Consider the following 144,179-nt stretch of genomic DNA (forward strand, 5'->3'; position numbering starts at 1 on the left):
TTAACCAATGCTGTTTATCCTGTTCGCCTCTTGCGTCTCTGTTTCCTTCATTGATATTTGAATAATGCTTGCTCATATCCGGTGTTATGTTTTAATTTTTTGTTTTACATTTATTATTATGTAAGCTATTAGTTGTGATCAACCGAAACAACCAGTCGATTGTTTCTGTTGAGGTGCGAAACCGCCTGAGAGTCGGGCGGTTGTTTCGCGTTGTGTGTGCAGTATTACCCGATTCACTGATGAGTATTTCAGTAAGCATATAGTAACATTAAATTTTTGTGTTTATGTTTTTTATTTTATCTTATGTATTTTTGTAACTTTTTGTGTAAATATGACTTGCCTAATAAATAACCGTGTCTGAAAGAACAAAACGTATTATGAATTATATGGAGATGGTGTCAAATTTTGGTGATGAAAATATACTTTCAGACTAATCTTATATTCCAGAATAGGATTGTAGATTATCTGAATCTGAGCTTTCATCTGAAAATGTGAAAAAATGAATCAGATGAACGGTAATGCTCAAATAAATGTTGACAATGAAGGAGCTAAAGGCAATTTTTCAAATCAAGAAATAAAAAATTTAGAAAAAAAAAAATATTTTGTAAAAAATGAAGTATGTGGAATTCTGTTGGGCAGAAACAAAAAGTAAAAACTCCTGAAAACAATATAATAAAAATAAAGATTTCCAAGGCAAAAGGTCGAATGATTTATTTAGTAAATAATTCTACATCTGAAGATATATGGCGCTTATTTTTTACAGATATTATTTCAGAAATAGTCAATAACACTAATAAAAAGTTAGAACATGTGCATGAAAAATTACAAAACCTAAATTACAAAAAAACTGACATTATGGAAATAGAAGCATTTGTAGATCTTTTCTTATTTACACTGCTCTGTTAAAATCGGCCAGAGAATCGTATTCACTTTTTTTCTACAGACAGCACTGGCTCCACTGTATTTCAGGCTATAATGTCGTCAAAAGTTGTAAAATTTTACTGCTAGCTCTGAGATTTGATGAAATTCGTCCTCTCGTTTAGAACGAGAAAAGAAAGATCCTGCCGTAGCAATTTCACAAATTTTTGACAAATCTATTTTAAACTGTCAAGGTGCTTGTGTGTATAAAACTTTTATACCTTTTAGAGGACGGTGCCGCTTCTGTGTATATATCCCAAAAAGCCAGCAAAATAAGGTATAAAATTACTAGATTATTAGACACCCGCAGTTCTTACCTTCTGAATGCTTATATATATATATATATATATATATATATATATATATATATATATATATATGTTGGTAGAAAAAGTGATAAAGTAAAATTTTATCAAAAGAAGAACAAAAACTTGAAATACCAACAGAGTGCTATCCATCCTGCAAAACCAATTTTTGGAACAAATAGAAATATTACTTGTGATAACTGGTTTATGTCTATTGAACAAGCAAATGAATTGATGAATAAAAAATTAACATGTGTTTGTACAATGAGTAAAAACAAAAAAGAAATTACACCGGAAGAACTTCTGGTGGCGATAGAATTTATTTAACCTCTCAATACATTTTTTGCTTCACTTATGTGCAGGTGAATTATATTAATGTCAAAGAAAACGTGTTAAAATATATGTAACATTTGTTTAGTTAAGAAAATGAAATTAACTTTACATAAAATACTTTTTATTGAACAAATAAAGTAGAGTATTATGAATAGCAGAATAGTTTCAAAACTTGATAAATATTGGAAAATTTACAGGAGAGAAGTGTTGAAGTAATCAGAGAGTAGTAATTATTCATGCAGTTTGGAGGAGGTATTTAATAAAAATACACTGTGTAAAACTGATTGATATGTAATGAATATATGCACTAAGCAGAAGCATACAAGAGAACTTGTGTGTACGGAGGAGAGTGGAGAAGGTTTTCCAAAAAAAAAAAACCAACAAATATTAAACGGTAAAAAACTTTCTGTGCACACAAAAACAATAGAGAGGAGATGGTGTAGTGTGAAGTATTCTGTACCAGCATTTGGCAAGAAAAAGGAGGATATAAAAAGCTATTTGGCAGAGTACCTATTTAGATGTTCAGTGAAAGATGAGAATGTGATACACAATTTTTTGAAGGCAGTGTTGGATTTATACAAACCATAAAGGTAAGTGATTGGTTCTGAACATACCCTGCTCTACAAAGCTAACCTAACCGCTAGTGATCATGGCATCATCAGAAAGTAGATTTTTTGAAAAATTAAACGTTTCTATGACTTAAAGTTCTGGACCTAATCAGCTATACAAAGGCCAAAATAGATTTGTAGTTCAGTGTCTCCCATTTTGGAAAAACAGCTATGATAGTACAATACATAGAAGTGTAAAAAAGAGACTACATAATAATGTTTAATTTGAGAATAGTTGAATGATAACAAAAACATCAAGTTAAAAAAATTACTAGTTTTATAGTAAATGACAATCTAAAATACTAATTACTTACCTTATGAATGAAAAAAATATTAAAGGTGACTGCCCTTTTAAATACCTTATTTTATTAGTTAATAATGTATTATCATCAAAAATAATGTTAAAAAATTAAAAAAGTAACCTTAAAATTTATTTTAAGAATGAGATGAATTAACTACATGAAAAATGCAGTTATTTCCACTGATATTATTAGGATTACTACCCTTTCAAAAGCATTATTTTTTGTCTTTACGAGATATTATCAAATTATATTCAATTACTACTAAAAAAATTAAACGATAACATTCAAATATTCTTTTATCTAATGAAACAACAAAAATTTATAATCTGTTAGTAATATTCGATTATTTCAATCAAAATGTCATATTCTTATTAATAGTTCAATCTTTTTTGGTTTTCCTCTAGAGGAAATTCATCAGTATTGTTTTTTATTGGAGCTCTCTGTTGAATGCATGGCATTCAATTGGTTAGAAGTCTAAACATAGGTAAGAGGTCGTTATTATTTCTGAACTGAAATAGGTATCAGACTTTCTGATATTGTACTTAACACTTCAGGAAATGCAATATCGTCTTTTCTTATGTTTTTTGGCAGTTAACTTCAACAAATTCATTTTCATCAAAAGAGGGGTTCATATAAAGTGGTCCAATATTTTCTTGTCTAACCTGCACAAAAACACTTTTCAGTACAGAAATTGGAAATTATTAACATCAACTTTTTGAGAAACTAAAGGTGATAATTAAGGGAATGTTATAAAGAGATTTGGCATTTTTAAAATCGTGTAGCTCCATATTAGTCACAGGATACTTTCTTGAACATGATCGGATGAACTGTTCCCAGCCCCATGGCATTAATAGGGTAATGAACTGATTTTTTTGTCTTTTCTTTCTATTAAATTGTGGACTGTATCAGCTTCCATGCGAGTGTGGCCTTTTAGTAAAAACTTTTGGTTGATATGTTTAATTTGCAGATACTTAAGAAGAATGAAGAAAAATCACAATATAACTATAAGATTTTTATTTTGGGCATAGCAGTTAGACCAAATTGCCAGTTCTTTTACTATATAATTTGGTATATTCAGATCAACCCCACTTTAGGATACAGGACGCTATCTCATTTCCCCCATTTTTTCCTTTGACTCTGCCAAATCATGCATGATGCAGAGTTATTTTTACAATCATAAATGGTGAAATTAAAAGTCAATAATTTTTGCTTATAAAAATTAATACTATTTGTTAAGACTGGTGTTGACAAGCATTTGTGAAGATTTATTGTTAAAGATTTATGCTGTTGATGTTCTTTCATTGCCACCATATCAGCAATTTTTTATTTAAATCTGTACAATCTGCAATGTCCCACATTCATTTTGAAACTGTTCTTTTTCTTCTAAGGGCACTTAGAATTTTAGCGTCAAAAGAAGCACAGGTATTGCATGTGTCAGAAGGTGGTGGTTTAAATGAAATATTAAGTTTTGTATTAAAAATGTGATTGTACAACAATTTTTTTGCTACTTTTTTTGGGTACTTTGTTTTCTTTGAAAAACCCCAGATAAAATTATACATGCCTTTTAGAGACTTGTCTGGACCAAAAAAAGTTCTGTTAGTTTTTTTCATGAGTAATGATTCTCATACTATTGGGGTTTTGTTACTTGGCCTGCCTTCCACATTGATTTATCTGTATTATTCCACTTGATTCTTCTTTCTTAAATAATGTCGTTAATGCCACAGTGTTAGATATACTAAGCATATTTAAGAACATTGTCTTACATACTCTAACTTCAGTTCCTGTATACCAATGTATTTTTTTCTTATCCCATCTTTGCTTCGGTTTCTTTCTTTAGATTTAAACTAATTGCATGATATATGAGGGTCATTCAGTAATTAAACAGACAAATAGTTGTGCATCAAAAATGGTTTATTAAATAAACACAATATTTTTGCCTACTTTTCCACGTAATTCCCACCAACTTCTCTGCATTTGTCCCATCTTTTTATGAGTCTTCTTATCTTCTCAGCAAAGAAGGCTTTATCTTGATCTCGAAGTCAGTTTTGTACTTTTTTCTTTACCTCTTCATTGTTGTTGAACTTGATGCCCGCAAAGCTTCTTTCATTGGACCAAACAGATTAAAATCCAAAGGGACAAGTTCAGGGCTGTAAGGAGGATGAGGCAGCAGCTCCCAACCACTTTGCCAATAGTTTCCAGCATCAGTTGTGCCGCATGAGGTTTGAGCATTGTCTTGAAGAGGAAGCCTGCCTTTCCTCTGCCATCTCAGACAATTCCTCTTCAATGTGGGCTTGAGTTTGTTCTCAATGGTGGCTGAGTAGTATAGATTGTTGATAGTGTGTTGTTCCTCCAAATAATCACACAAAATCAGACCATGGGCACTCCAAAAGATGGTTAACATGATCTTACCAGCCAATGGTTGCGTTTTGAATTTCTCACAGACAGGCGATTCAGGGTGTTTCCACTGCATTTTTGATGCTTTGACTCCAGTCAAAATGATGTATTCAAGTTTCATCACAGGTTAAAATCCTATCCAAAAATTGCATCACCTATTATTATTGAAATGATTTTTGAGTTTGTGCAAGTGCGAAATCTCTCAGCTTTGTGATGAAGTATAAGCTCTCTGGGAACCCACCTTGCACAAGTTTACGCTAGTTCAATTTGTTCTGAATGATGGAATGAGTTGTGCCAACATCTACTTCGACATTTTTCAGCAATTTGTTCGACTATAAGTCATCGGTCTTCTTGGATAAGTGAATCAATATGAGAATCCAACACTAGAGATCGACACTATTACCAGACACCTGGAGCGGTGCTCATTAGTCATGTTTTTGCCACCACTTTTAAACTTTTCCATCCACGCATCAAAACTCACACGATTCATGCAATTACTGCCATATTGTTTATTCATCCGAGGGAATATTTCTGATGGTTGTACACTTTCTGAAGGTAAAAATCAGATCACAGAACACTGTTCTTCAGATGTATTTTCTTTGAGCAGACATGCCATCATTACTAAAACTTTGGAAGTTATGTTTACGTAAATATTAATCAAACAGTTGCCTAACACTCTTCGCAAGGTTGCCAACTAACACTTACAAAAGTTTCAGTTGCCTGCATTAAGCATTTCCTTCAATAAAAATGTTTGTCTGTTTATTATTGAGGTGCAACCATATCGGAGAGGTATCTGTTGAGAGCCAGACTAAGGAATGATTCCTGAAAGAGGGCAGCAGCTCTTTCAGTAGTTGTTAGGGGCTTGAGTCAGAATGATTTAAACGGCCATATCAGCATCACCCAGTCCTCTGAGTACTGCGCAGCTGAAAGCAATGGAAAACTACAGCTTCTTTTTTTCCAAGAAAATGTGGCTCTCTGCATTTTCATATAGCAATGATGGAGGCGCCTTTCTTGGTAAAATATTCCGGAGGTAAACTAATCCCCCATTCGGATCTCCGGGTGGGGATTACTAAGGAAGGGGTCACCAAAAAATTAAAAAATAACATTCTACGAGTCGGAGCGTGGAATGTTAGAAGTTTAAAAAAGGTTGGTAGGCTAGAAAATTTAAAAAGGGAAATGGATAGGATAAATGTGGATGTAGTAGGAATTAGTGAGGTTCGGTGGGAAGAGGAAGGCGACTTTTGGTCAGGTGATTTTAGAATAATTAACTCAGCTTCAAATAATGGGCAGGCAGGAGTAGGTTTCATAATGAACAAGAAGATAGGGAAGAGAGTAGAGTATTTCAAAATGCATAGCGATAGAATCATTGTAATAAGGATAAAATCAAAACCTAAACCGACAACGATTGTTAACGTCTATATGCCTACAAGTGCCCATGATGATGATGATGAGGTAGAGTGTGTGTACGAAGAGATTGATGAAGCAATTAAACACGTAAAAGGAGATGAAAATTTAATAATAGTTGGAGATTGGAATGCAAACATTGGAAAAGGCAAGTTAGGAAATATAGTGGGTAATACGGACTGGGCAAAAGGAATGAAAGAAGGGACCAACTTATAGAGTTTTGCACAAAGTATAATTTAGTAATTGCCAACACCCAATTTAAAAATCATAATAGAAGAATATACACTGGAAAAAGCCAGGCGATACTGCAAGGTATCAGATAGATTATATCATGGTTAAGCAAAGATTTAGAAATCAACTCGTTGACTGAAAACTTACCCTGGAGCAGACATTGATAGCGACCATAATTTGGTGATAATGAAATGTAGATTGGGGTTTAAAAACCTGAAGAAAAGGTGTCAGATGAATCGATGGAATTTAGAGAAGCTTGGGGAACAGGAGGTAAAGAAGATTTTTGAGGAGGACATCGCAAGAGGTCTGAGTAAAAAAGATAAGGTAGAAAATGTAGAAGTAGAATGGGAGAATGTTAAAAAGGAAGTTCTTAAATCAGCAGAAGCGAACATAGGCGGAATAAAGAGAACTGGTAGAAAACCTTGGATTTCAGACTATATATTGCAGCTGATGGATGAATGTAGAAAATATAAGAATACTAGTGATGAAGAAAGTAAAAGGAACTATCGGCAATTAAGAAATGCTATAAACAGGAAGTGTAAACTGGCGAAAGAAGAGTGGATTAAAGAAAAGTGTTCAGAAGTGGAAAGAGAAATGAACATTGGTAAAATAGACGGAGCATACAGGAAAGTTAAGGAAAATTTTGGGGAACATAAATTAAAATCTAATAATGTGTTAAACAAAGATGGTGCACCGATATATAATACGAAACGTAAAGGTGATAGATGGGTGGAATATATTGAAGAGTTATACGGAGGAAATGAATTAGAAAATGGTGTTATAGAGGAAGAAGAGGAAGTTGAGGAGGATGAAATGGGAGAAACAATACTGAGATCTGAATTTAAGAGAGCATTAAAAGATTTAAATGGCAGAAAGGCTCCTGGAATAGACGGAATACCTGTAGAATTACTGCGCAGTGCAGGTGAGGAAGCGATTGATAGATTATACAAACTGGTGTATAATATTTATGAGAAAGGGAAATTTCCATCAGACTTCAAAAAATGTGTTATAGTCATGATACCAAAGAAAGCAGGGGCAGATAAATGTGAAGAATACAGAACAATTAGTTTAACTAGTCATGCATCAAAAATCTTAACTAGAATTCTATACAGAAGAATTGAGAGGAGAGTGGAAGAAGTGTTACGAGAAGACAAATTTGGTTTCAGGAAAAGTATAGGGTTAAGGGAAGCAATTTTAGGCCTCAGATTAATAGTAGAAGGAAGATTAAAGAAAAACAAACCAACATACTTGGCATTTATAGACCTAGAAAAGGCATTGATAACGTAGACTGGAATAAAATGTTCAGCATTTTTAAAAAAATTAGGAGTCAAATACAGAGGTAGAAGAACAAAATTGCTAACATGTACAGGAATCAAACAGCAACAGTAATAATTGAAGAAAATAAGAAAGGGAGTCCGACAAGGATGTTCCCTATCTCCGTTACTTTTTAATCTTTACATGGAACTAGCAGTTAATGATGTTAAAGAACAATTTAGATTCGGAGTAACAGTACAAGGTGAAAAGATAAAGATGCTACGATTTGCTGATGATATGGTAATTCTAGCCGAGAGTAAAAAGGATTTAGAAGAAACAATGAACGGCATAGATGAAGTCCTACGCAAGAACTATCGCATGAAAATAAACAAGAACAAAACAAAAGTAATGAAATGTAGTAGAAATAACAAAGATGGCCACTGAATGTGAAAATAGGAGGAGAAAAGATTATGGAGGTAGAAGAATTTTGTTATTTGGGAAGTAGAATTATTAAAGATGGACGAAGCAGGAGCGATATAAAATGCCGAATAGCATAAGCAAAACAAGCCTTCAGTAAGAAATATAATTTGTTTACATGAAAAATTAATTTAAATGTCAGGAAAAGATTTTTGAAAGTATATGTTTGGAGTGTCGCTTTATATGGAAGTGAAACTTGGACAGAGTATCTGAGAAGAAAAGATTAGAAGCTTTTGAAATGTGGTGCTATAGGAGAATGTTAAAAATCAGATGGGTGGATAAAGTGACAAATGAAGAGGTATTGCGGCAAATAGATGAAGAAAGAAGCATTTGGAAAAATATAGTTACAAGAAGAGACAGACTTATAGGCCACATACTAAGGCATCCTGGAATAGTCGCTTTAATATTGGAAGGACACATAGAAGGAAAAAATTGTGTAGGCAGGCCACATTTGGAATATATAAAACAAATTGTTAGGGATGTAGGATGTAGAGGGTATACTGAAATGAAACGACTAGCACTAGATAGGGAATCTTGGAGAGCTGCATCAAACCAGTCAAATGACTGAAGACAAAAAAAAAGAAGTTTATTATTGAATGACATCGTAATAAATGGTTGTTCAGGTCGTAATCTTTCTTATCATCCCAGTACAAATCATAAATCATTTTTGTGTCAATTTCTGTTACTTTTCCATAACAATTCATTTGGCAATTGTGAGGTGGTTTCATAATTCTTGCTGGTATAACCTTTTTAGACACATAACTTTGGCCTCATAGATATTTCATTTTTCTGTAGCTGCAATCCCGTAAGTCTGAATGTCTATCATTTTCTCCCTTCTTGGTTAATCCTAGATTGCCTCACTATTTACTGAATTTTTCTTCATTATTTACATGAATGTTCTCAGCTCTAGTACTAACACTTCACTAATAACATGGGCTTCATTATCCGATTCTGAAGAATAATCAATATCAGTAGGCGGTATATTCATTAGCTAATGTGTCTACTGGATCTAAGCCACTCAAAAATAGGTTTGTTCTAAAATTCTTATTTTATCTTGTTTGAAAATTATTTATCGGTTTGAAAATTATTTGCTGAATTGAATGCTGCTTCTCCAGTTGAATGTGAATTATCATTTACATTCTTATTTTTATCAAGCTCATGAATGTGCTTTTCAGAAATATCATGTTTGGTAAATAAAACAGAACCTTGACAATAACCAGCACAACAGTGCATTACTGAAGCATAATAATTATCACTACTTAATTTCCTACTATGATTAAAAATAAACAGAAAGGTCTTCATAAAATAATATCCCAAAATATTTATGACTGTACAATTAATATTTATTTAAAGTGAATAAATTCTCTGATACTGAGGATAGTCATTGCTATTGACAGTATTTTTCAGTTCAGATAGGGAAAATTTGTAATTTGAGTGACATAGTTTCTATGTAGGGTAAAATTAATGTAAACGTGGACAGGTGTTTTGTTATGAACAATAAATACAGTACATAATTGACCCAATAATATATGTGTCCCATGCACTCATTAGCATTTGCTGCCAAAAATAATCTTCTTAAAATACCGAATAAATCCATATATTTTTTATTGACAATGAACTAATTATATAATCACTACATTCATAAGTACACAAACGAGATTAGCACTTTTAATGCAAGGGTACTTTAATAATAGATATGTTCAGATCCTAATATTAACAGAAATAAGACTCCTTAAACAAACACTATGTGATTCTTTTAATTGCGGTATAAAGCTCTCATATTTATATACTTTTTCATTCTGAACTGAAAAGTATTTTTTTACACTATAGCACATGGTGTCCTTTGAAAAGGAATCGATGTATGCAACACCATATGCACGTACATCTTTAAAACTCTGAAAACTAGAATTTTGATAAACTTATATGCTTTATACCTCTTATTATTAGCAAAGTCACAATGTGAATTTGTTGAAGGTCATTATTGCTAACGCAGTGCAACTCATACTTTTTTACTTGAACCAGTCAAAAAGGAAGTAAAAAAGTGAGTTTAAAGGCATAAGACCTATAAGGTATAAGATATAGACAGCACTGCACTGCAGAACTATCAATCGACTAGTACTTGTAGTAACAGCTACAACCAATCACAGCTCTTGTGATAGGTACGTAAATTTAGCAAATGTCTCTTAAAAGGCATTAATAATGAAATAATGTAGTTGTATTAATTATTTACTTTAGTATTTTTAATACTGCAGCAGTCTTTAAATGTTTTATAAGCTAGTAATGAATGTATTGTTGTTTAAAAATTAAGGACCAATTAAAGTTGAAAAAAGTAAGAAGGATAAAATTTTTTTAAAGTTTATACTTTTATTGTAATGATACATAATATAACAGTAATTAGTGTTTTTTGTTTTCATTATTTTATGAATATAAAGTTTTGTTATAGACTGTTATAGGAACAAAGAAACAAAATTGAAGGGGTGAAAAATTTACATTTTATTAAATGTAAATATTATGTTTAACAGTAAATTATCTTTCAGGGTTTTTTTATAAATAATCTTAAAAAAATATCTATCTTAAAAAATGTATCTTTCTTTTAATTAGTTTTTTATCTTTGCACAATGCAGAAGTAAAAGATAATTATAATAATTTATGGCCATAAAAAGAAAAAAACTATTTTTTAACATTTCCCTGATTTTAATTTAGTATTATTTCAAGGAAACAGACATGATTTAAGGCCGCATTTTGGCATAGAATGTTGTGGCATACATATTTGACATCATTTAATAATTTATTAAATATTAAGAATGAATTACCATGTCAATAGAATTTAACAAGTGGTGAAATATCTTTGTGTTAATAAAGAAAGAAAAGAAAAGAATTTTACTAGTAACATTTGTAAATGAAGCTCTTTGGATGTTTTAAGCAATGGGTAAATACAAATTTTTTGAAAATATAAGGCATTAAGTGGGCAGTGAAATAAATTTTCACCAGTGCAAAAAATATTAAAATAAAAAAATTTGTTTTAAAAATTTTTTTTCATATTTGTGATAGAAAACAAAAATTTTCCAGTTTTTTTGTTGATGAAATAAAAATAATAAAGATTACAATATTTCTGAAAAGAATTAGGGAATACCTCGGTTATGTGAATATTTTTCACAATAGTATATGCTGTTGTTTACATAATTTTAATATTAGTTGAAATACTGTGACTGATTTTAAATTATCTGTTAATGTGTAAAGTAACTGATGTTTTTTATCAGTTAGATGACAAATTGGGATATTGTGGCAAAATATATCATAATGACCTTGAAATAATTGAAATATTTCTGATGGTAAACACAAAACATTCCAATCTTTAAATTTACCTAATTTTCAGTCAACAATTTTTAAGAAATAGTAAACATTTAAAAAAATATTTGAATGGTATATTTTTATACTGTAGATCATGTTGATGTTAAAACTGCAGATACACTGGCCTGTAAATTGATTCTCATTACAAAAATTTCTGCAATCTTTTGTGATTTTTACAAGAACATTGTAGCTGATTCAAAACTTACAAAATTCCTACAATTTTTTCATGTGAAAACCTACTTTAGTTTCAAATCTGACAATCTCCATACTGCTTTGTATTTTAAATACAACAATCTCCATACTGGTGGCAAATCAGAATGCATAATGGAGGCAACATGACTGCCATATGTTTAAATTATTATGTGATGTATTGAAGTAAAGTGGTGCTGTTTACTCATATTTTGAAAGATTTTAGAATATTTTCCTAAGTTAAAGTAGTTATGGATGTACATCATGTACCAGCAAGTTCATCTGTGAGTATTGTATCACCTAGTAGAGCCAGGGAAAAGCTTTTACATCCTTAAGAATGGAAACAAAATATAGCAAGATTAAGAAGTATATATAACCTCACAATATTTTTGTAATAAAATGAGAATCGATTTATCTTGGCTAAATTATATAAAATATATTGTTAATTCAGCCTCTTGGGAAAATGTGTCTTATTTCATTCTAAAATCAGACATTGAACTGTTAATATTTATTCAGGTAATCTGCCCTAGCTCTTCTCCATTCTGTAATCTCAATATGAAGACATTTCAATGTTTAAAACTTAGAATGAATATTTTAATGATTGTCCATATACAATTTTATGCAAATAACAACACTAAAGTAGCACAAGATAACTTCCTTCTTCACTTTATATCTGTGCAACCAGCGGTACGAAGAAGGCCTATAAATAAAAAAATATAAAAACAATGTTTTTAGAACAAAATATTTAATCCATGTTACTTTGAATTTCAAAAACAGCAAAATATTTAAGATGAAGGCACAATGAAATGACACCAGTGTGTCAAAAACATTTTTCATATGACATTCATAAAAATGGATTGTATTAGGAGAAACTTTGCCATATTGGAAGTGTCTCCATGTAAGAAATGAAGGGGTGATAGAAAAACAAAGGTTATAAAGGTAAACAAAATTTTGTGATTAAGTTCATATGATCTCTCCAGTGCATAGAATTGCATTACTGTCATTTTTTTAGCATCAGGAAATGTTTATCTTCTGAATTAAATATTAAATTATTTAAAATGTATGACCATTTAGCTGCAGATAATGTATAAAGTAAAAAGCTCCTTTTTTGGAAATATATTTTTAAGAAAATTATATTTTGGCTATCGTGATCCTTCAAGTGATGTCTGTTTTACATGTCTTCAATGAAAAATTGAAAAAGGAAAAACACAAGGAAAGGACTTTATTATTAATGACAAAGTGTGTGGAATACTTGTAAATTGGAGCCAAAGCTTTTGTTGATTATCTGAGAGATAATAATACTGAACTGTTATCTTATTTTTTGCATAAAAACATGTGCCTCCTGAAAATATCTTCATCATTGCCTTAACAGTTTGAATTTGTCTCCATATAGAAAAGTTAGGTAGATGTATGATGCATGTAACAGCGAAAATAAAAACCAAATTATAAATGGTATAAGCAGCAAGTGCCTTCTTTCCGCTCCTGTAATGACTGAATCAGTAGAAATTGTGTTCCCAGTCATAGGTCAATCTTTTATTCCTTCTGACAGGATTTTTGGTCTTATAGAAAGAAGCGTTAAATGCAAAGAGGTGATCCCTAATCCTCAAGCACATGTTAATATTTTAAGTACGTGAGTAATTCTACAACGGACACCTTCAGACTTTCAGTTTTTTGATTGGCATACCAAGGTAGAAAATAAATTAAAACCTTCAAGTGCTTGGCGTTTTTGATTTACCGAAACCAAAAGAATTATTTTAAAAAGGATTAGGGGATAACAGAAAGCAAATTGTTGTGCATGGGAAACAGTTTTACAAAAGTGATTGTAACATCTATCGACCTTCACTAAAAAAAAGTTGATATTTCAGATATTTAACCAAATTTTATTTTTTCTGGTAACATAAATAATATCAATTGTGTAAAAACTTCTGATATTTCAAAATTGCTGCTGACTCATTATGGTGAGGACTGGGAAAATAATGATGAGTTGTAGCATTATGGGAAAGTTCTGCTTTACCAGGATGTTTCTAAAGTTCCTGAGGAAGAAGCAATTTATGAAAATATTCCAGAAACTGATGAAATTTCTCTCCATTTTTAGTATTTTTTTTCAAGTCTTAATGACACACCAACTGAAATATTAGATTATGTGGCAAAGTATTCAATTCAGATGTTATTAACTGATGAACTCATTGTACATTCTTGATAAGTTACCATGTGATATATATTTGATTTTCTTTGGTCTTATGTTGAATGTGAATGTTATCAAGACAAGAATAATCAATTTGGCCTATAAGCCACACATTTTTAGTTATACAAATATTATAATTTTAAAACCATAAAATTTTGAATTTGAATTTTTCTTTTAAATCAAAATTATGAATTTAAGAATATTTTTGTGATTGTAATATAAAACCAATATGATATACTTATCAGCTACATTTTCATTCTGTGACAGTTTATTTACTGACAGTCAGATTTCCTTGTTTTGTATGTGAAGAATAGACTTTCTGGATCAACTTTAAATGTTTTGTTTATTTTGATTAATAGATTTAAATGTGTCATCTTTCATAGAGTTTACTGTCTATTTCTGACACTATATTTTTATGTTAATATATTCAGTTGAAAATGACAAATTGTAATCAATCTTTATCAACTACACTTTATTTCATGACAAAATTAAATTATTTTTCTTATCAACAGTTATTTTGTTTCCTTCTTCACTAACAGATTTAACCCTACAGCGCATGAAGTAGCCAAATGGCTACCACAAGTTTGATGACTTTACTTTCTTTAGTAACATATCTACGCAGTAACTTTATGCTTTGTAAGTAAGAAAGAACATCTATTTTTCAAAATAGAAAATTCCACCTATATGGAACTAGATCGAGTTAGTTCCTTAATTTTCAATCTAGTTCGTGGAGGAGTAATGATAGCCATAGAGGTTGTGATATACGGTACTTTCAACTCAGATTTCTTATTACCCTGTGTTATTTGACTATTTAAGAAATTATTTTCCGTTTAAACTATATTTTTTTAAAGACGATTTTATATTACATTTATTATTTTATGATTATAAAATAAAAATACCTACAAAATAATTCCAGTAGCCAAATGGCTACTTCATACACATAGCAACTACCGTCAGCACATGTGCTAATCATAGGTTATGTTGGCTTTTAGTGTGTTTACTTCGTGCAAGTTTTTATTTTATTTGTGAAATTTATGATTTACGGTTTAAAATCTGGCTTTCTATAATTTTTTAAATGACTAGTGCGGAAAATGTGTGTTCGTTTTGGATAGTGACAATAAATTACGGAAACTAATTGAAGAAAATATTTTAGATACTTCTATTCCCAAGTGATAGCGAAGATGATGAAGGTGAATCAGAATTTAATGAAAATGCCTTATTTAATGAACTTGATTTTAATCAAGTGTTAAGAGGAACCACTAGAACCTGAGGAAATCGTACAAGACGATGATGCTTTTCGGTAAGCAATGATGCTTTAGATATTCAACTGAGTACCAGTAGGCTCACTAGCACCGATTCTAACGATCACTTATCTTTTAAAGAAATAAAAGCTATTTGGAAATTAGGAAACTTACAGCCTAGAGACATTAATTTTTCTGGAAGTGTTGCGTTGCCTGAAAAATTAAATCACTGCAATCTCCTTATGAATTTTTTTCATATTTTTTCGATAAAAATATCATCAGTGAACAAGGTTCGTTGTACTGTGCACAAAAAGCTTCATATTTAGGTAGGTCATTCACAGATTCCTGAAATAAGTAGAGTAAAATATTTATTTAATAACATTAAGTTAACATTATTGCAACATAAATGTGCACTAAATAACCAAACATAACGTGTTCTAGTCCCAGTCAACTGGTATTTGTATTCTTGTAAGTATTTGTTGTCTTGATTTACCATTCCCTCTTTCCTAAATTATTTTTAAGTTCCCTGTGATAGTGTCTAGGAATCGTTTCTTTTCTAGAAGGTTGCAAACAAAACGAGTCTGAGGTATATGTCTGGTAAACCTGAACCCTTTTGTACTAAAGTACAAAATATATCTTATAAGATATTATATTTTATCTTAAAATATATCTTATTTTAATATTTAATAATGAATGTTACTCTCTTTATTTTACAAATAAATGTGTATCTCGTATAACAATGAAAACAATATTCATTGTGCCTAGATATATCACAATTCTTCATTATTATAATAAATATATTTATTTTGAAACAATCAGGAATAATTTTCTCAGCTTAGGTTATTTGAAAATTTTAGAGAGGATGATCAACTTTTGAAGCTTCACATTTCATCCACTTTTAGTGATAAAATAAAGCATTTTTTGTAACCTTTATCCTTTAATTGCAATGAAAAGTTTTTTAAATTCATTCTAGTCGCATAGATATGCATGCAGTTACAATTTATTCTTCTTTTTCCCAATATTTTCTCATTCTAACTTCTTGTTTTCATTCTTCAAACCATTTTTAAATTTGAATGTGTTTCCTCTTCAATAAGAGATATGAAGTACTCTAACAAAAGTTATTCTACTAAATATTTGTACCCCTTTTTCAACATTACTATGAGTTAAATTTTCTTCTTAAATTTTATCTTCAGTTTTTTACTTAGAACAAAAGAATATTCTGTAATAACTTTACATTAAAATAAAAGTGAATAATGAAAATACAAGATATATTGTAATTCCATGAGTGAGGTTAGAATTTGATTTAAACAGGAATTATGATTTACTATTTACACAAATATATATTATTTCGTTTCTTAAAATTGCTTTAAAATCTCTTAATTTTCAATTTTATCAATTCACTAATTAAAAAAAATTCCAGAATTATGGAACTTCCTTTTAAACATAATTTTTTTGTTAAATCTTTTTTCTACTTACATAATTAGGAAGTTATGACTATAGTAGACATCTTTCGTTCTTACTTTTTTCAACTTATTAAATTACACTGATAAACATAATTTTTGTTTCCTAACATACAATACATGATTTTAATCTGTTTTTTAATGCTGAAAACAAATATGAACTCAGAATCTTTCTATCGCCCACCATTTTTGAAAAATTATTTAATTTTAATTATAGTATTTTTTTCATTTTTCAATGTATACTTAGCATTTTAAGTTCCTATATTGTATTTTACTAGCTAATTTATTATTGTTTAACTTTAATTACTGAGCTATAAATAAACAATATAGACAAAGAATTAAATCATATCAGTCACATATTATGACGCATCTAATACTGAAGAGTAAGCCTTCATGGACAAAATTAATCATGTCTGTGCAGGTCAAAACATGTAGCTGAATGTGTTGTTTGTATTAAGCACTGGATTTAGGAATGAATTAATCTGGTTCAGTCTTATTGCTGTCTTAACTTTAACAGTGCACTGTCATGCCTCAAAATTGTCTAAATGATGTGAATGCCTTTTGTTATGTATGTAGTGAGTTTACCGTAAAATCAAATATAAAAAATATTACATCTTTAATTAAGAAAGCATATCGTTTGTACTTTCAGTGTAAAATTGGTGATCAGGGTAAGATGCGGGGTCCTCATACAGTATGCACTAATTATTCTGTGTGATTAAGAGAGATCTAATTGTTTTGAGAGATCTTGTATGTTTTTATTGGTATTATTAACAACTGCTTTGTTTGCGTTAACTTCTAACAGATATTATTTGAAATTGAATTGCAATTCAAGCTGTGTTGCAACAATGTCTTCAACACAGCAGTTATTTCATATTTTAAATCTTAGATTGATGTAAACATATCTTTTACTTTACCTTTTCATTGGTCATTGCTCTGTAACCCATAAAATGAATGATAATTTAAATTTTAATAAATTATTTAGCATAGTAGTATATAAATGATAGCAAATCATTTTGCTATCATTCAAATCAAATAAATTTTATTACTAGATCAGGATTACACTTGTTTAGATCCATTCCTAACCTTAACGGTCTGTATAATTAATTGTTGAACTTATAATAAATTGTTAATTTCCAAAGAATGTTTTTTCTGTATTGTTATCTAAAATATGCAGACCTATATTGATACTTGTCACTCATTCATAAATATTTGTTAATCAAAACTTGTGCTTTATATAACTTTTAAAGCAGATGAAAAATGTCTTTGTTTCTATCGCTCTTCATAATCAATTGAAAATTATGTGAATTGAAATAAAATGGTAAATTCAATAAAAACCTTACATTGTAAATATATAAGGACTCAAAAATAATATTTCATCATAAAAAGGTATTTGTAAATTTGGTTCTCAATAGCAAAATCTAATTTTTATTTATTCTTAATGAATATAAGACATTTAAAATCTCCATAATAATTTATCTCTTAATTTTTAGATATCTTCTCTATAAATAATTTTTTCTACCTTGAACAAAATGTTTAAATTCTAAACTATTCTCTACTTAAACTTTGTTTGAATCGTGTTTTTTAATTCTGAAGTAGATGTAGTAATATATGGAATATTTGACGGGAATAAATTTGAAGAAAACTTGTTTGCAAATAATATCTGAGGACCTTGTATTAGGTCCATTCTCAATACACTTTATTTCATTTTGATGTGGGGTCATGCAAGAAAGCCTGTCTCAGTAAGTTACTATTAGTTTGTTTTAAGTCGCTGTACTTATAACATTTCCTCCTGTCTTTTTACAATGTCTGAAATGACAATTACAAAGGCATAGATTACTACTGTAGAAAGAACAGTTAATTTAAAATATAGTAGGGGGTATACCAAAATGAAACGACTAGCACTAGATAGGGAATCTTGGAGAGCTGCATCAAACCAGTCAAATGACTGAAGACAAAAAAAAAGTGGCATTGATCCTATATTTAAGCTAGTTTATTAGTATTTCTACTTTATAAGAAAAAAAACTTTGATAAAATAGCTGAAAAAATGTTAAATTTTACAGTATCAACCTTCACTTATTCCACAATTAAATTAAAGTTAATGAAAGTACCTCTTGTATACAAATTGTTTTGGATAATAATAAAGATAAATTTAAATATGAATTGTTGCAAACCCAATTACAATGATTAATAATATCTGAATCTCCAATATCATTTCTCTGGTATTAATTATGAATTTAAGTATTGAATTGTAGAACCTTCAATAACCGTGTTTGAGGAGCAAAATATGTTTGAATAACTAACCGCTTCGGTGTAATATCTCAGTTAGGTGTAATTAACCTACATATTAACTTTTCCGGTTCATATTTTGTTGTCAATAAAAGACATTGTCCAGTTGATGATTAAGTATTAATTTTAATAAGTTTAATTTTATTAATTTTAATAAGTAATAATGATTATTACATGTTAACATTTAAATAATTTTACATTATTGATAAAAAAGATACATGTTAATGTGTGTGTATGTTGACAGTAAGAGCTCTAAATTTAGGCTGAACAGTACCTTAATAAAAATGAATTACTAATATTAATTACTGATATAATAGGCTAGCTGAATATTTACTTTTATAAAAGAGTAAGAAGAATGAAACAGTTTATTTATGTATAGATTTATAAGAAATATTAAGTAAATGTCAGCTGTTGATTTGAAATTTGTAACAATTTAATACTTTATCAAGTAGAAGAAATAACTAACTAATAAAGAAGAATTGATACTTGAGTCTGAACACCTATAAACTATAGCAACTAGGATTTCTTTAAATGTTTGGTTAATGGTGCAAGAGAAGATGTCTAATGATCCTAATAACAAACAGTAATAGATTAGGAAAAATGTACCACAGCCTCAATAACTTTGAAGTATTGTGTTGGGTTACATGAGAACAGTTTGGTTTGATTAAGGTGGATTTGTTCATTTTTTTACTATTATCTTGGTAAATAAAAAATAAATTAAAAAGCCTAAAAAAATAGCAATTTTGTAATCTATTGTACAGATTAATTAAAAAGTTGTAATGGCACGAATTTGACATTATTTTTCTAGCTTAGGCAATGTTATTTTACAAACTACAAATATTGCTCTGTAATTGAAATCAGTAAAACTATAAATTAATTTATCACCGCATCGATGGCAAAGGCGTACTTGTCTATGTTGTATGGAAGATCAGGTTCGATTCTTAGCTTGGGTCCAGAAAGTAACGAATCTGTCCTAACTTGCGACTAAAGATTTTAAATTATCTAAAATTATAAAATAATTATTTTTAACACATAAAACAAACTTTGCTTAACCAGTTCGTTTAGACTGTGCAATAATTTTATTTCCTCGATTATTTTATTGGTCGATTAACGTAAAACTTATAACCAGGATAACGAAAAATTTATAAGTCATTTCATTTCTGTTTGTTTATTTTTGGGGTATTATTTTGCCGGTATTAGAATTAGAAAACAATGTTAGAAATGTTTGGCTATACGAATTAGTTAATTTATTTTGTATAAATAAGAGTGCAAATTGTATTATAAAATTTATTACGTGATAAGTATGGGTACAATAGGTAAACTATAGTTACAAAAATAATGATACTTATTTTATGCTATATTAAAATAATATAAAATTACTTACCGCAGTCAATGAACTGTGTAATCAACCCGTGATGGCCGCTGGATTCCATACTGCACATATGTAATATCTTTGTCGCTCCCCACCACTGCAAATACCGTCGCACAAACAACTAATTTCTCAACTGCCACAGCTAAATAATTATGAAAGTAACCACACCATCTAAAATGTCCTACACTGTAGTTTCATTTCTCATAATACCGATCGACCGACCAACACAGACAGTTTAATATTAAACCTTCCTTTGTTATTGAAAGTAAACACATTCGCATAAGAAATTTTACTATGTTGCATTCTTTTTTCAAAAATGTTACCTCGCAGCTTACGGGAACGCATCGATTAACAAAAAAAAATTTAACGTTACGTATTGGTGAAATAAAACAAAAATACTAAATGACAATCGGAATTGCCTGAATCTCCATCCGGTTGGCTCCATTCATATTTAAAAAAGGAAATATTAAATATTTTAATTACATTTAACACGACCTGCTTCCAGAACCGTGTAAGATAACAAATGTCGAGACACACAACTTCATTTATCTTCAATAAGAGTCTGAAATACTCCTTACTTGCGCATGTGTTCCCCCGCTGGGTATGAGGTAAAAGAAAAAAATATTATTTTTCACTTAAGATGCAGTATAGTACAGTTAGTACTATTAATTAAAAAAAGTATTACAATTAAAAAAATTGTAAAAGACAATTTTATAAGACGCGTGATAGTTACAAACTTGCTTAAATCTGAGTCTTGGTTCAACAAGCGATTTTTTTCAGTATTTTAATAATTATTTTTCTCTCAGATTTGTCACCGCTTTTAAGTCACATAATGTTTGAAATATGGAGATCCGAATAATCGACAATTTAATAAACATTAATCTCAGATTATATTTAATTTGAATCTGAATTAATTCTGAATTTTGTTACAAGAAAATCTCTGGTAACTCGAGTACTTAAAACAAGTAATAATTTATACGTAAATTTTACGGGGTGTCTTAATAATTTTCAGTTTCAGTAAACCACCTTATTATCTCTTAATAAATAATATATTAAATTATTTATTTATTTGTATACTCACACGCGCGCACAATTTTAATTATATATAAATACTAAAATATACTATTCTATATAAATATTTTTTTTTTCTCTCTTGAAATCTGTTTTAGCTAAACCTTTATAATTACAAAAATAAAAATTGATAAAATTTACTATTTTTTTTTTTTTTTTTATAAACTTCCTTAAATTCTATTGTAGCTCCGCTTCTTCCCTACTGAAAAATTATAATTCTCCACAATTAAAAAAATATATATATTAATGAAAAATTATAATCCATAACGACGCCCGATCCATAACGTCGGGCGTCGTTATGGTCGTAAAAAAAATTATAAATTTAAAAAATCGCATGAAAACCACCTTTCATTCATTTACATAAGGTGAACTGACATATGCGAATTTCGCTCGCGCTAGTATGTCGAGAACGGTTGGACCTAGACACATGAAACTGCCGGCTATCGTTCCAGGAAGTTGGAAAACACACTTTCGAGTAAGCCTTTCAAAATTTCGTTAGAAATCGTCTGTGTGGACCATTTTTGAGATACGCCCTTTTTTTAGAAATCATTATTTAATATAAGATATACCCTTTCTTATGTATAATATATATAAGATAACGTCATTAGCTATCATAAAAAAAAAATCAATTTACAACCTTTATCACCTATCATACCGATTTCGCTGAAAGTAATGATGCCCGATTTTTTTTTCAAAACATCGTTATCAATTTAAAAGTGATCAGAACTTTTAACTGATGATGTTGAAGTTTAAACTGACATTATAGACATATATTACACTGTCGTTGAAAGTAATGATACCAAACATCATAATAAATTTTACACTGTAAAACAGTGGTTCGTACAATTTTAATGAGTCTGATTAGGATTCGAATATGATATCCTAGGATTAATAACCCAAGCTCTGTCACTACACACAAAAAAAAATTTATCTGGACAAAAAATATTTTTAAAAAAAATTCGAAACTTCAGTCATCGTATTTAATCACTTTTAATACACGAGATTCAATTAAGAGTAAAAATAACCTAACAATATAAAAAAAAGATGGCTTCTGAACAATAGAAGGGAGGAAAAATATTACTACTGCGGTTAGTTTGTACGTATGTTGGCTGAGAGAGGGGGGAGAGAGCAGAGAGAATGTGAATGCATTTGACTCTCACGTTCTCCCCCTGGTTCGCTCGAAATTTATCAAAACAACTACGTAGATCAAAATGTGTGTTACGTTGATGAAAAATTATAATTGATTATAATATTATTAGCTGTTTCCATTATATTCAGCGATGTAAAAAAATCAAAAAATCTTACATAATAATATTATCTAACATTTTCTTTCTGATATTAATCTATTAAAAGTGATTAATATATTAAAAGTGTTATTAAAGATTAACGTTGTCATACAGTAAATAAAGTTTATTTCTTCACGATTTGTAGTTGTGTTTTTAAAACCGTTATCAAATTTTGTTTATTTGATTATTTGTATTTAGAGAATTCAGTATATTTAAATATATTTTACGTGAATCTGACAACCGTATAGAAAATAATTCTACGTGTAAATGAGGTAAGTTCTTTCAAATTATAATATTTTGTAATAAGAAATTAATACACAATTAAATAATGTGATTATATTGGTTAACATATTGGAGGAATTTGGGAGTTTAATGAACTAAACATTTTATTTTGGCAAAAATGATTATTTTTAGGTTAGCCAAATATATTTTTATTCTTGCTATTTTAATTAAAATTAAGTACAGATTACTTTATAAAAATATGTAACTAAAATAATTTGCTTTCAAGTAAGTACCGTTACACTATAAGAGGGGTTTTGCTGAATCTTTTGTAGACTAAATTAATTATGGTGGAAGTTAATTATTGAAGTTCTGTTTTTTGTTTTAAAAATTTAGATTTCTGTTTAACAACAAAACCGTTTGCCTGTGTCTACATTTGGTAATTAATAAATTAGCTATCTATTTTAGAAAGATAAATTGCCTTTGTTATTCATATGAAATACTTTACAAATATTTTCTCACTTTTCTTGAAATTTACATTGATATGTTCTGTAGATCAAAACGGTCGGTTTTTATGTTACATGGTCAGATTTATTATTAATTTTTTTTCGACAAAAATTTAGCCAAAATGTTTGTTCTAATTTCTTTTTCATTTTTTTTACTTTTTTTTATTAAAAAAAGACTAGACTAATGAATAAATGAAAGCAATTTTTTTAATTTACTTGTATCTGTTAACTAAAGAACATGGCTAACGGTACATAAACGAGTAAATGAGTGGAGACTTTCAATTATTTAATTTTACCTAATATTCGATTAATTATAACCACGCACGTAAACGTGATTATTGCACATATATATAAAAGTACATTCGCGTGCGTGCTTTTATAATTTTTCTTTTTTACTAAACATTGTTTTATTTTAATTTAAAGCAGAAATTTAAAAAATCGAATATTATAATTAACAATAAAAATGTAATGTCGCCGCGACCGTGTCACAGAAAGCGTACTTCCTTGCTACATAACATACCAAAGGTCTTGGGTTCGATTCCAGATTGGTATGTGAAGAATTTTCCACAATTAGATTGTAACTTCTTCAATAGCTAATTATTTTAAAGAAAAACAGCCGAACTACAAATTATTATAGATTATAGAAAAGATTAACGAGTGGTACATAAGGATGTAATGATATGATTTCATTATTTCAAAATTTATCTATCGTAGCCGATTACTACTTTACGCGCGCGCGCGCACACACACACAAAGAGAGATTTATTTTTTATTAATCTAACAAAAAGTAATGTTTGAAATTTAATCTATGTTTGTTCAGATTTTGTCTTACTTCGTTCTTATATAGTAATTAGCTGTTAACATTGAACAAAATATTTAACTGTGTCTCATTTTCATTTTGATAATATACTGTTATCGTAACACAGTTAGTAGAGATAGTACAGCAAATGAATAATGTACTGAAGGTCTCGGGATCGATTTTTAACTTGGACACCCCCAGATCACAAGGTATTCTTTTATTTTTTATATTTGTTAATATTTTATATTTTTTTGTTTAAAATTTTCAATTTGTTTTAATTCTTACTTTTTACTTTTTGCAGGGTTTTTATAATATGTCTCCTTTTTTTATTAATGTTAATATAAATATTAGTTAAGTTTTTTTTAAAATAATTTTTTATGTGTAATCAAATATATTTTGATTACAATTCGAATCTTGGACCTCCAGATGAAATGCCGAGAGGCTACCACTCCGCTACGGTGATCAGAAGAGTGGTATGCTTAATTTATATCAGTATATTTTCTAAAACCTGGGTTCGATTTCTAAATGGTTTTTTAATTTAATTTTTTGATATTAATCTATTTTTTTTTTGTTTTTAATAAACCTTTATTTAGCTATTTAACTGTTATTAATAAATAAAAATATTTACGCATAAAATGAATTTTAAATTATGTTTAACAGTTTATTGTAAGATTTATTTTAATCATTTATTTTATGTTTTAAATAGATCTCGAGTGTATATGTGAGGGTGCGCGCACGTGTGTTACGTAATTCATATAAAACTACCACAAGAACAGTAACATTAATCTGTATTGTTCAAGTTAAGACGTGTATGACCGAAGATCACCGATTGTACGCGGAGATGAACGTACATACAGTATACAGTCTAACTCATCCGATCCAGTCGAGGTTTAAATTTACGTATCATCAATGTGTGTGTTGCTTTGTATAGACAAAATTAACGTCTTTATTTTAACATCTTGGTATGTATTTTTTTTTACATATTTTATTTGTTCTATCTAATACATAATTATTAAAACATAAGGATTTTAATTAAAATACGTATATATTTAATTTTTAAGTGGTCACCTATGTTTCGTTTTTTAATTATATAGTTAATATAGAATCTAAAGTATTACGTTTTTGTATTATATTTTAAAAAGTAGTATTGAATAATTTGTTTAAAACCCCTCTCTCGCTCGGTCACTCTCTCTCACACTCTCTTTTTTTCATTCTTTCTTTCTTTCCCTCTCTCTCTGTGTGTCCTAATCCTTTATAAACATCAAATTATTGTTGATTTTTGTTTGATTGTTTTTGTTTGTATCTTTGTGTGAGTTTGCGTGCGCCCGCGCATGTTTGTGTATGTATATGTATTTTATTCTTCTAATAGTTAAACGAATTAGTACAGTCAATTTGTATTTTTATTTGAAAATCCTTACCTACCGATTGATGTTTTTTCCATATGTTAGGGGTGATGAGGGAAGCTTAACTCCAGATTTTAATGTTATTCAAATGTTATTTTTTAATCGTTAACAAATGTGCCTTAATAAAATATGACCTTAATTAGGCGAATCTAATTAATTAGTTAGCGAATAATGTTTGTCATTGGATGTAATTCTGAAGGTAAAACGTAATAAAAAAGTTACTACGGGGGAATTTTAACTCGTTTTATTTCTATCGCGATTTTTCCGTTTTTCAAAATTTCATTGCTCATAATTAAAAGGCGAGAGCGTTGATCGACAAATGGTTTTGTCGATTGAAGGCCACGTTTGGAATATGTAAAACAAATTGTTAGGGATGTAGGATGTAGGGGGTATACCGAAATGAAACGACTAGCACTAGATAGGGAATCTTGGAGAGCTGCATCAAACCAGTCAAATGACTGAAGACAAAAAAAAAAACGGTAGCATAAAATTATATTCATTTTCTATTGTAAACTATCGAATAGATTACCAGTTATTTATAACCATTAGTCGCTTCTGTGTCTCCTTTAAAGCAAAGTCTTTTGATCTCTCTCTCTCTCTCTCTCTCTCTCTCTCTCTCTCTATATATATATATATATATATATATATATATATATATATATATATATATATATATATATATGTGTGTGTGTGTGTGTGTGTGTGTGTGTGTGTGTGTGTGTGTGTGTGTGTGTGTGTGTGTGTGTGAGGGATAAAATGATTTAATTATCTTAAAAGAAAAAGGTGTCTGTTATAACAAGAACTTTCGTAATCGTTTTATTAGGTTATTAAATTGCCTGAGTGTCTTAATTATATGATAATTAAACTGTAATACGTAGATAATCCACCTTAAAAAATATTTATAAACTTTAGTATTTCTTTTACTTACAGTTGTAATTTATATTTTTATTTTCTCAGAGAATATAAATTTATCCAATATTAAACTTACAATAGATTAAAATTTATTGTTAACCTACGTGAAAGTTACAAACATGATTTTTACGAAACATATGTAGTTAAATAATATTAATAAATAAAATAATAAACTTAAATATTATCTTACCTAAAAACTGTACAATTACAATAAAAATAGATTATCAGTAAATCAAGTAAATATTTACGCACGGATTTAACTTCCTCTTTCAACAGAAATCAGTAGTTGACTGCTAAAACCATACTAAGCTAATTTGAATTTTTCGAATTTCTTCACTGCAAATGTTTTAATAAAATGATTTTATGAATTATTTATTCTAAGGTATTTAATTTAAATTTAAAAAAAAGAAAATAATTTATAACCAAATTAATTTTATATTTACCAATTTTCATTATATTAATTGATGAAATAATAATATCTTTTCCGTCTTAGAGAACATAAAATATAGCGAGTAAACTCTTAATATACCAGTCAAAAACAAAGAAAAGTAATAAAGTTGTTTGTAAAACTTATAATGTCGTGCCAATTAAGAGACATTTCTCAGTCTCATCAAAATCGGTTACTATTATGCATATCGTTTGTATGGTAACTGAAGAATTTTCTAGAAAGGAAGTCCACACAGTTTAGGACATTATTTTAAATTTATGAACATTTGATTTAATTTACTGTATACAACTTTTTTTTTTTAATATATCGGTTTAAAATTAAACATTTCTTTTTTTTCATTTATAGTTTAATGAAAACTAAATTAAAATTTCAACATGATTTTTAAAAGTATCTTGCTACAATTTATATGATGCACTTTTTTTAGATGAAATCTCGTGTTTTAATGATATTTTTAAATTTAAAATCTATTCTAGTTATTTAATAATCTTCCAGTTTACAAATTTTTTTATTCAAAATAAGAAGGGTGTTTTAATTTTTTTTTTCTTTGATGTTGATACATCAATATCGCGAAATTTTTATAAAATTAATTCATCAGTTTTATAAATGAACTAAAATAATTTTATAAAGGTAAAATTAAAAAAATGACTTTAATGTTTTAAATAATTTTATAGGAATGCCTAATTTTTATATTAAATCTAGATACATTATTTGTATAAATAGTAAATATAATTTATATGTATTTGTTCTTTGTTGCGCTTCGCTACCATTAGTGGCCTACTGAAAATAAGTACACATTTCTTAGTACAATGAACATCTCACAGGAACTATCTTAATTTTACTGTTTTATGTATTGAATACTTTAATAATTATTATTACTGAAACAGGAAATGTATTTTAGAAACTGTATTAAAAGAGAAATCTATATTTTCTTTTGAATTTTTTTTTTGTCTTCATCATTTGACTGCTTTGATGCAGTTCTCCAAGATTCCCTATCTAGTGCTAGTCGTTTCATTTCGGTATACCCTCTACATCCTACATCCCTAACAATTTGTTTTACATATTCCAAACGTGGCCTGCCTACACAATTTTTTCCTTCTACCTGTCCTTCCAATATTAAAGCGACTATTCCAGGATGCCTTAGTATGTGGCCTATAAATTTGTCTCTTCTTTGAACTATATTTTTCCAAACGCTTCTTTCTTCCTCTATTTGCCGCAATACCTCTTCATATGTCACTTTATCCACCCGTCTGATTTTTAACATTCTCCTATAGCACCGCATTTCAAAAGCTTCTAATCTTTTCTTCTCAGATACTCTGATCGTCCAAGTTTCACTTCCATATAAAGCGACGCTCCAAGCATATACTTTCAAAAATCTTTTCCTGACATTTAAATTAATTTTTGATGTAAACAAATTATATTTCTTACTGAAGGCTCGTTTAGCTTGTGCTATTCGGCATTTTATATCGCGCCTGCTTCGTCCATCTTTAGTAATTCTACTTCCCAAATAACAAAATTCTTCTACCCCTATAATCTTTTCTCCTCCTATTTTCACATTCAGCGGTCCATCTTTGTTCTTTCTACTACATTTCATTACTTTCGTTTTGTTCTTGTTTATGCGATAGTTCTTGCGTAGGACTTCATCTATGCCGTTCATTGTTTCTTCTAAATCCTTTTTACTCTCGGCTAGAATTACTATATCGTCAGCAAATCGTAGCATCTTTATCTTTTCACCTTGTACTGTTACTCCGTTACTTACTTACTTGTACTGTTACTTAAAAAAAAAAATTATTTAATTATTTTGTTAGATCTTCACTAAAAATCACATCCTATAGAAGTTTATACTTTTTATCTTCTATCTTTGTTCTTTTTATTACAATTCTTTGAAGTTTATAAGTTAATGCAATTAATACTTCAGCACGTATCAACTAATCACCTCGCCAATCGCCGAGGTGGAGTAGTAATATCTTCCCTTTCATCCGAAAGATCCCGGTTTCGTATACCGGTCAGGCTTGAAATTTTAATTCACTTCAAAATGTCAATACCATACTTCCACACACAACCTCCAACCTAATATAATAAATTATTGAATTAAAATAGTAAATTCATTTCTGCGAGTAAGCCAGGTTTTGTACTCGTCGAGTTGAAGTGTTATATATTTTTAAGTTATTATCGTTACACTTCTTAACCTTCCTCTGTTCAAAAAAGAATTAAGGAATTATTTTTAAAGAAGATTAAATTTTTTGTATTAATTTTATATTTAATCTTTAGGCTTCGGTTACAGCTTGGACAACACTCCATATGTGTAATATCTGTATCAGTTTTACGCATTAAAAAAATAACCATAAATTGAAGATTCTATTATAAATTGCACGCATAATCCTTATAAAAAAAAAATAAGTACGTAAATTTAGACTCAATTTGATTCTCACAGAGTTCAATTTTTCTAATGTAGGTTTTGTCTATAATTAAGTTAATTAAAAAACCTAAAAAAGGAAAGAAAAAAGATTGGTGTAATTGGAAGTAAGTGGGTTCGATTCTTGGTTTTAAAAATACTTATTTTGATATTACCTATTAAAAAAAGACTGACAAGTTGAAAGTCGCGATTTCGATTCTAGGTTTCAGCACAAAATCACATACTAAATGTAAAAATAAATATTAAGTAACGTTAAAGAATAGACTTGATCTTCCTTCAGAACAGTTTTATTAAAAATACTATGCATTAATGTTAAAAAACAATATTTAAAAAAAAAACGGTCTTGTGTTCGATTTCCGGTTGAGTTCAATTAGTAATATATATCCGAGTATCATTATTAAAAAAAGCTTAAGTTGAAGGTCCTGGGTTCGACTCTCATAACATAATCACATTTCAAAACACAATCGCATTTTTAATATTTATAAAATACTTAATTTAGAATCAATTTGGTCTCCATACATTTAAATTTATTTATAAAACCATTAAAAAAACAAAAAAAAACTTATATACTGGAGAGATGAGGTTTGATATTATTTGATAAAAAAATTAAAAGTAGAATAAAAATCTCGGAAGGTGTGAAAAAGAAATAAACCGAATGGCTTTACTTTAGACAGTATTAAACATTTTTAAATTATTATTATTGTTAAACGTGCTTTATGCAGCCGCGCGTTCGAGACGGCAGTTGTGTAGTTTAACCTTGAAACAGTTGTACGTCTCATAGCAACTGGAGTAGTAGACAGCGCGTCGGCGAGCAGTTTTGTCTACGATAGCGCAGTATAATTTGTAAAATTATCTCTCAATAAATAAAACGAATATTTATAACCATTTCTTTTTTTTTTTTAATTTATTTTAATCGTATTGACAACATACAAAGTATATTATATATATTTGTTCCTTTCCTCGGGCCATCCGTTATGTATTTGCTTCACAAGATGAGATGAAATGATAATTTTGTAGCGTGTAAAAATGCCATGCCTAACCGGGATTCGAACCCGGGACCTCCGGACAAAAGGCTAAGACACTATCACTCGCGCCACGGAGGCCGACAAACGTCAGTTACTATTCACCCAATTTTATTTAGGTTATGATTTTTAATTTTTCATGTTATGAATTTTGATAATAATGTAAGATAACGTAACCGGAAATCGAACCCAGAATTCTTTACTATACAAAAAGAACGTTAATTCAGATGCAACGTCACTCTGACTGGTTTAACAATACATACGAGTAAGTTAATAAAACATTGTGTGTGTGTGTGTGTGTGTGTGAGCGCGCGCGCCCTCCATTATTCTTTAATTACGCAACAGACTTAAAACTTGAAATTTTTTGTACATCACGAATTCATTCTTTTGATTTCATTGACCCAAAAAATGTACGGGAAGAGTATTTTTTTACAAAAAATTTACTGCATTAGAAATTAAATCAATTGACACGCTTCACTAATAGTCAACACATAATACGTATTAAAATGGTAACAGGATACAATTTTCTTGTTTTTTTTTTTTTTTTTATTACTACCGTTCTGGTTGACAAAACAATGTACACTTCATTTTACTTTATCAGATTAAATGTATCACAAAATTGATTTATATCCAAAAGGTTCTGGATCCGAATCCCGTTAATTTTTTACGTACGAAAATATTTATCTACCTCACTGTCATAATTAAAAAAAAAAATTGATGTGGGACACCACATGACTTCCTTGTATGCCTATTAAATTACATATACACATTTTTTGCTTCATTTGGTATAAACTTATTTCATTTGAAAGTGAAATACGATCCTCTAATTCTTTAATAAAGAATTTTTTGATGTTTTTTTCTTCATATTATTGAATTATTATTTATTGTAATTTTTTTACAATCACAGGTTAATAAATAAAATTATATTTACACGTTTTTTTTTTAAATGAAAAAGTATGTAATTTTATTTCATAAAAATTCATGATATTTTTTTCTTTTTGGTTATTACTGAATTATTATTCATAGTAAAAGTTTTTTTACAATGAGAGTTTAATAAATTAATAAATCAACATATTTAAATAAAAGAAGTTAAAAAAAGGAGATGAAGTCTGATTCAAACCGATGTGCCTTCTCCTTGTAAAATCCAAATATTTCATTAAACTTTTACTTGGCTATAACTCTGGAACCAATGAAAATAAGTACCATTTATGATATATCGTTGAAAAGCTCTCAATCGCAAATAAGTAGTACAACCGTATTGCAAATGGAAAATATAACATCAACTTTAAATATTGTTGGAAATTTATTTATTTTTTTTTATATTTATTTTTTTTATAAAAAATAGTAAAATGATAATATAATGATTCGTTATTAAATTAAGAAAAAAAATTATAAAAATTTTACCATAAGTAATAAAAAATTTTTTTTATTAATTTCCTTACTGGTTAGGTTGTTGGAAGATTTATTCTATGAAAATGAATTGAATAAGATATAAGACAAATGCAACGCAGCGATTTATCTGATACCCAACTGTGGCGAGTACACTGGCAAGGCGGGAAAAAAATCAGTTTAAATGGCAACATAGCGTCTGTCATAGCATCAGTAAATGTTAGAACTGTGTTTTATGAATACAACTCCCTATTAAGAATATTAATGTCTGTACGTTAACCGAAACGAACGGGTGTCTTACATAATTTTGAAGTAATTTTCAGTTTAAGTAAACCTTATTATCTCTTTATAAATAATATATTAATTAAATTATTTATTTATTTGTATAATCACACACGCGCGCACAATTTTAATTATATATATTGAAATGTATTACTCTGTATAAATTTATTTTTTTCTCATTCAAATTTGTTATAGCCAAACCTTTTGTAATTACAAAAATAAAAACTGATAGAATGTTCTAAATTTTTTTTGTATAAACTTCGTTAAAATTTTATTGGTAGCTCCGCTCCTTTATATATATATATATAATTTAAATAAAAACTACTACCAAAGCCGATAAATTTGAAAAATATATTTATACAAATTTATTAAAATGTTATATCTTGCTTCCTTTCCAAGCAAAAATTAGTTGCTTTTTTGTGTTATTCCTAAGTATATATTGATTTATAAATAATTAACGACACGAACTGATATCGGTGAACAAATGGTAAATTATCTGGGAGTTGAACCCAGGAGCCTCAGTAATCAGTATATTTTTAATAACGATACCGATACGAATTTTTTCTTGCTAGTATGCTTCACTCTCGTTACCAGACTTAGAACATGTAAAATTACATGTTTAAAAACTTTCTTTTTACACAGAAATACACTTTGCTTATATCACGTACTGTTAAATTTGATATACGATGGATGTATTTTACTTCTCTGGTTAATTAATGGTCAAATAACCCAAACTATAACCAAATATTTAACTTGTTTCGTTTTATTTGCTTTTTTTTATATTGTTTTGCTACTATTTAGAACTATTTGGATACATTATTAAGAGATAAATACTGTAAATTAATTAATTTATTATTATTAAATTTATTAATTTATTTTGTAAAAATAAATGAATTTAATCTCGAGTCTAACATTTTTAACCTGATAAATAATTTGAATAGTACAAACAAAGAATAAAGCAATTGCAAATTTTTATTTCAGAAATTGTAATAATATTAACGAAAAAATAAAACTTTCTTTAATCATAATATCTCATTAAAAAGTAAACTGGATACATTAACAAGTGGATCATGTTAAGGTTTAAACAACAATATCGACTAGAGGCACTGTAGTATTGAGTAATACTCTACCGACAATTCCCCGCCAATAAGTACAAGACTGGTTAGATTTCGTAATGTTTTTTTGTAGTCATAATGTTTTTCTGACTATATGTATGTTGACTGTATGTCTATCGACATACATCATCAACAACCTCTACTTATAAACAACATAGCGTCATCAAAAATTACTCCATGTAAAATTTGGTCCGCAAACTGTTTCATTCACGATCAGTTTTTTTTTTTTTTTTAACAACAGACCATCCGTTATATGTTGTCTAATATTAAACTATTTTATTTTTTTATTATTATAATTTATTATCAGTCTTGACAAACTTATAATTACATAAAATATTAAAGAGAATAACTTTTCACTTAAACTATGAATGTACGTATTACTATAACAGCCAACCATACACAAAGGAGCTTATAACGAGATTTTCACTTATTTATTTATATCATCTAATAATCAGTTTATATTCGTAATCAAACTCAATATACAGAGTGATTCAGGAGGATAGGACAATACTTTGACAACTCATTCTAGTGGCTAAAAATAAAAAGTTCATATAAACATAGGTCCGAAAACGTTTCGTTAGCAAGTTACCAGGCGCCAGCCAGACAGCGCGGCAAGGAACTTTTATCATCACGCATTACTAAAAGAAATATTCATATCTACTTATCTTAAATAATGTATTAATTTGAATTGAAGATATTAATATCTAGTTATTTTTTCTCTAATTATGAAATTAATTTTTAGGGTGTAAAAATATTGAGCCTGACTGGGACTCGAAGCCAGACAGCGCGGCAAGGAAGTATGCTGCTTGTAGGTCAGGATTTTGTCATGCATCAAGCTGAGGTACTTTCGGTTTGTTTTGTGTCGCAGTTCTTTCCCCACAAATAAGACCTTTAGCAACTCTCTGGCATTTTTGTAACTTAAATGGAAGCAGCTTTTCTCTGTTGTGTTAGGTTTCAGACACTAATTATCAAAGTACATACCAAGCAATCTCAGTTCCTCCTTAATCATTATCTCACACAATTCCTGAATATTTTTACACAGAGTTTATTTAAATAATACTAATTGAAAAAAAATAAAAAAAAAATTTATTTGCAGCTCGTCCAACGTGTACATATGTAATTAATATATGATCAAAATAATTTTCAGTAGCGGCTTCTGAATGATTTTGTAGTAATGTTTTTTAATACTTAATATATTTATCTTAACATTATTTTATGTAATTATATTTAAATAATTAAAATGAACTTAATATATATCTATTTTTTATTTCATAATTTGTTTATATTTATAATTTATCTTATAGTGACATGATCTATAGTGTTTTTTTATACTCCAATCGTAATAAAGACTTATTAATTTTTTATTTGCTTATTTTACCAAATATACTACTTATAACATTTTATTTTACTTTGTAGAAGAGATTCTTCTGATAGCTCATTTGCATGTTTTTTTTATGAATTAACCTGAATTTTTTTGAATAAGTAAAATTTTTTTAAACAAAAAATTACTATACTGAAATGAAAGATTTGAATAATTTTTCATTTCAATATTGCCAACATTGACTACATAATACTGTTATTACCATATTTGACAGGCAATCATTTCCAACTTTTCAAAAAAAAAGTAGACTAAGGTGTGGTGTGAAAAAAGAAATAATTTTTTCTGTATTTATCAGATTTTTTAATATTGGGTTAACCTGAACACACATTTCATAAGCAGTACGGAGATAATCAATTAGTAACTTTTCTAACAACTTTTCTATGTTAACTTTTAACTTTTCTATGTTTTCTAAAACGTGAAACGATCCAAATGTTTTATGATAAAAGCCAACTGCATTTTAACTTAATTACAAAAACAAAACTGAATTTAATTTACTAAATTATACCTATTATATTTGTTTCATCTTACATGATGCTGTATATATATATATTCTAGTTCTATGGTGCAATTAAAGAAAAGTGTTCATAGGATGTCAACTGGTCATTTTAATACTAGGGTCAATTTCCCATCTAATTATGCCATCAATATAAATAAATATTAAATAGAGTCTCGGAGGTTCAAATGTGATAATTTCATCATTTGACTCTCCTGCAATGTTGATGGCAGTTTTAGGAGATAATTACTTGTAAGCCTTGCCAAAAAACTGTAATTGTTTTTCAATTAAATAATTTTATATATATATACTCATAATTTTTTGAAAGTTCAAATAATTCACTAACATACTGACTAACTGTGCTAATTAAATTTAATATGAAAAGAAATTTAAACCAACAAAACACAGTAAATAGATAAGTTAATATGGTAAGTTTAACTTATCTATCATTAAATATATATACAACTGTATAATATAACTATATACCTAAAATAAATAATTACATATATATATATATATATATATATATATATATATATGTACTTATTTACAGGATGTAGTTATACTGTACAGCTACACAATATATATTAAAAAAAAGTATGTTAAGCAGGTCTAATTTTGCATGTCAGGGTTTTTGCAGCTACAAAGATTTCATGGACCTTCTCTAACTTAAATATACAGTTTTAGTACTAAAGCATTCCAAAATCATTAAGGTACTTGTGTACATAATCTGTTTTTTCCTTATCTCCATACTGGATTAACTGATTTAGATAAAAATTTAAATTATTTTTTCTTTATGAGACACTGATAACAATTTATTTTGGACGCAATTGTTTAAACAGGGAGATATGGACCTTATGAATCGTGTATCTCAAAATTTTACTCAGAATAGATAAACGCTTTCATATAATCTAATGTCTCTTTAAGTAAGTACAATATTTTCTGATAATAATTCAAACCCCTCCAAAATAGGAGGCATAAAAAATCTTTTTCTTTTTTGTTTTTTCTGGTCACAGTCACATTTTTATACTAATTAGATGGTTCCATTACATTAGCAATTCACTTTGACTATGAGTAATTTCATTCAGGAGTTCCTCATTTTCGTTTGTTAGAAATGATCAAGGGTGTGTGACAATATTATCAACATGGGTTTAGTATCTTAAAATTTTACTCTGAGTAAAATAATTTTTTACATAATTCTTTACTTGCAGACTAGTGTTGCACTTCTTCTTTTTTTTTCTTAATGGTAGTAGGTAAAGCTCTCGATAATGAGAGTTGTAACTCTTTTCTGAATCACAAAATAATAAAATACTTTTGACTCCTTTCTAATCAGAATAAATCAAGTTTACACAGCTATTTTCACAGTATGTATAACTAACAAATTTGTTTAAAAACTTACTCAATAAATTAACATCAAATATGCAATATCCATCCCCTGATCCTTTAGAACTTCTGTAACAATCTAAATTCAGTTTCTTTTTCGAAGACCTACTGGGCCTATTTACATCTATCTGGTGGCAGCTGATTTGTTGTAATTGATAGATCTTTTACAAAATTAAATTTGAGAAAAATTAAAGAATTTCTTGCTGGTGTAACAAATAGCTTCCATCTGTCTTTAATTTCTTTAATACAACTAGATTCTCACATCCTGTTATAAGATCAACATAAAAGTTGTTCTTTAATATTCTTTCTTTGAAAGAATATTAAAATTGGTTTATTAGATTGATTATGTATACCCAGAAATCCAGCAAGAATATAGCCTAGTCTTGATTCTTCAATGATTAGATATTGAGAACTTTGAATGAATTTTTTGGTTTTAAAAGACTACGGTAAAATTGTGCACCATGAAGAATATTAATTTTAGAAGAATGTTGAAATCTGGATCGCCTAAACATAAATTCAAAGGCAAATTAAAATGAGTTATATAGAAAGATTTGATAATCTTTATCTCAGAGGACCAATCTTTATGTACAACTACTCCCATTTATTTTAAGCGCTTAGCTAATGAATCCCAGGGTTGTAGGTTGCATAAATAAAGTGAACAAAATATTTATAAATTAGAATGTTATTTATTTAAATTAAAAACATGTTATTTTAGTATTTTAGAGTCTGCACACCATATAAATCCTTACTAGTTGGATGTTTCATTCAAGACTAAAAAAATAAAGAACCATACATTCATTAATAATCAGATAAAGAATAGTAAGAAATTATAGGTTCACAGGACTCTTTACATAATAAAAAAGGAATCATTAAGACTTCATGTCTAAACATAATCTATATCATTCTATTTTATTATAATTAATAACCATTATTCAAATAATTAATTTATTAACTTCATTTATTATATATCTACATAGATTTCTATTTCTAAAAATCACTTTGTCTTCCTTACAACAGATATCAACATTTATATTCAATATTTTTTGTAACAAAACATTAAAATTTAAAAATAAACATATTAAAAATAACTTATTTTCAGTACATCAACTATATTAACAAAGAACATTACCACCAAAACATTAACACTTATCACACCAAACAAGCGGTTTCTACTCAATTCAACATGGATTTACATTGCTGCCAGCTATACAACACATAAATATGTTGATAATCAAATATTTGTATAGTATTTATTAGCAGGCTTGAAGTAAATTTATGTTCCTTATCAAGACTGATCTTGCTTTCTATAAAAGTAAAACAATAGCTCATTTAAAAAATTTCCATCATTTTTTGTGGGGGAATGGCAATTCCCCCACAATCTCAGCAATTCTTTTATCTGGATTCAAATCATCATTAGACGTGGTATTTTTTATATGCAACATAATTTATATTTTGAATTTCCATATACGAATTTGAGGGTTTGTAATAATAAAAACAAAAATTAATTCACCTTGTAATTTAAAAATGAATCGCATAACTTGACTGGGATAGCCAGGAAAATTATGCAATTCACTGCCAGCGTTTTTATTTTTCAATAAAACAATGAATGGATCATCAAACGGTATTAATTATATGAACCAGAAACCTCAAAAAATTAATGAATCGCAGATTTTTTTAAAATGTCAAAATATTAATCCTACTTCTTAGCAGATTTCTAAAGAATTTGAAAATCTGCTATTGCCCCCAGTCTTGTTTATATGCGTAAATGTGTATGTATAAAAAGTTTTTATCCACCCTACCAGACACAAATCTTAACTGACTTTGACAAAATTTCACCAAGTTTTGTCAGAATCATTTTTCATGTTGTCAAAATCAGCAATCAAGTAGACCACCAAAAAATAGTTAAGAACCAAAAAATAAAAATTGCTAGAAGTGTATACAGCTTCAAAAGCTCGTGAATGATTTGAAATCTGATAACCCAAAAAATAAATTAGTTAGTGAGAATGAACTACTGAAGTGGTTAGTGACTGAAGTGCAAGATAAAAAAGGCTAAAGAAAAGAATAAATAAATAAAAGCATATAATAATAAGCATATAATAATAAAGGCATAAAAAAGAAAAGAATGATAGACTAAACAAAATGATAGAAGAGGCTGATGAAAAAATAAAAATCACCCAGTCAACATATGCAGACATTGCCAAACGTAGTACAAACACACTCTTAGCATTTCCCAAACAGTCATCCTCTAATATCACAATAAAAACCAAAACAAACATTTGTGCGGATTATTAAGAAGTGAAATATACCATGATGTAAGCTGAATTAAATGCAAAAGTAATTACTACTAAGATGAAAAAAGATGGAAAATTCAAATTATATGTAAATCATCTGCAGGTAGTGAATGATGAATGAAATAGAATATTGATGATAAATATGAAGATCATATTGAAAAATTGAATAATCCAAAAATAAAAGTAGTTGGCATCACACAGGAATGCAAGAAATCTTAATAAAAGAACAAATTTTCCCAAGTTTCCAATCAAAAAGTGTCATAACATATATTCAAAAATCCATAGCTAAACAGTCAGAAAAATAAAAATTTAACAACTAATGCATAATGATCTTGATCCATTGCTATTCCACTAAACACTGAATAGCATAAAGTTACATGTTACTGGAAAATGAGTAAATTATATAAAGATTTAGATTTTCAAAAGCATTATAACTGCTGTGGTCTTGGTCACATTGCAAAGAAATGTGAAAATGAAACAATATGCTCTTAGTGTGCTGGTCTTAATGAAACCAGTATATGTAACATGAAAAAATAATCTTAAATGCATTAAAACTGTTTCCGAAGCAAACTGCAAATATAAATATCGCAGGCATGTTGACCATTCAGCCCTTGGTTGAAAAAATAAATGAAACATATAAGAGCAAAAAAAAACTAAAATAATGCAATTTCAATAATTAGAATTGCTGCAAAATGAGGTTTGGGATATCTGGGATGACGTTGATTCAAATATATGTACAGTGGGGCAGTCAAACCACAACTTTGAACAAAGCTTTACAGTGGGGGCATCTGTGGTGGGGGAAGTAGGCGGTGACCAAAAAGTTCTACACATTTGGAAGTTAGTAATCATGCAACGTTGGACTGGTGAAAAGAGAGGTTTCGTTGCTACAGCATATTACCATAATGGTGCAATGCAGTGTTTGAAGGTAGGCTGCAGGCTACCTAAGAATTGTCAGGCAAGAAAATGTATAAATGTGTGACAGAATTATTACATCTACGTATTTCTGACATACATGTTTCCATTTTATAACTTTCCTAAAATAATGTCTTTGAAGTTATGCCGTATGATTTGAAATTGAAATACTAGGTGGCGCTGAAGTTGTAAAAAATGTGGTTTTTACAAGTTTAAAAAAATTGTTTTTGTCTGTATTGCATTTAGAAAAGTTGTTAATCTCAAAAAAACAGACAACTTTTATTTAAACAATTTTCTTGTACGACTTACCGTTTTGGAGCTGTAGCTTGTGAAAGTGTGAAAATGTTGTGAATTGGGTACGTCCAAATGTTGTGAATTCGTAACCGGTCTAGTCGTTTACAAGGTTTTTTACAACTTCAGCGCCATCTAGTATTTCAATTTCAAATTATACAGCATAACTTCAAAGACATAATTGTAGAGGAGAATGTCCTCTACATTTTTTGTTTGAAAAAATTTTCTCTAAAATGCATAGATTCAGAGAAAAATGCATTCAAAAACTTTTTGAGTTTTTCAAAAATGTATGGGAGAGGGGATGTTAAAAATCTGGAGTTAAGCTTCCATCACCCCTAACGCATGGACAAAAGATCAATCGGTAGGTAAGGATTTTCAAATACAGCCTATTTTGATGACAAATTGCCTGTACTATTGTCAAAAAACACATTTTTTTATGTTGCAATACAAAAACTTTGTTAAATGACTTATAAATGCATAAAATTTATTATAAAATATCTAGAGAATTTAATTTTGTAACACTATGTGAATCACTTGCAGATAAGTTTAAAATGTTGGGATGAATCTGCTATTATATAAAACAAAGACACTAGGTGATTAGATTAACTAGGGATCAAAATAAATAACAGGTAATGTTATTTATTTTGACCTTTGAAAAAATTAAGTTATGTATGTAGTTAGATTGACTCTCCAATAATGAAAGTCAGTCTGACTTAAATGTTGAATATTGTTACTGTAAACATAGAAGAATACTATGTTAATTTTATTAGTTCATTTATATGGTTCATCAAATGTAAGTTGATAAATTTATTTATTAATATTATTAAATTAGTATGAGTTACCTATGATTGTTAAAGATTAAAATTTTAAAGATATATTTTTTATCTTACTTGATACATCTGTTATTAAAGACAGAATTATAAGTATGTTATGAATATTTCTTATGTTAATGCTGTAATTTAAATAAATATATATATATATATATATATATATATATATATATATATGTTGTTATTTTGTATTCAGTTATTAAACTTATTTGATGTCTATGAAAAATATTTATTTTAATTTACCAAAAGTTAGAGGTTTTTGAAAGTAATTTTCAGAATATTCTGCTATTTAATGATTTATCATTTTCTTCATTGTTCACCAAGAACATGTAGATATAAATATTTACATATTAAAAAACAAAATTAAAAAAAACTAATTTTATTAAAGTTTTTTAAGTTTTAAGAGTTCAAGAAGTTCAACACTGAGTAATCCAGCTTGTAAGTCATAATAAAAAAAAACTACTTGGTAGTTTATTTATTAATATTAATAATAATCAGTCACATATATAGTGGTTATTATATTTTAAAGATATACTTTTTAAAACTATAATGTACTTAAATTTTTTTCTCCTTCTGGTAAGTAAATGCCAATGTCCAATTCAGCAACCCTAATTTCTTTTATTTTCTTTTTATGATAATAAATAAATTTTGTGGCAGATGATTACTCAAATCAGAACATATATATATTTGCTCTAGAAGGTGCACATCTTCTAGTGCAAATGAGACAGCTTGCATGGTAAGTGAAATTTTCTTCCCCACAATTGCCTGTTGCATACCTGTAAAAATATATAGGAAATAATAAATATCCATAATGTTTTTCTTTTCATCTAATTATTAGATGATTTAAGCAAACATGTGGCCCATAGAGAATTAAGAAATTGAGGTTGTCTACACAACTTGCGAAGTTGTTGAATTTTTGGGTCTTAGAAGAAAAGTAAAATTGTTTCTCTATAAAGATAAGTTAAGGAGAGCAATTAACAATGAAAAAGGATGAGCCGGCCAACATTTTAAATATATTAAATCATTCATGAACAGTTCAAGTTGTTTGTCCTATTACAGGAAATACTATTTTTATGGATGCTGAAGTTCTTTTCAAAGATCTGGAAGAGTGCACTGGTATCATTAGTTTTCAAAAATGATGATTTACATGATATAAGAAATTATAAACCTATGTCAGAGCTCAATTGAGTCTTTGAAAAAGTTGTTTACATAAACTTTTATGAGACTTTATGCAATTTTATTGATTCGTGCTGTAGTTTCATGGTCTGAAGAGCTACAGTTACAGACCTGAATGAAATGATCTCATTTGTGGCCTCCAAAATTGAGAATAGAGGTTAGGTTGATGTTATATATTTTGATTTTAGGAAAGTGTTTGGCATACTGCAGCACAGCATACTGTTGAGTAAGTTGGTCATGAACAGAATCACTGATTGTATGTTAATATGGTTCCATAGACTGAACTAACTAATCTATGGCAAGGTGGTTGGGGAAGTTTCTAAATGTTATTTGGCTACTTCTGGGGTTTCACAAGGTTCAAGTTCTTGCACTTTTATTTAATATCATTGGAAAAGATAGTCAGTCTAATATCTTACTGTTTGCTAATGGTCTGAAACTTCTTATAAAAGTAAACTGTGACCATTATTTTGTTGTGCTGCAGAACGATACTGGTAAGATACATAGATGGTTTATTACAAATCATAAGCCATTAAGTCTAGACAAGAGTAAAGTTATAATCTTTTCTTAAAAAATTGTGGTAATTATGTGTCATCTCTCATGAAATTATATGTTGTGAGGAGGTAGTATTTGACTTAGGTGTAAACTATGTGCAATTCTTTACAAATTGTGTTAATAAGATTTCTATCAAACCCAGGCTAGTGTTTTGGTTTAGTCACCACTTCTAGTCAGAAAATATCATCTTGGAGCTACCCCTAAACATTGTTTATCTAGTACTTGAATTTATCTCTGTATCTATGATTCGGAATTACAAGAAATATGAAACCAGCAATAATAACTGAAGTTATTATTGGACTGAAGTCCAATTGAAGTTCTATTCAAAAGCATTTGTTAATATACTCTATTTAATTAACAGTTTATGAAGATATGATTGAATTACAAAACTTTTGCAAGCTTAGAATTCTAAATCGTTGTACATAGTAAGCAAGGGTACAAAGAAATTTAATATTAAAAATGAGAAATTCAATTTGACAAAATACAAAAAAAATTAATAAATAAACTTTATTTATGGCTGGAGGGTGCAATAAAAGTAAGTTTGCTTAACTAATTACAGCATTTAATTATTAGGTAATTACGTTAATAAAGAGAACACATACGATTTTACACCTTTACTTAACAAAGTCTTAAATGTTTAAAATTACCAATTTTGAGATTTTAAACATTTATAGAAGTTGTTAAGTCCTTTCTTAACAGTTATTTTATTTTTATGTAGTAATCTATCAAAATACATCTCAGTTATTTTGGGATGATAGATCTATATATATATATATATATATATATATATATATATATATATCCTTATAGCTAGGGTTTTAAGGGACTTTTTCATCCACAAAATTTCATGAGATCGTGTGAGCACTTGCTTGTTTTGATTTTAGCACAGTATTTATGCGTATCGAAAACTATTGCATTCTGTCTGAGAATGTAAGGTTTTAAAAGGTTAGTTGTAAAGATATTTTGTTAACAATTTTAAGGTTAAAATTACTTTACCTAATATACTTTAAAAAATTGCTTACAATTTTATTTTATTATTATTTTTTTTATAAATTATTCGATTATTTATCATTAGAGAGTTTTATTGGGTACGTAAACTTAAATTGTGTCTTGCGTTGTAGTAATGTTTTTATATTTTTTTAAGAATTACATCATTTCGTTGTTAGATCGACTAACAAAGTGTAAATTAAGTTATGCGAAGGAATCGCTAATTGATCTGTAAACTGTAACTTGTGTTTGGCTTTGAGCCAAACACAAGTGTGGAGCCCGTATAATTGTTTGTATTACGATTTGTTAAAATTATTATGTAGTTACCTTTGCTAAAGTTCCTATTATGCACACAATAATTTCTTGAATTTGAAGTAATGGTTTTTCATTCGAAAATTTTCAAATGAGTGATTCTGGAAGTGTGGGATTCAATTTTAAGCAGGATATATAATGATGCAAGGAACAAAAGGAGGATATCTCCATCAACAATATTATTGGAATATATGGTAGTAAAACTATTACAATTTTTAAAAGGGTTTATCTAAAAAGTTACTTTAAGTGCAATTGGATTGCTTACAGGATTAAGCAAGCAATAATCCTGTAACCTTTCACTTGTACTTGGCGACAGGGTGAATAGTTTTACAACTTTCTAACAAGTAAAATTAGTATTACTTGACAGAAGCTATGCAAATTTTTCCTTTTTCTGCTTTGTTTTAGATTTTCAAAATATCTCGACGAAGAAATCGTCATGGTATTTCTATTTTATTCCTTCGGCATCGGCTGACCAGCTTTATATTTGGAGTCATTGTTGGCTCTGTTGTTTTATACTATTTCACATTTTTTTGAGCAACATGGTAAGTAATAAATATATTTGTGTAAAAGTAATATCTTTCTCAAAAAGTCTATTTTAAATTTATAGCATTTATAATGTATCAGATAAATGTTTTGGTATATATATTGATATATTTATTACAGTTCAGGTAAAAATAAAAATCTGCGTGCTTTTTTTACTTCCCTGGGCATAAATCATTTTAATGATTCCTCTGTGTAGAAGTTTTTTTTACTTTAATAATATTGTAATGTTTCTTTCACTATATTGCCAGCGAACATATTCCTCTGAGATGTTCTTATTTTAACAAACCAAATAGTGAAACTCAGAGGGGGAAAGAAAGGACAGGGATGTTTGGTAGATGAGTTATGGTTTTCCACTAGTATAATTTCAAAGAGAGGCATTGGTTTGTGAAATGTAAGCATATGTCTTCTTGAATGCAAACTACCAATTATTAATTTATTTTAATATGTTATCATTAGATTGAGGTAAATGTTTACAGCTTCCCTCCTGCCTCTAAACTCTTTGTTATTAAGGTATATTAATTTAAACTTAGTATGAAGAACAAAAGAATGTTTGTTTTAAGTCAGAAACTCAAAAATATAATTAATCTTAAAAGTATTCTCAGAAGATTCTGAATTATCTGTCTGTTGGAGGCTTTTGTTTGTCTGCTACTGTTGGTCAGAACTGAGCTGCCAATTGTTTTAAACAGGACATGGATTTGCAATCTGTAGTTCAGATTGAGTCTATGGAACATGAATTTGATCAAATCGCCAAATAAATAAATGGTGCTTTTGGTTAGATACATTTACATGAACTTCATGCCATATTCTTTCTATCACTTGCATTTGAGCCCCGGTGTCTGAATTAACAAAGTGGTTAACTGTTAAGCAGGGGAGCAGAAAATGTTCAGATCCCTGAAATTTTCCCCAAACACAATTTTTTTGGTCAGAAATTTCTCCAAAACTTTGTTACATTTTACCGACCAATTTATTGTATGTGATCAGTTATAAAAAGAGAAGTAATAAAAATACATGGGTTGCAGACATTCAATTTATTCAAAAAATATAGAAATACTAGCTTGATCTTTAGTTCTTGATTTTTCATTTGGGTGTTATTTACTAAATGATTAAAAAGTTTATCGCATCTAATGTGTCAGTCACAAAGTGCACAATTTACATCTTTCTTACTTTTAAATGTCAATATAGTTAATTAATGTACAATTATGATATTTTATACTTACTAAACTGTATATTGTGTATATCAATTAACACTATTAAAAGTTACGTAACTACTTTACTATTAAAAGAAAACAATACGCTTGCAGGTGGCCAACTAATGAAAACAAAGAAGCACTATTGCCTACCCAAAAGCAACTAAATGAATAGTGCAGTAGAGAGGAGACGAGACACTCACGCTTGCAAACACTGGTGACCACAATGCATCTTTTCAGAAATGTATCATCCCTTGCCTGTCGCGATTTGAGTTTATGAGTCATTGCTCACCAGGAATGACATTGCTACCTTTGTTCTCATTATGCCTAATAGTCAGTAGGATGACTGTTTCTTCTCAAAACTTGTTAAAAGATCAATTATTCTAGTTAATAATTGTAAAATTGATGTGAATACATCAGTTGATATTTACATTGTGGTTTCTATTTTTAATGACTGGTAAAAATTTCCGTGAATTTCCCCTGAACCACGTTCACGTGTTCGGACATATTCTGCTCCTCTGCTGTTAGGTAGTTGTAAATTTCAGATTGCAAACAATTGTCGACCTCCAACAGCCACTAATGTTAATAGTGCAGGGAAAAATATACTGTTTGATTATTAATAATAAAGTTTCACTTCTGCAAGTTGAAACAAAGAAACAGTTTTTATTGCGACATACATTATCTCCAAAGATCCAGCCACAATCACTGAATATTCCTTTAAAACAACATGCACACAAACTTGTGTTGGTGTCAACACATGTTCGATTAACTATATGAATCTTGTTACACAAGAAATCTTGACTTGATGGTATTACTGTAATCCAAAACACTTCAAATCGACAAACCTTTGTTTTAGTTAAATTTTGATGGAAAAACAAATATTTTTATTTTGTGAGATTGTTTTATCACACTTTTATAACTTTTCTGACAAGAATCAACAGTAATAATTCTTTTGTGACACAAACAATTCCCTTTCTTCTTTTAATGTCATTTGACTTCTGCAATCCAGACATTTCTTAGATTTTGATAAAACACTGTGGTCATACAAAAACCTATATAAGGATTCACTATCTTCTGATAAAACAATAAACTGTGATAATGTAAACTCACATTTACAGCACAAGAAAGCCTGATCAAGTGAACATAAAAAAGCCATAACTGCAACATGATTTTTGAGTATCGACCTTCCAACCTTTTATAAGCAGGTTACCTGATAGTTCTCGTGACTTGTTCTTTATTGTTTGTAAACCGTTTTTTCAAAATCAAAGTGCTTAAAGACAGAGTGGGGATAGTAAATAATTAACTAGATTGAAAATACTGAAACCAAAAATGAGTTATTTGACTCAGGACTGGAATTCATATTTCTTCCCAAAACTTGCCCAAGAAAGCTTGAGCAATATTCATGTTGGTTGATATATTACTTTTTGAACATATTTTATATTTATTTTTATAAAATTTACTTCTTATTGTGAGTAGTAAATTTGAGTAAATAAGTATACAATTTGCATACTAAATGATGTTACATCTACTTTTATACTATTTGTATGTTACATCTACTAAATCTTGATGCAGCTTGTTTGTACAATTCAGAATTCTTTTACTATTAAAAAAAATATTTTTTTATTTGAAAGACTTTTTATAGTTAACATATCATAGTGTATCCTGCATTAAGTTCCTGCAGAAATAATTAGTTAAAACTATAAATATTCTGTTTAATAGCACCATAATTTTCAACTTAACATGTGTCTAGTGTTAAAATTAAACATTTCATTTAATTATTTATTCTTCATGCATTAGCTATATAATTTTTCCCAAGAAAGAGAGTGAGTTTTTTTTAATTTGACCCTCATTTCATTATAAAGCCTTCAATTGTGTAAAAGTCATAGTTTTATCTCAAATTTCCATATCTGCAATTTCCAATATATCACCAGTATCACGTTCATTACATAAATTTTTCAAGACTGGCTATGCGAGGTTTGGTTGATAAATTTTATACATATATGCATAGCATGGGAATGAAAAGAGATATTGGAATGAGATAAAAAATGAATAAAAGTACAATACTTTAGTTACAAAATGCAGTATTTATTTTTAAATATAATCCCCATTTACACTGATACACTTTTCCCAGTGTGTGACACGTTTTTGCATTCTGTCACTGAAAAATTCTAGTGGTCTTTCTCAGATCAAAGTGGCGACAGCTTCCTTCACCTCATCATCACTGGTACTTATTGTGAAATTCTCTGCTGCTGTGTGAAATAGGTAATTTATTTATTTTTAATAAAACTGTAAATGGTGATGGTTACTTAATCCAATCATTTATTAAACTGAAGGGGAAAAATGAAAGAGTAGTGTTTTCAGGAAGCTGACAATATCTGTCATACTGTATTGCAAGAATTTTTTGTTCAATCTTTGATTTAAAAAGATTTATGTCAGTCGAATATTTCTGGACTTCATACCAACCGGATTTTTGCTAATGAGTTTAGTGTTTCAAGACAATACTCATATAATGGCAAACTGAAAACTAATTCTGAACATGATTTTTGAAGCAACAGTAGATAAAATTTCAAGTGTGGTTGAAAATTAGATGAAATTGGGAACAATCTGATTGAGATTACAGAAAAGACTTATATAATTTATTGTGAAATAAAAAAAATAATTTAAGATTTGAGTTGTGAAAAATTAAAGTGTACTTTGTAAAAATTTGTTTTTTGTTGTTTTTGAAACATTCTGTAGATATATCAGTTTTGAATGTTTATATGGTGGATTAAAGTTTTACAGAAGACTATAGAAGTTAATCAATTGTGTTACCGCTCTTCCAATTGGAAAGTAAATCCAGCAACAATGAAAAGGAAAAAATAATTTTTTTTAATCCTTCAATTTTTTATGATCATGTGTGATCATAAAGATATGATAAGTATTTTGTGTACATAAAGTAAGTAAAATTATATTTTGTATGCATAAATTAAATCAGATAATTTTGTATTAATTATAATTATAATAAAAAACAGTGATATTATATTCTCTCATTCCAGAGAGCTCAAATGCAGACATTCTGTATCACTTACTTCCTTTCCTTGATAATTCGGGATTATAATTTTTAATAAATATAGAACACACTTATGATAGTAAAAGAATACTTTTATTTCTCGATGTAATCCCCTGCTACATTTATACAGTTATCCCAGCATTTCACTAGTACCTGGGTACCCGCAGGTAGAAAGATTTGTTGTTAGGTCGCAATCAAGATAGGACTGACTGCTTCACACCTCATTGTTACTGTTGAAATGCTAGTCTCCTAGGAAAAATTTCAAGGACCCAAACAGGTGAAAATTGCTGGAAGCGAGGTCTGAACTGTACAGTGGGGGTGTGCCAATAACTCCCAGCCAAGATCATGTAACGTGCATGTTATGTTGTGGGCTGTATGCAGACGTGCATTCTCCTGCAGAAACAGAATGCCTTTAGTGATCGCACCAGGTTGTTTTTTGATGAGAGCATTGTGCACATCTTGAAGAACTTTGCAGTAGTATTCAATATTAATATTAGCTCCACGAGGTAGGAAATTGACGTGAATGATGCCATTTTTATCCCAAAAAAACATAGGCCATAACTTTGCCTGCAGAGGCAATTATTGAAAATTTTTAACTTTGCCTGCAGAGGCAATTATTGAAAATTTTTTGGATGCATGCTTCCTTTGCTCTGATGCATGTTTCGATTCCGGGTTGAAATGATAGACCCGCACTTCATCGCAGGTCAGTTCATCTCAGAGCGAGAAAAAACTGGCCTTCTTTGTCAAAACATTGCTTTAATTCTTTGCAGATTTGCAGTCTTCTTTGCCGGTTGAAGATAGTAAGCTGTCTTGGTACCCAATGTGCACTAAACTTCAGATGATCGTGAATGATTTTGTTTACAGTTCCCACAGATGTTTTTATTGCTTCTGCAATTTGCTGACAAGTTACCTGTCGATTATCAAGTATCAGTTCTTTCATTCGCTGAATGTTCATGGGAATGACTACTAGGCTTCGAACCACCTCGATCTGGATTATCGCTCACTGGTGTATGACCTTGTTTAAAACATTTGCACCACTCACGTGTTTTACTGCGACTAAGAGCCTCATCACTGTACTGTGCAGAGAGTTGCGGATAAATCTCACCAGGTTTTATGTTTTCTTTCATGAGAAATTTCATTCAACGCCTGTTCCACATATCTATTCACTACATTGAACGCCATGTTCTTTAAAATTGACTGTTGTTGTTGTTTCATGGTAGCGCGCCATACGGTAATAGCTGATACTTGTACCTTATGTGTACAACCAACAGAATGCGCAGGAATTTCAATCTATACTCTAGTCGAACAAAAGTTCTGGATTGACGTTAACGCCCTCGTAGTTTACTGCCTTAACAATAGCTCTGTTATTGATTTTTTTTTGCTATTTATTGCATAAAGCTTTGTGTATACCAGTATTTGTGTATTATGTTATTTAGTTAATTTATAAACAGTTGGCTTTCTAATAAATAATTAAATTATTTTATATGACTAAACCATTATATCTTCATTTAAAGCAAACATTGAACTGTAGATATTGTAAGGGTTTGTATATGTGTTGTGTGCTGTGGATGTAGATGCGTGTTTTATGTTCGTGATTTTGCTTAGTGAGGATACTCATGTGAAGTAGCTGCTTTTATATTGGTCTAGAAATGATGTCTGGAGTGGATACCTTGTGTATAAAATGTTTGTTTAATTCAGTTTTGTATATTTCACTTCAATATTTTAATATCTTATAGTTAAGATATAAATTAATATGAATAAATTAACATTTGTTCTTAGTATTCAATTTTTATTAATGTCAAATGCAGTGCGCTAAATTTTTTAAAAATAAAATGTACTTATTAATTCATAAATTGATGTAAATGAATAAATCAGGTTATAAATATATAAAGTAAGTAAATATATTAAATATATAAATAATTAAAGTATTATAATATAAAGTAAATAATTTATGTACATTAATAATAATTTATACCTTTAAATAATAAAATTAATGAAATAGCTTGGTAAACAACCTCAAACAGTGACATAAACATAACCTCTGCTAACAACACAAGTGAGCAGTGTTATATTGAAAAAACTTGAGATGTGATGCGATCCTTGCTTTACAAAAAATGCAATGATAAAGAAAAGGACTAACATATATATATTAGGTAATTTAATATTTTTGTAGAAAATTACATAAAATTGGGAGAAAGTGGCCTATTATATTAACAGACAACATAATAATTTCCATTACTTTTGGTTTAATTTACTCTTTATTATTTTAGTTTCATTAATTTTTGATAAAATGCTACATTATTTTGTAATAGTTTGTAAATTTTTTTTGTGTAACTGCATTGTTTTTGTATGTTAAAATAGGAAGCCGAAGTACCAAAATGTGAAGTCATCCATGTTGCGATTGTTTGTGCAGGATATAATTCTAGTAGATCTGTTGTTACATTTATTAAGTCTATATTATTTTATAGAAAGAATCCACTTCATTTTCATTTAATCGCTGATTCTGTTGCTCAAGTGATATTGCAGACATTAGTGGAGTGTACCGCAAGGTTGGACAATATTTTGTGTAAATTATAGTTAGTATATATTCATTATTATTTGTTTGTATCCCTGCAATTTCTTTTAATGATGGACCTTGAAATCATCCCAAAATATGACTTGTAACTGTTTAAGTCTGATGTGATGGTATGGTAACTACCATAAGTGCCTTAAATGGTCTTTTTTGAACTTTTTTATTAAAATATTTGTAACTTACTATTTTTATTGATTAGTTCACGGATTGCTCTTTTTTATAAATTATTAATGACTGCTTTTAAATTTTGTTGGCAGAGTGGTATTATTTCATCTTTCGGAAGGTTTGATTCAGAGGTTTGGCATTCTTCTCATGTTACAGAATTTATTTCTTAACGTAAATGAAAGTAAATGGTATTTAAGTAAATAAGGTAAGTTATATTTGGTGAAGGCTTGTAATTACTGAAGAGGGAATAAATATTTTTGAAGTTATTTTTCCAGAATACCATTTTAGAGCTAATTATCCAGCTCTTTTATTAGTAGCATTATTGACGAAGAACTTTGTAATGAGGTCCAAAATAATCTTGAAGAATGATGTTCATGCAATTTGAGAGCAAGCCATTAGTAGTCTTTAAATTTTTTTAATGTACAATTTAATTGTATATTTATTAATTTAAATATTGTTTTTTAAAGTGATAGGCTTTCTGAAATTATTAATTATTTTCTAGTAATATTTTTTATAGATATACATAAAATAATTTTGTCATGTTTTACTTTTTTTTGTTAATTTCTGTAATTAATTATGAGGGTTGTTCAAAAGGTTCTCAGCCGCATAAGAAACCATAAAATTTTTCAGAACTTTTTATTTATTTTCAACTTGAAATTTAATATATTTAGACTAACAACTTTCTAACTTTTTAAAATATCCTCAGTAAAATGTGAATTGTTCAACTCCACAAAAAAAACCTGTTCTCAGGTTTGACCTTATCATTTGAAATGAATCTTCATCTGGTGAGCCAGGTTTCAGCAGAGGAAGTAATTTAAAAAATCACAGTTATTTCTTTTAAGTAATGAGTAGGACATTTGTCTGAGATACTTTTGAATCAGATTTGAATCGTTGTACTAGTACAATTAATGTTATTTAAAATTGAATATCTATATTGCAATGTATTCTAGTATGCATAAAAGTTGCCACTTTGGATTTGTACTATGTAAATTGTAATATTGATATTGAGGTAATACCCTAATCTTAAAATCATCGGAAATCTAAATTTATTGTGATATTTAAACCTATTTGTTTCAGTTGAGATGAGCTTTTATTTATCTGATAATGTTGTACCAGATGTTTCATGGATACCTAAAAACATTATTCTGGTGTATATGGTTTAATGAAATTAACGTTACCAAAGGTATTACCGCAGTCGTTACCAAAAGTTATTGTATTAGATACAGATATTACATTTGCAACTGACATAGCCGAGTTATGGAAATTATTCTCTAAATTACAACACAAACAGGTAAATAGGTAAATATTTTTACTGGTTATCTCTTATTATAAGTTATTTATTATTCCTGCATGGTATTGTCACTGCTTTTCATTCAGAAGGTTCTAGGTTTGAATTCCAATTGGGATTGGTATTTTTCATACTCAACAAAACTTATCTATCTTAAAGTGACTATAATTGGACTTAAGCTTGTTGTTGCTTTGAAAATAAATAAATAAGTTGTGATTATAGGTCTTTGAAATCAAACTCTTAAACGTTAATAGTTTTGGTTAAAAATTATAGAAATTTTTCCTTTGGTAGGAATTTTTTTCTTTATTTGCAAGTTTTTAATTATAAAATGCAGTCTGTAAGGAAATTAAAAGAACTATATTATGAAAATGATGTGTACATTTATGTGTGGTAATGATTTTTATAGAATAGAGGCAAAAGCAAAAATAAATACACAGTACTAAGCTAAATCTCATACAGTTATATAAAAAAATGGGGAATTCAAAGTTAAAAATGTTGAAAAGGCCATTCTTTTGATATCAAAACAGGATATTTACTGATGTTTATGTTGAGTTCAATATGTGAAGTTTGAAGTATTTATTTTTTTTGTGTAATTCTCAAAAATTATATGCAGCAATCTGATGGAGAAGTATGAAATAATTAATAAATTAAACATGAAAATAATTATGTAATGAAGTGAAGTATGAAATAATTCCAATAAATTAAAATAATATGATAAGAAATATCAACTTTTGATAAAACCAGATTTTTCTGCCTTCTTGGCCTTTATCCAGCTCATGAGTTGACAGATGAATCATATGTTATCATTTTAGCAACTTCTTTAACCATTACTCTGCCATCATTCCCAACTTTATCATTGCTCTTGCTTATGTGCTCCCTCACAATGTCTGTTCATCATTTCCTGGGTCTACTAGTTAATCTCTTTTCTGCTACCTCCTATTTAACATTCTTCGCGCCACTTTATCATCTCATTAAGACATACAAATTGTCTTTCTTTCTTTACACTTTTTAGTTCTCTTTTTCAAATTTTCTCTCCCTTATCTTTTTTATGCTTTCTGTGCTCATTACTCTTTCTAGCCATAAACTAAGACGATGATTATTATTCTCCACAGTAATATTTTACTTGACAGATGGTAATGAATTCAGAATTTTCATGTCATCATTACTAATAGTAGTGTATTGAACTCTTAATTTATATTTTAAATTGAATTTTGCTATGGTAGGAGAAGGAATTTACTGTGATATTTTCTTTATTAAAATAACATTACTATTTTTATCGTTTGTTTACGGAAGAGATTTAAATATTAACTATAGATGTGGAAGTTAAAATTACTCAAATGACAGCTTGTATTAAGATTTTTAGATTTTGCATTTGTTTAATTAGAACTTTTCACTCTTGACCCTTGCGTGGAATTGAACCTGTGTCATTGAGGCAGTTGAAAGAAAAGAGTAGGGAGTAACATCAAATTGGTGGTTAAAAAAGGAAACAATTGTTGTTTATATAATTTGCACTTAACTGTAAAATACCGTATGAAATTAGAATTTTATCATAAGTAGGGAATTCATATATTTATGAAATTTAAACAATGTATTAAAAATAATGATGATCAGAACACAAAAAAGTTCTTATACTCTGGTTGTTCAAATAATTAAAATATATTCAGTGTAATAAGACTTAGATAAGAATTAACTAATTGTAATAAATCTGATTCGCAGTATTTAATTTCGTAGTATACATTTGAGAACTTTTGAACAGCATTATTATACTATGTACTTACGTGTACTGCATTATAATTGCAAATCATGGGCAGCTCTGCTATGTAAAGTGCCTTTTTTATGGAAACAGAAACAAATTTTTGATCGCCCTGCATAAATTTTGACTTGAAGAGCAGCAAAATAATACAGATTTGAATGATGTTATTTTTAAGCAATAGTGATGTTGATGTAATTAAAAGTTTTTCTTGTATCTAAAAATTGTTTAGTTTACTGAAATGTTCTGTGTTATTAAATACAGTATAAGTAGAAAAATTGATTTTGAAGATTTTTGTTAAAATCAAATTGTTTTTCTACAAATAATTTTACTTAATAATTGATAAAATTGCATTCAATTAAATTAATTTTTCATTTACATAAAATTTAACATTTTTAATAATGAAAGTTCAAAAGTAAAAAACAGTTTTTGAGTGGGGCCCACCATTCTACCCCTCTTTCTAACTATCCCACCCATAATGTAATGGTTCGATCATTTCTATGCTCTTACATATGCTCTTATGTCCTCCAAGTGCTTCTTTTTACTTAAGATACCTTAGTTTATATGATTAGTTTATATATTATCTTGTTATAACTGTATTATAAGTTCTACCACATATTTCAAGTTGTAATTTTTTCTTTGGTTTAGTTTCTTGATATTTTTTAAGTAAACTTTTTATTTCTTTGTGCTGGGTTTTATTCAAGAGGAAAGATTCTTGTAGACTTCTTTTTAGATTCTAATTTCCTTTAAACTTAAAAGCTGTTGTTTTCTTTAAAAGTGTCTTTAACACAGTTTTTCATTTTTTTTAAAAGTTTGTTGTGTTTTGATCGAACTTCAGTAAGTTTTAGTTAAGGAGCAAAATATAAAAGATGCACTTCTATCAGAGATTATAATAGATTTTTTTTTTTTTTAAGCACCAGGTATTTGCTAAGTTTCTGATTTTATATTGTTAAAAAAATTTATTTTTTTATTTGCTAATTTTTTTATTTAACCGTTTTAGATAATAAGCTGGCTAATATTAAAGAATGCATGAGAGCCTAATCATTATGGAAGTATCATATGGGTACATGATTGATATTGTGATAGAAGTATCATATGGGTACATGATTGATATTGTGATACATCTTTCCATAGAATTTTCATTCACTTTCAGTATTAACCGTAATAGCTAGTTTAGACATATTATTTTTAGCTGTGAGAAGAGTTGAATGTGTGTTAAGGTAAAGTTTTACTGTATTATTTATTTTTTGTTTCTTTATCTATTTTATACAAGATTTGTTTGCTATATTAAATATTTTTAGGGCAACTGTCATTTAACACTGTTTAATGGGTTGTCCCTCTGTTCTGCATTGATATTTTTTCCTCAACATATTTCTACATATAAACTCATTTATCATGGTATCATTTTAATAACTTTTCATACATATTATTATAATGTTCTGTTTAGAAAACATTTTTTTAATAGCGGTGTAGTAAAAATATGCTTTTGAGATATTCTATGATTTTTAACTTCAGAGGATGAGATGAATGACAAGTAGCTGAATGACAAAAGCAAAATTCTTTTTTCATTAGTAAATTTCTTCATAAGTGGTTGACAACCATCCTTGAATCATTCGAGGATTGCAATTGTTAATGGTGTTTGATGTAGTAAATAATTGTTGAATTGTAAGCAAACTGTAACCATGTTTATTAACTTGAACAAATACATTATGTTGTCTAATGATAGCTGTTGAAATATGTAGATAAATTACAAATGTTCACTTATAGACAAGATTCAATTTGATTTGAATATAAAACACAACACGATTATAATAATTGAACATGTTAAAGAATTGCTATATACGAATAAATTGACGTCGCATGTTGCTGTAATGAGTGGAGAAAGCAAACTGAACATAGAAGCAGAACACCCTAGTGGTCAGTAAGAAAACTAATGGTTTTAACTGCCATCACCTTAACAAGATTTTAAGTTTTTATTCTAATCTTAACAACAGGTTAGAATCAACAATGTCCAATGAGCATAATAACAGCTGTATACAATATATATTTGATTGAATAGCAGTGCACTCTGGTGTTTGTGTCAATAACTATCTGATGAAAACAAAAGGTGGTAATTTAAAATTGATGAGATCACAAACAAGAGTATCTTAATGTTTACAGTGGATAGTGATTCTGGTCCACCCAATATAAAAATTACTGTTTCATGAAATAATATTGATTTAAGTATATTTTGGTCTGTAAATATAATAAATAAGTAAAATCAGTGGATATGAAATTATCAGATTTAAAGGTTTAATTACTAAATAATTAATGTAAATGTTTTATTATATAAGTACACATTAAATGAAGTATGCAAAAAGATTTAACTAGTTCGTAGATATTATTTTAAGGGGCTTTAATAGATAATATTGCTTCTGTAAAATGAGATCGTTTAGTTCAGTTTTAAGAAAATTGGCAGAATATATTTTAGATTGTTTGGTAATTTATTGAATATAGAAACTGAAGCTTTATTCCTTAAATGTAAGAAAAAGTATTATTTTATGTTATAAGAAAAAGTATTATTTTATGTAATAAGAAAATCTGGTTTGATGCAAATGATTATAGTAATTTTTGGAAATAAGCAATCCAGTTTTTTTTTAATAGAAATTTTTTTTATTCATCAATATTGCATATTCTATAATTGCATAGAAAGTTAGAATTTTTAATTTACTAAAAAGTAAGGTTGTTTAGATTTTCAATGCCCCTCTTATATTAATAACAATTTTAATAGTCTCAAGAGAAGTGTTAGACTGCTAAAGTAAATTAACTTTATATTTTTTTAATTGTTTTTATAAATCATGTTTATTCTTTATAATTGCTTAAGTATTCGTGTTAATATTGGAAGAAAAAATCTGACAACAAAGTTGTAATACTTTCCTAGTATTGGTTATTTATTTTTATACAGTGGAAAGATAATGATACATAAAAAATTACTTAAGATTTATTTTTTGGGGATTGGAGTAATTTATGATGAAGTTTCATTATAGAATTATTTTATATTGTGTTTAAATAAACCAAAAAAAATTAAAATAACTTAAAAATCAGTATGTTTTATTTTCTGCTCTCCCATTACCAAAATCACCTTCCTAGAAAACCTTTTGATTTTTTTACGTTTACTATGTTAAATGGAAGAAACTAAAAAAATTCCACTGGAAAATATACAACTAATAAAAAGTTATCTAAGATTTCTTTTTTGTGAGTGGGAGAGTGAATTATGAGGAAATTTTATTGTAGTAATATTATTAAGAGTTTATTTAATAAAATTAACAATTTAAATAAATAAAAAAAACTATTTTTTAACTTTTGATCAACTCCCCCATTCCCAATTTTGCCCCAAAGTAGCCGGATGTGTGGCATGTGATAAATGGTGCTCACATTGAACACTTATAGGAAAAACTATTTGAGTTGCTCTTTCATTTCATGTATAATTTATCAATGTAAGTAAAACTTAATAAATATTACATAACTTTAAAACCTCAATTTTCATTTTGAAACACATGGTATATTTTTGATATAATTCCTTTTAGTGGAAATCCCACAGTAAGTTATTTTTTATGTATTGTATTATTACATTTAAATTGGTCTTGTTGACATATATTTTCTTTCTTTTATAATAGTGATAATAAAACAAAAATAAAAAAGTAAATAAAATAAGCAATCTGTGTGGAGTTTATAAAATTAAATGTAATGATTGTGATGCTATTTATATTTTAAGAACAAATCAATCCTTTAAAACTAGATTTCTTAAATTTTATAGAAATTACAAAAACAATTAATTAGCTTTATCTAATATGGCATACCACCTAATAAACAGTAAACATTCTATCTCTAATATTAACACAAATTTAGAAATATTAGAAATGAATTAAGACAACATTAAATTAAATATATATATATAGATATATATATATTGTGTGTGTGTGTGAATCTCAATTTGATAAACCATCAGAGAGTGTTTGAGAGTGATGGTCTTATAAAAGATAGCAGCACTCATGTAAATTAATACACAATTTTCATTTCAGTATTTTTATTTTTATTATGCAATAATGGAATTATTTCAATCATGACTGTGGATGCGGGATCTGAGAAAATACTTTGATGAAAAATGAAGGTAAGACCCAAGAGTTCACCAATATAATGAAGAGGGTTTTATTAGCAGAATTAAATTGTGTATAAATAACAAGTTTTCCATATTTGAAGATAAATTTTATGAACAGTGTCATGGGTTAGCCATGGGATTGCCTTTTTCTGCATATTTGGCAATTTTAGCAATGGAATTTTGCAAATCCCAAATAATGGCCAAAGTGAGGGGTAAGGTGGCTCTCTATAAAAGATATGTAGATGATATTTTATTATGTTTGCCAGAAAACCAAATTCAGGAACTACTGAATGAATTTAACAACTATCATAAGAACATTAAATTTACAAGAGAAGCGGAATGTGATAAATGTTTGATGTTTCTGGATATGACCACATCCATCAGGATGGGAAATTATACACTATTTAGTGCGCTAAGAAGACTTTTTTAAATTATCTGTCAACTCAACCAATGTCATATAAAAAGACTATAGTAAAAAATTTAGCAAGGAGAGTTGTAATGTTTACTGACCCAATCAACAGAAGGAAGGTTATTCCTTCCTTTTAATTTAAAAATATTTTGATAAAAAGATTTTTGTGGCGTAATTATTTTGATAAAAATAATTATTATCAAATTATTAAATAAAAAATTTAAAAAAAAATTAAACAAATTATTAAATAATTATTTCGATAAAAATAATTACGCCACACAAATTGTTAACAATATTAACTGTGATAATGTTTAAAAATTATTATCAGATCTGAAGATAACAACAGCAACATCATGGGAGTTACTGCACCTGATGAAAACAATTATAAATACTATAACCTCATTCCATATATGCAGAATTTGTCTGAAAAAATTAAAAATTTTTTGAAACAAGAATTCAAAGTGGCATTTAAAAACGATTTTAACCAAAATTGAAATCGCTAATTGAGAAGTCTAACATAGTATATAGCATTCACTATAATGACTGCCAGGGACAATATATAGGGCAAACCATGCAATATTTAAAAAAGCATTTGGAGGTGCATAAATACCAAAAACATGAAATTACAGCCTTATCCAAACATGAAAAAGAAAATAAGTATACTTTTAATTATGAGCAAGTGTGTGTGTGTGTGCATATATATATATTTACGTAGACTTTATTTTTTTTTTTACTGGACTCCCTGCTAAAATGTTCTTGTTATTTTTCTAGATAAAAAATAATTCTACAAAAAAATGTTGTTTTTTCTTTAAGATTCAAAAGTGTTAAGGTTTTTGAAATAAATAATTATTGAACAGTTGCAAAGCAGAATATCTTTGCTATCTCATCATTTGAGTTCATATAATCAAGATATTTTTTATGCAGCACTGTTTATTTTAGGTAGATTTTGTAAGAAAGCTACCTATTGTAATGGGTACCATGATTCAGCTTCCAGAAAATGTTGACATCTCCCATGCCCCAAAACCACTTGTCAGCTCAAAAGTTTATATATATATATTTCACTTTTTTCTGGACACGATAACTGCTGTAATTTTACACCAATCACTTTCAAATTGTTCCTTAAAATCCCAGTTGAGTTTGTTAACGGCCAAAATCAAACTATGGGGATGGAAATGGGGGGCTTTTTTGGAAAAACAAAATATTGCTTTAATGTTCTTATTAAGTAAAATAAAAAATTTGTTTAAGTTCTTATTATTCTTTGGATAAGGGCCCAAAACTTATCTAAGTAAATTTATTTTATATTACCAACCATTGGCCCAGAGAGTTGAAAAAATGGGGTTTCAAAGACAAAAAAGAATCATACCTCCTTTAATAGGTACAGTATTGAATCTGTTTAAAATGTTCGTTAGTCCTCTAAATATTATCTAAAATTTTTGTCTGACACAATTTTTGACATGACCAACCCTTACAGCAAGGGATGACCAAAACCTTACTGGAATTGTAGAAAATGGGGCTTGTCGTTTGCTTTTTTTCACGTACAACCATTGTCGTATTGAGGAAATTTGAAGTTTTTCTTAACTTTAAGGTGAAAATCTTTTTTATCTCCTACTTAGCACCTGTGAAATCTCCTTCACCTTCTGGTATGCCAAAAAGGATTTTTTAATGTTTCATCTGTAATGTAGTAGAGATCTGTTTTTGTAGATTATATGAAATTTTTAATGGTTAATTTATTTTGACATATAACAATACTGATAAAACCCTATGTTGGATGGATTCCACATTAAATTATAGTCAAAAACTTGATTCCTTTCATCTTATTCTTCAGTAAAACATATGAGAAAAGAAATTTCATGCTGCCTATTTTTTAAAGCAGAACTTCTAATGATTTTTTTTATAAAAAAGATTTTTAAATAGAGTTTTTATAAAGAAATTATTTTTTACTAAAATTTTATAAACAAAATTTTTTTCAGATTGATGAATGCAGTTGATGATGGCATCTGGAGGTTAGATTTGTTGTCTCGAGTTAGCAGATTGAATACTCAAGCACAGAATGAATATGTATCAGAATGGATCTACACAGGTAGTGAAGGTTCTGATAGTGATTCAGAACAAACAAAACATGAAAAATCAAAACATTCTTTCTTAATATATTCAAATTAATGAAATGATTAAAGTTGTAAACATATTTTAACTTATAAATCAATTTTCTCAGAACCATAGCTAATTATTAACTTAACTGATGAACATTCTGTTTTATTACTGATTTAGCATTTTTATCTTTAAATTTCTATTACAAAAACTTAAATGTCTTCACTTGGAAATAGCTTTAACAGTGTGTTTTGCTAATTTATGATTATTATGAGGCTCAGCTGATAAATTTTGCACACTAGCATGCTACATGGAGACAAAAGGTATTATAGAGTTGGGCGTGGCAGCACATGATAGCTAAAATCAAAAAAATCCCATCAGGGTTAGGTACAGAGGGGGTGGCATGGTGACCAGAATCATCACATGGCAAGATCATCCCCTTCGGAGTCAGAATAGAAGTAGTCTTGATTTTTTTTTTACTTTAAATATTAGCAATAAGTACACACTTGTCTAAAAATAATTGCAAATTATTTGCCATATTTGTTGACCACAGAAAATCATCTGACAGTATTTACCATGAGTTACTTTGATCTAAACCTTCAGCTATGGTAAAGAAAAAACTACTGCTCAAGTTAACAACCAATATACTAATGCACATAGTTGTTACCAAGGGGTTTTACAAAGGGTTCCCATTTCATCTTTGCTTTTTCTTTTTCTTATATATAAACTTGTATTGCTATTTGCTGATAACCTTGTTCTCTTTTGAAAGATAACTTAATGCTCTTTGTGTATTGCAGGGAAAATTAATTAGAGGTCAATATTAAAAAAACTAAAGTCATAATTTTTAGGGAATGTAACAAAATAAAAAATCCTTAAGCTTTTTCTACAGAGGTGAGAAAGTATTTTTTCTAATGTTTACACCTACTTGGGGATACACTTTTCTACTTCAGGTATACTTTATCAAGTTAATAAACATATGATTTTTAAGGCATAGCGAGTTATGCTGGTTAATTAGATTTTGTTTAGAAGTAAATATGATGAGTGACTGGTTATTGTTAAATTATTTAATGCAGTGATCGAGACTGTACTGATGTGTGGGTGTGGAGTCTGGGCTTGTAGATATTTGGATGAAATTGAAATTCTTCAAACAAGATGTTTAAGTCACTGTTCCAATAGCCAAGATGCATTCCTGATGATAATGAAGAGTTAGGTTTGGTTAAATTGATGGTTGTTGTAATTAAAAGGACTATGAATTGGTTTTGGTTAAATTGATGGTTGTTGTAATTAAAAGGACTATGAATTGGTGACTTAAATTATTGTGAATGCCTGTTAATACAGTAGTTTATCTAAAATGAGTTTAGTAATGAGTTTAATTTCATTAGTAAGTACAACTGTTGTTTACAATTAAGGCACATCTTAAGTGAGTTTGGTTTTGTTATGGCTGGAACAGGACACAGCCAAGAGTAATGGAATATTTTATTTTTAAAGAATTGGGATTACTAATAATTACTAAAGATGTATTTTGAGTGTAATTATCATGTAATTGTAGACTGAAATTTGTATAAGAATGCACAAGTAATTAGTCTAATTAATGTTTGCATATGATGGAAATTGTTTTTATTTTGTTCATCAAACTCTACAAGTTTTTAACTTGTAAATGGTCAACAAATGAATAAAATTTTCCAATAAGCAGTGAAGAAAGTTCAAATTCTTATAAACTGCTGCAAAATCTTAATTGTTTCTTTAAATCACTTAAATCCTGAATTTAAAAGCTAATTAACATGAATGGTAACTTTTTTATATTAAGCCAGCCCTTTTATTTGTTATCCTGATAATTAATTAATTGACTGATCTTCTAAACAGTAAGGTCAAGTTATGTCCAGTAGATGCAGTAATGTTAAGAATGAACCCACACCACGTCTTCCCAAATCAGCTGATTTGGAAGAGAGTTCCAGCGTTCAAGTCCTAGTAAAGCCAGTTATTTTTACATGGGTCAGTTATTTTGAATACTAGAGATCGTGGATACCGGTGTTCTTTGGTGGTTGGGTTTCAATTAACCACACATCTCAGGAATAGTCGAACTGAGACTGTACAACCTACACTACAACTACACTTCATTTACACTCATATATATCATCCTCATTCATCCTGTGAAGTATTATCTGAAAGGTAATTACCGGAGGCTAAACAGGAAAAAGAAAGAAAGTAATGTTAAGAATAATGAATTATATTCATTATTTTTAAGATTATTATGTAAATTTTGTTTCATAAACATCCTGATTGAATCCAGTCTTTAGAGATTATAATGCAATGATTCATGAATAGTTTATTCAAACAAATCTTTTACAAGTTAAAAATATGAAAGCTTGTAATATTTGTATTTTATATTCGCTGTTTAATAATATAAATTATTTGTTTTCTTCGACTTATTAACTAAATTGAATTTTAACTATCTAATCCTTCTCCTGTTTATCCAGTTTTCAGTTAAGCAAGGTTTTACCATTATCTGTTGAGGTTATATCAATCACCAATCCAGTGATACCCTAAAATTTGTGTTAATGCCCCCTTTCAAAACTATTTCTTAATCTAGGGATCTTCAATCTTACTTCATCATCAAGACAGTAATTCCAACCTGCAATCAGTAGTGGGCTGAAATCCATTACGTACAATATTTTAACCTATTATACAAATATTTATGTTGTTTTTATAGATCTATACTGTTCTAATCCAAAAGGACATTTTTAGTTTTTATCATATTTCAATCCTTTCTTCTATAATTATTTATTTGTATAACAGTTATACTATTTACTTATTAGATTGTTAGGAGATAGAAGTTTTATTTGAAAAGAAAACTTCGCCCATTTGGCTTAGCAAATTGTTACATATTCACTAAATTCAGTTCTGCAGTGTTTACTACTGTAGCTAATTTATTACAAACTTGACAGATAACAAATGAAACTATATAAAATTTGTATCCAGTGATTTATTTAATTCTTTCAGAATTATTTTATAATTACACAAGTATTAAAGTAAGATTATTTTTATGAGTCCATGGGCTACAAAAACCCCTGAGGCAGGTTGCAGGTTGAAGTCCCTCCTCTTAATTTGACCTTGCATTATTAACAAATACCCTATTATCATAGCATTAAAATGTGCTATGATAATGCATCACTCCACCTCCAGATAAAACCAAACATCCCAGGTTTTAATTCCTATCAGACTTAGCATACTACAAAAATCCCTTTCATATTCTAGACATGCATACAGCTTCAAACATATGGTGAATTAATCATTAAAATCAAGATTAATTCTTTATAATCCTTCTAAAATAAAGATTTATAGCAAATTTACTTCTGATACAGCTTATTTAATTTTGTAAATATTTTAACTTACGATTTCAGGAGTTGGATGTAGTGGAGGTGGTAGTACTGCAAAAGTTCGGAAAGCAAAAAAAAAGGAAAAACAGTAGAAAATCAATTATACCAGTTTCATGTACATTGATAAATTTGATGCTTGCTTCACCACGTAGCCTTACTACTTATTTCCTTGCCCTAAAAGATATTGATAGTGCTTCTGCTGTAATAAAGGTTGGTATCATTTCCATGTCATTAATTATTTGTTCCTTATATGTTGACCTGAATTTTCTTGTTTTTCAGGGTAATATTTTTAGTTGTACTTCTATTGATTTAAATTAATGATTTCAGTCCAAAATTTTTGTTACCATATAACCACTATCCTAGGCAAATTGTCAAAAAAATAGTATGAATAGCATAGATTCCAACATGTTAAAAATAAAAAGCTTTCTTCGTTTTGAACTTTTTACATTTATTGTCTCATAACAATTACAAAAACACCCACAATATCAAGTGTTGTTTCATTACTAGATGGACAAAAGGATTCAAACTACAGAATTGAAATTAAGACCTGTATAAAAATTTAAGATTCATAATGAATACAATTGTTTGGAATCCTGGATTGTATTCCAGAAGATATTGATTTAACATTTGGCTGCTTGATAAGACTGCCTAAATATTTTTATAGTGAAAGGTAAATGAGATGTATAGGAAAGCTTAAGAAAAGATGAGTTGGGCATGACATCATAACCAATGTAATTGCAACGTTTAAAAAATATAAGTCATTTAATAAAAACTTACCTACTGAAATTGATTTTTTTTAAATTTATACCTGTTTGTAAGACAGAGATAGCATTATCTGTGAAAAAAAAAATCTTTTATATCTAATCACTGATGTAATGCAGAAGTTTTTCTCTTAAAAAATAACAATAATGAAAGCAATTTGTATTAAGCTTACTATGTTATATCAACGTTTTAAAGTGTCCCTAGTGACTTCACAAAAATTTCTTCATTATTGGTTCTTGGTTCTTTCCTCAAATCTTTCTAACTACTACATGTCTTAGCACAATGTGACTAAGTTACAAATCTTTCTGTAAAATTGCTTCCAAGACTGTAGAACCTGATAGACCTTTTAATACTTTTGTTTACAAAAATATGTATGCCTGATAAATGTTGAATAGTTCGTGTAATAAAATGTGTTTGTTTGCCAAGTGATTAGTTTCCTTTTTTATCAGATTTTATATTTCTTTGAGTCTGCTCTTTGATTCTACTCTTTGGTTAAAAAAACAACATGAACACTGCCATCCATTATTGGTATCTTTATACTTCACTTTTGCTTAACTATTTTTACTTACCCATTTAGCACTGTAGCAGAGCTGTAATCAGTCCAATTTGGACATAATCGGTATTCACTGGATCTTGATGTTTTGACACCTAAAGAACCCAAAAACCTCTAGATGGAAATTTTCCAGATTTTAGATGTACATTTGTGTTCAGTCTCGCCCTCTAAAACCTTATATCTTCATAACTACTGGACCAATTTTGACCAAACTCAAACTGTATAAACTGACCAAACTGTATATGGAGCATTGGTGTCATTAAATTTTCAATTTAAAAGGTCAAGGGGGAGAGGAAGCAAGGTCACCCTCAGCAAGTACCTTGAGATTTTGCCTAATTAAGTGTTATTTTTCTTAAGCACATTTGTAACAGTTAAGAAATAGTAATATTTCAAAAAAATTTTTCGCAAAATCACATCCTCCTCACCTCAAAAAATGCTCTAAATAAACTAATGGATATACTGCGTCAATACTACCCCGTCAATACTACCACAAGGAGTACTGTTGTAGCACTGATGTACAGCTTTAGCAGTTGTCTGCTATGTTATGATGTCACAGGTGAGAATTAAATAAATGAATAATATTTAAAGTGTAAAAAAAGTATTTAAAGTAGCCACTAGTACCATCACACCCGCATGAATGAAATACAGTGTGCGTGCGTGCTCACTTTAGTTAGAATCATTGAATTAAATAAACAAAAAATATTATATTTAAATAAAATTATAAATATTTTTAATTAAGTTGTGTATAAGCCGTGCATAAAAAAAGGTGCGTGATTGGAAAGTACTACAACTGGTGTTGTCAGCTTTTTTTTTAAATTTTCATTCCCAGTTGTGTTGAATTATATTTCTATTTAATTTTATTTATAATTCAGTTCAATTCAAATTTTTATAATTAAATTTGTATTTATAATTCAATTAATCTAGTAATCTTGAAAATATGTTAAGAAAAAATGAGTTGGGCATTATTTATGTATTATTATTTTTATTGAATTTTCATAACTTGTAATGAATGTAAAATAATACAATAAAAAAATTTACTATTTATTTTTTAACATTACTTATTTTTTAATATAGTCAAATATAGAATACTTTTACTTAGTGTAATTTTTTTTAATCAAACTGAATCCATTCCATCTTCTTACATAATTTTATGTATTCATATACTTCTTCTTCTCTTGGTTGATATTCATGCCTAATTCCACACTTATCTATGTATATGCCTGGTCTGTTATTTGATAAAAATACTTTTGTTTCTAACATTATAGCTTCAGGATTTTTACATACTCTAAATGGTGTACAGCAACAGCACCAACCTGTTGACATTTATTGCATAGAAATATTTTTATATATATTTATTTATGGGTTTAGTTTATTTGTATTGTTCTTAGCATATTTGGGTTTAGACTGTTTTATAGTTAATCTATAATGTAATTTTTATTCTTGTACTTCATTTATTTTTTGATGTTATTATGCATATCTTTTATCCTGTGTCGTCTTTAAGTACCTTGCAATTTGCACATACAGCAAAATCTTAGTTTACTTTTATATGGACAACATAGTAAAAAAACATGTCAGTCATTTTACTTAACTATATTTTTGCTGAAATGTGCTTATCAAAAGCAAATTTATTATGTAAAAATTTACATTCACACAGTAAAGTCAAAGTCTTAGTTATTTTAAATAACACTACATAAAAATAAATTCAGTTTTTATTGCATTTCCAAATTATTAGTTTCTAAATATTCACTTCATTCATTTAAACAGTTTCATTCATTTGCATGGGATCTGCATAAAGAGTGCTACTAAAATTAATATAACTATTAAATATTACTTGCACTATTTGCTATTTAACAAGAAGCAAGTTTTAAATGTTTATATTCATTAAATTTGATTTCATTTTAAATTTTACACTAAAAAGAAATTTAACACAGTAACACCACCTATACCTGATTCTAAAGGTTTGAAAAATAAATGGACACAGTGATTTAACAAAACATGCTTACTATACAATGTCATACACACACATGTTATTATTAAGTAAAGATATTTAATTAGACATCTATCACAGCCCAGACAGCAGCAAGAAAACAGTTGAAAATATATATATCATTATTGTGCATAGTAATAAGACATTGTGAACAATCATTAAAAAAATAAAATATACCGCAATTAAAAATTACTGCTGAATACAAATACAATAAGTAAATGACATTTTTTGATCTCATTATCCCAAAATGCAACCAACAAAAACACACTTTCCATAATTTATAGAAATCTATCAATGACAGTCACTATTGTTCACTTCAGAGATTACTTAACTTATACAAGTCATGTGAAGACAATATAGAAAATTTCAATTTTACAGGATACTTTGCCCACATTTATAGCAGCACATCCATTGATACAATCCTACACAAAAAAAAAATACATCATGCCAAAGAATATCAATAATGACTTATAAATAGCTTATAAATTTAAAAAAATATGCTTTTTAAAATAAAGTTTAAAAAACCAATAGGAGTTTCAGACCAAAAAGCAAAACAAACTTTTACACATAAAATACAGTCACAAAAAACTCTACTCCTGAAATATATAAATTAAACTGCTCAGATTTCAGAATATTATTCCACATTAAACAACTTAAAAGATGCGGTGAACATTTAAAAAGTCATTGTTCAACGTTTGCCCACAATCTAATAGCTAAAAATCATAAATCCATTAAAATTGACAACAATTTGTTATTCTCCATGTATCTAACAATGAATTGCATTTTACCTGCTCACGCATTATGATCAATTTAAACTTAAAATACACAAAAGTTTATTAAATGCATGTCTCTTTTCCTCACTAAAACTGCCAGCAATATCAGCTGACAAATATGAAACAATTGATAGAGAATAACAGCACCATTTTTTAAAAGATTGCAGCAAGAATGACTGAAAATTTTACAGAATGAGTTTTGAAAATGCGTTTAATTAATTTGGTTTATTTTTACTTTGCTGCTTAAAAAGTTTATGTTTTTAAATAAAATAGGCCTAAATATTTACAATTTTTTTCTGAAATGGAAAATAACTTATATGAATATTTACTTAATATAATCTGCAAAACAGTTCTTACCTTGCCATATCCACAGTGGAATCACAATTAATAAATAAATTATGAACCAGAAGATTATAGTTTTTTTAATGTGTTTTATTAATATTTTATTACCTTCTGTTGTTTTAATATATTTCAGTTCTGTAAATATGCATGTTATGTCGTTTATGTTATACTTTATACTTTCTGGACATCTTTTATTAAATTCAATATTCATTAATTTAAATAGTTGTTTAATTATCTAGAATTTAAAGTAAATATTTTTTTAATATACAGCACTACAAAAAGTAAATTTACACATTTAAAAATGTTTTTTAAATAAAGTAATATATAATTTATACAATTAAAAGATGTGTAATAAATAATATGTGTGTTTACAATTCTCAAGCCATGTTAAGTGTATTTATTCTGAAAAGATTTTTATTTCATGTTCCTGTCTGGGTAAAAATGTTCTGAAATATTTTGTCATTTTTTTTTTACAATAGCTTTTATTGTGTGTATTATTTGTTATATTGCATTTTTCTGTTTGTTCTTTTCCAGTCTGTTGTAGACATATTAATATCTGTTAAAAGTATCATTCTGTTAAAGCAGCTTTATAGATCTGAATCATATCTCTGTTCCTTCTTTTTTTAAAAACAATGTAACTTTTTAATTTCAGTTACTTTATCAAATAAAAATATTTTAATACCACTGCCATTGGTAATTACCAAATTATCTACAGGGATATTTTACTTGGTATATTTCATTTGCTATGAAATTTCCTCAGCATATTCTCATGCAGAAGCTTAAAGCTTGTGGGTGAATTAATTTGAATAAAGCAGAATTATTAAAAAAAAAAATTACTTGGCTCCTGAACAAAAAAATGGGAGACACCTTTGTAAAGTATTTGATATATAATTAAAGTAAATGAGAAACCAGTGGCTGCAACATACAAGTAGTCAGTCAGTTGGTGTTGAACTTACAATTGCTATTAGTTATTAGTTGATCTATGTGTAATTTTTTTTTGTATATCCAAGAAAAGCTGGGCTGCTCAAAAAATGAAAAACTGTCAGCATGTAAATCTATAATTTAATTGGCTCTGGTTCAGTAAAGAAAAAGAATGTCAGGAATTTTATAATTCTCCTAACATGATTATTTGTTAAGACAATTTAAAATTTTTAATTGCTTAATTATCTGCTATATTAATAAATATGCCTGTATTCAAAATTTTAACTACAACAGATTACATGATATCCCTTCTTGTCATTCAGAAGGGACTAATTCAAAACCACTGCAGGCAGCTGAGTATTGACTTGAAGAAAAGTGAGAAAAATTGTAACTGTAAACTCTCTCTTCAATTAGAGCATGTCAGAAAGAGGAACTGGATTAAATCTGATCACTATATTTGGCCCCTTTGCATCTTTATATTAATGTATTTATTTTTTATAAAATTATTTCATTTAATTATACCCATGATTGTGACTTGCAATAGGATAAAAATATTTTACTATGAAAAGATTTTTAAAAAACTATAATTTTTTTTGAGGGAAGGTTTGTCACTTCAATTCTCAATATTGAGGCCTAGTATAATGACAGAAATCTGATTGTAAAATAACAAAAAGAAAATTAAAACTAAATATGTTCATTAATAATATTATTATATTAACATTTATTAATTTTTATATTTGGGGTTGTTAAAAGTAACTAAATTTTTCTATTAAACTTGTTTCTGTTATCAGTGATTCTTTAAATCACCAGATTTTTATTACAAAAATTATATTTGTAAATAATAAAATAAACCTTTTTTAAAAACATTTATTTAACTTGCATTGTCTGTCCTTCCAGATCAAATCTTGTAAATGATTTTTCACATAAAATTTTATATATAAGGTCATTCCCAGAGAGCCAGTATAATCATTTATTATTTTAATTTATAAAAATCTATCAATGACAGTCACTATTGTTCACTTCAGAGATTACTTAACTTATACAAGTCATGTGAAGACAATATAGAAAATTTCAATTTTACAGGGATACTTTGCCCACATTTATAGCAGCACATCCATTGATACAATCCTACACAATTTATTAATTTATTTATTATCATTTATAATAAAATTTTAATAAGAAGTAAATGGTAAAAAATCAAAATGTATTTTATATCATAAAATCATGTATCAGATAAAGGTAATTTATTTATGCTTCAGTAGTAGTGTATAAAATATTAATATTTAATGAGAAATTAAATTCTTGTTAATATTTTTTTTCCTTTTTTATGTAATTTAATGAAATTATTCAAATTTAATGCATCAAATATTAAATACAAGTATAATAAATATTATGAGTCTAAATAATAGTACAAATTTTATAAATCTTATCTTTATTTTTTAATCTGCTTTAAAATTCTTTTTTGAAAAAAGCACTTTTAAAAAACTTTTTCTTTGGGCTTGTTCAGCAGCTGCACAGTATGGTAGTTATTTTACCTACATTTTATAAGAGGTGAATTGCTATTTGGTATATTCATTTCTTAAAACAAAGTGAGGTTAGTGTAGAAACCAATAGAATTGGTTTTGTCCATCGATTGGGCCATTTTTCATAACTTTTAAATGTATCAACCAGTTAATTTTTTTTTTTTACTTCTTATAGACCTAGAGTGACTGGATGCAAACATGTGGACTTAGGCTTTAATAAAGGTGACAAACAGAATTTTGTTACAATATATGAGCTTACCTACCCAGAGCAACATATGATTTTAATGTATAGCTCAATAAATTCTTTACACCCATTAATGATTCTTTTATAACTCTCAGCTAAGCAGACTTCTATTAACTTACTCTGGTAAAATTTATTCAGTTTCCCATTAACATCTTAGCATGAAATGTAATGATGAATGCATCAGGAGGTTGTTAGTGTAGAGTTAAAGCGTCATTGGGAACACATCTTTATATACTTATATAATTTGCCATTGTTACAAATTCTTCTATGCTACAAATAATACCAGTTCCCAATTCCTCTCTTGCTTTTAACTGAGGGGATTTTTTTTTTAGACCAAAAGAATAATAAAAAAAAAACAAAAAATGGTTTTTAAGGTTGAAAATGAGACTTCATTTAAAGTTAAAGTTAGTGACAACAATTTTAATTAATTTTATTTACATAGTGCACTAAACTGCTTAATCATTAAAAAGAAATCTGATGAAGTACTGCTTCATTTAAAGCAGTGTAATAACTCTGGAGAATTGCCTATTGATATTTTGTGCATGGTGGAGGAGGTCAAAGTACTTTTGATATCATCACATCTTTCTCATGACATTAATCATATGGTTGTGTGAATATTGATTTAGTGGTTGTTTTAATTGATGTAACAAAATTTTTAGTTATGTGCATTTATGGCCCTCCTAATTCAAGATGTTTTTACTGTTAATAAGTAATAAATATGAATCTATAATGGTTTTAGTTAATTTGATGACTGGTTTTATCATGTAAATATATTTTATTAAATGACATTTAATTCAGTTTACCATTAAAAATTAGTACCTACATAAATTTAGTGTACATTTTATAAATTACTTTACTTACATTGCGTTTTGCTACAGGCTCATCAATGACAGGTTTTGTTGTTCGCAGTAGGATATCAGAGTTCTCAGGAGAGGACGCAACATATAAATAGTATTCGTCTTGAATTTATCATAGTCATAAACTATGTCTTGTACATCTTTATTTTCTAGTTTATCAGTTTTCTTCATTTTAGTATAATTGTTATTTTTATTAACTTTGGTTTTTAGCCTCCTTCGTACTTTATTATAATTTTGTTGCTTTTCTGTTAAACTGTTAAATTATTATTATTCTATAGTAAAATAGTGCATACAGATTTAGCAATTCTGTAACTAATAATAACATTGAAAAAGTATTTTTATTTTGGTAAACATTATTCTTTCATCTTAATTGGTAACTTTTAACAACTACAGACCAAAGAAAATGAATGTATGACATGTAACATTTGTCAGCCTACTTTTTATAAATATCAAAAACTAGTAAATAACATTCATAATATACACTTCAACTCTGAAAAAATGTAAATTGCTTAATTTACTTAATTTTATTCTGCCATCTTGAAACTTCCTGTAATTGTAAAATATTTTTCAAATAACTAAATTACTAATAATACAAACTTAAACAAGAACTATAAAAATTATTTTTTTTAATCGTTGCTTAATTTTTGATTTTTTTTTTAATTTGGCATTAAATCAAACATCTAGTAAATAACTTACTAGTTAAAGAATTGCAAAGATGTGAAATCAGTATTTTTGTAGTGATACTAGCTTAGTCAAATATAAACTTAACTTTTGTATTTGACATTTATTAGTACAGAATAAAAATGCAACGCATATTTACTGCTTTTCTACATAGTGTCCCTGAATTTCTACATATTTTTCTCTATATGTGGGGAGTTTTTGGATCCTTCATAAAATGTTTGAGGATGTCATGAGCTCATATCGCATTGTTTTCCTCTACTTTGTTGTTGCTCTGGAATCAATGTCCTTAACATTGTCTCCTTCTATGGCCCAAACTAAAAGAAATCTCAGGGGATAAATCTGGACTGTATGGGAGATATTCCAAGGTTTCCCAGTAAATTTCCTTCAGTTATCCGGAGGGCTAAAGACTGTGTGCACATCTTTCACAGTGCAATATTTGTGGAGTAAGTCGATGAGAAATACATCTTATCAGGCTCAAAAGATGGTTGAGAAGACCTTTTCAGCTAACACATGCATTTCCACCTAAATAGACTAAAATGCATAGGCATAGGCAATTACATAGTCGCTGATTTCTAGTCTGGCATGTAGTGATAGACCCAAGTCTCATCAAATGTGACTGTTCATTGCAAAAAATGATTTCCATCACATCCGGAGCCTTTGCCAACTTTTTCTCTCAGACCTGTTTCTGATCTTGGGTTGAAAGTCTTGGAATCCACCTCACACAGACTGCAGAACTAAAGATGCTTTGTTATAATGGGATAGCACCTCTATAACTGATACCCATATCTGAAGAATGAACACCTATTGTGACTTTCATTCCTACAACTTCACACTCTCTTTTAAATGTGTTGACCTAGTCATAGACTTGAGTACATGACAATCATCTTCCCTAACCACAATCTCATCAAATTTCAAGAGGGTTTGATCTCTGTCATTTATGAGAAACTTTATGATAATACCTTTGCAACTGATGATGTAACCTTTTTCTCTGATATATTACTGACCAGAGAATGTAATAAATGCCAATACATCTGGAGTGTCCCCTGTCCCCTTCCCATATCTTCACTGTCAATTATCTCTTCACATTAGTCCACATGTTCATACATGAACTGGAAGACAAAAGTCTAGTTTATATTTGATGACTATTGTAATCTGGGTAAAATTTAAAGAGACTACCAAATATCAGCTAAGATGATGAAAGCAAGCACATGTATTATGATCTAATTTTCCAACTAATTTCCTTGAATTTTGGTCCAAAAATACTTATTTTGATATTAAGCTGCACTTCTATGACAATTCAGTACGAAGTGCTGATGATAGCAAAACAAAAAAATGAAAATCTTCAAAATGTTTAGTGTTTGTTCAATTGTTTGTTTTGTTGGTTACCTTTACTTAAAAATCTTCCATTAATTTACATGTACGAAAAAATATAACATTTCACTTTACAGAATACAAAGCAGTCATTAGAAATAGTTAAGGATATATCTTGTATGTACATAAATAAAACCATGCCAGTAAAACTGAGAACCTCCTCCTTTTTTGAAGTTGTTTATCATATTAAAATTGAAGAGCCATTAACCCTCTTTGAGAAAAGCCAATTTCCTTACATTTTTACACTTTCTGGTTCTGTTTCTATGCAATTGAGAAAGTTTTTCCAAATAACTTTATTGAAATATTTCTTACCTTTTAAATATATTAGTTTTATATTTGTTCTTGTTAAATTCTTTGAATCTTTTTAATTCTGTTTTGTCATTATGAAAAATGTTAGACAAATTGTTGTAATTTGTTATAATAAGTGCTTTCTCTGATTTAATCATTTTGTTATAATTATTTTCATGATAATTATCACCAACATTATATGCATTACTATTATCATAATCATGAAATTTTACATATTTGCTATAATTATTTTTATTTTCTACTTGCATTGAATTTTTAATTGGTCTGCTTGCTGCATTATGTATTATTAGTAAAATAGCTAAATAGATTTGAAGTACTAGTATACAAGTACTCAAGTACAAGTACTTTGGTAATATATTTTTCATAATACAATTCTGTTTATTTTATTATCACATATGGTTGATGTATTTGTTTTTATATGTTTTTTATGAACAGCTGAATTTTGTTCATTAAATTTTTATATATGACATCAGTATATTGATGCATTTTTTTTAAATACGGATGAATTGAAAAAATTATATTTTTTAAATTTGGAAAAATTATTTTTTTCTAAAAATACCTTTTTTATTTTTGTTTCTGATAAAACAAAAATACAATATTTGCTTATTAATGGGAAGACATGTTTAGTAGATTTTTTCTGCATTTTAAATAATAATTATTATTGAACATGATTTAATTATATTTGTTTTCCTTTTATTCTGTAATAATATCAACAACATAATTTTTCTCTAAAAACTTCTAACTATATTGCCCATAAAGCAGATGTATTTTATCTGTTTTTAACAAAGTACAGTTGATTTACATATCTAAATAATTTCTCTTTTTTTATATTTCTCTCAAGTGATCATTCATTTTTATGCAATTTTGTTTAGTATTAAGTGAAATTGTAATGGTACATTAATTTACTTAAATATGTTATTTAAGTTGAATCCAGCATTTTACACATTTTTTTCCTATTGAACAAAATTGCTATATTTGTATCTCTGATACTGTTTCATTATTTTAAATTTAGTTACTCATTATGCTTGAGTTCACAAATTGTGGTGGCATCTGTAGTAAACAGTTTGCCATTATAGTTGAACATATTTAAGAAGACAGGTTTTTTATGGCCTTTTTTATAGTTAGCAAGTGAAGACGTTTTATTCATTGATCTGCTGTCATCAGAATCTTGAATTATAATTCTCTCAAAAATATCATCACCTCCATTGGAAAACATGATCAAAATATTTTGATGATGTTTTACACATGGTTCCTCAGATTTGTTTTTATATTCAGTTTAAATTAGCTATGAAAATCTGGCTGGACTAACTTCTTCTGATGGATCATTCTAGTTAAGTAGTAATGCATACTCCTTTTTATTTACAGTCTTTTACAGTATCAGTCTTTTATTCTAGGAGAATATTTTAGAAATAGTTATTTTAATAATTAATGCTAAACTTAAAGGAATATTTTTCTTGTAAGTTCTTGAATATAATAATTTTATTACAAAAAGAATAATCAGAATGTCACATGTTTTAACAACTTAACGACGAACTTAACAACGATCTGCAACTCTGTATTGAGTTGTAGATCGTTGTTAAGTTAAAAATAATTTGAAATGGAATACCATTTATCAGACTGTACCTAAAATATAAAAGTATATTAATTCATTCTTTAGTATATTCTTCTTAATGTTTCCGTGTTTGATGAGTATATATTTGAAAATTGATTGGTATTCATATAGTTGAATGGACAGAAAGTTCGTTCCAAAGAAGCTTCTAAAATCATCTTCAGTCTTTTCAAGGTGAAATTTATATTTCAGTGGTTTTGTAGGTGCTTGTTTGCATATCATCCTTCCAAGAAAATTACCTTTTGTTCCATTATCTGAAAGCTATCTCAATGCTAGGACCAAGTGTAGTCCAGCAGAAGTGCACTTAATGTGGTCCTAGGTCCTAAGGACCTAGAGGAGAGAAGGATAGGACTCCGATGAGAGAAGACAAGGTGTTGGCTAGAATAGGACTGGGTGGACAGCCTTGCTGGTGAGGTCCAACATGCTGCGATGTGTTGGCATTGATTATCCACCAAGGACTCCATGGGTAACAGTCAGGTAACAGCACACTGAATACTGAAAAGACCCGGCACCACGTCACGACACACTAGGTATGGCGTGGTGTCCAAAAGGGCAATACTCTCAAAAAGAGCTAACCGGTAGGCCGACCTGCCATGCCGGTATATGGGGAGGCCTATTTGAGTTTAAAGACACTCCCCTGGGTGGCGTAATACCAACAAGTCGGTCCGGCCCAGGGGAGCTGAGAAAAAAAAAGTCCTAAGGAGAGATTTGTTTTGTTTGCTGATGATAGATTTTGTAAGATTGCTTCCATCATCTCTACTCCTTGTTGGGGGGGGGGGGGGGGGTAAACATGCTGTTAAATATCAACAAAGAGTTAATTGTACAGAAATCACTCTTACAGTGGACAGACACCAATAACAAATTTTTTTACATATTATTTCCATTGTAAAAATTATGTATATATTTCTCGCTGTACATAAAAATATAGCTGTACTTTAGAAGAACTAACATTTGTATCACTCTATAACTGAGGATAAAAAATTGATAAATAATTGAAAGAAAAAATGTTTAAATACCATTTGGCTACATATATATAACTTTAAAACTTGTATTCAATGTTTATTGATTCTTTTTGTTTCTAATAATATTTTACTTGCTTTGCTATTTCTTACTGAATTAATATAATTTAATTTTTATTCTTATTTTAAGAAATTTGGTTTAGAAGACAATGGAATTGCTGTAGAAGTTAATTTTATTATTGCATATGAAAACTTAAAGAAGTTAGAAGATTTAAAAGCTGAAAATATTCCTTTTACTTATGAAAACAAATCAACTCTTGAGGTGAGCCATGTGAAATATTCATTATAATAAATAATTGTTATAATTTTTTTAAAGTATCTACATAGTTTTATAAAAAAATTACTTACTAATAAAAAAATAATTAATATATTTTTTTCTTTCTTTTTTTAATATAATACTCTGAACAATTGTAGAAACGTTGTTATAATTTAATACCAGCTTTATATTCTCTGAAAAACAAAATTTGATGCAATTCATCATTGATGAAAAACTTCTATACCCCAACTTGTTTTTGGGATGTAGAAAGGTATGAATATCAGTTTGAGAAAGACCAATCTTAAGCAAACAATAGAACCATTTCCTAGTTAAGATAACTTACCTAATTTAACTTGTATTCTTCTGTTTAGAACTGCATTGTAGGTCTTAAAAACTACAAACCTTTTTTCAATGCCATAATTATTGCAAGAGATATACATTTACTACATCAACTAACTAAAATTTACTACAATTAACCAACATTTAGTTAACCAACTAACTACATTTAGTTGGTTAAACTATAAAATAGTTTTAATTTTTAAATTAAATTTTACAGTTTTTAAGAAAACACAGGAATTTAAGATGTGAGCAATAGATTTGTTTTAGTTTACACTTTTTAAAATCATTAAACCTTTAAGATGATTCATTTATTGACAAAATACCAGTGAAATTATAATAATTAAACCAAACATATAAAAGTTCAAAAGTCAACTAATTATTTTCTTACATCTCAACAGTTGTTAAAAGTGTCCATCTTGAGTATCGACTCATCTCTTCATATTCAATTTAACCTTCCCTATAATTTCTATTGATTTTTGAAATGCATCTGCTTGATATTCAGCTTAGAAAACAAATCAACAAAGATATATTTTTCAGTTTAGAAAAAATGTACTATTTAAATGTAAGTTTAGAATTCATCTAATCTATGAAAGCTGTTCATAAAAACATTGTCTTCAGATGAAAACATCAAACAGTTAATAGTTATAGTTGTAATAATGAGCCTATATAATGCCATCTTGATGTAGCATTTTTGCTTCTCAGTTTGTAATGAGGCTACTAAGATTGATTTTCTGATATTTTTCAGCAGTTAATTTCTATGTTATGAAAAGAATGAATCTGACTTTTCATTATTAAAAAACTCCTAGTTAAGTTCTCCTTGTTACTTAAATCTGATGTAGGTATAATTGGGGATAGTTTTTATATAGCCTTGTGTTCACCAAAAGAAAGTCTAGACCATAGAGGAAATTTCCTCCTTGGAAAATATGATTGATAAACGTTTGGTTAAGTGCCAGTAGTTATAAATTAATATCTATCTTTGGTAGATATTTCTTAAACTGTCATTAAATCGAAAGATTTTTTTAGATTTATTTGTTGGTTCTGTTCAGTCAGGAAAATTAACCCAAAAATCATGCTGGAATTCAAATAAGACTGATTAATCAGTTAAAGTTTCAAATTAAATACTTACTGTGCTTAGTAACGCAACATGCTTGTTCTAACAGATTACTAATTCCACTGAAGGGATGATGAAGTAGATAATTTAGGCGTTTTAATCAAAAAGTTAATTTATTAACTTGTTTTTTAATAGTGCTGGTATAATTTCTGTATTTTCAAATTAGTAAGTTTAGCAAAACTTTTTTAGAAGTGTATGGTTATTTTAAGATATAAACTTGTGTTTTAACAATTTTATCTATTTTCAGATAATTAATAAAGCAGCTTCTGCTGGATTCTTTACTGTTTCAGTAACAAAAAATGTAGAGCAATTTTTATCATTGACAGATCTTCCAGATGGTTAGTGTATATTGTATTTTAATATTTTCTGTGTACAATTTTGTAAAGATGTTATAGTACTTAAATAATATATCATAAGCATATTTTGCTGGGAAATTTTTTTATGAGTGTAACAAATATTCTTTACCAGTCTCAGGATAGAGAGGTAACTGAGCACTACTTTCAAATTTTGAGAGTAGTGACAAATAGAGAAAAAAATTGTGAGCTTCCACTAGAAAAATAGTTTATTGATATAAAACTTTGATGTCTTATATAACTAAATTATGTTTTGACAGCTTTTTACTTTTTTTTTATATATATTCATGCGTTTACTTTTTATTGTATAATATTATTGAAGAAATAGTGCTTTGTTGAAAGCACTTTATCAAGAAATAAGAACTACTAGTGTAATGGATAATTCCTAGTTTTTTTGTAATATTCAATTGATCTTATAATAACCTGTTCCAGAATAAACTCTGATTAAACTCAGTCATCAAGTTAAACTGTCTTTTATTCATCATTCACCAAATATTGCTAATGATAAAAAGGATTTTAACTGTAATAATTTTTCAATGCTTGCATTTGTATATTTACTATTACAATACAAATGCAAAAAGCAATTACATAAAACGAATATTTATATATTAATATTTGCTTACGTACTGAAACCATGAGTAATTGAATCTGCTTAGAATTTTGTAATTTTTTTCTTTATTAGGTGAACAATCATAAACATTACCATCATTACAATGAACATTTAATTCCATAGTACAGATTAACTACAATAGATATTTAATTATACAGTAACACTGGGGAAAAAATGGTTATAAAAATGGGAAAAAGAAATTTCCAAGCACACAAAGCCAAAAAGAAATATCTTTGAACAGTTGTAAAGAAACTTACCAATGCAAAAAAAAAAAAATCAAGACTGGTCTAAAAAGCCACTATAAATAATTATGAAAAATATAAGATAAAATTTATTTTAAAAACAAATATATTTCAAATAAATAAGGAGTAATATATATATATATATATAACTGTAATTGATCTTTTTAAGATTATATTATTCCTCTGTACTGTTAAATTATATTTAAATTCTGTTAAATAAACCACCAAGTACAGAATATTGAGATAAGACATATCTTACCTTAATTTTTCATGAAAGTACTTTCGCAGAATCCTCCATCCTCAGTCATGAGGAAGTGTTGGTATCTTTTGCAGTTTTTATAAAACCATTTCCCTCAAACACTGTCTGATGGTTTATCAAATTGAAATTTTGTTTGTATTTGTATATATGTAATATTTTTCTAATATATAATTCTGTGTCGTTTTTATTAATTTCTAAATTTGTGTTATATTAGAAATAGAGTGTTTATTTTTTATTGGTTGGTCTGCCATATTAGATAAACCTAATTTATTATTTTTGTAATCTGTGTAATGTTCTAGAAATCTAGTTTTATAGGATGTATTTGTTTTTCCTATATAGATACCATAACAATCATTACATTTAATTTTATAAAATTAATCTGTATGAAATTTATAAAATTAAGTGTAATGATTATGATTGTATTTATGTAGGAAAAGCGTAGATCGTTTAAAACTACATTTCTTGAACATTATAGAAATTATAAGGATAATAAATTAGGTTTATGTAATATGGCAGACCATCTAAACAATAAACATTCTATTTCTGATATTAAATTTAGAAATATTAGATATTAGTAAAGATGACATAAAATTAACTATATAAAAAATTATTACATAAATAAATTTGGGGTATGTTTTTAAAGTAAGTACCGTTTTGAAATTAAAAAAAAAACAAGTACACTATTCTTAACAACTTTATTTTTACGTGAAAGTCTGTACTTTAATCAATTTTTGTACATAATTGCCACCAATATTGAGACACTTGTTGTATCATACAACCAGCTTTTGAACACCGTCGTCATAGAAGTCTGCTACCTGACTTAATAACCACTGCACCACATCACAGTTTTCAATAATTTAAGCGTTCGGTCACAATTTCATAGACAACACTTCTTGAAATTTGAGGAATCTCTTCAGATAGCAAAGAAATCGTAAAGCATCTGTTCTCTGTCACTATTTCATCATCTTTCTGCACCAAATCTTCAGTAATGATGGAAGGTCGTCTATTCCATTCCTTATCATGAACATTCTGGCGGCTATCTTTAAAAGCTCTAGCTCATTTTTGTACCATTCCATCACTCATAATGTCTTCTCCAACACTTCACTGATCTGATGATGAATTTCAGCCACTTTTACGCCTTTAGCACTAAGAAAACTAATCATACCACGTATTTCACAGTCGGCAGGATTCTTGATTAGTGAAGGCATTTTAAATACTCACAAACAAATGTAAACACAGTCAAATATTTCTGTAATGGTGTCTGTGGCTTGCCAACAGATGTAGGTACACAGTGCGCATGTGTGGAATGCCAACTGCAGCATAGCAGGAGCAGAAATGGCACTTACCTTAAAAACATGTCTTATACAAACAAAATTTAATTTTATAAACCAACAAACAATTAGTCCTACATTTTGACACGTACTTGTTTGCTCAGATTCCATGAGTGCCTTACAGGTGATTACTGACGTATACTCCAGACCTTCTGTTGTATGTAAGATTCAGTCTGCTATTTCGCAAATGACCAGATGTGATAAAATAGTGAACTTCTGCTGGATCCCCAGCCATATAGGAATTACAGTCAATGAGCATGCAGATAATGCAGCAAAAGAGGTTTGTTTACAGCCTACTTTTACCAATTGGTTGCATCCAATGATCTTTCTGTTTTTTTGAAGAGGGTAGTTGATGAAGATGTCAAAGTGAATGGGATGCTACCATAAATAATAAACTTCACCCAATTAAAAACACTATATCACTGTGGAGCTCCTCTTGCAGAAATAACCGTCAAGAGGAGATTATTATCTGCCGCTAATGAATAGGGCACTAGGCTCTCTCATGGGTATCTGATGAAACAACTGGATACATCCCTTTTACTCACTGCGACTGCCAACTAACAGTGCACTGCATCCTAGTGGATTGTATGTTATACTGCATTACATCACAAGTTTAATCAAGGGGCTAACACACTAACAATTTTAGGGGATAATGAAACGAGGTTATCTTATGTTTTATGATTTCTTAGGGCCATCCGTTAGTATTCAAAAAATTAAATTACTGTGTTTCAGCTAATTATGTCATTTGCCATAAAGCAGATTGCAATTTTATCATATTAATTTTTCATTTTAAGATATATTTTAATTGTTTTTAAAGATGTTTTTGCTTTTAATTAATTTTTAACATTAAATTTTTTAAAAACATATACATCATGTCTGGGTGATAACCCAAAAGCATTTCTACCCCACCCCCCAAAAAAAATTGTTCATAATCATAAACCAAGAATGCATTTTATAGATATTCAAATTCAACTAAAGATTATCGTATTAAAATATGAACAGATAAAACAACTCATTATAAGAATCATAAACAATGATCAGTAAGCAACACATTTATGATTCTCTGCTAATGCGAAAAAGCAAATACCTCATCAATAACTTTTGATAGCAAACATATTTAAACAAAATTTTTTTAATATTTTCTGAACCCCTCATGCTTTGTGATGATTAAATAACAACAATTGAAGCATAAAAAATACCCACTTCTTTAAATTATTATAACATCCTTTCTTCAATATCCAAAGGTTTTGAAAATCTATCGTAGTGCTGGAATTATTATTTGGTTTTCTTCTTTCCCTGTCATCATTATTTTTTCAGAGATTTTTTTAAACATTATGTGAACTATGTTGACTTTATTATTTTAAGCCAAAACCATTTTCAAAAGAATTACTGTTTGTAATCATTAGTAAGCTTAGTTCCTCTAACTTGTATTATTCATTAATGTAAAAGTTTTTTTTTAATCTTAATAATATTTTTATTTTAACTATTGACATTTTCAGTAACTACTGACATTACATTAATGGAAAAAAATCATCATGTTCAGTATAGCACATATGAATTCTACAGAAAGCATTTATCTTATTTTAAAACTACTTACTGCACTTATATACATACAGTATCTGAACAAGTCAAACTAAATTGTTGAATGCAGTGACAAACTATTCAGAACAAAACACATGTTAATGAATAATAAATAAGCATGACATGTACAGCTGGGAATTTTGTAACATAGTTGCATTTTTTAAAATCACCTCTCGATCATTGCTACTTTAGATTTTAATTTAAAAAGATCGTGTTTTGATATGAGTATATAAATGTGGAAAGTAAAATTGCATCTTATTTTCAGCTTAATAAAATTAGTTTTTATATACAGAGTGTATCACAAAATCACTAATTTTGCCCCTTAATTAATGCTGTATAAAAATTTCAATACGACCTCATTTAACCAGGGTAGCTCAAGCAAAGTTTTTCACTTGCCATAACTTGCAAACAAAGTATTTTAGGACATATGTTTATATGAACTTTTTCCATTATTTTCACAAATACAATAAGGTTATGAAAGGCCCAGGAAAAGTTTGTGATACATTCCGTATATGATGTTAAAAAACTTACAGGATTTTTTCTCTCTGTTTTAGAGATATTTTGAGAGTAATAAGCATCTCTAATTAGCATAATAACTAATAAATAATCCACCATCCATTTCTATGAATAGTTTGTATTTATCATTCATTCAAATTGGATGTTGTGGTGGCACCTTTTGGAGTTTTGTGAGGAGTGATCTACACTAATAAAGGATTGCCGTGAAATTTTATGTTAAATTTGGCAAAATTTTTATGTTAAATTTGGCAAAATTTTTAATAAAACACTAAAATATGATTCAAGAGGTTTGTGAAGAATACTTTGAACCACACACAATGCTATAGTGGTTCAGGCATTTTTTTAAGAATAGTAGAGAATCTACTGAAGAAGATTCATGTTTAGGAAAGTCATCAGTATCAATGGAAATGTTCCTCATTGACCAAGTGAACAATTTGGTAAGGTTTAATCAAAGTTTAAAAGTTCTTGAAGTAACAGAAGTGATTGTAATTTTGATGGATTTATATCAAAAAATCCTAACTGAAGAATTAGGAATGAAACATGTAACTCCCAAATTTGTACCAAAGCTCTTGACATAGGAGTAGGAAGACAATTTTTAGCAAAGTCAAGAACTTTTAAATCGTCTAAATGATGATAAACCCTTCTTGTCAATAATAATAATTGGCATGGATATATAGATGTGGTGTGAAAAGAAAGTCTCAATTCGACTTTGCAGTGAATTGGAAAATCATCATACTAAGAGATAAAGGGATGCAAAAGTCATTCAAACTCAAAAGTGATCTTTTCAGACTATTTTTTATATTAAAATTATTGTTCATTGTAAGTTTCTACCTGCAGGGTAAACAAATAGTCAACTACCACTATATCAGACATTTGTGAAAAAGTGTGGAAGAAGAAGCCTGAGCTTTGATGTGATGTAACAGCTTGTAGTTCCTTCTCCATGACTATGTCAGCCTCACATCGCTGCTAATTTGCAAATTTTATACAAAAAGTTCACTTTGTGTCATCCCTCAACCAATCTATCTCCTGATGTCTATTTTGTTTCCAAAATTAAAATTTGAGTTAAAAGGACAGAGACCGAAGTCCATGGCCTTAAAAAAAATTAAGTCCGTAAACTAATTTACAAAATATCCTGAAAACTATATAAAAAATTTCATTTCAGAGCTGCTTTTCAAATTTAGAAAAAGCCTGTATGACCGGAAGAAGAGTATTTTGAGGATAACTGTATTTGAGATAACTGAGATTAACTGAGTATTTGAGATAACTGTATAATGCTGTAAATATTCAATGGAACTCTTTTGTTTCTTAGTAAAGGTTTTGTTATATATTTAACAGACCTCTTGTGAAGTTGTTAAAATGCTTAATACATTGTCTCAGTGAAGTTATTGTTTATAATGTGCATTGGACTACTTAAAAGGGGATAGTACTGGTTGTTGGAAGAATTTATTCATTAAGTTTATTTTTAAATTTCAGATTAGAAAGTTGTAAAAATTACTGCTGACATAAAGGAAAGTTTTTTAAATTGTGACTAAGAAAATGTGCAGTATGTAACGTTACAAATAAACACAGAATTGGTATAGAGACTGTTAGCATTGCTGAATCACCTAATAACTTTTTATCTATCAAGTCCCAGCTTTTCAATAGACTAACAGAACCAGCCTGGATGGTTGACTTTAGGTCATTCTGATAGTGATTATCCTGCTTTTGATATTAATGATTTACTTATGTAAGATTACTTCTTTTAAAAATAAGTATGACTTAATAATTAATAAGATTTGTGGTTTATGTTTTTTTTGGCAAACTAGTGAAAAACATCAATTAATGAATAAACCTTAACGTAATGAAAATGTCAGCTGTTACCTTTTATATATTTTATTTTATTCATAAATGTTTTACATGTAGTATTTATTAAATTATGTATATAATTTATACAGAGCGTTTCATAATGTTCTTACGAGTTACAAAAATTCAGTACAAAAAAAGTATTTCACTAACCTAAATGAAAGTTGTACGAGGTAATGCGTGGACTTAACCAGAACAGTTTTTGTTAAAAATCTATAAATGTTCCGATATGTGCATCTCTGGTGACACGGCATACATCAACACAAAAGTCTAGCTCTTACCAAACTCGTTCTAACATGTCATTTTCGATAGAGTTGATTGCATTGATTATGCAGTCCTTTACCTCGGCGATATCGTGCGGCATCGGCGGGATAAACACCTTATCTTTCATGTAACCCCAAGAAAGAAATCACGTGGCGTGAGGTCTGGTGATCTTGGTGGCCACAGCATAATGTGTTGGTCTTCTTCAGACGCGCGTCCTATCCAGCGCCAAGGTAATGTTGTGTTAAGGTACTGTCAAGCCTGGTTATGAAAACGGGCAGGACAACCATCTTGCTGGAAAATGAAGTCGTTGAGTAGCTGAGGCATAAGCCATAATTGTAACATATCCAGGTATATCATGCTGGTTACTGTCGCTTCCATAAAAAAGAACGACCCATACACAGCCTCACGGGAGATCGCACAAAAAACGTTTACTTTTGGAGAATTCCGAATGCGTTCCGCTTAAGCATGTTGGTTTTCAGTTCCCGAAACTCGCATGTTATGACGGTTTACTTTGCCGCTAATATGGAAAGTAACTTCATCGCTGATAATTATATTCTTTACAAAACCTTCATCTAACAACATCTTTTCCTGTAACTGGAAACAAAAATCGAGCCTATGTGGTTTATCTCCATCAGAAAGACGCTGGATTAATTGAAGACTGTACAGTTTGCATAATAAACGTTTACGGAGAACTCTTCACACTGTTGTTTTTGGAATTCCTAATTCTCTGCCTGCAGTTGCAGTCGATTTTAAAATTGCTCTTAAGAGCAATAGTTCGATTTTAACTAAGCTCTTCAATCATTCTTGAAATGCTCTTCTTTTCCTAAGACAAGGCATACATTTAGGTTCTACAATTTTCATAGTATTTATAAATGACATCAGTTTCATTACACACTACTCATATTTTTTTATTTATTTTTTGCAGATATGAAATTGTTTAAGCCTATTATTATAAATCTAGCTGATATTCAATTACTTCGTTGACTTGAACTTTGTATAAAAATTAACTTATATATTATTTCTTCCAACTTAAAAAAAATTGATTTCATACTCAATTTAGAAGGTTTGCAAATGTTGATGTAACTGTGTAACTGAATAATACAAAAGCTATCTTCTATTAAAGACTTAGGTGTAGGTTTTGATACGAAGTTATCCTTCAGTCAATACGAAGATTATACTGTAAGACACTAAAAATTGTAAATTTAATTAAGAGATTCTCTACAAATTTTAGAAATATTAACTCGGGAGAATTTTTTTGGTTATGCATTTTATATACTGTAGTACTAAATTATGGCTCTGTTGTCTAGTGACCTTTTGCCGACTTGCAATTAAAATTACTAGAAATACCACAGAGAATTTTTCTTAGATATGCAGCCTATAAAATCTGTGATTCTATGCACTTTACCGATCATTAACTTTATTAATATTTTTAATTTGTTAAAAATACCAAGAATTGAATCACCTCTGACAAGGACAGATTAATATTTGCTAATAAAATTTTTAGTAGTTATTTTGACTATCCTAAATTATTTCAGTTTTGACTTACATATAATAATGACTAGACTGCTTAGGCATAATTTTCAATATTTTCTTGGTTCAATCAAATCTCATATATCATCTATTACTAGACTACCTTTACTGTGTAAAGTACACTTACAGTACAGTTAATACCTTATCAAGAGCTATTCTAACTTATGAATGATAATTTTGTTAAGTACTTATGTTTTTTTTTTTAATATGATATTGTATTCATGGGTTTCATGCCTGTCTATTTCAATTAAATAAATAAGTACATTAAAATTTACCACACTTACCAAATATCAATCACCCAGCCTTTGCTTTAGGGTAAAAATAGAAAATTAGGCCATAACAACAAAGACAGCTGCAAATTTCCAGCAAGTACTTTGAAAAATTACTAAACTACCAAGAACCTGAGGTAATATTTCAATTCCAAAATCTAGCAAGATGAACTGAAAAACCCAAAATACATAATTAAATGAAAATAGACAAAATCACCCAGAAATTAAATTATAAGGAAGCAGATGATAACTTAACTGCAGCAGAATTACAGGAAGAATCATGAAAAAAACAAGAGAAAACTGAAGAACTTGCTAGAAGAGATATAGAAAACTGAACAAAATCTCACAAGACTGGAAAAATGCATTAATACATAAACTACACAAATAAGAAGATGAAACGTAAGTAAACAACAACAAATGAATTTCCTTCTTACCTGTGACAAATAAAATCCTTTGAAATGCACTTCGAAATATAATTGAATTAATATAGACTTAACAACTGGGAGAATATGAAGAAGGATTCAGAAAAGTAAGATCATGTGCAGAGCAAATCTTGAACCTTTAAACAATAAGGGAAAAATTACAAGCCATAAAACTAAGTAATTGTCTTCGTAGATTCAAAAAGGTATACAACTCAATCTACAGAACTTCCTTATTCAAAGTTCCTAGAAGAATTTGGTGTGGATCCCAACGCAATTAACATTACTGAACAGACTCTTCCAATCACAAAGTTAGAACTAAAATTGGGAAAATAAGATGAAAAAAGTTGGAACACACCACTAAATAAAATTGAGTCTGAAACTGAAAGGAATTGTAATAACTGCTTAGCCTTTGCTGAAAATATTACAATTTTCTTACAGAACCTTGAAAAGGCAGCAGAACAAGTAAACCAACTAAAATAATTTGCAAGGGAAATAAGGTTAAAAATTTCTTTGAAAAATGCAGAATTCATGACCAACCAAGATTCTCCCGAGTCCCTAAAAACGAAATATGGAAAATCAATCAAGTTAACAAATTTAAATATATGGGAAAAATAATCCAAATTACTGATTTGGATAAAAAAGCCAATCAAACAAGAAAGAGAAAAATAAAATTAGCCTACCAACAAAGGATATTTTCAACAAGAACATCTCAGTGCCAAAATCAGACACTAAAATACATTAATCAAACCGGAGGACCTGTTTGCATCATCAGACGCATCTTCAGTTTGAAATCAGATAAAATAAATCAAATAGAAAAATACAGTAAAAACTTGAGAAAGATTCTAGAACCAAAGTAACAAAAACATTTACATATACAATGAAACCGAGAAAAGGTCAATTTCATCAGAAAAAAGAGAGCCAAATCTTTTTTCAGTCTCACAAAACAGATTTTCAACCACATTTAACGAAAAAAAGAATGGAAATCAACACAGTTCAGTGGTTGTAAATGAAAATAAAAATATTTTTTCAATACAGAACAATGTTCAGAAAACCAGTAAAGATTTCACAGAAAGCTAGAAAAAAGAAGGGAAAAATAAAGAAAAGAATGAAGAACTGTTGGAAAACCAGGAAAGAAGATATGCAGAAGAGAAATAAAAAAAAAAAGAAAAGAGCTTACATGCTCATGCGATGTGTTAGTTTCAGTCACTGGTAACAGAAGCCATATCATTTGTGCCGCATTATCCTGTTCAGTCACTAATTTAATATTTTTATTAAGAAGCACAGCTTCATTAGTAAAAGTATTATTTACAGGCACATTCATTATCTGTAAAGAAAAACAAAATTAAAATAAATAACCATAATAAAAATAGACCTTAATAAAAATACCTTTGACTCTTTTACACCTGTCATAAACAGCTCTCTTATAATTCCTTAATGATTTTTGTTTGTCTATGTTTTATGGTGGCTTAAGTGAGGTTATATTTGATGCTGATGCAAGCTTTCTCAATGAAAAACTTAAGAACACAAGAACAGACCAATGATATTAACAGATGATGCCATATACATGGCTCAAATTAATCTCTCTAAGAGGCCATGTGAAATGGCCCTTGGCTCACTGATTCTTTGATTTGTGGTAATGTATGTGATTTTTATTCTTTAAATATATTTTTTAACAATTATTTTCTGCCACTGCTAAGTTTTCTATTTGTTTTCATTTAGCTCCAGATTCAGTTTGTGTGTTTTGTTTTTTATTAAACTAAATTTCTGTTTAATTTTAATAAATGTTATTTCACATTCATTTCGTCAGAAGTAAATTCTCTACAAACTAGAAAGTTGTAATTGTTTATTGGTAAATTAACAAATTTATATTCAAAGCCTAAAAAAGTTATTTTATTCCTAACCTAATTCTAGTATTTTCCAGCACAACGTTTTCGTGTTTTGATTTATTTTTAAATGATTTATAGTAATAATGCTGATTTTGACACAGATTCTCATAAAAACTCTCAATACAGATCAGAATTTGACAAACCAGTTGTAAATGACAAGACAAAAAATTAGAGGTTTGTAGAGCGATTCAGAGGAAAGTTATGATAGAATTATGAATGTCTGATTCTGTCAGTAATTCGGCTGGCGTAAGTAGCAGCAGCGATATTCGAATTTCTTTTATTCCAGATCAAACTGAGAGTGTACACTGTTTGAACCTACAATGCTCCAATGTTTACAACAATGCATTATACAGTGATAACAATGAAGGAGATAATGAATCTAATCTAACTTAATCTAATAACTTTGATATACGTGATATTTTATTCCAATGCCTTTGCACTATTAGTTAATGATGAAAAATAATAGCAAAGGTACAGATGCCAATCCCCAAGAAGTGTATTATGCACTTTGATGAAAAATAATAGCAAAGGTACAGATGCCAATCCCCAAGAAGTGTATTATGCACTTTTCATCAATCATGCATTTTCAATTTCTTAAGGTAATGAGACAAATCATTATGCATAACAAAAGATTGAATTTCGAAGGAGAAAAAGAGCAATCGATAATTATAATAAAGCTCTAGATTGAAAAAATGGAATACACCTGATATAAATGAAACAGAAAGATTTGTGGAAAATTTTGTGGATGGGGTCTTGGTAAAATGCCGAGTATATAGTAAATCTGTTGTATTCTAACCGGGTTAGTAAGCTAACTTACTGAGATTCTAAGCCAACATTTTTGAGATTCTTCTGAGAATGTTCCACGCTTCAAATAATGGAAATGCACCATACAATGAAGAAACTGTACAAAGTTCAACAACTCATCGACTAGCTTCTCCCAAAGTTTCAAATGCAATCAATCCTCCAGGAAGAGATGTGAATCGATGAAAAATAATTCTTTTCAGGGGACAGCTTGTCTTTCATCAATACTCTCCCAAAAGAAAGACACCAGCACGGGGTGAAACTTCAAATTATGTCTTGTCTGTGGCTACACATGGAATCTCATGATATATGCTGGAAAAGAACCAATTTCCGGCAAAGGGGTTCCAGAAAAATATGTGTTGGAGCTTGCTGGACCATTACTTGAAGCTGGATGAACACTATTGTGAAAATTGATATACAAGTGTATTGTTGGCTTCTCAGTTACATGATTTTTATACAAAACTTTTTGGTACATTAATGGCTAATCAAAAAGGAAATACAACATAATTAACAGAAACCAAACTGAAAAAAGGTGAAGTAGTTACAGCCCAATATTCAGGTAAAAAAAAAAATATATATATATATATTGAAATAGAAGAATAACGGAAATGTGTTGATGATTCCAACAAAACACAGAGACGAAATGGTAACAAAACAGAAGAGAGGGAAGGACATCATGAAACCCAAGGTGGTAACAGACTACAACTCTGCAAAAGAATTTATTGATTTATCTGACCAAATGAGCATATATTCCACCAGCCATCTACATTCAATAAAGTGGTATCAAAAAATCATTTTTGAAATACTGTTTGGAACTTCAATTGTCAATGGTTTTCATACAACCTTGTTATCAAACAACACAAACTTCCAATGAAAATCCTAATATTTAGGGAAGAATTGATTTTACCTTTTTTTACAGACGTTTGACAATGATGCATAAACTGAAGTCAGTCAAGATGAATTTACAAAAGAGACTACAACAGTACATAGACTGATCAACATTGAAGGTAAGAAGTCAACAGCAAGACAGAGGTGCAGTGGTTGCTACAAAATGAGGAAGCTGACAGAAGACAGAGGAACCTCAGAAAAAACTACCAAAAGGGCAACGACAAAAAGTTGTGTGTGATGCCTTCTTTTGTCTCGATTGCTTCAGCTGTTGACTGATTTTGTTTTCTTATAAAACTTTCAATAGAAACTTTGTTGTTCATGATTTTGAGTAAAAATGTTCTGTATTTAATTATTAGAACAAAATTGATATGAAATAACAGAATGATGAACAGAATTGACAATGTTAAATGTAAATGATGTAATGTGTTTTCTGTAAATAGTTTTTTATAACACAGTATGATGTAAGTAATAACAGCAGTTAAGATATGTAAATAGGTACATATCTTAAAGAAACTCTTTAAGAGTTATAAATATAACTTTTTTTTATACAAGAATACTTTGTAAATAATATTGAAATTAATCATGTGGCCCCTCTAAGGCTTACACCGATCTCATGCCACAAACTGAAGAACATTGGGAGGCATGTGTGAGCCGCATGTGGCTCAAACCAGTATAAATGTGCATCTCTATTACACTTTTAATAAATATTACATTTAAATGACTTTTGAAAAAGATAACGTCTCATTCCCCTGATGTCAGTTTTATGCATATGCCCGATGCTTAACAGAGCACAACTAATAACTTCTGCCGCCAATGTAAGTTACATCGAATTTTAATAATTAAAAATAAAACAGCAAAATTATGCGGAAGCAACTTAGATGCGGTATAACTAATGTTATAAACGATTTAATCATATAAATTAAGATAAAAACCTTGTAACAGAATACAATAAAATATTAGCAGACAGGTCAGTTTCAACAGATTACAATTTGTTAAAAAATGAGCATGATTTTAGCATAAATGTATTTTTTAACATGTCCACACTAATAAAGGTTCAAAATCTTTTACCAAAAATGGCGTAAATACTAAATGATAATTAATCAGATTTAACAGAATTCAAAAAAATGAACAACACAAGCTTGTTTAGATATGAGTATCAATAAACATATTTATGGAACCTTTATTTATAATATTATTATCATGTTTGTGAAACAGATTCATTATATTGGTGTGTACATCTTTGTTTATTCATATCTTGGTTCGACATTATGACCTTACCTTACATTATTACCTTGCTTACCACCATGTCATACATTTTAAATCATGTATACATAATTTTATAAAAATGTTTAATTTAATAAATAAATAATTAAACTTTAATTAAGGCCACGTGACCCTTAAGTCTCTTAGCATTCATCGGAAATGGTAGCACTCACTTTAGTGATAACATATTTATTCAATTCATCTTCATTTCTAACAACAAATTTTATGTTACATATTAAAAGTTAATAACCATGAAGAACTAATTATAAAGGGGTATTAATTTGATGCTATTTAATTACAGACACTTTTTAAGAGAATTGATAGTTTGCAATATTAAGTAGACATACGTATTTAGTTAGCTATAAAGATGTTTTTATTCTGTCTTTGTGTTTATTTGTTCCTTTGTTGTGTGTCAAAACAAATAGTTTTTTGTAACCGATGACCGTTTACTTTAGAGAGTTTTACAAGACATAGTAGGCGAGCGGGCAATTTTCAATTATTAACAGAAATGTCCGTTTTCAGATGGAAAACAGACATGTGGACTTTTCCTTTATATTGTGTATATGAATACACGGTTATCAAGCGAAATAATATTTGTTTTTTTTCTACTTCTAAGAGGCAATCTATGGAATATTTACTGATATCAAAAAACTGGTGAATGGAACATAACAAATGAAGAGGCCAAGAAAAAATTATTCTTTCTCTAGACAGAAATTTTTTTAGCACAGTTACATCATTGCCCACAAAATATGGTTGACATTTTTGACATTCCTCTTGCCTAGTACAATGAACTTCAAATGCAATGACATTCTTAGGCAAAACAATACATCATAATGACATGTGCAGAGCTTTTACAAATATAGCCTCAAGAATTTTTCCCCATTTACATCACATGGCATGACTTGCCATAAAGACATGGTCTAAAATTGCAGGAACGACTTTTAAACTATGAATTGAGGTTAAAATGAACGATACATCTTTAACTCAAGGTCGATTCTCAACCCAAGAAGTGTGCTTCTAGATCTAATTCTACAAAGGAAAGTCATGCTAATGCTAATCACAATGGTAAGAAATGTTTTTATTGTGGAAAATTAGGCAATCTCTAAAAACTGTTAAGTGGGACCTATCTGTTGTAAGTGCAAGTTAAAGGATCATAAATCAAGTGAATGGCCATCTAATAGCACTGTGATACAGTTGTATCAGGCTTGGAAAAATTATAATGTAAGTGTTAACACTCTATGACAGTATCTTATACGCCACAACAATCTGCAGTAGCTGAAAGAGAAAACAGAATCATTTGTGATTCCCGCGCTTCCTTCCTCTTACCGGCCACTGGTTATGATACACGGAATGGCCACTGCTGTGTTGTGTACTGGAGCACATGCTCCAGCACCACAATAGTATAGGAGGGAGTGGGCTCTCTTCAAGCTAGTACGGCTTTTGCAGGGGAACGTCTGCTCTCAATACTGTTGTGCTAGAGGTGGCTAAGAGAATTATGAGAGGCAGTCGGCGGGGTATTTGTGCTCTCATTACCCTAGACATGAGAAATGCATTTAACTGTATTTCTTACGTTGCCATAATGCAGGCACTGAAAAATTTATAGATGGACCAGTCAGTACATGCAAAGATAATTCTACAAAAAAAATGGGTTTAGTGACTGTAAATCTTAATCTTTCCAACTGAACTTGGTTGGGAACCTGGAACCTCTCCTCTAATATCCAACGGTGAACATGATAGGGAAATTGTTGGAAGCTTAAATTATTTAGCATCAGGCAAAACAACAGACTTAAGCTTTGCCTTGAATATTGCAACTGGAGCAAAGATTCAACCAATAAAGGCCCATTTTAATTTGGTAAAAAGAAATTTCAGATATTTCTAATCTATTCCTGAAAATGGCATTACATATAATAAAAAAAGCCAGTGGCAAATTGAGGTGTACAGTGATGCCAATTATGTTGGTGACAGTCATTTGAAGGAAGACTGGCGAAACTCTCCTTAAATCCAATGGTAGGTCAGTTGTGTGGAAAAGTAAATTGCAGAAATTTATATCATTCTCTTCTACAAAAGCTGCATATATTTCTACAATAGAGGCAATCAAATAGTTGGTTTGGCTTGACATCTAAAAGAAAGTTGTTACACTTAATGTCAATCCAAAGCAAACTCTCTTAATAGATAATCAGATTGCCATAAAACTTAAAAATAAAGCGATGTTCTACAATAAAGAAAACTAGATGCCATTATGTGAGAAAGATGGAGAAAGAAGGAAGCATTCAATCTGAAAAACAGGCAACCGATATATTTACGAAAGGACTCATCTGCTTAAAGGTATGAAAACAGTCATGCGTATGAAAATTCAATGTTAATTATCGATTTCTGAGAGCTTAAAGTTAAGGAGCATTAATATTTTCGTACAATAATCGTGTTTCATTTGTTTCATAAATTACTTATAATTTTTGTTTTTGTGAAATGTTAATTTGAGACTTTTTGATAGAATCGACAGTTTTGCGAAATTATTATGCAGGTGTATGTAATTAATTGTGAAGATGGTTTTCACGGTTGGTTCAGGGACACAATAGTTCTTTGCAACCTACCTCAGTTTATTTTAGCGAGTTCTACTTGACATACTAAAAACCATTGACGTTTGCTAGGAGTTATCATGAAACAGATCTGTTTTCCATTAATTGTTTTTATAATGGAAAGCTTAAACAGTCTATTACAAAACTGGTCAACTATCAACTGTTTTTTGTTTTTTTTATTAGTATCGGGGAATAACGGATAAGAAAGTAAGTATTATAATTTACAATAAATAGAAAGAAAATTACGGCACTTGTGCAGTTTGTTCCACCCCTTACGTTTCAGTCATTACTGTTAATATTTTGAGTATTTAAGTAGTAAATTCAGTAATTATTGCAATTATTTACTACTTAAATAATCAAAACTAATCACCTGATATTTTATAAATAATTTATAAAAAATAATTTTTTATTTTATAAATATAATTTAACGAAACTTAACATATGCTCGCTAACCTTCATTTACACCATGTCAGTAATGGCGTATACGTTAAAAACCATTAGGGTGGAACAAACTTCGTGTGCCAAAATAACTAATAATGATAATAATATGCCCACGATATATGAATTTTTGCTTAAAAAAACCATTTTACGACGCACTCAAATGAATTTTTATCACAAGTTAAAGCCCACACCACCAATCCATCAATACAGAAACTCAACTTAAATTTTATTAATTTATATAAGAATGGTATAAAATTACTTACTTAGTCAGATAAACAAAAATGAAAACCAATAAATAAGTAATACTGAAATTAGGATATAAATCTTTTCTTTACAACACTTTCACACTAACAGGTGATAGAATTATTGATAAATAATGCCAACACACGCAATTGTACACTTCAATACATACGATATCGTTATAATGTTGGAAAAAATATATAAATACATATGATTTGCACAACAGACTTAATAAGTAATTTTTCATTCACGTAACAGTTAAACAAGTTTAAAATAAAAGTAAAAATTTACTGAAATTTTCAGAAAATTCTTAGAAGCGATTGAGATTTATTAATTTATAAAAAAAACAATAATAATAATAGGTCAGCATTTAATAATAATAATGTTCTTTTTGTTAAACATAAAAATAATGCAACACAAAAACGTAATAGTTAAACATCAAAAAATCATTTTCATTAATAAATTAAACTAGTAATTATTTTTAATTTCTGTATAGATTTTTGTCCATGACGGTCGGAGATGATATCAATTCAAAAATACATAATTCTGTAACGACAAACCGAAGCAAAATTATATATAATTTTGTATAAAAATATACTTCAAATATTTTATAAGATATTAGCTGTCTTTTTTTAGTGTTGTTGCCACATGCCTAATTTAATATCGGCGGATGCCAACATCCCCGCCGGAGCAGCAAGTCTGGCCGGACCGCCGAGGTAGCCCCTGGACGTGGACGTTACCTTCCACTCCAGCTCCAGCGCGCCGGGCTTCAATCACCCTGGCCGGCGGACTCAGCTGAAGGAGCCGGCCCCGCAACTTGTGTCTCGCGACAGGCAAGTGAGGATGCCTAACTTCAACGAAACAGGCCGATTGTAGTCACGCGCCACACACTACTCTTGGCGCGTTATTTGAACGCCCGAGGATGCATGAACATATCAAGCAATCGGATTTATTATTAAATAATATTAATATTAAGGGATAAAAATTAGGACAAAATTTTATTGTTTGTTTAATACAGCAAATGAAAAGTAATAAAAAAAAAACATAACCAGATTTAAAAAATAAAAAAAGAATGAAAAAAATTGAAAATGAGTAAAAAAATGAACGAAACATTAAAAAAAATTTTTGAATTATTAAAAATATAACAAACTTATCTGTAGTTTGAAAAACAAATAATAGAATTCCATTTCCTCAATTGAAATGGACGTGTAAAAAAGTGGCCGATTAAACACAGCACCTGATTTTGAAGTCGAGAGTTCTAAGGTTCAATTCCTAGTAAAGGCAGTTACTTACTATGATTTGAACCTTAGAACTCTCGACAAAATCAGATGATTTGTGATGAAGAATTAAACTAGGCCAACCCGGTGGGCACCACTAGCTACCTCTCTCTCTTTTTCTGTTTAGCCTCTGGAACGTGGTTAACCAAATTTAACTGACGCAGATGGATGCCCACCACTCCAGCAGGCTGGCCACCATTCTATTCCTCAGCCACCTTACACACTCTGATGCTTCTCACTAACTTGAAAATCGCATTCAATTATGTTGTTCGTGTCTCATTACCACCACATAGCTTGCCCTTGGATTCGGCTACGTGACGTACACGATCACGTTTTCAACACCATTGAAGGTGCCACAATAAAACCACAAATCGTACTCGCTGAGCTACAGGTATGGCCTGAAGCAGCCATGACACGACAGGAATTGAGCAAGGAAATAGTCTTCTTTTTTCCTGTTTAGCCTCTGGTAATTACCATTCAGATAATACTTCAGAGGATTATATGTACGAGTGTAAATGAAGTATAGTCTTGTCGAGTCTCAGTTCAACCATTCCTGAGATGTGTGATTAATTGAAACCCAACCACCAAAGAACACCGGTATCCACGATCTAGTATTCAAATCTGTGTAAAAATAACTGACTTTACTAGGATTTGAATGCTGAAACTCTCAACTTCCAAATCAGCTGATTTGGGAAGATGTGTTCACTACTAGACCAACCTGATGTGTTAAGGAAACCGTCCTTCTTTTTCCTGTTTAGCCTCCGGTAACTACCGTTTAGATAATTCTTCAGAGGATGAATGAGGATGGTATGTATGAGTGTAAATGAAGCGTGTAGTTTTGTACATCATCAGTTCGACCATTCCTGAGATGTGTGGTTAATTGAAACCCAACCACCAAAGAACACCAGTATCCACGATCTAGTATTCAAATAAGGAAACAGTCTACCTCACAGCTGTTTCACACTGGTGTCAGATGACATTATTGGATGGTTTATTTTTTAAATCAGTTTAAACCTACTTAAGTATGTGGTTGAAATAAACATCAGCTGATATAAAATTTTTTAATGCAACTAGGTATCTAAAATTTGTTCATTCGGGACAATGTATAGATGAGGTGAATGTATGTTTGCAAATGTCTTGAAGGAGAAAAGCTCAACAGCAAAGGTTAAAAAAATAATTCCTTCATACTTCTCTTAGAAGGATTTACTTCTTAAAAATCTTGAATTTTAAAAAAGGATATAAGTGTCAAATGCAGTTTGAAGATTAATTATCAGAACATTTGGATGATTGTTGAGTTTTGATTAATAAGGTGAGATTTCTTCTGGAATTGTAGGTATATGGAGTCATTTATATTATTATTTATAAAAAAAATGTAAATCTGTGAGTTGTGATAAACTTTGGATTAAAAAATAATATAATTGCATCAGATTCTGTTAATATTCTCAGTAACCGGCTGCCATATGGCTTTGTAAATAATTAACTTGTTCAGAGATAATTTTGAGTTTCAATTTAGAATCCAGTACAACTGAAAAAATTTAGTAATCAGTTATTCTCGTTTTTCCAAATGTGGGCCTTTTGTCAAGGTGAATACCAAAGTATTTCTAGAATTTGATTGTGGTAGCTGAATGTCATTGAATACAACAAATGGACATTTGTTCAGAGAATAAAACTAACATGCATACTTTTATTTTCATTAGACTATTTGCCACATTTTTCACCATGCTCAATGCTGTTTAACTATTCTTGAAGGTGCTGTAACATGATGTCTGGTGACGTGTGAATTACTTTTACACAGTACAAGCTGCTATTTTAGTGTTGGGAGAAATTGGTAAACTGGAAGTGTGTGAGGAATACACTTCATTGAGGAATGCCTGTATTTATGGAAAATAGTAGAGACACTTCAGTCTGGAATTTAACCTTGAAATATCATTTACTTAAAAAAGAAATGAAAATGTTAAATACTGAAAAGGTAGATGCTGATTAATTTCAAAAAGACCAGTGTGCCACCGTTAATCTAAAGGCTTAGCAGATATCAAGAAAACCAGTAGAACAGCTGTTTTTTGTATAAAGCTAACTGAATATTAGCAATGACTATGAATCTTCGATGGTAATATGATCTGTTTGAAAGCCAATCTGGAATCAGATATTAGTTTGCTTTGTTCTAAAAAGGTTTTAATCATCTAAGTAGATTTCTTGAAAACTTTTTAAGTGCAGGTAGCATGCTAATCGGCTGATATGATATTATGTCATTAGGTAGTTTGCCTGGTTTCAGCTATTTTCCATAGATCCAGAAAGTATTCAATTATGAGAAAGTGTATAATGTAATAATAATTATAACTAGCAAACTAAGAACTCTATGATGAGCGACATTGTAGATAGTTTATGAATTAAATGGCATGTGAAAGATGAAAATACAGGATTTTAATAGTTTAATGATAAGAAAATTAGTAATTATTTTTACAAAAGCAAAAACATCTATTTATATGTTAAAAACAGAATAAAATAATATCACGATGTTGGGTTGGGTTTGCGATTTTTCAGTTCTATTTTTTACTCTCCATGCCAATTATCTGTAAATTTTTTAAAACAACTTTTGAATTAAAGTCTTTTTGAAATTAATTTAACGCATATTCTTGGAATTAAGCTTCACCTCAACAAAGCGATACTTGTTTTTGACACTTCGAATCTCTCTTAAGGGATTAAGTAGATATCCCTTTGGCAAGCGATATGTGCATAAAAAAACTTCTGAATATACACTTATAATAATTTTATTACACTATACAAATAAAACCACCCACCCTATAATACTGTTTAAACTGCATATTAATTTGGTGTAAAATATGTTTATATTTACAGTACAATAGTTCCTCATGTGTATCTTTATACATAATATGAGACAGATGAATGGCAACTACTGTTTTCTTTTTAAAAAGAAAAATGAAGATAACTTTTTAGATAGATGATGTGCATTCAAAAGAGAATAATCTTGGCATATGCTGTTGTGGTCATCGTGTTAATCATCAACAAACAAGAAAAAAGTGTCACTCTAATGTAGTAAATTTTTGGGTTTAGCGTTTGTGGAGTGCTAAAAGTAGTTTTGAGAATGAAGGGCTGAAAATAACTCAAATCAGTTATGATAATCTTTGCAGAAATATGAAATAAAATCCCTCAAACTAATTTAATAACATTCTTTACAATCTTATTGGTTGATACAAATTTCAATGAAATTTATTTAAGAACAAATAGCAAAAAAATTATATACAGATCATTTGAAAAAGAAAAATTGTAAATGCTCATACAAATTCAAAACACTACTCCTGTCACTATGGAAACTTTTTGATTTTAAAATCTTTATAAGTCAAAAACTAAAATAAAGTGATTTTTTAGTATAATTATAATCAGCATGGAGAAAACAACATGCAAAAATTAATGAATTTTGAATGCACATCATCTTTCTAAATAATTATCATCAAAATGAATCCATTTTTGCAAAAGTCCATCATCCATTTTTCTGAAAAAATAAAAAAATCAACCTCCCTTTTATTATTCTGATCTATTAGATTGTACAGATTATAAAAATATTAATAAAGCATCGATACAATATTTTACTAATTGGTGGAATTATTGGGGATAATTAATTTTCCAGCAAACCCATGTAACAAAGTTATTGCACATAATGTGCAATAACTTTGTTACATGGGTTACATAAAATTTAACAAAATGGGATTTTCACCACAATGTTTTGTGTTCTAGCCCAGTTTTTTCATAAACCACTACAGATAGAGTTCTGAAACCTGTTTTATTCAATTTGTCAGATCAAAAAACATAAGAAACAATCAAGCTTACCCCTTTTTTTTGCATTCCTTGAATTTCATTATGGTTTTATTTTACTCTATGGCACATAATGTGCAATAACTTTGTTACATGGGTAATAAATAAGTAAAAAATGTTACACAAAACTTGTAGAGAATTTAATTCTGAACAAAATGATGTGCAGAAAACTGTATCTACTAGCACGTGGATTTTCAAAATTCCATTGATGTTTATTTTGAAAGTTATTAACTCCATCTCTTATAAATGTTACCTCATCAGGGAATAAAATAGAACATACTTTACGACAGTTTTCTTGAAGCCAATGACAATACTTTAGATGCAATGCAAAGTCGCCAAGCAGTAAATTTTGAACCTTCTGGTAGTGGTACAGGTAAGAGATTTTCTTTAAGTATTCGCCATACTGTGCTATGTGGTAAACCAATGCAATTTGAAATTTGTCTAGTATTAAGTCCCGGGCTACATTGAACTTGCTATATCACGTTCTCCTTGTAAGCGACACGACATTGTTCTTGTCTTTCAACAGAATAAGAATGTGTAGGTAAAGAACCAGTTCTGCATAAACAATGGAAAGCTGAAATGAAGGTTTTGATTTGGAACCCTTATATTAGGAAATCTTTTTTGATATTGCATTTTTGCAGCCAAGGAGTTACCATTGCAATAACCATAAATAAAAATTGTTAGCATATTCCTCATTTGAAAACTGAAATGAAATTTTGAGATCGCGGAACACAAAACACTCACCTTCACACACACTGCACAATTGAATACAACTTTTAAAAATGTACAAAACTACTCACATTCTGTAGACAAATTATGATTGTTTATAAGCTGTTAAAACCAGCTTATGAAATTAAAAATAAAAAATTTATTGTACTATTAAAATTTTTTTTGGACAATTGTGGATAAAGTTATTAAAATGGTGTTTTATCTTACTTTTTTCTGTTGATCTTATTTTTGTTAAATAATTTTATTTTTAGATGTTCTCAGATGTTAAAAGTATTAATTATTCTTTCTGTTTGAAAATTAATGTATTTTTTCAGCCACATTTAGGATATTTTGATGTTAATAAAATTAATTTTTTGTAGCTTTGTTTTGCTTGTTAATAGTTTATTTACATCATTTTGTTCAGAATTAAATTCTCTACAAGTTTTGTGTAACATTTTTTACTTATTTATTACCCATGTAACAAAGAAAAGATAATTCAGTGGGATCCAATTTCCCAGATGTCCAACCAAATGGACTGCTTAAATCCAGACTAAACAACTTAAAAAAAGCTATACATTATTTGAAAAATTTAAACTATTCAAACAAATCTTTACTTCAATAGGAATTTTTTTAATCAATATTTATTATACTAGATTATTGAACTGCCTTTTTTGCAATTCATTTGGCAAAAACCATATATATACGACCTTTGTAAAACTAATTATAAAAGCAAATTTCTAACAGACTGTATTTTATGTACAATATTACTATGTATCCATTTCTTACATTACACTGTACTTTCATTTTCCAAATTTCTTCTTAATTTTTACTGAAATATGTTTACTTTTTATTTTTAATTAATTTTACTTAGTGTCTTACCCATTAAATATAGAATGATATGGGCAGTATATACGAGGTGTGTGAGAAAAGTAATTTGATTGGTAACACTGCAAGTGATCTGACAATGCTGTGTCTACTGGTCTGCGCTGGACCAGTTTGTTCATCTCTTCCACATGCTCAGTAACAGTTTCAACTCCGTTCAGCCAACACATTTTTGACAGCGCCATCAGTGAAGTTGTGTTTTTGTTGTTACAAAAATGGAGCATCGGAATTTAGAGCAACGTATGCAATCAAGTTTTGTGTTAAACTTGGGGAATCTGCGAGTGTGATCTTTGAAAAGTTGACACAGGCCTATGGGGAACATTGCTTATCAAGAGCACAAGTTTTCCGATGGCACAAATCATCTTTGGAAGGCCAAGAACACGTTGAAGATCAACCTTGCTCAGTGAGACATTCAACTTCAAAATCTGATGAGAATGTTGAGCATGTTCTCAACATGGTTCTTGTGAGATCAGACCGTAATTTAACGAAAAGGATGATGAGTGAACAGTTAAATTTAAACACTTTTGCCGTACATCAAATTTTGACAGACAATTTGGACATGCGAAATTGGTACCGAAAAACCTCACTACAAAACAGAAGGACAATCGAAGAAACGTGTGCGTTGATCTTCTTGAGAGGATTGACAATGACCAAGAATTCTTCAATCGTGTAATCACAGGTGATGAATCCTGGATATTTGAGTACGATCCTGAAACAAACCGGCAAAGCGAAGAGTGGCACACTCCATCATCTCCTCGACCAAAAAAATGTCAAATGAACAAACCAAAGATAAAATACATACTGATTTGCTTTTTTGACAGTAGGGGTATCGTGCCTAAACAATTTGTTTCTCCAGGACAAACTGTCCTGGAGAACCAAGTGTTTAACAAAGGTGTCCTTGAAAAGCTCAGGAAAAGCGTGATTCGTGTGGGACCAGACATTGCAGACAAGTGGATGCTTCATCATGACAATACCCCGTGTCACACGGCCATTTCCATCACGGAATTTTTAACCTCAAAATGCATTCCTACGGTTCCTCAACCCCCCTATTCACCTGATTTGAGTCCTTGTATCTTTTTCCTTTTCCTGAAATTGAAACATGTCTTAAAAAATCATTTTGGAACTCTGGGGAACATTCAAAAGACTGTGACCGACCAGTTAAAAAGCCTTACCAGTTGAAGCCTTCCAGTGGTGCTACTAAGAGTGGGAACAACGACTCCGCCAGTGTATAGCTGCCCAAGGGAACTACTTTGAAGGGGGATAATATTGTTTGAAAAAAATAAAAACTTTGGTAAGTAAAAAGTCAGTCTCATTACTTTTCTCACACACCTAAATTATCCAGTTTTTGCCTTTCAAGGGCCATCTGGATAATTGGTGTCCTACTGTATACAAAATCTAACACTCTTACCACTTCATTTTCAACTTTAAAATTATCTGTTTTGACTAAGTTTGTCTCTTCAATTGCTAAGGGATCTTTTTCAATATCACCATTCATAATGTCAAGCGGTTCCTCTTTCAGTTTTACTAAATTTATCTGCTGTAATAAAAAAAAAACAATAAATTAATGCTATAAATATGTTTACGATTTATTGTACAATTTATAAAATAAAAATAATTGTATATCTAATTCACTTACCACATACAAACAGCACAGCTACAGTTAAATTATTATTATTATTAGGTGACTTTAATGTGCCAGCTTTTGTACTAAAATGTTTCTTTTGCTAAATGTTACCATACAAATTTAAATGTTAAAAATGCTGCTATTCCCCTTACAAACTGAAAGGTGGTATTATTTTCTACAAATTTCTATCTTTTACAATCAAATAATTTGTTAAACTGTTGTGGTAATACTCGTGATTTAGTTTTTTTTTAATCTTACTGAAAAAATGTTGCTTTTGGTAAAATATTTTATTGTGATAAATATCATTTATTGGAAATATCATCAGAGATAACATTACCTAGGATTTTGAATTCTAATTTTATTTCTCACAAATACTTACCAGATTATAAAAATATTAATTTTGCAATACTCAACATTTAGTACACGAGAGTTGGATTGTTATTGAGTAATCTTGATGTGATTGCCTAAATTCCTAAATATGTATAAACTACTTTCATAAATAATAATTAGCAGTTTTTAGGAAAAACCATTTATTTGTATTATACATGAAATACATTTGTATTGTACAAAATATGAAATGCAAAAAAGAATTGCAATATATAATTAGGAACATAATACCTTTCTTTCTTTTTTCCTGTTTAACCTCTGGTAACTACCGTTTAGATAATTCTTCAGAGGATGAATGAGGATGATGATATGTATGAGTATAAATGAAGTGTAGTCTTGTACATTCTCAGTTCGACCATTCCTGAGATGTGTGGTTAATTGAAACCCAACCACCAACGAACACCGGTATCCACGATCTAGTATTCAAATCCTTGTAAAAATAACTGGCTTTACTAGGACTTGAACACTGGAACACTCGACTTCCAAATCAGCTGATTTGGGAAGACGCGTTCACCACTAGACCAACCCGGTGGGTCAGGAGCATAATACCTGCAAAGGATAACCTGTGCGCAGGCAAGAGCCATTTATAACAAATTGAATATAAAAATAAAATAAACAGACGTAACTAGAAGTTCATACATAAATAAATGAATGTTCTTATAAACGAAAAAGAAATTAACTGTTAAGGACTGAGATTGCTTAAAATTTTAACTTACTATCTTACAAAAATGACAAAAGAATAAAAATAATTAAACATAATAATAGGATAATGAATCACCACCCATACTCTTGCATTAAAATTCAGCATTCTAGATTTAGTAATGTGAAAATGATATATAAATATGAAAATGACGTAATAATATTTATAATGTACACACTTTTATGCTTAGTATATTGTACAAATTGGAGTAAAATGAATGTTGTTAACACTATTTTGTAACAAATTTAATACAATAAAGTGCTAAATAATTTTAGTATTAATATTATGACTGTAATTATAATTTTATATTTACCCTTAATAAGTTGATCTTCCTTAGTTTTGATTAGTTCCATTGCAGGATTTTAGATAAAAAACCAAAACTTATTAAGACTGGATTAGAAAATTAACTAATTACGTATCATTCACACAGGATGACAAAAACGTGTTTAGAATAGTAATTCATATACATTATTTGTCATTATCCACTCATCTATTTTTTTAAGAAGTTTTTGTTCAGTTTGCTATACATAAATTTTGCAGGAATAAGATTTATTAATTTAGCAGAAACACATGAAATGTCATCTGAAGAAACTTTTTCATATAGTTTGATATGTTTTTCTATTTTTCTATTGACGGCGTAATGATGGGTGATCTAATCGTTTTGTTAGATCTTCTAAAGAAAGCCTAAAATTCCATTTCCTCAGGAGGCTCAGCCATTCTAGGAAGGAGAGTTCACCAGATAATGAAAGAGTGCAGAATTCCTGAGAATTTGAGCCCCCACTCGATAGTTTTTTTTTTTTGCGGGGTGGTCCGGGGTTTTTTTTTGGAGGAGGTGAAATGTATTTCTCCAAATCCGAGGTCGGATTTGGAGCGGGTAAAAAATTTTTTTGGGGGGTAAAATATGCGGTCGGGTATGGATCGCGTAGATCCAAGAGGGATTTGGGATTGGGGGTACGGATATGGAGTTATAAGGAAAAGAAGTTCCCCGGCCAAATCAGTAACGCTGTGGGAAAAAATTCTGTACTTACCAACTCAGGAAAATTTTCAAAGTTCTTATTTACCAGAAAGATGATGACTTATTCTTCCTGCAGCGACTTGGAATAGTATTCACCAAATAATAGGTTATATAGAACCAACTTCAATTTATTTCTTATGGGAAATACAAACCCGAAGAAAAATCAAAAGAGCGGTATTAATCCACGTCCAAAATTCACAGGCACGTTCACAATTCACTAATCAACAAACCACACAAAAAACACCAAAAACCGAACTAAATAGCAAAAATCGCAGAGCGGAACAACAATAGGTCTACACCCTATGAGTACTCCAACTCGAGACGAATATGGTCCATTTTTTCCACCCCCTGGGCCAATAATTGGTGATATCAAAAAACTTTACTAAGATAAGTTTTAGGCCCTTATGCAAAGAATAGTAGGAACATAATTAAAATTGTATAAAGCTATAACTCTGGAACCGATAAGTACCACTTATGTGATATATCGTTGAAAAGCTCTCATAAGGTATATTACTCCGCTTAAGAAAGTTCAAAACCCAAATTTGTTTGGATTTTGAGCTTTTGTGGACACTTAGGTCCGTTCGATTGCAATGAAAAGAGGAGGTGCACAACTAGATATTACAACAGTCTAAATCCAAAATTTCAACATCCTACTGTTAGTCGTTTTTGAGTTATGCGAGATACATACGTACATAAAGACGTCATACCGAAACTAGTCAAAATGGATAGTTACATTGAAACGTTAGTAAAGTAAGGCCTTTTTCCGATAAATTGAATTATAATACTGTTGAGTTACAAGAAAACAATTCTCTTCTCTGCCGCCCTACGTAGCGCGAGCGATAGCGTCTAGCCTTCCATTCGGAGGTCCCGGGTTCGAATCCCGGTCAGGCATGGCATTTTCACGCACGCTGAGGATGAAAATCATTCATTTCATCCTCTGAAGCAATACATAACGGTGTTCGTGGAAGTTAAAAAAAAAAAAAAAAAACTGCCCTTGATAGAGTTGGATATAATTAGTTTTTTAAATAATAAGGGATTATTCTTTTTTTGTAAATAAGGCACGTTAATAAATATAAATACACTTTTTAGTTAACAATTTTTAATTTTCTATGTCTATACCATTCATATATATATATGGGTGGCAAACTGGGATCTGACAGCGATAATTGTTTTGTCTACGACTACAAAATTCATTCTGTAAGACTTCAAAAGATGACATTATAATATTTTTAGACGGAATTTATATAAGCATAAGAAATATTATATAACGATAACAAGCTAACAGTTTTCTTTGAAAGGGTTCAAAGCATAACAGTACGATTTCATATTTTTACAAACTCGTTTACTTCATCCCACGAAAACTACCATCTAATAAAACACCAAGAAATTTTACTTTTCGGACAACTATAATTATCATTAAAGGGAATTTCGGACAACTAGATATTACTACTAAGGGAATTCTATCCGAGCTTTAAACAATGTTAGCTCTATCTGAGAAGCACTGGACAATGATTTTATTCATATTTAAACGTACAGGGGAGTAGTAGTGTATAATTCTGCATCCTCCCGAAAATCGCTGCTAACTCAAATAACAATAACACGAAAACTAAACGAGATATCAACAATCCAGAAATATGTGGTTATAGAAGAGTCTACGCAGAAAACAAAGCTTTTCTTTTTCTTTTTCCTGTTTAGCCTCCGGTAATACCCCCAGATATTACTTCAGAGGATGAATGAAGATTATATGTATGAGTGTAAATGAAGTCTAGTCTTGTACAGTCTGAGGTCGACCGTTCTTCAGATGTGAGGTTAATTGAAAACCGACCGTCAAAGAACACCGGTATCCACGATCTAGTATTCAAATCCGTATAAAAATTACTGACTTTACTAGGATTTGAACGCTGGAACTCTCGACTTTCAAATCAACTGATTTAGTAAAACGTGTTCAACCCGGTGGGTTGGAATAGAATGCTGTCACAAAATATCTGCGTTGTTGCTTAATTAAAAAAAAAAAAAATGTTTTAAAAATGTTCGGTCATTTTCTGAACAAACCTCGTAACATTCCAATTACAAACATCACAAAAATCATGGCAATTATATTTAATTCATATGTTTTAATTAAAAAATTTTAATTCGGACTTAAATCACTTTTATATATATTAGAGTGGTCCAAATAGGGCAAAATTTTTGTCGAAAAACGTACACCCCCTGATTTAAAAGTACTCTCAAAAACAAAATTTTTGACGCGTTGATGAACCCTTTCCGTTCGAAAGAAGGCATCCCCCACTCCACTTGAATTTTAAAGGGGATTTAACGTGGGTTTTAGGTTATTTTCAAGTCGTTACACGATATAGCGCTTGCATGTTTCATCACAAAACTTAAAAAATAACGTATATAAGGGTTTTTGGGGTCGGAGAACACGAATTTGAAGTAAAAAAACTCATTTTGGCACATTGTAACTGTCAAAATCGCTGTCAATCGACTGACAACTACAGTTTTTATGTATAAAAATCAATGGTAGAAATTACAAATAACGTTAATAAGGGTTTTCGAGGTCGGAGAACACGAATTTTAAGTTAAAAATTTATTTTGACAAGTTAAAACTGTCAAAATCGCTGCCAATTAATTGACAACTAGCTTTTTTATGTAGAAAAATCAATGTTAGACATTACAAACAACGTTAATTAGGGTTTTTGGGGTCGGAGAACACGAATAAGTGAAAAAATTGTTTTGACACATTAAAACTGTTGAAGTCGTTGTCAATTAAAAAAAATCCGAAGGATAGATTCAAAAAGATCAACTCTAATTTTATTTAAAAAATTTTATATTCATGGATATAATTATTCAAATAAAGTTGTTAAAATTTTATGATTTCTATTTCTATTATTATATTACATTACATATGTAATATAATCATATACATTTGGATGTTTTTTGCGATGATCATTTACAATTTGTAGTATATATTGCAATTGACTTTCATCTCTAGTGAATTTACATCTAAATTCTTTCACCGACTTAACCGTTCTTTCTGAGCAGTCATTGACGACCTTTAGATTTTTAACACGATTCAAAGCAGCCAAATAATCTTCGTTTTCGCTCCACTTACACGGATCAATTTCTAGAAAGCTAGTCGCAAGTTCGAATCGTTTAAAAAAATTCAAGGACTCTGTGTTGACAAAAAAGTCGATTTCTTTGTTTAACAATTCGTTAACGTTTTTAGTTTCGTAGCGTCTCGTGTGAGCAGGTTCTTTATCATAATCACAATCATCATCTGTCGCAGATAATAAATTTTCGTAAGTTTCACCCGAAATTGCTAGTTTTTCAACCATTTTCAGTTTTAATTCGGTTGAGATGTCTTCATCAAAAAGAGCTAGCGTAGCTAGCCAAAATGAGTTTTTTTACTTCAAATTCGTGTTCTCCGACCCCAAAAACCCTAATTAACGTTGTTTGTAATGTCTAACATTGATTTTCCTTCATAAGAACGCTAGTTGTCAATTGATTGACAGCGATTTTGACAGTTACAATGTGTCAAAATAAGTTTTTGACTTCAAATTCGTGTTCTCCGACCCCAAAAACCCTTATATACGTTATTTTTGAAGTTTTGTGATGAAACATGCTAGCGCTATATCGTCACGACTTGAAAATAACCTAAAACCCATGTTAAATCCCCTTTAAAATTCAAATGGAGTGGGGGATGACTTTTTTCGAACGGAAAGGGTTCATCAACTCGTCAAAAATTTTGTTTTTGAGAGTACTTTTAAATCAGCGGGTGCACATTTTTCGACAAAAATTTTGCCCTATTTGGACCACTCTAATATATATATACAATTTTTTTAAACTGTTTCCCTTAGTTGTTCCAGGTAAATACTTGTAGATATCGGATAAGAACATAACCGATACATATCGGTAAGAACCGAGTATCAGTAAGAGTCGGTATCCTTCTATCGGTTATAAGAAAGGTATATAAACGGTTATGGGGTTATTTCTCCGACCTGGTTATTGTTAATATCAATAATTCTTGCTATTTTCAGTTATCTCCAGGTGAAAAACTAGCAAACTTTTAAAGGGGAAGAAACGAAAAACTACCAATTTTGATTTTTAGTTTTGAAAAATGAATATTCCCATCTAATTCTTATTGAATATTTTCTAATATTCAATAAGAATGGTGGTCTAACAGCAAAGGACCGAGTCCTTTGCTGGGTGATGGAGGCCAGAAACGGCGTAGCCGGGCCTAGAGTTCCCATCGTCTGGCGACTAGAGGCAAAGGCACCTCCCGGAACCGTGTTCATCCTTAATTGGTGGTCTGGTTTCGGGAGGCAGAGGAAAAAATAAATAAATTTTTAATGAATTCATTTAATTATTGCAATTATTTATAATTTAAATAATGAAAACATTAATGTTAATTAGTCTAGGTTAGCGAGCATAGGTTTAGTTTGGTTAGTTTTAATATGTGAAATATTAAAAACTGTTAATATAGAGAATATTTAAAACGACCGGTATAAAACAGCATGGTAGTATGTTATTGGGTTTTTCTTCAACCGGGTTATTGTTAATATCAATATTTCATGCTATTTTGAAACATGCATATTCCCACCTAATTCTTATTTGACGTTAAAAATAAATAGATTATTGGTCCATCGGTTAAAAGTGGTTTTTTTGGAGGGGGTTATTCCAAAAAAGATCCGAATAAATTATTTTTGTGTAGTTAACACTCAATATTTTTTCAAAAATTTTCAGAGATTTGTTTTTACACGACTGCCCAAAAAGGAAGGCAATGTATGTTTGTTGGACTGTAGCAGCTCAACGGCTGAACCGATTTATGTATATGACCCGCGTTAGATTAATTACGTCACCAGGAATGTCATAGGCTAGCTAAATATATATGTATATATATATATACTATAAATAAATATATATATTCAAATTTACTCGATACGACTATGGTTTAACATACGAGAAGTCCTATCTTCTTAAAATTCCAGCAATATCTTGATCATCTCTTACCGTACGGGTTGGCCAAATGACAAATCGTTTCAGACAAAAGTTTTACGTAAAGTTTAGAGGATTAACGACCACTTTAAACCGATTCGATAGTGTGCCTATTAAGAGAGGTATATATTTTTTGTCTTCAAAACACCATTTTTTCCACACCCTGGGCGAATGGTTGGTGATATCAAAAAACTTAGATTACTTTTAGGCCTTTATCCAAATAATAGTAGGAACTTTAAATAGGAATTCGATATTTTACTTTACAACACAGTTATATTTTCTTTTTCTTTCAAGGTCTCCCATTTCCACCGCCACGGTCCGATTTTGCGCATTCACGAACTCGATCGAGATTTTGGGACGTTATATTTTACGTATAGATTTGAAAGTGATTGGCGCAAAATTAAGGAGTTATCGTGTCCAAATAATGTGAAATATATATACAGACATTTATATACAAATTTCTGAGGGTTATTTTGGGGTGTGGGGGATGTGAAACGCGAAGATACGTCGAAAATTTCCGAAAGTCTAATCATGCTACTATTACAGTAAGTAGTTTTCTTATGAAATCTACCTAAAACCAGATTGAAATTTTCCGGATGTTAATGTTCGTTATCACCCGAACTATGGACCTATTTTTATCAAACTTGGCAGATTACTTATATATATATGGGGCTACAGCACGGTAACCAACAGTATCTTGAAATTTCAACTAAATAAGGTCACATTTTTCTTTGAAAATCAAAGAATAACATTTAAAAAAAATTTTTAAATCCCACTCAAAAAATCCTTTAAAGTACTGCTATGTTGTGACGTCACAGGTTACTGGTAAAAGTATATAAATGAATATTTAAAATGTAAAAAATATCTCGGTCTGACTGGGTCTTGACTTCGATCGCACGGTCGACTAGGTACTTGGTACGTTAAACCTCGCCGCTACACCAACTTGCCTACCGTACAAGCCAAATTTGTTAGATGTAAATATTGAAATTACGATAGTTTAATTAGTGCCAATACCGCCACGAATAAAATCCGGTATGCACGGGGGTTTTAGTTTGTATCATTGAATTAAATAAGCGAAAATATATTACATTTAAATAAAATGATAAATATTTTAAATTGTGCGTGTAAGCCAATTACAACAACAACTGTTGTCAGAATTTTTAGTCGCGTGAAATTGTTCATCTAGTTTGGTAGAAATAGATTATCTTTTTCTTTTTTAAGACCGAGTTTCTAAATGTTTGACAAAGACTGTACATCATAATTATATAAACAACGATATGTTAATTTTTTTATTTTTAAATATTCGGCTATACAATTCTTTATTGTTTGTTTTTATAACGTAATAAATCTTAATGAACAAAATAAGTATTATATAATGTTAAGTAGGAAAGAGCACCCTAATCATTAAATTTGTTATCATATGCTGGTCGTGGCATAGAAATTTTCGAAACAAATCGTATTGTAAAACAGGTACATACGGTTTTGGGTGATGGTAGAACGGTAATAGAGTTAGGCAAGCGGGGACTTTGATCTTCCGAGGTTAAGCAGTTAGTTTTAGCGGTTTTTGAGGGTTACGTGGTAGAGTTAGGTGTCTTGTCTTATTAGAAGGCAAATCTTTATTAGGGCAGAATTTACTGAAGCGAATATCTGTCGAGTAATCAAATATTTTTTTTGATTAAATACGTTGCTCAAATATACGGTCTACTAAGGATCTTATTGTAAGTTTTTACTTATTTTATTTAATAGTTTATATTTTTATAGTAAATTTTATTACAAAGTTTTGATTTTCATGTTAATGAATATTATTTTCTAAATATTGATATGATCTGCGGGAAAAATCGGTCCGACTCGCTAATATTCTTTTAACAACTAAATCGTTTTTTCATATTTGAGTAAATAAAACGACTCAAAATTGTAAAATTTCACTATATATTCCAAATTAATTCAGATTTTAACGGGCAAATAAAACAAAACAATTTGTTTTGTTTTCAGAACAGCAGGTGAAAAACAAAACATTAGGATTAATTTATTTTAAATTAATATTTTCAATATAACCTGATATGAGCCGATTGGAAATCAATAGAAAGGTAAAAAAAAAAAAAAGGATGGACTGAGCACCTCATACAAATTGAAATCAGAACTAAATAAAACATTGATTACAACAAATGATTATTACCGAAAAAAATGAGGTCAAAAAAAAGACGACACATCGCCGGCAGATTTTTTCGCATGTTTTTACTATCTATCGTATGTCGTCAAAGTTTTTTTTCACATGTGTTGTAATCGGAGGTATATCGTCGATCGGTATCCAAAGGGCTAGGAAGCCATCATCGAGAGACAGTCGCTAAGAAGTCGGTGTCCTCTGCAAGGATGTTAGATTAATGTAAAGTCCCCTTTTAATGCTTCAAATTTAAAAGATGTAGTAAAAGTTACGAACTAATTAAACACCTGAAATCTAACAATAGGGTTTTATTTAATTTTTAATAATAATTATTTGAAAAACAAACATTCCTATATCTTAAATTATGTATTTTTATCAAGATTTCTTTTTTTTTTATTTTATTTTTGATTTTGAATTTATCTACTGAATAAATTTAGTAGCTTATAATATTATATACATTAATTAGAATAAATATGTGATTTTTATGGATGCTACCTTTTCAGGAGACGCTGTAGTTTGTTTTGATATTTTTGATATCAGAAATGAATTCCCAAACCGATACACTAAAAAATATTACATCCACAAAAATGTTCGCTGCAATTCCCAAAGAGGAGGGCTTAAAATACAATTACTTCGCGATTAAAAATGCAGAGTTAAAACTTGCCGAAATCAATTCCCTAACCGATAAACATAAAAGTATTACATCCACAAAAATGTTCGCTGCAATTCCCAAAGAGGAGGGCTTAAAATTAAATTACTTAGCGATTGGTAATTGCAAAATTACCGAAACAAAAGTTGCAGAAATGTATTTGAAATCCGATAGTCCAAAATATATGTTATTAAACATTTGGCCGAGCAGAGAAAACGTTGTCCATTTTTTGTTTAATAAATCGTATTCGTTTTGTAGCAACTTCAAATATACCTTCATGAATGCTTTTACCTACATCAATAGCTTAATGATATGCTAAATAGAATTTTACGTAGACCTCTTCCGCCCAACTTGGCTCTTAATAAATCTTTTAAATTAGATCTATTCCCTCCACCAATACCTGTGACTCTACCACCACCCCTCTCACAAACACCCTCGACCCTCCGCTATAAACAATATTCTCCTCCAGCCGCTCCTCCTCTCTCTCCGCCTATCACTCCTATTATTCAAATTATTAATATAGACCCGGAAGAGGGAGACATTCATCCGCACAAGAATCCAGATTTTACATCCATTTTCATACCGCAACAGCCAAACCTACAAGACACGTCTCATTACATCGACATTCATGACCCCGCTAAATTTTATAAGAAGGTAAGCAATTTATTAAAATTCTACTAATTTAATATTTATCCATTGTATTTTTCGTTTTCCACTTTATTTCTTTCTGTAAATGTGTAATTTTGGATAATTTCCCAAGAATATTTTATACATCTCTCCAATGCGCATAAAAGTATGTTGTGCGCTGACCTTTTTATTAATTTTATTAAAACAGTAGGTTAAATAGGGGGGTCAAATTTCGACCTCCCTATTCAAGCTGTATCTTTTGAACGTCGATTGACATATATCCTCCCTTTCTAATGTTCAAGGTACATGTTGGTAAATACTGGTTCTTCTGACTCAGAATGAATTAAAAGAGAAAGTATTATTTGTATATTGAACAGAGAGGACTGGACTAAATGGGTTAATTAGTCCAGGTTGCATTAAAATTAGGTGGCAGTAGAACGAGAAGTTTAAATGTTTAATTAGTAAAACGTAATATTTTTGAGTAGCCTGTCTTTGGTTTATGAATTTCGGAGAAAACTAATAATGTTGAACATTATTTAAGATTAACTTAATTCTTTTATCCTTGCGTTCATTAAGCCAACTTGGCAAACGCGCTCGAGGTCTTGGAAAACGTGCGGTAGTATTTGTAAGTGAATTTTTGTACGTTAAGTTTGTTATAATTCTAGTTTTTATCGATAAACATTAATTATTTTACTTTTAATCGTGTTTTTTCTGTTTCTTTTACAGGGCAAAAAGAATCGCCGTTATCAAATGCCAAGGAAATTCTCTGCTATGGACTATTCGGATTATATGTTCTTATGCTTCGTTATAATATACATAATTGCATTTATAACACTGACATTATTTCATTAGATTCGGTTAGGTTTAAAGATCAGGGGTGAGGTCACAAGTTAGGGTCAGGTCACAGGTCGGGGTCAGGTCAAACCGGTGACCCGAAAATTTGACCTGACCCCATTGGAGCGTAAATTACGGTTTTCGGGTAGATGAAAGATTTTATAAAAGTTTCCGAGGCCGTGCGGTCGCGAGGGGTGGTGGTTTAGTCGGTAGGGCGCAGGAATACATACGCACAGTCTGTAACAGCTTGCGGAACCTGTTAGCGAACCAGACACTGCTTTGGCGCCCGTAAATGGGGTTCCCCACCTCTATAAAAAAAAAAAAGAAATGCATGATAGGTAGACTACATAAATCAAACATAAAAACGGGTTTTTTACCATGATTTATTGAATTTCATCCCAGATTCCTTAAAAACTACTCCAGATTTTTGAGGAGGACGTCGCAAGAGGTCTGAGTAAAAAAGATAAGGTAGAAAATGTAGAAGAAGAATGGGAGAATGTTAAAAAGAAAACTCTTAAATCAGCAGAAGTGAACTTAGGCAGAACAAAGGGAACCGGTAGAAAAACCTTGGGTTTCAGACGATATATTGCAGCTAATGGATGAACGTAGAAAATATAAGAATGCTAGTGATGAAGAAAGTAAAACAAACTATCAACAATTAAGAAATACTAAAACAGAAAGTGCAAACTAGCGAAAGAAGAGTGGATTAAAGAAAAGTGTTCAAAAGTGGAAAGAGAAATGATCATTTGTAAAATAAACGGAGCATGCAGGAAAGTTAAGAATTTTGTGGTACATAAATTAAAATCTAATAATGTGTTAAACAAATATGGTACATTGATTTATAATACGAAACGAAAGATCAATAGGTGGGTAGAATATATTGAAGAGTTATACAGAGGAAATGAATTAGAAAGGGGTGTTATATAGGAAAAAGAGGAGAAAAGTTGGGAGAAACAATACTAAGATCTGAAGTTAAGAGAGCATTAAAAGATTTGATTGGCAGAAAGACTCCTGGAATAAACGGAATACCTGCAGAATTACTGCACAGTGAAGGTAAGGAAGCGATAGGTAGATTATATAAACTGGTGTAGAAATAATGTAGATGGATCACTGAATATAAAAGTAGGAAGAAAATAGATTATGGAGGTAGAAGCATTTTAATATTGGGGAAAAATATAGTTAAAAGAAGAGACAGAGTTGTAGGTCACATATTAAGGCATCCTTGAATAGTCGCTTTAATATTGGAGGGACAGGTAGAAAGGAAAAGTTTTGCAGGCAGGCAACGTTTGGAATATGTAAAACAAATTGTTAGGGATGTAGGATGCAGGGATTATACCAAAAAGGAATGACTGGCTCTAGATAGGAAATCTTGGAGAGTTGCATCAAACCAGTCAAATGACTGAAGACAAAAAAAGGTTTTAAATAAAACAACACAGTCATTAATGTTTCATATGGTGCTACTGTACTGTATGTACAATGGAGACTTTGAACAAAGTTGTTTGGTGTTCTCACAACAATGTTGAAATGACGAAAACTCTGCCCCCCCACAATTTACTTTTAGATGTCGTAGGCAATGGAGATAAGTTTCAAATATTTGTGCTATATTAGGTAAATAAATAAAGGTGTAGTAGGGGAAGATAAATAAATTCACTTAATACTTGTATGGTTTTATAACATGTCCATTATTATTATTATTAAATATTTACAAACAAATATTTGTTATAAGAAAATAAATATTGGTTGATTATTCTGATTAAACTATAATATGTTCTCACAAAGCAATTTAAGCACAAACCATGGAAGCAAAATTAACTGTTCTGCCATTTGCCTTACAACCAAGGGAAACCATGGAAAAACCTTGGTCAGAACATCTACAATATTTTAAACCGTACAGCATTATGAAAAAATAAACGTTACGATCAGAAATAATTGTAAGTTCTTCCAATTATATTACATTCTGAAATAAAATAAATTGAGAAAGAAAAATCTCATATTTTTTTGAACATATTCTTGTCAGGAAGGAGCCCTACATTAGTTAACATCAAACATTTACATTGTCTTTAATCATTCACGATTATAAATACAAATTCAGAACAAACCCTTGTTTTGATATACATGAAATTAGGTTTTAATACCTTAATGTATACTTACTGGGCAACATGAAAGTTTTTATTCATAATATTTGTAATTAACACTAAATATTTTTAGTTTTTCTTTTGTAAAAGAAATAACCATTTTCACAATTACATAAATAAATAGTATAAAAGTAATTAAATTAAAAAAAGTTTTTCAGTAATAAAATAATTGTAAATATAAATTTAACACAACAAAATCAGAAAGAAAGTAACCAAATAAATATAAAAAAATTATTGTACTTGAAATAATAATTAACAATATTACCTTCTCTGTTGAAAAAAAAAATTAATTTTACATAATATAAAACTAAGAATTATAATCTTATTAAAAATTTCTGCACAATATTTCCAAATAAGGATTTATAACATTACAATACATTTAATAATAAAAAAATGTGAATTAAAAAGATAAATTAGGATTTTGTTTTCATTTTACTTGAAAATCTGATTTTCTGTATTAATTTAAAAAATTATTTACTAATAATTTTATATTTAAATAATTTCCTAATGTTTTTACATAAGATTATGTTATGCCCATATGTTTAGTAGTGACACAAAGTCATAGAAAACGATTCGATATGAAATCAGTTTGAAAGTATATTCTTCTGCAACCTCAAAATGTTAAACCTTGTTCAAAGTTTATAATCATGATCTCAGTAAGACAGATAAGAGTACAGCCTGTTACTGGAATAAAAATTCATTTAACTTAATGTACAGAACCTTTTCACAGTCGTAAATGACATTTTTGCAATTTCATGAGCTGAATAAATATTTTAGAAGATGGTAAATCTGCGGTTATAAAATGTCTAATTGATAGTATTTGGAATGTAGAGTATGCCAACAAGTCTTTAAGTCTTAAGTCTGCCTCATCAATTTCAGTGAATTTAAACATCCAACAAATCTTTTATTTTAAAGAAGTAATTTTCAATACATCGACAACAGTATTCAAAAGAATCAATATTTTAAATATAAATAATATTACTGTAATACAACTCACTTGAATTTACACTGTATTCTTAAATTAATGCATCTTCTTAAGTTAGTTAATTTGTAAATGATTTTTATATTAAGTACCTTGTAAGCAGCTTTTTAGTTAATCTTTAATACCATTGATATTTACAAACTGATGAAGGTAACAAAAATAATTATAATTCGATGAAATTTGCGATTGTCATATGAATCAACTAAACACATGTTATTCGACGATTTGGTTCCTTAATTTCTGAACCCGATTATCATATAATGAAATCTTAACTATAAGTGCTGTACTTACTCTGTCATGATTATCTTATATTTGATGAAATCTGCAAACATATATAAATAGTCTTTTAAATACTTGTGTTAGAATCAAAATTGATAAAATAAACGTAATGGATAATGTATCCATCATTTCCCTGAGAAATGGAGCGGTTATGGAGGTTCAGATTCCTCGCCACCAAGATCACCTGATCTAACACCTTTTAGATTTTTGCGTTTCAGGATGCATGAAAAATATTGTATATAAAACAAAAATACATTCTAATGAGGAATTAATTGTTCGCATTATGGATGCTGCCTAATAACTTAAGGATAGCTCTGAAGAACTATGAAGAGCAGCTACAAAAGCAGTACAGAAGCAAGCCAAGAAATGTTTTGAAACTGGCAGGCTTGTTTTTGAATGTTTATTATAAACTGATAGGTATGATCTTCTGTATTGCTTCTAAATAAAATTCCAATTTTTCTAAACTTTCTTTGTTTTATTCGAATTATCTTACACCATTTTGTTCATAATTAGTTCTCTACAAGTTTTATTTAAAGGTTTTAGATGTTTATTACACATTTAACAAAGTAATTGTACGTCAAACATAAAAACGGGGTTTTTACCCTAATTTATTGAATTTCATCCCAGATTCCTTAAAAACTACTGCAGATACAGTTGTGGTAGGTATTTTATTTAATTTTTAAGATAAAAAACCATTGAAATCACTAATTCTGCCCCGTAATCAATGTCCAACAAATTTCAGTATGACCTGTTTCACCGGGGTTGCTGAAGTCTGAGTGAAATCTGTCATTAGCCGTTACTCACAAACGAAGCATTTTAGGGTATACATTTATATGAAATTTTCCATAAATTTAAGGTGTAGAATATGTTATGAAAATCCCGGGAGAACTTTTTTATACACTCTGTATACAACTTGATTTCAATTCCTTTTTTTCTTCTTTTTATCAAATTTAGCTTCTGGGAATCACAGTCGGGTATTACTTCTGAGGATGATATGTGAGTGTAGTCTAGTTCAGTTTTAGGTCGACCATTTCTGAGATGTGTGGTTAATTGAAATCCAACCACCAAAGAACACCGGTATCCGCGATCTAGTATTCAAATCTGTATTAAACTAACCGTCTTTACTAGGATTTGAATGTTGGAACTCGCGGCTTCGAAATCAGCTGATTTGTGAAGATCGCCACTACAACAACCCCGTGTAATGTCAATTTCAAAAAAAAAAAAAAGGGCAAGTTGGCTATAGTTTCAAACGTGTAAACCTCCCTCTTGAATATATTGTTATGACCAACCATTATTTTTCTATTGGAGCTAAAGAACATATTAATAATATAAAGAAAGGCTGTTTCGATAAATCCAATTATGCTAATCACATTTTATAAAATAAACATAATTACAACTAATTATTATAAAAATAATTACAAATAATTTTATTAAAATATTAGATTTTTCCACCGATTATTATAAAACAAGCAATCTCAAAACATTATTGTAATAACAATAAATTAATAAAGGAACATATCAAATTTGAAGATGATTTTCTATTTAAATTAATAATTATCAAGTTGCCTAACTTATTTCCCTATACAATGACCCGCGTAGGTAGGTTATTGTAGTGTATAATTTTTTATTTACGTTTTTAATTTTAACGTTTTAAGTTACAAAAAAATATGTCTCCTGAGGATTGTCGAATAACCCAAAGCCCTAGGGATATAATATGAATTGTTTAAATATGAGTGAACTATGTTAAATATGAATGAAATATGTTTAATATGAATGAACAAATTATTTAACCTAACTTGCTACTTTATAAATAAATGTTTTTTTTTCTGATCTGAATAAATATAAAATTTGAAAAAAAATTATAGTTGTATTTCAAGTTCATTTTAATTATTTAATCAAACACATGAAATAATATTAATGTAAATACATCAATAATATGTTACTACAAAATAATTAACTGAAAATTATTTCGAGCATATACTTATATCTGTACATGTTGAAGTGATCGCAGATAAATCATATGTTTGTCCTTTTTTTAATTCATCAACAGAACAATATTGTTTTTGAAAAAGTAAATCTTTTAATTGTAAAATAAACTGATTGTACAGTTACCTTTCTCATAAAGTATGCATCGCTAATGATCTAAAAGCCCATTTTTTTTTCTCTTAAAAGCTCATGTTTTTAGGAAGTCCAAAAACTGGACATTACACATTATACGCGAAAATATTTAATCATAATATGTATTCATAATGATTACAAGCTTAGTGTTTTGTAAAGGTTCTTCAGAGTAAAACGGTTCACTCCATTTTGTTAAACAAAATCAATTTTATCATCCCACAAGAATTTATCAAATAAAGAACCCAGACGTTTTGCTTTACGGACAACAAAAATAGTATCTGTATCATTAATGGGAATTCTGGACATTCATAACATCTGCAATTCTAACATAACATCTGCAATGTTATGTTAGATGGTTACAATCCATCTAGTGAATAATTTTTTTATTAAAACATAATTTTAAGTTAAGGCAGAAACTACATGTAAGTGCAAATACACAAATTTTTAGTGGATAAAGTAAATTATTTACTACCGTAATTTGCAGGTAAGTTTCAATTAAAAATCACACCTGAAAGTGAATTAATGATTTAAAGGGTTTTCGTCTGTGTGAGCTTTATTCTCTTAACACTGCTCTAGCAAATTTCTCTTAATGCTCTAGCAAATTTTGTAAATTCTGCATAAGAATATCGGTGGTTATAAATATCATTTCCCAACAGTGAAAGTGGAGATGTCACTCTTACCCCAAAAAATATAAAAAACTTTCTCATGAAAATTAAACAGATCGTTAATCTCTTTGGTAGATACATTAAAACCTGCCACAATATGCTTCACCTCTTATATGAAGTAATTTGAAAGAGTTAACCTGGAACTTTAGATGTTATCCAAATTAATTGCTTCATTACTAATATTGTATTGATTTTAAAGACAAATTGTTATTCATACAATGGAATTTAATTACATTCATAAGCCCTACATAGAGCTAAGCCTTAAATATTATAATAAAATAAATAAAGATTAGTAGAATCATGAAGATGAGTTAATCCCAAGTTTTCCTAATTCTTTTAAATGCTTCAACTTAAAAAACCTATGAAACTTTTTTTTCTTCTTGCTAGAGCCCTTCTAATCTTTCCTTACACATGTCTTCCCTTCCGTAAGAGCTGATGGACATTCTTAAATGTACATTGATGTTACCGCTTTACTTATTGCATGTTTTATACATTGTAATAATTAAATTGAAAACTCACCTTATAGTTTCCTCCCCAATCTAATTTGATGAAAATGACAATTCTATTTATGATTAAATTCTGGGATAAAAGTCCTCCATCTGACATTGCTGAAAAAGAAAACTTACCAGTTTAGTTATGATTAAATTACAAATAAGTAACAAAGTCTGTAAGTTGTATTAGTATAATTTTTTGTTTACCAATATTTAGTTAACACATAATTTAATCCGCCTTAAAATGATAAAATTTAACTTTATGCTTTTTGTTATGAAGAAATTTGGTGAATTAAATTATAAGAAGTGTAAATAATTTCATCAAGACATCTAAGTTTAGTCTGTTGTGCTTTTAATATTATAATTTTCCTGCGATATAAGTCTCATAAGCAGACAGATATCACTCCGTTAAGGGGCCATTAAGAAAGTAGCTATTGCCTCAGCCTAAGAGATAAATCCAGAATTTTATCAAAGACAAAGCTCAAAGATGTAATCGATATTCGTGGAATCTATTTGGGGAATAAGGGATTCTAATAGACTCAAGGAATCTAGTTCACTATAATAATTAATATTTGTATGTCTCTGAAGGAGTCATAACTCAACAGATAACCTGACATGACATATCTATTTCCAAAAAAACGCTGAACAATCTTAATAAAAACTGAACATCAATAGTTAGGCTTTCTGAGGAAAATGGATATTTTAATGGTTTTCCTGATGCCTTTCCCACAAAAATTATTGCATACCAGCACGAAGCTGACTTAACTACAGCTGATATTCAGCCATGAAATTGGCCCTTTCACTCTGTTCATCACATTGACTGGTTGTATAGTGTCATCATAAATTTAAAGAAATCAACTTTATATGGTATGACTTGTATAGCCCAGAAGTCGCAGATCAGGAATTTCCAATGTAATGACTTGTTCAACCACTTATTCTGTTTAGTGGTAAACATTCTGTTTAGTGGTAAAGGAGCAATTGATGAAAGACATGATGATATTGCAGTTTCCAACTGTGAGATGTGTTTTGTGATCATTTTTTGTGACCAAGCATACAGTGAAACTAAAATCTGTAGATTATAATCTCATGTTTATACTAATATTATGAGCGACATAGTCATGATTTTTTTACTAAAGTGAAACTTGGCAGTTTTTATTAATTTGCTCTAACATTACAGAAGAACAGCTAAACAATGGTTTGTAATCAATAATTACTTAAACCGGATTGATATTTAGATATTTATTTTAAAACATGAAGGCAGGAAATCCCACCAAAAGGCAGGAAATCTTTCAGCTCTACAAGCAACACCTTCGCTCCATTCACCACTGGGACTGGTCGCGTATGAAAATCATTATTCTTAATGAAATAGAAAGCAATTGTACCTCTTATCTCTTTTGCACTTTATATTCATCACTACATTGTGATTATGACAGATTATGTAATTCAATAACTGTTAGCAGACTACTACAGAATAACGTAGCAGAAGTTACAACTTCTGCTACGTCACAGAAGATGATTCGCGAAATGTACCTCACAGTTGGGAACAGTAACATCATGTGTTTCATCGACTACTCTTTTACCAGCATTAAATGAAGGAACATGTAATTAGATTATGCATAGCTGATTGGTGTTAGCGCATTATATACTTTGCTTCTACTTACTAAAAATGTAATTAATTCTTATAATCTAATATCACTGCAGATGTAAAATAGTTAATAAAAATTATTTGTTTTAAATAATTAAATTTAAATAAAACATTGTTTAAATTTAAACATATTGTCAAACGTTGAAATAACACTTAAAAACTGTATTGAATATATTACAATTCATCTGTATTTGAATAACAAAAACTTAGCTGATTTAAAAAATTATAAATGAATACAGAAAAATAATAACTTTTTTGAAATATTGGCATGACACTGATTATGCATTTATTGGTAAATAAATGGTATGTATCTAAAAATGCAATGTATTACACAAAATTTTATAATTTTTCAATTCAGCACCCAGTATTTGTTCAAATCACCATGTACAATTCTAGATATACATATTGGGACTGCAATAATTATAGTCGTTTTTTAAAATATTTTTCTGAATTTTAAAAATTCTGTTAGACATTTATGGTACTTACTTTTTATTCAATCCAGATTTGAAACTAGGTTGATAGTCAGTTTAACTAAAATTTTCTTTATCTTCCATAATCATTTTCCGCTTTCAATATTACATTTGAGAATCGGTAACCATTTTTTTTGTCACAGCTTCCATGAATTTAAAAGTACTCCCAGTACAGCACCTATAACTCAAAATCACTTTGCAAAAAGATTAGTAATGCACGTAATATGAACTGTTAATTTTTTTTTTTTTTTTTTTTTTTTGTTTTGCGTAGGAGGAGGAAAAAGCTGTATCAGCCACCGTCTGTGCCCGCAACAGACGGTAGTGTCGGGCTCTCACCGACTAAAAAACCTCCCCCTTAGGGAGGAGGACCCTATTAGGGATTGGGATCGCGGACGCGACCTAACTAACTAATAATAAAATAATATCTACATTGTACCTGAAAAAACATACACAGCATATACAAAATTTATATCTATTTTCATAAAACTTAATTTACACTGCTTATCTAAGTAATTTTAATGTAAAATTTATGTTAAACCTGAAACAGAAACATACACAAAAATAGACATAAAAAATTCCCTACAGGAAAGTTCCTATCAGGGGACCCTACTGGGACAAGGCACCTACCGCGATTTTATAAGAATATTATACTATCAACTTAAAAACTACACAACTTATTCTTAACATGAAAATTTATAATATTAAACAATAATAACAAAAGTAAGTACCTTTAGTAGAAAATTAAACTACAATAAAAGGGGGTACCACAATGTAAGGAGGGCCACTTACATGGCAGCTCTCCCTTAGAATATTAAATGAACCGTTGAGTTACCTGAAACAAAAGAAAGTAAGACAAATTCAATTAGCGGTTGTGAAATTAATATAGCTTTGTTTTAGTTATTAAATTTATTTCATGTATGGTAGCATTGAACTTTTTCTAACAAAAATATTTATTAGGAATGATTACAGGGTCCATTTTTATTCCTTAAATATTTAACCTGAGGTAGAAGTATTTATATAGGCATTTTTTACAGAAATAGAATCGCTAGCTAAGTAGGTACACAAGAAAAGCTATACCCTCCTCCAAACTAGATAGATACAAAGAACACTGAATTTTTTACGGACCCCACATCGTTAGATATCCATTGAGAAATCATTGAAAAACACCCGTTTAATAGATCAAGGTGGAAGAAAATAAAGGAAAAAAGTGGAGGTTAGAAAGGAGTAATCCACAGAAGATTGTTAAACAAGACAACTCGCTCAAAAAAATTATAAGCACCTTTTAAGGCAGCAAGGATTCCTCTCGTACAAGATCAAAGCGCTTTACCAAGAATAGATGCAAAAACATTATTCTGAATTAAGGTTCACCGATATAGATGGTAACAGATCTACATCGCATCCAGGAATGTGTGTTATATGAACTTACTTGGCTGAGCTAAAATTTTCAGCTAAGAATAATGTTGAATGGTAACAAAAATCGATACAGGATATCGGTTTACTACCTGATCCTTTTACTAATTTTTATATATATATTTTCTTTTAAATCATACGTAATATTTTTATAGAATGAAATGCATCATTTATTTTCTTATTATTTTTTACAATTTTATATAGGTTTCCACTTGCTTTGATTGCTCTGGTATTTAAAATTCATGAAATATTTATGTACCATCTACTTTATAAGTATATTCTACAAATTTTGAGAAAGAGGTGCAAGCATGGTTTCATTCAATTTTCAAACCGCTGTCAGGCAAGAGATTCATTGCCAAAGCAAGCAAAACAATAAAGGACTCAACAGAATTTCCATGTCAAAAAAGAAATAAATTGTGAAACCACTTGTAAATTTTTACACAGTATATCTTCTATTAAAATAATACGTTAAATGAAGATATTGCTTTGTTTCATCTATCAAAACCCATTCTCTATCTGTAAACACACATAAAATTAATTTTTATTATGATTAAAAGTTTGGGGGTATCTAAGTGAAAAGATGACTGTCACGACAATAATTTGATTCTTATTTCATTTATTTTACACTATGAAACAAAATCAGTTGCTTTTCATGGCTATTCTTTACATTATAAAAGAATAATTGAGTTAAATTATAAGTAAATGTTGCATTTCAATTTTATTAACAATGATGAAAAAAAATCAAATGATGTACTGTTAACTGATAAATACTCAAAATACTATTAGAAAGGTTAAAAAATATGAACAGCCGTCTTGAAATATCGTAAGCCAAGAAATGTACATAATAAGCTTATGAATTTTCATTGCTGTAACTAACAAAATTCATAAAAATTTGTATAAATAAATTGTATAAATTTGTATAAAATTTGTATATATATATATATATATATATAACATTATATGAAATATAAACCACCTAAACACAGTAATTAGATTATTTATACTTACCTTATTTATTTCCAATAACCAGTTTGTGCAGTATCTTGCATCTTCACTTGCTATTAAATTCTATCTTATCCTTTTTAATTTATTTGTATTATTTTTGTGTAAATTATAAATATTTTCACAAGTACATTTATGTTCATTTTTTTGTCTTCTGTCATTTGACTGGTTTTTGATGGAGCTCTCCGAGATTCCCTACCTAGTGCTAGTTGTTTCATTTTGGTATACGTTGTACCTGTAGAATAGGATACGTTGTATACCCTATTTATGTTCATATCATCATTTAAAATTTCACAATAACATTATAATTTATCATAAAAAAGAGATATCATTAAAACGAATAACTTTTAATGTAATAAAAATAGAATTTAATACATACTGGAGATGCAGGGTACTGCAAAAAAACAGTCGGTGGAAATTAATATGGCAAGTTTAACTTATCTAATTACTGTGTTATGGTGGTTTATATTTCAAATAAAATATTTAAAAAATAAAATTAACTGCAGTATCAAAAGAGAAAGTTACCTATCAATGATGTAAACTGGAGTCTAAACTAATGGCCTGACCCTCTTTTTCTGTTTAGCCTCTGGAACCACCATTAGGTATTACTTCAGAGGATGGTATGTATGAATGCAAATTAAGTGTAGTTTTGTTCAGCGTCACATCCACCACTCCTGAAGTGTGTGGTTAATTGAAACCCTACCATGAAAGAACACTAATATCCACAATCTAGTATTCAAATCCATTTAAACGTCTTTACTAGGATTTGAACCTTAGAACTCTTGACTTGCAATGACGAGTTAACCACTAGACTGGCCACAGTGGGCTAATGCCGTGATAATGGCTGTTTGAATTCACAGAGCGAGTAGCTCCATTACTTGGTTGCTCTAACTGAAGCTAAACATTACATAAACTGATGGACTCTTAATAAATACTAGTATTATCATGAAATTATATGGTGTAGTAAAGAATTAGTAGTACCTTAATATTTTACCATTTGGCAACACAGCTTTACATTTATCGCCACGACTAATCCAAAGATCAAATCCATCGAGCAGCTGAAAAAATCGGTCGATCTGGTACTCTGAAGAAATAGGATGCAGCATGAAGTGAAGAGTTGATGAGATGTGGAATGTAATCTGTATTATTTCTAGTCTCATTTTTATTTATAGTTTGTAAATTTTTGTAGTGAGGAAGATAACGTTAATTTCACACTTTGATCTTGATCGCACTTTAATTTCACACTTTATTTACACCAATCACTTATTTCCCCCACAATTTCAAAATATATGAAAGATAAAATAATTACACACTAAAAACCAGGGTCAGTTCATGCCGTTTTAATATGCAAGGCAAATATATTACATATAAAAATGATTAAATCTTGAAGTAATTTGGATTACAGTGTTATGCTAGATGAATTTTTTCACATTCTACTTAAGATTTTACCACAAAAAAATGGTTAATTTTGCAAGTAAGTTAATTTTTTTAATAAAAAAATTAGCGAATAAAGTGAAATAATTTATTATGGCACCTCTAAAATCAGCTGACCCTGGTTTGAAAAAATTAAACTAACATGCAAGCATGCATCTTCTTTGAAGCAGGTGGCTGGCTGAACGTTGATTGGGGAAAGCAAAGGGGTATTCAAAATTTTAAATATTTCAAATAAGAGAAAAAAAAAATTTTTAAACTGTAATTAGATATAAAAATGCTCTAACCTTCAATTTGATTAACACCTACCAAAACAATTTAAGAAAAAACTTATGTAAAATAATAAATATCAAATAAAATAAATATATATATAAAAATAAACATATATCCTACATGAACCAGATTTAAAAGCTGCATTTAATTAAGAAATTGCCTCTATATATTTACTTATTTTTTAAATTTCTTGAACTTATTTAAATGATTAATTTTATCAATGAAATGAATAAAGTTTAAATAATTTATAAAAAAGGAAATTTAAAAACCCACTCATTAATATTTCAAATAAAATTTTATAAAGCAATTTAAACTATACAAAGGAATTTTTATGTGATTAAATTTAAAATTAAATAATAAATTTAAATTATAACATTTAATTTTTCATGAATTTAAATTGATTTAGAAGGAGGACTTCAGCCACTGGTAGCGAAGTGATGAGCTGAAAACATAAAGAAACATAATAAACATAGAATAATTATAAATATTATGAATAAAATATTTCTAACATTATCATATTTATATATCACCCCCCAATATATAGGCACATTTATATACACAGCAACCCCCAACCGAAACCCGATGAACGATATCGGGATGATGAAATACGGTCGCGACGCGGTTGACGCGGTACGAATGCTTTCTGTACCCGGCTATCGCGAAAACTATTCATTGCACACAACATAGATATTTACAATTTCAATATGTAATCAAGAACTATAATTAAAAATAATTGTGCTTCTTATTTGGTACCTAATATGCTAAAATGTGAATAATACACCCTGATCTGTGTAAGAGCACATCGAATTTCCTATCCGTTAAGGAAAAAGTTGTAATATACCCTGAACTGTGTCACAGCAATTTGCTTTGTGTGAAGAAAAATCTTAAATAATACACCCTGAACTGTTTCAGAGCATATCGGATTTGCTATGTGTTGGTCAAAAATCTAAAATAATACACCCTGAACTGTTTCAGAGCATATCAGATTTGCTATGTGTTGATCAAAAATCTAAAATTATACACCCTGAACTGTTTCAGAGCATATCAGATTTACTATGTGTTGATTAAAAATTTAAAACAATTCATACACCCTGAACTGTCAGAGCATATTAGATTTGCCACATGTTGAACAAAAATCTAAAATGATACACCTTGAACTGCGTCAGAGAATATGAAAAATTTTCTGTCTGTATAATACAGTGTAATCTGTGTGTGTTTCTACAATTACATAATTTGAAGCTGTATTTCTAAAAAAAAATTAGAAGACTGAACTAGGAAATATTAACCAGAAGATTTTTGTTTTATAATTTTAATAGAAAAATATTATGGATTTGAAGAAACATAACTTAAGGGATTTTTCTGTTATTTTCAATATTAAAAATAGAAGATTTTTCAAAGAAATCAATTACTCAGAGAGTATTTAATAATAATGAATTTACTTGTATTTTACATATTTCTTTTTTTCCCTTTTGTACTTGTGCAGGTGTATGCATTACTATCCAGACCTCTTAATTACCCCTTTCAAGATTCTCTTAAGATCGCATTTTCACAGCATAATATGGTCAATCCTGGTTGGAATTAAAAAAAAAGTCTATAATTTATATTATTGAAAAAAAGGTAAGTTGCTAATGATAGCAAATGAAATCAAGTTGCGATTGATGACAATGCAAGTGAAAAGGGGGTATTAACTAATGCAACTACTAAATGTAATATTGAAGCTACCTTTATCTGTAGGATTATAGAAAAAAATTTAATTTTATTATTCAGTAATCCATAAGGAGGTCTTTTTTCATCAACAATATGAAATATAATTACAAAGAAATTCTATATGTGAACAGTGGGAGGTGCAGAGTGATTAATAGCAGGCGACAGGTACCAATTACATTTCCAATTTTAATCTCGTATAAGAAAGAGAATGTGCTCGATTTCAGTTTTACATGGTTTTGGAAAGTGGTTTATAAAAAATACATTTATAGAAATAAACTAATAATTTCAGTGGATAACCACCAGGCAGCATATGGCATATACTACTCTGGAAGACTAAAACCAGGGGGTTTATATATAAAGTTTGCTCATACGAAAGGTTTAATGTAGTGTATTTTTAGGTTGTAAAAATGATCAAAGGTAATACTGACGGATTCCTGATGGATATACTGTAATAGTTTCTTGATGGTTCTCTGCAGAAGTCCAGTATACTTTCAAATACTGTTTGATGGTGTCAAAAATAGATTTATGTAATGTTAGATGGTTAGGGTAAAAAGTTTTTTTTTAATGAATGCCAAAAAACTGATGATGTGTTGTATTCCTAAATTTGTTTATATGTAGATAATCAATGGGGCATTTTAGAATTAATTTTGTTGTTAAATATGGTTATTTATTTAAGAAATTACTTAGGATAATTATAAAATAAAAGCAAATCCACAAAGAAAATAAGATGCGAAGCTATTTTACATAAACAGATCAAATACGATTGAAAAAAGCCAATACTATGAATTAGTAAATCACAAATTTCTCCTTATTTAAAAATAATAAATTTATACAAAACTGGAGAAATTGTATAAACAGCCTTTAAGTGGTTTATGTACCCTGTTCCTTAAAATCCTTTATATTATAATTTAACCTCTTTGAAGAAACAGTTATAATTTAATAATTGATAATCGATTTATATTACATTTAAATTTAGATATTCAACTCAAATACAGCAGAATGAATGATATACATAAAATACCCATCAACTAAACTTAAACTAGTGTAATTAATGTTAGTAAGTTACTCAATGTTAGTAAAACAATTTTTTATGATAAAACAGTTATATTTCTAAGCTACATAAAAAGAACATGCAATTACAAGCCGCATGAAATTACTAGCTACATAACAAGGACATGCAATTACAAGCTACCTAATTATTTTATGTATATTGTTAAAATTACTGTATTTGAGGCAACAAAACCGTGTAAACATAATTTGTATACAAAATATACATAGTAAAAACATTTATCTCTCTCCAGAGAGGTTAAATTTAAATATTTAATTAAAAGGTTAGGAAACTAATGCTTATTAATATTTTGAAAAAATTGTATTGTTTGCATTACATTAAAAAACAGAGAATTCACATAAAGAACAAGATTATATTGTACTACTTATTATGAAAATAAATGGAACCTTTACAGTATGTGGTCATTTGACTAGTTAAATCCATAAAGGAATGAATATAAACTGGGATTGTATTTTTCTTCCTGTATGAAGTTTTACAAACGGCTATACATAATTAAATAAATTCAGTAAAATAATTGTAACTGAAAAGAAAATACAGAGTAAAAAATTGTAAATGATTTCAATGAAGAAATTATTTAAAATAATTGGCTAACTTTTTGATATGAATGTAGCGACAAAGGAGGTATAGAACATCAGTACCTTAACCACCAAAGTACCTAATCAAACAAAGTTAAGAATTACATAAAAAATATATTAAAGCGTAGACTAAAATTCATTTAGAAGAAAAATGAGTAATTAAAAAAATTATGTGCTTATTTTTTTTCTACCTAGTCATCTGTATAATCAGAATAAATAAAAAAATTGCACCTGCTTGAAAATAATTAAAAAATACAATAAAACCTTTTTAATTGTATTACAGTATTCAGAAATTTGTGTGTCGGTTGGCAATTCACTACAAATGGTAATGGATCAAATGAAAATGGATTAGAACAAGTATTGAATATTCAGTTTTTATTTATTAGCGAGCTGAAAAAAATTAAAATAAATTTAGCTAAAACAGGTTTGGTTGATTACACAATAAAACACCTTTACAAAAGATTTCTTTTCCAGGTTACAATCGAGAGACCCAGAAATGAATGCAGTTAACTACAACTGGTGTCCAGGAAAAATTTAGAAATATGGGAAACAAAAATAAATTTTAAATTATCTTTAATCAAGAAAAAAGATAATTTCTTATTATTATAAACTCTTGAGAAATAAAGAAAGAATACCTCTGCAATAATGGAAAATATTTGTACAAGTGATAATTGGCTTTTATTTCTAGAACTTTCTAGAGAATTACTGAAAAAAGAAATTGATAACATAGATGTGAAAATGTGAGGATGTCCAATAAGATTTGGTTCAATGATGTTGTATGAAAGAAGATTAAGATTGTTCAAGCGGGGAAATAACAAATTATTATGATCTGAAAAAAACTAAAAAAGAATATGAGTATTTTAAATATGATACATAACTGCACATTATTGTTTTTTAATTCAAACTACAATCTTATCTTAATACAGTTTCTAAAAAATATTTCCTAATAATTAAAGTGTTCGATACATCAAACAATAAAATTTGATAGTTCCTGCAAGATATTTATCGTACCAAGGTATTGTACTTGTTTTCAGTAGACATTAAAGGTAGCCAAGCGCAAGAAAAAACATGTCTATTCAGTACATATAAATTACACTTAACTATTTATACAAGTATCCAGATGTAATATAAAAATTTGGCAATTCCTATAAAATTATTGAAAATATTAATACATTTTATAGCATTTTCTTGAATAAAATTCATTTTAGTTCCTACATAAAATTCATCGGTAATTAATTTTATAAAAATTTTGCCATGTTGATGTATCCATTTCAAAAAAAGATTACATCACCCCTCTTTTTTTTTGAATAAAACAAATTTTGTAAAATGGAAGATTATTATTTATCTAGAATAGATTTTAAATTAAAAAACAAAATTTCATAAAAAAAGAAAATCTTTTTTCGTAAAAAAGATCATCATATAAACTGTAGCAACGTGCTTAAAAAATCTACGTTAAATTTTAATTTTCATTAAACTGTAATTAAGAAAAAAAATGTTTAATTTAAAACCGATATATTAAACAAAATAAAACTATGTTGTATGCAATAAAATAAATGTCCCTCACTTTAAAATAATGTCCTAAATTATGTGGTTATCTAGTCTAGAAGATTGTTCAGGTTACCACACGAATGAGATGTACACTGTTCAACGATTTCGGCGATACTGTCTTTTACTTCGTATGAGGTTACAAGATATTGAAAAACAAGTTAATTACTGTACTGCGTTTCTGATTGGTCAATCATATCGGAGAGTTTCGTTACAAACCCGAGCGACTCCCTCGTGACATATCTTATCCGTCCAACGTTAAAATTTTGACAAACAACTTTGTTTGTTATAAGAATAGAAAAACAAGTTAATTACTTTTCTATGTTTCTGATTGGTCAATTGTATTACAGTTGTTTAATTGTTCTAATGAATCCCTCCTGACGTAACTTAGTAATCTTCAATATATATAATCGCTTTAAAATATATATTTGAATTTAAAATAAAAGAATGAAGCAATTTCAAAACGTTTTTTTTTTTACTTTTACCTGTTTCAAAATATTACTTAATAAAAACAAATTACGTCATCACAATTGCCGATGTAGTCGAAAATTAACAGACATTTTTTTTCAATAGTAATTTACAAAACTGAACTGCACCGATATATTTTTTTCAGTTAAGAAAAAAAAATTGGTAATATTATGTTCTCTAAGACAGATTAAGGTATTAATTTGTTAATTAATATCAGCGAAAATTACTAAATATAAAATGAATTTTTTTATAAATTAATTTCCAGACATAATATTTTTTATTAAATGGGATATATTTGGTCCCGCCTTTGCTTACAGCGAAGGTTTCTCACAAAAATTCTTCCTATACCTAACTTCAATAAGACGATGCACTCAAATCATTGCTCGTTTCGCCTGCGCTATTCGGAATTTTATATCGCTCCTGCTTCATCCATCTTTAGTAATTCTACTTCCCAAATAACAGAATTCTTCTACCTCCATAATCTTTTCTCTTCCTATTTTTTAAATTCAGTGGTTCATCTTCGTTATTTCTACTACATTTCATTACTTTCGTTTTGTTCTTGTTTATTTTCACGCGGTAGTTGTTGCGTAGGACTTCATCCATGCTGTTTATTGTTTCTTCTAAATATTTGTTACTCTTGGCTAGAATTACTATATCATCAGCAAATCGTAGCATCTTTATCTTTTCACCTTGCACTGTTACTTCAGATCTACATCGTTCTTTAACATCATTAAGTGTAAAGATTCAACATCATTAAGTTCTGTGTAAAGATTAAAAAGTAACGGAGATAGGGAACATCCTTGTCGGACTCCCTTTCTTATTACGGCTTCTTTCTTATGTTCTTCAATTATTACTGTTGCAGTTTGGTTCCTGTAAATGTCAGCAATTGTTCTTCTCTACACTTCAACCGTAAACTTTTTAAAATGCTGAACATTGCATTTATACCTTTGTTTTTCCTGTTTAGCCTCCGGTAACTACCGTTTAGATAATACTTCAGAGGATGAATGAGGATGATATGTATGAGTGTAGTCTTGTACATTCTCAGTTCGACCATACCTGAGATGTGTGATTAATTGAAACCCAACCACCAAAGAACACCGGTATCCACGATCTAGTATTCAAGTCCGTGTAAAAATTTACTAGGCATTTATACCTGGCGATTATGTTCGGTACTTTCATTATATGCCACCCAAAAATTCTTTACCAAATCACTCAAAAATAATTATCATGTTAAAAACCAGTTTTAAGTCGAGAAAAAATGGAAAAAACTTTGTCAACAAATTTTTTCGATTTTTTCTATATATTTTTTTTTTAAATTATCGGAAGGTAAAATTATAATTTTACATTTAGACCTTATATTGTAACAATCGGAGGGGCTCTACCCCCCCTCCCAACACTCCTGAACAATCATTATATTTCCTTGATTTTGGGCATAAAAATAATTTTAAAATGAAAAAAATATTATTTTCCTCGCTAATCAAGTTTGAACATCTTAGTAACTCACTCAATATAACAATTTATGTTTTATTAATATAATTTAATCAAACTTAACCTACGCTCGCTAACCTTGTCTAATTAACACAGTAATGTTTTGAGTATTTAAATAATAAATTCAGTAATTATGGCAATTATTTATTATTTAAATAATGAACAAATTTAATGAGAAAATGACAGTTGATATGATTTGTTGTTTCATTGTTAATTATTACTAATATTACAGCATTGCTATTGTCTGCATTATGAATGGAAAATGCAATAAAATTGATCATGCATCCATCGCGTTTTATTATTAACACTACTTTTCCATCGTTCCAAATTTGAGTGTTCGACAACGAAGGCGTTAACAGAAAAACGGCGTTCAACACTCTTTTTCTTGTAAAATTTTAAACCGAAATGATGTGTCATACGTCAACCTTCCTATTTTAAAATTAAGTTTGATTCAATATGGCGGAAAAAATTTAAAACCCACCATAATGCAGATTTTTTTTAACTGTGATGAACCCCATTTCATTCTCCCTCCAAAGACCTCTCAGGTATGCAGTATAAGCTGTTTCCATACTTAAATATAACTCTGTATATAACACTTATAACTGCATTTCACATGCTCTTTCAATCTTGTACAGGAACCGTAATATTGATCTATAGATGTGTGCGTGCGTGCGCACACGCTTTTTTTCGAACTATAATATATTTACACATTTTTTTTTTTGTAATAAGGATCCGGTGATTATATTTCTTCTTCGCTTCCGTCGCCCCAATTTAGCGAATATACTAGATGCAGAGGCGTGCCTATGACACGCCTTCCACATCTAGACCCTCCAAACGGGTTGCCCTGGCGTACGGCGTCTCGGAATTGGATTATTAGGTGTCCAAAATTGATTACCTCTTGGGTAAAAATATTTTTTTTGAATGATGAATATTGATATAATGAAAGTTAAATAAGAAATCTAACTCTAGAAATTGATACTAACGAATCAGGATTTTCCGCTAGTGATCAGTACATTCCGGTGCCTACATTTTGGTTAGAGTTCATTACTTTATGAACATAAATAAATAAAAAGTATGTAAAAAAATGTTTAAAACACCACTCTTAAATTAAACGATGCAAATATCTAAGATTAAAAACCGGGTTGGTCTAGTGGTGAACGCGTCTTCCCAAATCAGCTGATTTGGAAGTCGAAAGTTCCAGCGTTCAAGTCCTAGTAAAGTCAGTTATTTTTACACGGATTTGAATACTAGATCGTGGATACCGGTGTTCTTTGGTAATTGGGTTTCAATTAACCACACATCTGGAATGGTCGAACTGAGAATGTACAAAACTACACTTCATTCACACTCATACATATCATCCTCATTCATCCGCTGAAGTATTATCTAAACGGTAGTTACCGGAGGCTAAACAGGAAAAAGAAAGAAGATATCTAAGATTATGTGAAAGTCATAGCTTCCAATCAAAAATTTAGTGTTTTTGCCAATCTTTTCTTACGCGTGTTTTAATCCCTCTTTAGGCTATAAATGTAAAACCATCTTGCAAGTTACCCACTGCATTAAAATGTGAAAATCTTAATTTTTTGATAGCTCTTACGGTAGTATCTCTAGAAAAAAATACAGTGGAAAATGTTCATCTTCTTCCTTTCTTTTTCCTGTTTAGCCTCCGGCAATTACCTTTCAGATAATACTTCAGAGGATGATATGTATGAGTGTAAATGAAGTGTAGACTTGTACATTCTCAGTTCGACCATTCCTGAGATGTGTGGTTAATTGAAACCCAACCACCAAAGAACACCGGTATCCACGATCTAGTATTCAAATCCGTGTAAAAATATCTGACTTTACTAGGACTTGAACGCTGGAACTCTCGACTTCCAAATCAGCTGATTTGGGAAGACGCCTTCATCACTAGACCAACCCGGTGGGTTTTTCATCTTCTTCCTAGAAAATTACAACTTTACTCATTTAGAATTATGGCTGTAACTAATTGTTTGCACAATTTAAAAAAATACTTTTTTAAATTTATTATCACCACATAGGAATTATTTTCTTAAAAATTAATTTTACCCAAATGCTTCCTCTTGCAGGTGCCCCGAAAATGAAAAAAAAAACTTTTTGTTTAACAAAATACATTTTGAGCGTTAAAAGATTTGAATTATATAAAGAAGATTTTTTTTAAAAAATTACTTAATACCTCTGCCTGATGGGGAAATCCAAAATAATTTTTTTTTTTAATTTCGGTTTTAATTCATTTAAAATAAATTTTATTCAATATTTTAATCATGAAAGTATTTATAACGAATAACTATTTTTGAAGTCGGTGTCAGCCAGCACAAGTTAAACATAAAATTATGTAAAGTTAGTACCTCAACCGACCGCTAGGCAGCTAAACAGGAAGTGGGATCTCAAGAGCATATAAAAGAGAGCATCTTACGACCATACCTCATCTTGAGTTCGCTAAGGGAAATGTACTTGCTGACAATATAGGAGGTGCGACAATAAAGTAATGAGACTGACGTGAAAAAAAATGTTGCTTACCGTTTTAGTCATGTTTAGTGTTGTCTCCTTCAAAGTAGTTCCCCTCTGATTGCACACATTTATTCCAGCGCTTCTGCCATTGACGGTAACATTCCTGGAACTCATCTTCTGTAATATCCTGCAAGACCCTCGTCACAGCTTTTTGGACATCTTGTATTGTTTGAAAATGGTGTCCCTTGACCGCCATTTTGACTCTTGGAAATAGAAAAAAGTCGCACGGAGCGATATCTGGTGAATAAGGTGGCTGTGGTAGTACTGAAATTTGTTTGGAGGTTAAAAATCGCTGTACTGACAGAGCAGTATGGGATGGCGCATTATCGTGATGCAGAATCCAATTATCAGCAATGTTTGCACGGACACGAAGAACTCGTTTACGAAGTCTTTCTAAAATTTATTTGCAGAAATATCGGTTAACTGTTTGTCCAGGAGGCACCCGCTCTTTATGAACAATTCCCTTGGAATCGAAGAAGCACACAAGCGTGCGTTTCACTTTTGACTTGGACATGCGAGCTTTTTTTGGTCCGGGTGATCCCTTTGAGCACCGTTGCGAACTTTGGCGTTTTGTCTCTGGATCGTATTGAAAAAACCTACCTTCATCACCAGTGATAACACGGCTCAACAAATCTGGATCGATTTCCGTTTGTTCTAACAGATCGGCTGCCACATTTTTCCGTGTTTCTCGCTGTTGTTGTGTGAGATTTTTGGGGACCATTTTTGCACAAATCTTTCTCGTACCAAGATCTTCAGTTAATATTAGACGAACCGTTTCTCGATCGATGTTGAGTTCTTCTGCGATCATTTTCACGGATAATCTTCGATCAGATCGTACGATTTCACGCATCCTGGTCAAGTTGACATCTGTCCGTGAGGTTGAAGGTCGTCCACTGCGGTCTTCATCTTCAACATTCGTTCTGCCTTCACTAAAAATTTTATGCCGCCGAAAAACTTGAGCTCTTGACATAACCTCCTCTCCAAAAGCCTTACCGTAAGTTGTCGTCGCGTTTTCACCCGATTTAACGCAAAAAGAAACGGCATACCGTCGCGCAATATTTTGCGGTTTCATTTCTGTGACGAGAGACACAAACACGTGTTCACTTATTACAGCACAACTCACGACCGAGCAGTTGCATCAATGTGCCGCTTGGACTAGAAGTAGCTTATAGACCAAGGTCAAAGATGGTGTGCAAGCTGCAGGGTTGCCACATCTTGCAAAGAAAAATCAGTCTCATTACTTTATTGTCACACCTCGTATGTAGCTAAGCATCTATAAAGTATTCTTATAGCATATATTTGTATATCACATATTTTTTGTTACATTTCTGTAGATCTCATTTTATTATAGTAAAACTTCTAATACCAATTTTGCATTGTTTCAAGTAGTACTTGTATAATATAGATCATATGTTGTTTTTTTTTATTTAACTTGCGTTAGCTGGCACCGACTTCAAAAATAGTTATTTGTTGTAAATACCTTTTACTTTAGTTAATAAATAAAAATATAATTATTTGTAACATTTTAGTACTATTGTTTTTTAAAGTCAGCTTTTATTTTTGCTTTTTTATAAATTATTCTACTTCACAATTTTTAGTGGTATCTAGTACATATATGTATTATACTAGTTCCCTGTCACAGCTTTGCCTGCGCTATGTGGTTATTTGCGTTTCCTGTGGCGGTCAATCTTCTTGTTTTGTTTTTTAGTCAAGCAAGTGCAGCCAATCACACATACATTAACGGTGGCAGTGGCTGTGTTGTTTGAGCCACAGCACCATATACCTACGCACCCCTGAAAAGAAATGAAATTCAAAAAAACACAAAAACGGTTTTTAAATATTTATCTGAAGAGTATTTCCAAGCCCAAATGTAGTGAATATCTCATTTAATATGGTCACGATTGGGAAAATTTACAATCATTGTTCAAACATTTTTTTACATTTCTTCACTCCTTTCAAGGTCGAATTTAAAAAATCTAGTAATGTTTTATTCACATGAAGATTATACACTCATTCAAAAATTAGGTTGATTTATCCATTTGTTACAGAGATATTAAAAAAATAGCCAAGGTTTAACAAAAATTCAAAAAACCATTTTAACCCTTGAAACTCAGAATTTAAAAAATCTAGAAATTGGTTTTTAGATATTCACATGAAGATTACGCAAAAAAAAAATTAAAGCTGATATCTTCATTTGTTACTGAGAAATGAAGGAAAAAATTGTAAATTTCATTGTTACTCCATATCCCCTTAAATTCAAAATAATTAAACCTCAGATTGTAAAAAAACTTTTAAAATAATTAATAATTCATTAATAAAAAATCAGATTAATAAAATAAAATTTTATGTACTTCTTTTAAAAAAAAAAAGTGAATATGTAATTTAATAGGCATACAAAGAATTCATGTAGTGCCCACATCAGATTTTTATTCGGTTACAGAGTGATGCAAATATTATAAATTTGAATTATATTGAATTCATATTATTAAACGCTTTATTCGTGGTCACTACATGAAGAATTTACTAATATTAAAAATTATTCTACAATAAGCATAAACTGTACAATTAATAATATTTTTTACATTTTTCTATGCATGGAATATTTGACCATTAAGATTTATAATAATGTCATCACACGCATCCTTCTGGTATTTATTTAACGACGAGAATTTATAAATAGGCGAGCCAAAAATGGATGTATTCGTTAAAAACTCAACTTCTTCTTGTTTTAAAACAGCTAGCGATTGTGAAGAAAAAGATACAAAAAAACAAAAAAATAATTCCAAACGTCACTTAAAAAAGAAAAAAGGCCTGCGAAGAACTGAAAGCCGTCTTATATTAAAAATAAGTATCATTTTGAAAAGGATATAAATGAAAATTTACAACTGGATATTAAAAAACTGAAATGATTAATCATGTCTAAAAGATGTTTCACTTTGAATCTCACCGCAAAAAAACAGTTTCTAACAAGAGACTGTAATGGCTTTAGAGTCGGAAATATCTGAACGCAAGTCTGAAAATGAGAAACTAAGGAAAAAGTCAGGAAGCCTAAAAAAGTAGTCGAAGTTAATAAAAGTAATTCTCAGCTAATAAAAAAAGTAGAGAAGTTAAGTTCCGATTTATTGGCTAGCAATAAAAGGTCAGATGAATTACAGGAGCAAGTATCATTATACAGAACTGTTACGCCTGACTTACATGCTTGAATCTTATCACGTGAAAAACTAATTGATGAAATGAAAGCTGAACGAAAAAAGATATCTTGAGTTTTTCACTGTGCACAAAAACTGTGATGAAATAAAATACAGGTTAGAAGAATTACGAAAAGTAATATAATTCTAAACCAGGAAAATGGAATTATAAAGAATTATATTAATAATTCACATAAAGAGAGATTGCTACCAGTGAAAAGTTCTTTTTCAATTTAAGAAGACTTAACTATAATGGAAATGAAATCATGAATAAGTTCAAAATACAAGAAGATTTAGAGTTAAGCTTTCAGCTGCATGATCAGGTTTTCCATCCAGGCTATCCTGACCTCAAAAAAGTTAAAAATACTGTTACAGATTCATTTACCTTTGAAGAAGATAAATCTTCTGATTCAGGCTTCAAAGAAGATATTCATTTTGATGCAAGCACACCTAACTTCAAAGAACATAATAATTCTGATCCAGGCTCACCATTCGTCATGTATTAATTTTTGTAAATAATTTCATTTTGTTTTCTTATTTTATTTTCATCTTAATTTTTTGTTGTGTTTCTTTCCTGTTAAATTTGTTTCTGTTTTTTGCTATGTTTTCATTATAATTGTTTTTTCAAAAAAAAAAAAATGATGCATTAAATAAGACATTAAAAAAATAAACTTAGTTTTTATTTATAATATAATAAAGATCACCTTTTATATTGCGTAATAAAATTAAGTTATTCCTTTTAGGTATTTATAAAAGAGTCTCCCTGCTGGGGAATGAATAAAAGAATACTTTCCTGATGTTTCTCAAAACAAAAAATAGATTTAAATAAATTGTAAATACAGAGGAAGAGGCTGAACACCAGATAGAATCATTGGCCTCTATCGCAGCGAAAATTGGACTTCAGATCTCGTACAAGAAGACAGAAGCAATGTTCACTAGAAAGACACAGCAGAAACATTTGGAAATCAATGGTCGCAGAATTAAAATAGTATGAAAATTTAAATATTTAGATGAATCCAGCACATGGAATCTAAACGAGAAAATAAAGAAAGGCAAGAAAGAGCACACAGACTAGTAATGGCACAAGTGGTCACACGAAACACCTATAACAAGAAATGCATCTCCAAACAAGCCAAGATAAGACACTATAATATGGTGATCAAACCGGTAGTAATGTATGGAAGTGAAACACTGGGTCAAATCAAGATAGCATCGAGAACTGAAAAATTAGCCAAAATAGAAAGAAGGATTGTAAGGTCCTGTATTGGCGGGGTAAACTTGGTGAAAGGAAAGTGGAGATTACTCCCAAATCATAAAATCTATGAGGTCGTTACACCAATTACAGAAGAAATAAGAAAGAAGAGAAAAAAATTCTTTAGCCACCTCTTGCATTTGGAGGAATCAAAGAAAAGTAAACAACTCTTGGAAAGATTGCTAAAGCTAAAAACACAACCAGTGTGGCTCACTGAGGTGCTTCAAGACATCAAAGAAGCATGCATTGCACTGCAAGATCTCAGAACAGGATCTGGAAATTATAACAACTTGCCCAGTGTTAAAATTTGCAGAAAAGCCTAAAAAGAGAACGGGGACGGTTTGGACAGAGGAATGGAAAAGGGATTTTTCCAGGAAAATGAAGAGTATTGGAAGATAAGAAAGACTAAAGATAAATGACTACTAATTGGTCCTTCTGGCAGCAAAAAAAAAAAAAATTGTAAATCTGTGAAAAGAGCAACCAAAAATCAATGCTCTAAAATCCAAAAAATAATTTTTGTCAGACGGATGTATGGTATGTATGTATGTATGTTGGCCTGTAACATATATCTTAACTCTGAAGCCGTGTTGACAGATTTTCTTTATAATTTGTAAACAGGTCTTATCCCCTGGAGGCAAATATTAAATTTTTGCAAAAATTGGGAAAAGAGGTGGGGTTGGGGATTGGTGTTTTGACCAAAATGTTTATTGTTTTCCAAAAATATTCATGTAATATTCACTCCTTTCCAAAAAAAAAAATAAATGACTAGATAAATCATATTTCAGAAAAACGTTTTTTGCATCTATTATATCGTAATCCTTCAAACCACTATAAAACATTTTTTCTCAACCCATCTCTAGTGGTCGATGGATTTAAATTTTAAATAAATTAAAAAAAAAATTATCTTGCATGTTACACACTGCATTTAAAATTCAAAATTGTATTAGTCAAAACTTATCAACACTTTTTTATTTAAAATTATGGTTGTATCTTTGCATAAAAACCTTTTCTTAATATATTATCATCATTTAAATATTATCTTAAAAATTATGTTGAGTATGGTGGCCCCAAAAAGAAAAAATGTCTTCGCAATTTCAGATTTTTTTTAATCCTGACTTTTTTATTTTGTTTCAGCTTACTTCGGAATGACATTTAACACTTTTTCTAATGTCCTATACTCTTTCATTTTCCTGTTTAAGTTTTTAACTGGTCTTTTCCTTGAATTATTCTGTTACTACTTTTATTTTGTTTTCTTCTTCATAGAAAACTTCTTACAGAAATTTATAATTTTTCTTGATTAATTCCTGATTTTTTAATTCCAGAATTTCTAGTTTTTTTGTTTTTTTTTGTTTAAATTGTGTTGACTGGCACAGACTTCAAAAATAAATATTTGTTGCAAATACTTTTACTTTAGTTATATATTTTATTTAATATATTTAAGTTACAA

General features: G+C 29.4%; 2 protein-coding genes across 15 annotated transcripts; one reads left to right on the plus strand and one right to left on the minus strand.

Annotated features, from left to right (window-relative positions):
* Positions 1–14,939: 14,939 nt before the first annotated feature.
* On the plus strand, positions 14,940–79,813 carry LOC142325054 (uncharacterized). 7 transcript variants are annotated; one of them, XM_075366346.1, is made up of 8 exons: positions 14,940–15,518; positions 24,898–25,153; positions 44,189–44,325; positions 55,338–55,557; positions 60,855–60,964; positions 64,374–64,559; positions 77,431–77,562; positions 79,254–79,813. In XM_075366346.1, exons 5-8 carry the CDS (start codon positions 60,935–60,937, stop codon positions 79,347–79,349), a joined length of 444 nt encoding a protein of 147 aa, XP_075222461.1. In that variant the 5' UTR covers positions 14,940–15,518; positions 24,898–25,153; positions 44,189–44,325; positions 55,338–55,557; positions 60,855–60,934; the 3' UTR covers positions 79,350–79,813. The 7 variants fall into 7 exon arrangements, 6 of the variants coding, with proteins under 6 accessions (XP_075222461.1, XP_075222465.1, XP_075222462.1 ...); XM_075366350.1 differs by lacking the exons at positions 14,940–15,518; positions 24,898–25,153; positions 44,189–44,325 and adding an exon at positions 48,288–48,448; XM_075366347.1 differs by lacking the exons at positions 14,940–15,518; positions 24,898–25,153; positions 44,189–44,325 and adding an exon at positions 52,453–52,590.
* Positions 66,709–96,493, minus strand: LOC142325053 (uncharacterized). Of its 8 annotated transcripts, none has more exons than XR_012756475.1 (6): positions 96,344–96,493; positions 89,403–89,549; positions 77,649–77,750; positions 72,316–72,623; positions 68,782–69,001; positions 66,996–68,073 (listed from the first exon to the last, which is right to left on the minus strand). XR_012756475.1 is itself a non-coding variant. In XM_075366340.1 (4 exons), exons 2-4 carry the CDS (start codon positions 89,544–89,546, stop codon positions 66,775–66,777), a joined length of 567 nt encoding a protein of 188 aa, XP_075222455.1. In that variant the 5' UTR covers positions 89,547–89,549; positions 96,344–96,493; the 3' UTR covers positions 66,709–66,774. The 8 variants fall into 8 exon arrangements, 4 of the variants coding, with proteins under 4 accessions (XP_075222455.1, XP_075222458.1, XP_075222457.1 ...); XR_012756474.1 differs by having other exon boundaries at positions 66,997–68,073; positions 72,316–72,564; XR_012756473.1 differs by lacking the exon at positions 77,649–77,750 and adding an exon at positions 78,284–78,397 and having other exon boundaries at positions 67,002–68,073; positions 72,316–72,564.
* Positions 96,494–144,179: the final 47,686 nt, after the last annotated feature.

This window comes from Lycorma delicatula, chromosome 5 (assembly GCF_047948215.1).
Source record: "Lycorma delicatula isolate Av1 chromosome 5, ASM4794821v1, whole genome shotgun sequence".
NCBI lineage: Eukaryota > Metazoa > Arthropoda > Insecta > Hemiptera > Fulgoridae > Lycorma > Lycorma delicatula.

Excerpts from the sequence above, each read along its gene's own strand:
- LOC142325054 (XM_075366345.1), top strand. The coding sequence starts at position 61,884 with ATGTTTACACCTACTTGGGGATACACTTTTCTACTTCAG. Across the intron at positions 61,923-64,373 it reads GATACACTTTTCTACTTCAG|GAGTTGGATGTAGTGGAGGT; the intron begins GTATACTTTATC and ends TTACGATTTCAG. Across the intron at positions 77,563-79,253 it reads AAAACAAATCAACTCTTGAG|ATAATTAATAAAGCAGCTTC; the intron begins GTGAGCCATGTG and ends ATCTATTTTCAG.
- LOC142325053 (XM_075366340.1), bottom strand. The coding sequence starts at position 89,546 with ATGAATGTGCCTGTAAATAATACTTTTACTAATGAAGCTGTGCTTCTT. Across the intron at positions 69,002-89,402 it reads CTAACACATCGCATGAGCAT|ATAATTAAACAACTATTTAA; the intron begins GTAAGCTCTTTT and ends TTTAAATTCTAG. Across the intron at positions 66,978-68,781 it reads TCCACTGTGGATATGGCAAG|GTTGGTGCTGTTGCTGTACA; the intron begins GTAAGAACTGTT and ends AAATGTCAACAG.